This window comes from Erigeron canadensis, chromosome 6 (genome assembly GCF_010389155.1).
Source record: "Erigeron canadensis isolate Cc75 chromosome 6, C_canadensis_v1, whole genome shotgun sequence".
Classification (NCBI taxonomy): Eukaryota; Viridiplantae; Streptophyta; class Magnoliopsida; order Asterales; family Asteraceae; genus Erigeron; species Erigeron canadensis.
In genome coordinates, this window is record NC_057766.1 from 25823041 (window position 1) to 25967219 (window position 144179).

The 144179-nt window shown below is 33.5% G+C and overlaps 10 protein-coding genes, 1 long non-coding RNA gene and 1 pseudogene across 12 annotated transcripts; 8 read left to right on the forward strand and 4 right to left on the reverse strand.

Moving 5' to 3' along the window:
• Positions 1 to 2407: 2407 nt before the first annotated feature.
• On the reverse strand, positions 2408 to 5893 carry LOC122604559. The gene is made up of 4 exons (XM_043777443.1): positions 4853 to 5893; positions 4133 to 4771; positions 3489 to 3946; positions 2408 to 2933 (listed from the first exon to the last, which is right to left on the reverse strand). The coding sequence occupies exons 1-4, from the start codon at positions 5891 to 5893 to the stop codon at positions 2408 to 2410; spliced, it is 2664 nt and encodes an 887-aa protein (XP_043633378.1).
• Positions 5894 to 8908: 3015 nt separating this feature from the next.
• LOC122605437 (early nodulin-20-like) lies at positions 8909 to 9520 on the reverse strand. The gene has a single exon (XM_043778390.1). It carries the CDS (start codon positions 9451 to 9453, stop codon positions 9046 to 9048), a length of 408 nt encoding a protein of 135 aa, XP_043634325.1. The 5' UTR covers positions 9454 to 9520; the 3' UTR covers positions 8909 to 9045.
• A 10290-nt stretch (positions 9521 to 19810) lies between these two features.
• On the forward strand, positions 19811 to 24945 carry LOC122603829 (esterase AGAP003155-like). The gene is made up of 5 exons (XM_043776652.1): positions 19811 to 20094; positions 20222 to 20320; positions 24093 to 24279; positions 24391 to 24492; positions 24642 to 24945. The coding sequence occupies exons 1-5, from the start codon at positions 19873 to 19875 to the stop codon at positions 24698 to 24700; spliced, it is 669 nt and encodes a 222-aa protein (XP_043632587.1). The 5' UTR covers positions 19811 to 19872; the 3' UTR covers positions 24701 to 24945.
• A 37115-nt stretch (positions 24946 to 62060) lies between these two features.
• On the forward strand, positions 62061 to 63581 carry LOC122604561 (UPF0481 protein At3g47200-like). The gene is made up of 2 exons (XM_043777444.1): positions 62061 to 62580; positions 62641 to 63581. The coding sequence occupies exons 1-2, from the start codon at positions 62061 to 62063 to the stop codon at positions 63579 to 63581; spliced, it is 1461 nt and encodes a 486-aa protein (XP_043633379.1).
• Positions 63582 to 66682: 3101 nt separating this feature from the next.
• On the forward strand, positions 66683 to 79040 carry LOC122603295 (esterase OVCA2-like). Of its 2 annotated transcripts, XM_043775963.1 has the most exons (8): positions 66683 to 66788; positions 67241 to 67479; positions 67620 to 67834; positions 68137 to 68235; positions 68648 to 68689; positions 71857 to 72001; positions 74484 to 74585; positions 78823 to 79040. In XM_043775963.1, exons 1-8 carry the CDS (start codon positions 66763 to 66765, stop codon positions 78879 to 78881), a joined length of 927 nt encoding a protein of 308 aa, XP_043631898.1. In that variant the 5' UTR covers positions 66683 to 66762; the 3' UTR covers positions 78882 to 79040. The 2 variants fall into 2 exon arrangements, with proteins under 2 accessions (XP_043631898.1, XP_043631899.1); XM_043775964.1 differs by lacking the exon at positions 68648 to 68689.
• Positions 79041 to 80230: 1190 nt separating this feature from the next.
• On the forward strand, positions 80231 to 81343 carry LOC122602550. The gene is made up of 2 exons (XR_006324315.1): positions 80231 to 80579; positions 80952 to 81343. It is a non-coding gene; the product is annotated as an uncharacterized LOC122602550 (long non-coding RNA).
• Positions 81344 to 86076: 4733 nt separating this feature from the next.
• Positions 86077 to 91162, forward strand: LOC122606122 (GLABRA2 expression modulator-like). The gene is made up of 4 exons (XM_043779085.1): positions 86077 to 86514; positions 86633 to 86734; positions 87889 to 88160; positions 90672 to 91162. Exons 1-4 carry the CDS (start codon positions 86205 to 86207, stop codon positions 90861 to 90863), a joined length of 876 nt encoding a protein of 291 aa, XP_043635020.1. The 5' UTR covers positions 86077 to 86204; the 3' UTR covers positions 90864 to 91162.
• A 3187-nt stretch (positions 91163 to 94349) lies between these two features.
• On the forward strand, positions 94350 to 97604 carry LOC122603201 (receptor protein kinase TMK1). Its single transcript, XM_043775844.1, has 2 exons — positions 94350 to 96760; positions 96922 to 97604. The coding sequence occupies exons 1-2, from the start codon at positions 94465 to 94467 to the stop codon at positions 97455 to 97457; spliced, it is 2832 nt and encodes a 943-aa protein (XP_043631779.1). The 5' UTR covers positions 94350 to 94464; the 3' UTR covers positions 97458 to 97604.
• A 6716-nt stretch (positions 97605 to 104320) lies between these two features.
• LOC122605214 lies at positions 104321 to 112054 on the reverse strand (annotated as a pseudogene).
• Positions 112055 to 118776: 6722 nt separating this feature from the next.
• Positions 118777 to 119622, reverse strand: LOC122604562 (putative receptor-like protein kinase At5g39000). The gene has a single exon (XM_043777445.1). It carries the CDS (start codon positions 119620 to 119622, stop codon positions 118777 to 118779), a length of 846 nt encoding a protein of 281 aa, XP_043633380.1.
• A 5237-nt stretch (positions 119623 to 124859) lies between these two features.
• LOC122605609 (probable inactive purple acid phosphatase 16) lies at positions 124860 to 127155 on the forward strand. Its single transcript, XM_043778570.1, has 5 exons — positions 124860 to 125226; positions 125626 to 125835; positions 125913 to 126192; positions 126588 to 126759; positions 126860 to 127155. Exons 1-5 carry the CDS (start codon positions 124929 to 124931, stop codon positions 127070 to 127072), a joined length of 1173 nt encoding a protein of 390 aa, XP_043634505.1. The 5' UTR covers positions 124860 to 124928; the 3' UTR covers positions 127073 to 127155.
• Positions 127156 to 132494: 5339 nt separating this feature from the next.
• On the forward strand, positions 132495 to 134079 carry LOC122606033 (U-box domain-containing protein 21). Its single transcript, XM_043778999.1, has one exon. The coding sequence runs from the start codon at positions 132598 to 132600 to the stop codon at positions 133918 to 133920; it is 1323 nt and encodes a 440-aa protein (XP_043634934.1). The 5' UTR covers positions 132495 to 132597; the 3' UTR covers positions 133921 to 134079.
• The last annotated feature ends 10100 nt before the right edge of the window (positions 134080 to 144179 follow it).

Genomic DNA, 144179 nt, shown 5'->3' on the forward strand with positions numbered 1-144179 from the left:
TATTTTATGGTTTTAAGAAAACAAATACTATTCCCGTTCAATCAAATAAACAATTAGGCTATCTCCAATGGGGTGTCTTTGGATGCCCTTAGGTGCCTTTATCCTTTACCGTTGAAATTTGTCCAATCTTTTTAAGGATACCCTTACCTAAGGACATGTCCTTACCTAATATATCTTTGTTTTTACTTGAAGGTAAAAGAATATGTAAGGATGTTTGTATGGTTGGAGATGAAATTATAAGATTTAAAGTATTTACAAGAATGTATAAGGATTTGTAAGGATATGATGTGACAGCTTAAAGACGCCTAAGAGCGTCCTTAGCCTTGTAAATAACCTTGAAAAACTCAAAAAGTGTTAAAAATGTTTGAATTATTCATATTCACATTTATATTATTAAAAAAAAGTCTATCTTGATTTGTTTGCGACTTAATAATTCCATCACAAGTTAATTAAAACTAATTCTTCGATAAATCAACCTAATATGAATTTGATAACTATTAGAGTACTAGTAACTTTAAGTAACTATAAATAAGGTTAATTTGTGCATAACTTTGTAAGGATGGAGAGAGAGGTGATCATTGCACAAAATATTTATATTTAATTATTTATTATATGGTTGTATTTAGGGATGAAGCCAAAATGTTTTTGAAAGGCGGCAAATTCTAAGAGTCATTTATTATAGATATAAGAATCTTCTATTTTTTTAATAAAACAAATGGAGACTAACTCAAATAGAAAAAAATGGGCTCTTTAAAAAATTTGGTTAACGTCGGATTATTTAGTCAAATTATCAACGGTCCATGTTAAGAAGATCGAGTTTAGCTTATGTGAGTGTCGGCTATAGGAACGTTTATTCTAACATCGGTCTTTGCAATTTTGGAGCATGTGGTGACGGAAGAGTTGCGTTATATTGAAAAATAAAATAACTCCACCGAAATCGATGATATATAATTTAGCTTGTGCATATCTTTTCTACACAACTATTGTGATTACTATTATATATTAAGATTTTAGGTAAAATAAAACAAGTATCAAGATAAAATAAATAAAACAATAGGTTTTTTTCACTGATGATGTGTCATATTTTATACCATTTTCAACGTGATTTTAAAACCAATTATTCGTAATTTTTATAGTTTTATATGTAACTTTCGATGCTTTGAGGTAGTGTTGAGTGTTTTCAGGTTGGAGAACGATAATACGGATGAATTGGTTGATTTTGATGATATATGGAAGAAACGAGAGAAAGCTTCAGTTGCAATCGATGGAAAAATAAAGAAAACGTAATCTGAAGAGCCTAACGCCCGTTACATATGTAATGGCCGTTAGGTGTGTTCCCTCTGTAACGTGTGCATAACTGCCGTGAAGGATCCTTTAGCATGTAACGCCCGTTACAAGGGTAACGTCCGTTACGTCTTCCTTAAGCGTGTAACGGGTGTGATGGTTGTAACGGCTGTTACACGGCCTTTTGGTATATATAGACGATTAGGGTTCTGCATTAGGTACGAATTTCTAGAGATTTTTCATAGCAATACTCTCTGTTCTCAGTAATTAAAAGCAAACAAGCTGTTAGGGTTTTCATCTTTTCAGCCTTGGATCATAATCATTGTTGCTACCGGATTTTCTTCAATTCATTGGTATAACATGATTTCTTCTATTATTGTTTGTTTTATTTATTTTAATATGAGTAGCTAAATTCTTAATCATTCGTCTTGATGGAATGAGACAATATGTAAGATTGCACTATTTTATTAATTTAAAGTTGATTTCAATTATCGTTGTGTCGAGATCTTGATGATTTAATTTCTTATTAATTATTATTTTGATATTGGTGGCATACGTGTTCTTCGTTAGTGGTACTAATTGAATACGTATGCGATTTTCTATTAATTGTTTGTCTATAAATAGTTATCACTAGTTCATGGTATGATAGTGAATGTCATTTTAATAATAGGAATTATTTTGTCAACTTGTTGAATAACGGTTGGTGGTACCACGTTATCTTCACATAGGTACAATTGTTAATTTGATAGTCAAACAAACTTGTTGGTTAGGGAAATTGTTTTAAGCATTGGTGGTACCGGCTTTTACAATGGAATTAATTAATTAGATTGATGTACTTAGGGCCCGTTCGAAAATATCTTGTACGCTACTACAAAAGGGGAATGAAATCAGGAGAGGGTTTGAGAAAGAAGGTGACATTCTTTTCAATATATGAGTAATAATATTATCAATAATAAAAAAAACTGTCGTCCATCATAGGATGGATTATTACATTTAGTCTCCTACAGAAGATTAAATATGAAAAAGATGTGATCTTGAACAATAAGAAAAGATCATTACAAGAAATAGGAAAATACTAATAGGAAATATCTCATTCCTTTATTGAAAATATCTTGGAAACATCTTACTCCTTTTTTACACCATACTCCCCTGCTAAGAAAAGATTTGCCCTCGAATCTGGCTGATCATTATCAATGGCCTCTGTGCTGCTGGCTTCTTCATCTGTGACATAAGGAGATAAATCTGACACATTAAATGTCGCTGATACATTGTACTTTCCAGGTAAGGCGATCTTGTAAGCATTCTCATTAATTCGTTTTAGTACTCGAAACGGTCCATCAGCTCGGGGTTGTAACTTTCCAAACCTGCTAGCTGGGAATCTCTCTTTACCGAGTCGAATCCATACTAAATCTCCATCCTCAAAGATGACTTGCTTGCGACGTTTATTAACATGTTCCTTATACTTCAGATTATTTTTCTCAATATTGGCGCGAACTTGTTCATGCAATTCTTTAACCTGTCGAGCACGCTCTTCACCATCAGAACTAAAGTTAGTGGAAGTCAATAGTGGTGTGAGGTCGAGTGGAGTAATGGGATTCACACCATATACAACTTCAAATGGAGTCTTCCATGTGGTACGATTATGCGATCTATTTTATGCAAACTTAGCCTGTGCTAACACCATATCCCACTGACGAGGCTTTTCTTCAACTAAGCCCCGTAACAAAGTCCCCAAGCTTCGATTAACACCTCCATTTGTCCGCCAGTTTGAGGATGGTGTGATGAACTAAATTGTAGCCGGGTCCCCATCTTTCACCACAGAGTTCGCCAAAAATGGCTTACAAATTTTACATCACGATCTGATGTGATTGTTCTAGGCACTCCGTGTAGTCGCACAATATCATACAAAAAAAATTAGCTACTTGAGATGCATCAAATGTCTTGTTGCAAGCAATGAAGTGCGCCATCTTGGAAAATCGATCCACTACCACCATAATTGAGTCCTTGTTATTTGAGTACGAGGCAGCCCGAGAACAAAGTCAAGGCTAATATCGACCCATGGAGCGATTGGAACAGGTAAGGGTTGATAGAGGCCAGCATTTGTACTTTGAGTTTTAGCAACACGACACACTCGACATTTGGAAACAAGCCGTGTAATATCTCTGTCCATCCGTGGCCAACAAAAATGTTCCCCCAACCAAGACCTGATCTTGTTAATCCCAAAATGTCCTGCTAATCCTCCAGCATGAGCCTCTAATATGATTGACTCTCGTAATGAACATTTAGGAATGCATAGTCGGTTACCCTTGAAAAGAAACCCATCTTGTATGATAAAATGTTGATAGGGTTTGTCCTGAAACTTGTGCCATATACTAGCAAAGTTTGAATCATCACCATAGAACTCCTTCAATGATTCGAACCCGACAGCTTGAACTTGCATAGTTGACAGCAGTGCATGGCGGCGGCTTAAAGCATCAGCTACCTTATTAAGTTCTCCAGCCTTGTGCTTGATTGAAAAACTATAAACTTGTAAGTATTCGACCCATTTAGCATGACGCAGCCTCAAGTTCTGTTGTCCGTTGATGTACTTTAGCGCCTCATGGTCGGAATACAAAATGAACTCCTTAGAGATAAGGTAATGGTGCCAATGTTCCACTTCTGACTATTGCATAGAATTCTTTGTCATACGTTGAATACTTTCGTCTTGTCTCATTTAATTTTTCACTAAAAAAGTTATGGGCCTGTTTCTTTGACTTAATACACCTCCAATGCCTACCCAGACGCATCACAATGAACTTCAAAAACCTGCTCAAAAATATGGTAGTATAAAGACATGAGCCTTTGTTACCTTCTTTTTCAGTACCCCGAAAGCTTCATCAGCCTCTTGTGTCCAACAAAATTTGTTGCCCTTTAAACACTCTGTGATTGGTGATATGATGGTACTAAAGTTGCAAATAAATCGTCGATAGAATGAAGCGAGGCCATGAAAGCTACGGATCTCATGAATGTTCTTTGGTGTTGGCCAACTAATGATAGCCTCAACCTTATCGGGGTCCATACGAATACCTTCTTTAGACACAATATACCCCAAAAACAATACTTCATTGGAAAGAAAATGACGCTTTTTAATGTTAGCATATAGTTTTTGAGCTTGTAAGACCTCAAAGACTTGTCTGAGATGATGAATGTGAAAATCCAGACTGGTGCTAAACACTAATATGTCATCGAAATATATAACCAAAAACTTACCAATAAATGACCGAAAAACCTGATTCATTAGGCGCATAAAATTACTTGGGGCGTTAGACAACCCGAACGGCATCACCATCCACTCGTATAACCCATCGTGAGTTTTAAATGTCATCTTCCACTCATCTCCAGGTCTGACTCGAATCTGATGGTACCCACTACGCAGATCAATCCTTGAAAATATTGTTGCTCCATGTAACTGGTCAATGAGGTCATCAAACCTCGGAATCGCAAAGTGCTATTTGATTGTTATCTTGTTAACCGCACGACTATCAACACACATCCGCCATGACCCGTCCTTCTTAGGGACCAAGAGTACTGGTATTGCGCACGGGCTCAAACTTTCTCTAATACATCCTTTATCTAGCAGCTCCAGTACTTGTCTTTGCAACTCTTCATGTTCTTTAGGATTCATTCTATATGCGGCTTTGTGAGGAATAACAAAACCTGGTACAAAGTCTATACAATGTTGAATGTCGCGCATAGGGGGTAGCCTTGATGGTAACTCAGCCGGTACCACGTCCTGAAATTCTTCTAGTAATGATGTGATTTGATAAGGAATATTGGTAACAATGTTGTTAGACTCCAAAACAACCATGGCAAACATACATGTTGCATTATGTACTTCAGCAAGAAAATCTGCCCGGGACAATAAATAACTTTTCATCTCTTTTCTAAGATCAGATGGACCAAGGATAATAGTCATACCTTCCTTCTGGAAAGTATATGTGTTCTTATAACCATCATGTTTTGCCTTGCGGTCGAATTGCCACGGTCTGCCAAGTAAAAGATGACAAGCATCCATTGGGACCACATCGCATAATATCTCATCAGCATACCTCTTCCCGATAGAGAATTTCACCAAGCACCTCTTAGTTACCTTCACTTCATTGCCCTTCTTAAACCATGACAATTTATAAGGGTGGGGATGATCTTCGGTCTTTAAGTTCAGCTTATGAACCATGGTTGTGGAAACTACATTTTCACAGCTACCTCCATCTATAATGACATTGCAGACCTTACCTTCACAAGTACATTTAGTATGGAAAATGTTGTGTCTCAGCCATAATTCATCTTCTGTTGCCAGACTTAAGGTTCTCCTAACCACTAACGCCTCCCCACAGTCACCATAAGTAACCTCTTCTTTATCAGAAACATGCTCCTCATTATCATCCCCATATTCATCGAATACGGGACCATGATCTTCTTCTACAATTGTAATGATTTGTCGGTTTGGACAAGCTGTAGCAATATGCCCAAGACCCTGACACTTGTAGCACCGCTTATGTGTCATCGACCCTGCTTTGCTAGAGCTTGTGTTTGGACTTTTGTTTAGATTCTGGTTATGATTTTGACCCATATTAGAGTCTTTAGTAGTGTTTGAGCTAATCTGTTTGCTTGTATCAGGTTTATTAAAGCGACTAGCAAACCTCGAGTTACTGGTTTTCTTCTTCTGTTGTGATTCTACCTTTAGGGACAACTGGCAAACATCATTATATGACCAGTTTTGTTGAAGATGGACCAGGTCAGAAAGGAGTGAGATATTTCCAAGCTATTTCCAAGATATTTTCAATAAAGGAATGAGATATTTCCTATTAGTATTTTCCTATTTCTTTTTAGTAATGATTTTTTCTTATTGTTCAAGATCACATCTTTTCCATATTTAATCGTCTATAAAAGACTATATGTAATAATCCATCCTATGATGGACGACATTTTTTTTTTTTATTATTGATAATATTATTACTCATATATTGAAAAGAAGGTCATCTTCTTTCTCAAACCCTCTCCTGATTTCATTCCCCTTTTGTAGTAGCGTACGAGATATTTTCGAACGGGCTCTAAGTACATCATTTGGTATCAGAGCACAGAGCACTAAGCTGCCTTGAATCAAAGAGATGGCAGACGAACAACCTCGTCGTGGTGGACGTCATGCTGCACGTGGGCGCATACAACCTCGTCTTGTCGCGGGTGCCTATGATGAGGAACAACGAACAAATCAACGGGACCAGCGGGATCTCGAGATCGCAGCTCAAGGGAGACGAATCCGAGAGTTGGAGCGCCAACTTGCAGAGGCCAGGTTGGGCGTAGTCCATGATGTCAATCATGATGCCAATGAAGAAAGTGATGGATCTGAAACAAACTCGACTGAGAGTGACATGGAAGAGAAAGAAGAAAATCTGTGGGGGGTTAACCGACCTCGTGGTTTAAGGCAAGGTCGTTATATTCCTTCTTGATTCGTTAGGGTAAAAGTTGAGATCCCAATCTTTGAGGGTAAAGCTCAGCCCGATGAGTTTATCGATTGGTTACATACGGTTGAATGAGTTTTTGATTATAAAGGTATGGAGGAAGTGCAGAAGGTCAAGTTGGTGGCCATAAAGCTAAGAAAAAATGCTTATGTATGGTGGGAACACATTAAGAAACAACGTGTTAGAGAAGAAAAACCTAAGATAGTGACATGGGCTAAGATGAAAAAGAAATAGGAAAATACTAATAGGATATATCTTATTCCTTTATTGAAAATATCTTGGAAATAGCTTGGAAATATCTCACTCCTTTTTGACACCATAGATGATTTAAACAATTTTACAAACGTTGGTGGTACCAGATTGTGTCTTTGTTTTGTCACGATTATCTTTATCAACTTAACTGAATTTGAACTTCATTTATGCGCAATCCGAATATGTTGTTGAGCGAGATCAAGATGGATGACTTTTAAATCTCTTTTGTCATAAAAACAAATTCTCTTTTCGATTAATTCTAAGGGATTACTAACTGATTTCACTAACTTTTGCAACGTGACAATTCGGCCATAAAAACCCCTTTTCATTTGAATTACTTTATTGTTAACAATTGCTTAATAAGTTCTTGTGTTCGACCTCGGTTTACCAAGTAAACTATATTGCATGTGTAGTAGACAGTAGCTAGGTATTTTGTGTTTATAAATTTAAAACTGAAAAATACACATCAACTGAAAATCATCGTGCATCATGAAGATCATCGTGCATCAATTGCTTTGTGAATCTTCGCGTATCAATTTAACCATGATCTAAGGGTCAAGATTTTGTTCTATTTGTTTTACTTTAATATTAGTTTTACAATACTCAACCCCTTTATAATAATTTGAAAAGAAAAATACATTGTCACATATAGCTACGTACTATACATTTACCTAAATAAAAGAAAAAATCTTTTTTTTCAACCTCTCGTTTTCTGCTTTATTAAAAATCAAACAACTCAAGATTTTTACTTTACCAATAGAGATATATATTTCAAAACTAATGTTTCCAAAATCAGTGATGTACTTCCTAAGAAGAGACTTATGATAACAAAGATGACATTTGTATGAATTTATTATTTATTTGTATTTATTAGGAACAATGTTATATATATACCCTAAGAAATATATTCATATTGTACCAAAATTTGAGTGGAAGCAATTACCTACACTGCCCCAATTATAACTTCGTCCCTAATTATACTATACAGTTGTATAATACATACATTTTTGTGTATATTACTATATAGATATATTAAAACCCGTGTTTGGGTTTTCGTCAATCACACTCTTTTCTATTTTGATGTTTTTGGTGGGGTGGGCCCAAAGGTCTTCTTTTATTTCTTTTTACGTTTAATTTTTTTTTTTTTCTTTTTGCCTGCATCTTTTTTTTTAATCTTTTTGTTTAATTTTTATTATTATTATTATTATTATTATTATTATTATTATATTTCATTTTAGGATTTATCCGGTCATTTAACTTTTGTAAGAAAGTTTCATTCTCTTTACTTTTTATGACGAAAACTTTTAACTTTTTACTTTTTGTCACATAAATTTGATTTCTTTTACTTTTGACACGAAATGTTTTTTTTATTTAGTTTCTAAACTTTTGTTTTCCTAATTTTTGTCACGAAGCTTCATTCTTTTTACTTTTTATCAAGGAAATTTTTAAATTTTTACTTTTTGTCACATAACTATTATTTCTTTTACTTCTTGCATGAAAATTTTGTGTTATTTACTTTTTAAACTTTTGTCACGAAATTTTCATTCTTTTTACTTTTTATCACATAAATTTACTAAAGTTTTCGTCCTTTTACTTTTTGCCACATTATTTTCATTTCTTTTAATTTCCACACAAAAGTTTTCTTTTATTTACTTTTTATACTTTTATTTTTTCAACTTTAGCCACAAAAGTTTTATTTTCTTTACTTTTTGTCACATAACTTTTCACTCGTTAGCTTTTGCCACGAAAATTTCATTTTATATAATTTTTCACATAGGTACATGTTACGTAATGTCGCCAGGGACAAAAACTAGTTACAATTATTTTACGTAGGGATCATTACCCGAAGACTAATTAATAAAGAGAATTGGAAAAATCAAAAGGTACGTAAGGTAATCTGATAAATAACAAGAATATATATAGAAAAAACATAAGTAACTCTAAAGACCAAAAAGAAAAACAAATTAATGTGGACAGTGTATAACTATAACAACATATTTATCTCCATTGCTCACATTAAAGTGACAGAAAGACATACTCCAGCAAGTGCGGTCCCGGTGATGACGGCTTTATTGACCCAACCATCAGCAAATGTGCCACTAGGTGGGCCGTCAGCTGGTGGACCGGTGGAAGGACCAGGTGAAGGGACAATATCAGAAGGAACCGGGGAAGGAGAAGAAGGTGCGGGTGATGGTACGGCAGTTGGTGTCGGTGATGGCGAAGGGACAGCGGGGGCAGGGGCAGGGGCCGGGACGGGTGTAGGAGAGGGAGAAGGCGGTGTGACGACGGGTGCCGGTGTAGGGCTGGCAGTTGGTGAGATTGTTGGAGTGGCAGTTGGAGGTATTTGTGCAATGCATGAGGTAGTGAATATTGCAACTAGCAACAAATATTTCAACATTGTACAAGTAGACATTGTCATATTATGATGTGTTTTTGGGAGAGTAGTATAGAGTTTATATTTGAATGTGTTTGAAACTGTAGAGGGGTACAATGTGTATATATATTGTGATTTGTGAAAGATGTAAGTAGCTGTAATTAGATAATGATGTATGAAAATATAAAGGTAAGATTCTTGGAAGATGCCTCAATTAGCTCACAAATCATATGCAATCAAATGATCAATTATGTAGTTGGACCAAGTCATCAATGATAGTTACATGATTAAGTTAGGAAAGACTTGTCTTTTGATTTTATTTTACTACAATATACTTAGCATAAATATACCGATTCTAAGGTTATGAAATAATCAACCTCTTTACAAAGTTGAAAACTGAAATATTTATTATGTTTTTTTTTATTAACTTTGGCCGTAATTTAATTTTACTTGTGTTACATAATACTTCATTTAAAATATATGAATAAATTGTGTTTTTAATATATTTTTCGATGATATAAATTTCCTCAACTATTATATATAAAAATAGTTACGATCAAAGTTAAAAGAAAAAAAAACTTTAAAAGTCAAACTAAAATACGAAATGAGTATCTTTTATTTGTTTAAAAAAAAAAAAAAATCAGTTTAAAGATAATACATGTTTTAAATGTACAAGTTACATTCTCCACCAATAAATTATCATCTATAACCATTAATTTTTTTTTTATTATTATAACTAAAATATGAAAGTGATTTTTTTTTATAGGAAAATCAAAAAAATAAACTTATGGGTATCTATTTTCGAACATAACAATTATTTTCTTTGTCGGGAGAGTTGACTTAAAAGGAAAGAATTGCAATATCAATTAAATTTGTGTCATTTATTATTTTGCCATAGTGGTTTGCGAATGTTCGCTTATCTTGAAAACTTTTTACAAAAGATAAAGAACGATGCACGCAACTAAATGAGTGGTATGGAGAGGCCAAACCAGCTGTTCCCATGTTGGAGATTGCAAGCAAAGTGACTTTTGTTTCATATCTTCCAAAAAAACGACATTTAAAATACTAATTTTGATCTAGTTATATTATTATATACGAGAGATAGTGTCTGTGCGTTGCAGCGCTAAGATGGTAGGGTGATAGCTAGGTCAACCAAATACCTTAACCGTATAGGCTCTGCCCTCGAATTTAAAAATTCGTCGAAAGTATATCGAATGAAATCTCTAATAAAATAACATGAAATTTTAAGAACATCCATACAATTTTTATAATTTACCGATATACGGTTTTTGAGATAAAATATTTTGAATGAATTAGAGTAATAAAATGATTTATGGATGAGAGGAAAAAAAAATGAGTGATTGAGATTTGAGGAGAGAGAAAAATAAATGATTGAAACTTAAGGGTATTATAGGTATATTAGGTAGAGATGTTAAATTAGTGAATAAAGAAAAAGGGTAATTTAGGTAGTTCAGTTACTTAATTGAGATTTAAAAAAAAGGACAAAATGCTTTATAAGATAATATTAAATATTAGATATATTGGCTACTTATGACTAAGATCCAAAATCATCTTACTTTTCACTTAAACTAGACTTATGTCTGCACAATACAACGATGGCGAAGTAGTAATGACAGAAGTGATGGTGGTGACGGCGATGGGGTGGCGATGGTGGCGAATGTAGAAATAATTGATGTTAAAGGAAGTAGTATAATCATTTTAAGTGTTGAGAGATCTATATTGTAAATTATTTCATTAAATGTAATACATGTATATTAGATAGAAATATTTAAATTTGTGAACAAAGGATAGGAGTATTTTTGGTTTTTCCAAGGCTGAAAGTCTAAAATAAAAGGGTGATTTGTTTTATTAGATAATATAGATAGGCTTACGATTCGACAAAATGATTACTTTATAACTAAATGGGTACTCGTACGATGCGCGAAGGGTGGTGTTTATTTGCGTTTTGAATGAATTATCTAATTAATATATTTCTTACATAAATAATCAGAAAAAATATTTGGCTATAAAAGTGTTTATTTGCGTTTAACTGGAGAGATAATGCAGGTTTAAATAAACGAGTAATGACATACCTTTCTAAAACATAATTATGAAAATTAAAAATCTAATTCAAAACTCAATTCCAACCATTCCTCTAATGTGTATTAGGATGTTGTATTGCGTAATAAAGTCAATATATTTGGTGGTTTACCGATAAAATAAGGTAGTATGAGAATAATCTCTCCTTTATAAATTATTTGGATTGGATAATATATATCTTAACATGTTTTTAGCTGTTAAGATCCGAAGTTGAAATCCTTCATGTAAATGGTGGCGGCGGCGGCAGTGGCGGAGATGTAATGACGGTGTCGGTGGGCGGCAGAGATTGGTGGTGGTGACGGTGACGCCGATGAGGCGTCGGCGAGTATTGTAGGTTTTTGATGTAAATTGGTTTTGATGAAATATTAAAACTTAAAATGTTAAACAAAAGCTATTTGTTTTATAATATAATATTAATTAATATTAATTATATCAGAGAGGTAATATGAAAATACTGAAAAAAATGCTGAATTACTTAAATCTACTTTACAAAAATAAAAATAGTATAAGGGCATACCAAAAATAAAAATAGGATTGTATTTTTTCTACTTCTAACAAAATTTTAAATCGATAGAGTTTCAATTTAAGAGAATCTGGATTCTTTTGTACTGTATGTGAAGGTGAATTATCGCTTAATATTGATTCTAGCCTTTTATCTCTACTCCCTAATAAAGCAACCCCTCCTCTCCTATTAAATATTTTTGTCTTTGAAATACCTTATTTGCCCTTTGACTTTTTTTTTTCTTTAAATAACTACCCAAAAATTCCTAATAAAGCAAACCGACTTCCCCACTACTGACCGCCGCATTGCACGGGTACCATGCTCGTTAATTATTACCATTACAATTACAAATTGTCGTTAAAAAATAGAAATAGTTAGATCAGTATCATAAAATAAGATAACAAATCATATTATAGAATAAGAGTTTGGTAAAAAAAAAATAGAAATAGTTAAGTGGCCAGTATAAAAAAATGAGATGAATTTTTTCACGTAATTTTTAATGCCCCATTAATAAATCCATTTAGATATTCGTGAAGTGACTTATTGACGAAAGGTTACCGTTTAGTTTAGCCAATCCCCATATATGGACCTCTTAGAGCATTTATATTGTCTTTTACTTATCTTCTAAGGACTAGTCTCTATCAGCATAACATTAGCTCCACATCAGCTCAAGGACTAACTAAGGAATAATCCCCAAAACACTCACAATGCTAAGACTAGTCTATTACCCACCATTTATTTACTTTTACCTTTTTAACTCAATATTCTACCATCTATTTAATTATACACTTTTAACCCCCTAACTTATAAAACTTCAATTTTTAATAAAAACAAACTTAAAATTTTCATTAAATAAAAAATATACAATACAATAAAATAAAATAGACATAAGACTAACACATTAACAATATTAAAACATAAACACACTTAACACTAACACATTAATAATATTAAAACATAAACACACTTAATACTAACACATATTCTGAAGCATACATAAAACTAACACTCGGAGTAGTCCGAGTCAACAGTACTGTCGCCGTCATTGCGATGAATGTACCAATATGGTTCAGGAGACCCGACAGCGTCGCCGAGTTGCGGAGATGTGTACTCCTCCCCAGGGTCAGCCATGTAATCGTCAGGACGACCACCACCGATAGTGCCTTGCCAGAATAACCTGTGGTCTAGAGTGGCGTTTAAAGTGGTAGTAGCAGCGGTAAGTTGGAAAATAGTTTGATTGAGCCAGTCGATGTGCTGCTGAAGATAAATAATGTAGTCAACTTCGACGGCGTTACGATCATGTTCTGCAACTTCAAGTCGTTCAATTTCGGCTGTGAGTGTCGCTATGTTGGATTTTATGTTGTCAATCACATTGTTAACTGCAGATCTATTTGTATCATCGTTAAGCATGTGATCCTTCATGCCCATTTTTGCATCATGAACGGTCATGTTTGGTATGTTATTTGCCATGGTTCTTTTGTGAATGTGTGTTATTTGTTTAGAAGAGTGTGTGTTTTTTAGTAGACAAATGGTTTGTATGGTAAATGGTTTGTGTGTGTATATATATATATATATTAAATAGGGACCAAAAGTGTAAATTTTTTGAACGTATGAAATATGGCCGTTTGAGGGACCATTTGTGTAAATTTTTTTGAATTTAAATGGGGGACCGTTACATTGACACAAAACAAAAAAATGTCAAACGAGGATCGTCTCTGCAAGGACAGACGAACGAGAACGAGGCTAAGGACGAGTCACACCTAACGATGTGCACTCGTCCTCCACGCTTGGACGAGTGGGGGAACGAGCCAGAACTTGGGCATTGTGACTACTCTTAGGAGCCCCACTCCAAATTCGAGGGAATCTTAATAATTTGTCTGGCTGAAGACATGATAACAATTTTTTGGTAAAATCTATTTATCTCAAATATCGAATTGTGGACTTCAATAGACAGGTCTCATACTTTGACCATTGGATTAAATCTAATAGTTAAAGTTTTTTTTTTTTTTTTGAAAATTAACTTTTATTCACAAAACACAACCCACAAACGTGGGTCGGCCGCAATATTTACATGCCTGTGCTATTTACAACATCGAACCGGTTCCAACTATCAAGACTAATTGTACAATTCCTTAACCGGTTCCTAAACCAAAAGAAGCTAATTGCCTTTATCTCTTGAAAGACCTTATCGCCCTTCATTTCTTCATTGTTGAATCTTCTATTGTTGAATCTTCTATTGTTTCTTGCCCGCCATAAACACCAACAAGTTACAAACACAATGCCTCTAAAAATCTTCTTTGTAGCAGCTGCAAGTCCCAAATGCTCCTCTATGCTAAAAATATCCTTGATCGAAAAGAAGAAGAGTGGTCTTACTTGGCACCAAAGCCCAATCCTAAACCAAACAGCCATTGTTAGGTCGCAAGAGCAGAGTATATGCTCCAGAGATTCTTCAGCAGCCTCGCAGAGTATGCATTCTACATTATTAAAGATCACGTTCCTGTTCTTGAGGGCAACCATGGTGGGAACTCGATCCATGGACACCCTCCACATGAAAAAGTTGCAGTCCTTAGTCGTCCACTTTGGCCATTTAAACACGAAGCGGTTGCTGAAATCCTGTCCTTTTCGGAGAAACTCTTTAACTTCTTTAACCGAGAACGACTTCTCTTTCCCACCTATCCACTGCCATCTATCTGGAACGTTTTTAAGTGAGAGCCCAGCCATCATCGTTGACATCCCTTGCCATTCCACTAACTCCCTTGTTGACCTTGGTTCCTTAGACCAGTTGCAATGTATACCCGAGCTGACATTCTGAGGTCCATAACCAAGCATTTTTTGTTTTTCTCCAGTTTAAGGGAAGCGGTCCTTCAGCGTGATATCGCAAGCCCAAATATCAAGCCAAAATCTAATCCTTTCCCCATTGCCGATCTCTCCCTTTAATAATTGGTTTATACTAATGCCTTGGACATTGATTTTATTGACCTCGCTAACCATGGACTTCCAATGGCTAAAGTTGATCCAACTTTACCAATAAAGTTGGATCAACTTTAGAAGTGTAATTAATATTGTGTTTTAGTTTAAGCAAATTAATTGAAGTTGGATGACTAATATCATCTTTTTTAAAAATTTAGTCAAAGATAATGTAAGCAATATAATCTAGGGATGAAGAATAAAGATGAAAATTTAATGAAAGGTAAAGATTACTCGATGTTCTTATTTAAAGTTCCTCTTTTACTGTATATTAAAGATTAAAGATGGGATTTCATTTAGAAAATGCCATGGAAGCAATCTGTTGTCTAATTACTTGGCGTTTTTCAAGTATTTTATGTATAGTTTAATAACAAGGAATTTTGGGTACCTTTCACGATCAAATCCCTAAAATTTACACCTTGGCTTCGGCATTAAACCTTTCACCAACTCTATATATTCGTCCGTATACGGATTACAGACCATGTCTTCATATAAAACATTAAAAAACATTTTTTAATTATTCAAAGAAACTTGTTAATCGATAGATAGTTGATTATGAGATTTACCTAATATTAAGTTAAAATGATAACGATATTCGACCTTATTAATATTTATTTAAATGTCGTGAATATCCTTTTTTTTTATCATAAAGATGTCTGCCTTTTTAAGTTTTTAATTTTTTATGAAACCTTAGAAAGCATACCTTTTCTTAAATATTTTAAATGAAGTTCTTGCTAAGTTTTTGTTCAAACCTTTGAAACATTCTAGTGAAATTTGGACATAATATCTTGGTGGATCATCTGAGATTTGTTTCATGAGGTTTTGTTTCCAAATCGACAAATCGTGTTGTGGAGGAGGTAGGGATGAGCACGGGTTCAAAACCGGCCCGACCCGGCCCGAACCGTCAAAGCCCGTGACCCGAAAATGCATAAAAAATGGAACCGAGACCCGGCTCGTTGATCCCCCGGGCGGGTCGGTTCGGGCCCGGGTTTAACCGGGTTGGGTTCGGGTTTTAATGGGTGACCCGAAATATGTTATGAATCCACATCTTTTTATCTTCTCCAATAGTTTTGAATAATGAGTAGTAACAATCTTCGAAAGCAGCTATATTTGTAGTTATATAAGGTAAATATACAAGATATATACACTATATATATATATATATTATATATATAACACATAAAAGAGACTATCGTTGTGATGGTGTTGATGGAAATGATGAAGAGCATCGGAGATGGAGCTGAGGGTGTTAATGACGATGATGAAGAGTATATATATCATTACATATTTTTGCTGTCAAGAATCAAGATTGAAAAACAAAGAGGTGTTGCCTCATGTGAGTGAGAGAAAAAATATATCAATTAAAATATACATGTAAAGTGGTGTAGCAGAAGATTTGGCCATATAATATCGAATAAAAACTAAAGTGGTTTCACATCCAATAGATGCAAGTGTTGATGAAGTACACGTACTATATATATAATAATGTTAAATACATATATGGAGCATTGTAGTGTCACATCTATGTAAAGTAATCTTGCAGGCTTTATCATATACATGCTTTATCATATACTTTCGGGTTTCTTCGGGTTTGACGGGTTTCACCGGGTTTGAACCGGCCCGACCCGAAAATCCACTAAAACCTGAACCGTGACCCGGCCCGTTAGAGCTTCGAGCGGGTCGGTTTCGGGTCGGGTACGGTCAGGTCTAAGACGGGTCACGAGTACGGTCGGGTCTAAGACGAGCTATGGGCAAAATTTGTTTCAAAAAAGCTTATTTTTTTTAACATTAATTATTAATTGTTGATATCTTGTATTAAATTAGAAAAGAGAAAAAAAAAACACACTACATTTTAAATTTGATAAACTATCTTTTTGTATTATTTAGCAAAAATAAACAAATAAACTTTTGGATGTAGGTTATAACTTATTATTCAAGTTTAAGTTATAAAAGATAATTTTAAAAGTTTAATTTTTCATCAAGGTGTTTTTATCTGAATGCAGGTTTAAATGTTTAATCAAATGACAAAAAGAATATTATATCCTCCATCACTTTCTTGGAAGAATTGGCCCGATCCCAAATATGAAAATGACTTGTAAAAAACAAATCATTCTTTTAATTATATTTTGGGAAACTAGGATTAAAGATCCACAAATGCAAAAGTTTAAGTTTCAAGTTAACTTTTAAATTAAGATATCCGTTGAATTTTGTTATAGGTATTGATAGGAGATCGAAGAAATATAATTGTAAATAATATAACACTTCGACAACTAAGTTTGTAAGTTTTTGCTTGTAATTTGTTTGTATGATTAACATTTTTTCATAAAAGATTAATTGATCCATGGCCGACTCAAAGGGTCAAAGGGTGTGTAGAGCCGTATAGAGCGTCACTGAGTCGAGTCCACTACTTTCGAGAACTAATTGAAGGACTGAAACACATCACACCAAAAATGATTTATAGAATTATAGGTTTAATAAAAAAAGTCAACCTATAGTGAAACCCATGACGTATACCAAAAATTGTTGAACGAACCCGGTAGGAATCGAACCGACGCGCACCCATTGCGCCTCGGATTCTTATTATAATTATACGTTGCTTAAATTGTATTTAACTACTTAATTATTACTTTTGTATACGCTTTGCTAGTTTGGAACTTTGGATATCCTGCAGCTAAATTTGTAAACACAAAAAGGAATTTGTTTTGTACTTTTGTAGTGCTTGCTTGACATCTTGAACTTTGCCGTCACTATCTTATCATCTTCCAAATCAAAATTTTTTTCTTTTAAGTTTACTTGTAATATTTTTATGGGCCGACAATTATATCTATACTCTATATTAAAGAAAATACCCCCATGTTGAAAGTTATATGGGGAAATGTCTAAAATGCCCTCCTATATAATATTTTCACCTACAAGGCTACAACCCTTTAAAATATTTTCACATACACTATTATCTTAATATTAATAATTAAATTACACTACTAATCCTTTATTTTTCTAAAATATCTCCATTAACCTTTTAAATCAATTATATATACTCTATATTAAAGAAAATACCCTCATGTTGAAAGTTACATGGGGGAAATGTCTAAAATGTCCTCCTATGTAATATTTTCACCTACAAGGCTACAACCTTTTAAAATATTTTTACATACATTATTCTCTTAACATTAATAATTAAATTACACTACCAATCCTTTATTTTTCTAAAATATCTCCATTAACCTTTTAAATCAATTACTTTTATATGAATTATCTACGGCACTCGAAGTCGCATCCACCACCAACACTCGCCTCCACCACCACACCGTCGCCTTCACGACCACCGCCGCATCGTGCGGGTAATCTTGACTCTTGATTTTCATCCAATGGGTCAAGATTTAAAAAATCTTGACCCTTGATTTTCATCCAAAGGTTAAGATCTTCCCAACTTTGGGACAACTTTAGGAAATCCTAATCTATATAGTTTGCCCCTCATTTATGTATTTATTTTTGATATATATATATATATATATATATCCCTTTTTAAAGACATAATTACACATATATTCAAAGTGTAAGTTTTTAATGCATAAATACAATGCTTTTAAAGCATGCTTTGGATATATATGTAATTATGTTTTTATTTTAATCTATTTCAAGAACTTTACTTTTTTTTTAGTTCTAATGTAGTCAAACGATATTTGATTATAAAGTATATATAGTATATTTCTTATACTTTTATCATTTGGCTAAAGGTCCTAATGAAAATAGTCTTTTTACATTTGGATCAAGACAAGACGGTCGACATCTTATTTTCTCATATCCCTCTTTGATAGAGATTGGGTACTAATGGTGTAATTTCAAAAGCTTTTTTTTCTAAAAAATGTGTAAGAGGGGTGTAAACGGTTTTATTAAAATACTTTGTTCTTCAATGGCAAAAAGCTTTTCAAAAGCTTGAAGTTAATTAAAATGTAATTTTTTAAATGGAAGAGTAAATGGAAAGCTTGATGTCCATCAACCTATAGGTTATATGTTGAACCTATATATTTTTGTACTTAATTAATTTATTTATATTAACTTCAAGCTTTGAAAAACATTTTACCATGGAAAGAACAATTAAAACTTTTTTTAAAAAACCTAGAATATAGCTTATTACACGTTCATCTGGGCAAAAATCGCTTCCTCGTCTTGGTGTATCTAGTCTGTTTCTTTTTTCCCTCGTCTTGGTGTATCTAGTTTGTTTCCTTTTTCCCTTATTCGTATAGACCTTGATATCAACTTCGCCCTCAATTTCTACTTCAAAATCATTGTCAAATATTGAACAACAGGTCGGTATTTAGATCGCAATTAGGGGTTTGGTTCATATCGGGGAAAAACTTTTAAATGATGAAATTGTTGCAAGATAGGGGAATAACATATTTGATGATAAAATAGTTGTAAAAATGGATTGACGTCTAAAGTTGAAGTACCATCTTATTAGGAATCCGTATTGCTTGACGACGGGTTGCTTGTTTGAGGAGCAGTTGAAGAATTTTCCATTGTCGACGACATTGGAGTATAGAGTAAACCAACACTATCAACCGATACGGCATTGCCAACAATGTCTCAGTTTCAACCAGCACACTCCATTGAGACGTGCCCAAAAAAAAATGGTCGTCAAAGTGACCAGTTTGTCATTTTAGATTTTAAGTTGAACCGATCAAAAACGAAATGACACCATATAGCTTTTACTCCTTTTCACCATCCAACACAAATCATTATGTGCCAATCAATAAGTCGTCCCCTTTCTAACTTTAATACAATAAAGGCTACCATACACAATTACCCCACAATGACCAAAACAAAATTTAATTCTATATTAAAATGTGATTCTATATTGAAATTCAAACAAGTGATCAGACCAGAAATAAACAATGGAAAATGAGATGAATAGGAAAAAACAACTCAAAGTATTATGTCTACATGGGTTCAGAACAAGTGGAAAAATACTGCAAAAACTAGTGGAAAGATGGCCACAACCTTTGCTAGAGAAACTAGACCTTGTTTTCATGGATGCCCCTTACCCGGCTCGAGGGAAGTCCGATGTTGATGGAATTTTCGAACCACCTTTTTACGAATGGTTTCAATCTGATCTGGTTATTCTCATACTCTTTTCAATTATATATATATATATTTTTTTTGTCAAAATAATATGACCACATATTTATAAGTTGTAGTAACAGTTGTGGTATACTTATTTGATAATTAACATGTTGCTTGTAGGAGTTTAAAGAGTATTATAACTTTGAAGAATGTATGGCAAAAATACAAGAGTTTATGGTGAATCATGGACCTTATGATGGAATTCTTGGTTTTTCCCAGGTTAGTTCCTTGATATCATGCATGTATACTAAATTACTAATAATGGTAGTCGTATTTTTATATTTTTTGTTGCTTGATTGGAATTCAATCAGGTCAGTTTTTTTTTGTTAAATGACAAATTTCATTAATTAAAACCCAACAACCGCAAAGAGACAACCCAAGTTAGTGATGAAACACATAGTCACAGGGAACGTAAAACCCCCAAATTAATTTTTTAAACACCAATGCCCGGCCAAGTTTGAACATTCATTCCCAAGGTTCGAGCTTTCCCAGTAAAACGTGGCTTGTTCGAATTCTGACGATAGAAAGGGGGACCACCGTCTGACGATAGAAAGGGGGACCACCGTCTAAGTCCAAGTATTCCTCAATTTCCGATAGCGAACAAGTATCCGGAGAGAAAGGTGAAAAGAACTTTAATTAGGGAGGGATGAAACCTTCTAGAGAGGCAGAGCCTTTCACCTCGCCTTTGGACCACTAGACCACAAAAACTCTACTCTCTTGTCTTAGTACCTCCTCCATTACGTACTCCCTTGTGTCCTAAGGGGGAGCGAGTGGTTACCATTCTTCCCCTACCACTAACCAATAAAATTTTGCCACCTCATTTTACTCCATTCTTCCCCAAATCACTGGCGACACTTTCCCTCATCTTCCCCCATCTTCACCTCATCATTTCTTTTTCATTTATTTTTATTACTATATCATTTCTTTTTTATTTATTTTTTAATACTACATTATATGAACTAAAACAATTTTATACATAAATACAATCAAGAAAAAAAAAAGTCAAAACATACATATTTGATTACAGGGGGCAGAAATGAAACTAAAAATAAACTACAGGGACTAAAACGCAAGCAAAACATTTTTATATATAAACCGCAAGGACTGAAATGCAATTAACAAAAAATAAAAACTTAAACTAAAAAGATCAGATTTGATCAAATCTGTAGTTTCTTCTTCTTCATAGTTCACACACACATATATATAAAGCTTTTATGAGATTGTTTTTATAAAAAAATTAAAACATAGGTCCCCCTCTCTTTCTTCTCCACCAATCACCACTCTCCTCTCTCTTTCCTCCTTTCTCTCTTCTCTTCTCCCCTTCGGGGTTCTTCCCCCAAATTCTTCTTCTCTCTCCTGCGGTAAAACACCGGCGGCGGTGTGCCCGCCCGGCCCCACGACCCCGATTGCCTTTCCCCGCTTCCACTCCCTCCCCTCTAACTTTCCTTGTTAGTAACAGTCAACGTACTTTGATTGTTAAACCATTCGTAACCGTTCACCTTTTTCACCTACACTTTTTCCAGCCATATCAAAATCACCTTCTCACCTATTTCACCTTCTATATTTCTCCTTAACCATTCACCTATTATTTGGTCCCCACTTTTTTTTTAAAAATAAAAATACAATACATTTACACAATATCTGATTACCTCTTTTTAATATAGAAAGAAAGCAAAAGACCAAACAAAACAAAAAGAAAATGAAAAAGGAGCTCGGTGATTGAGTTCGCCTACCACTTTTCACCTAGGTGTTTCACCTAAAGCAATTAACAATTCACTTGCTTGCTCATTCATTTCACCTACATGTTTCACCAACCTTTGTGAATGGTCTTAGGCTATGAGCGGTAGTGAAAGGGGGAAACGCCCCTCATCCAACAAATAAATGTCACGTGGTCTGCAAATATAGTACAAGGGGCAAGCCTTCTAAAAACGAACGGGCAAGGGGCAAAATTACATTAGGAACGCCCCGGAACGCCCTCGGGGGCCGATGAGGGGCGTTCCCGGGGGCGTTCCCAATCATTTTTTGGCAGGGGAATGCCCCTTAATGGGTTACTCCTCTCAGTCTTATAGAGGGTCCGAGTCTCGATAACAGTCAAAGTATGAAAATGCCATAGAAGCATCTCTGCATCCCAAACACCAATGATTATTGTGTTGTCTTTGATTTATCACTACAACCAATTATTGTATGTTTCTTACATTAGTTTGTACACTTTTTCTAAAAATATGATAAATTTTAAGTATTGTTTACACTTCTAAATAAGTAAAGTATGTCACGTTTGTCATTGTGAAGAAATTTCAGAGATTATAATGTTTACACATACAAAGAGAACAAACATATATTTTAGGGTTAAATGCAAATTTCGTCCCTGTGGTTATTTGAAAAAAAAGTCTTTCATCCCTCTGTTAGTTTTTAATTTTTTTTCATCCCTGTGGTGGGATATCGTCCCTGTCTTTGTTAACTCCTCCCCATGTGAAAACCACGTGAGGGGCATTTTTGTATTTTTCACGTTTATCTTCATCCTTGTTCTTCAAAAAATCACTAAACCTAGATCTTCAAACAACACCACCGAAATCCCAGATCTTAAAATAAATATATACTAATTCCATAACCCAAAAATACATACACCAAATCCCCTTTGTATCATTATCTTTAAATCTTGAAAATATATATGTATTTATTTGCATCTTTGGCCGTCTAGTACATCTGTACACAAAATAAACTGTATCATATCCCAAAGCCTCAAATCAAGTCTTCCTCTCTATAGCCGCCAACCCAAAGGAAAAAAAATATAAAAGACAAAAACTCATCATGAAAAGCATCATACGCACATAAATACATCTACAAATATAGCTTGATAGTAAAGCTCAAGAAGAAAGCACTACTACTCTTATGACGGTGATAATGATGTCCGGCGTTATGATCAAATATTGTTGCCGGACTTGATGATGATGGTGGTCAGACATTGGTGACGGTGGTGGCCAGACTTTTGTAAAGTTGTCACGAAAACATAATACAAAAGTCGAGATCTAGCCCAATCATTAATCATGTTTCTTGTATAAATCAAGAATACTGAAATTGAATATTTGATATTTATGAAAGATTCAAGATAAAAAAGGTTTTTTTTTCCATTTTACTTAAAAAGAAAAAATAGAAAATGGATAAAAACAGAATTGAATCATTTTGAGATTTAAATGGTGGTGATTAGATTTAATTGCTATAAAAATCAGTAGTTTTTATTTTTGATTAAAGATTTAAGGTTTGAAGAAGATTGGGATAAAGAGGGATTTTGAAGAAAATTGGAGACAGAATAGTTATTGGGCTTCTGCATCAGGGCCCCATTTAAATATCTTTAAAATCTTAATAAATTTCTCATCTAACATCCTAGCAGAACTACTACCCCCATTCCTTTTTGACGTTGATAAAGAGGGATTTTGAAGAATATTAGAGACAAAGAATGGTTACTGGGTTTCTTCGTTGAAGACAAAGAAGATGAGCGAAAAGACGAAAATACCCCTCATGTGATTTGCATGTGGGGGACATAACAGAGGGATGTTAACGGCAGGGACAAAAATCCCACCATAGGGATGAAAAAAAAATAAAAACTAACAGAGGGATGAAAAACCTTTTTTTCAAATAACCACAGGGACGAAATTTGCATTTAACGCTAATTTTTATGAACCACTTGAAATTATGTAAGTTACCTTGTCACTAATGTCTTCACCCTGCCTTGAAAATTAAGGTCTAATAAATTGATTTTCACACATTAAGGTTTCTTTTCATGAATAGCAGTTTATTCTATATACAACTCCATTTAGCAAGGCGCCCCAGAGGAATTGAGGAACACATTATGGCCAATTACATTTAGGATCATAAACCCAATTGCCCAGGAAATATTACATGAATTGGTTCTATTACTAATGCAATGAAGGCAGTAATACATGTAAACATATATCTTATAATTGATACATTTTTTGTTGCTAACATAAATAAGGGAGCAATGTTAACGGCGGCAATACCAGGGATGCAAAAGAAAGGGGTGGCTCTAACCGAAGTTCCAAAGGTGAAGTTTGTGATAGTAATATCAGGGGCTAAATTTGGTGGTACAAAGTTCGGGACTCCTAAACTTACAGCTGATTCCTTCTCAACTCCGGTCACTACTCCATCTCTACACCTTATTGGTAATTTAGGAAAATGAATCAGAAATTTTTTTGTGAGTATATAATCAACAATACTACTCTTTTCATAACCCAACTTCAATATAGTAGTTTTTGAACTTTTGTTTTGAAAAGGAGAGGAGGATTTCATGAAGCAAGAGAACATTGATTTACTAGAATCCTTCCTGGACCCTGTTGTCATTAAGCATCCAAAGGGGCACACAATACCAAGGCTAGGTATGCAGACTTATTTACTTAACCAAAATATCATTCTCAAGTTTTGTGTTCTCAATAAATATCGTGTGGAAAGTTACTTGTAAAATTGTTTAGAAACACTGTTTAAAAAATTATGCAATTAATCAGTTGATTATCTAATTATGCAACAGACGATAAAAGCTTAGAGATCTTCTGCAACTTCATCTCCAAATTTCACGAGTTATCCTGATGCCGCTTGGACAAACATACCATTATTGATTCCAAGTATAATTTCATTTATAATTTAAAGAAGTCTACTCATAAAGTTCATTGTCTTTATCAAAAGTGTGTTCAATGTAGTAACTATTTAAGCACCAAGCATTGATCTATTTAGGTCCATTAGCAGTATTGTGTTGTGAGTTCATTAAGTTGTTCACGATTATTGTTACAACGACATGAATTCATTAAACTCTCCTTTCCGGTTTTCTTTTTTCAGAATTTTCTTGAACTCTTAAAACATATAGTTGTAATTGTTCCGCAATTCTGCATTCTGTGAACAATTTATCTGATTCTACCATGTAGAATCATATTCGAGCTAGAATATTATTGTTATCAAATAAGACATTGAACCGGTTATAATTGTTCTACAATTTTGATTGAATACTCACCGGTTGTTGTTAAAGTACCCGTATACTAATTATGGAGGTCCGCTCCACATTATTGCATACCCGGAGACATACATGGACCAAGGGAGACTCTTAATGGACTTTCACAAGTACTAAGTTTTTTTCTCTCATCATCATCATCCTCTAATATCTCATTTACAAACAACTTTATACGAATTGTCATAGTGTGTATCAAACTTAACTCATGTGCATTGTATGTAATGAATTTTCAAATCTTGTGCATTTTATGTATCCGACCAGCAAAAAAATTACTAGTGGCATCCTATATGGTTGCCACATATATGCAATTACATACAATGCACAAGATTTGAAAGTTCATTACATACAATGCACAGGATTGAAGTTCGATATATTTATATAAAGTTGTTTACATTCTAATCCCTTAAACTAAAGATACAATAAATTGATTTAACAGTAGTTTAGGATTACTAATGTAATTTACATTCAAAGAACTTTTAAGTCTTATCCCTGTTCGAGTGTGATCATTTTATTATAAATCGCATGTCCTGGAATAGTTTAAGCCTACGGGGTCACACGAAATGACACGGTAACTCTATAATATTAATTAGTATATTAAAGTAATATATTAATTAATTAGATCACAAAATGATTAATATAAATTAATATAAATATATTAAGGGGTTAATTATATTTAATTAATTAAATGGAGGATTAAAATGTGAAATATGGAAATTAGAGTTGGACTCTAAATCCCTATGGGTGGGCTGGTTGGATTAAGGCTTGGAAAACCTTAATTCTAACTTATTTTACAAGATTGTTTTAACCTAATTATCCCATATATATAGAGGGCTTAATTCAAGGTTTTAAAACATTCCTTCATATAATAAAAAAATCCTCTCTTTTTCTCCTTTGTATCATTCGACCGAACCCTTAAGGGTATTCGGTTATTGTTACATTCGACAATGCTTATATATGATTCCTTTATACAATTAATGCTTGGCATTAGCATTAATTGTGGTGCATTTGTTTACGGCATCAATTGGTTTCGGTTCAAAGAGATTTCGAATTAAAGGGAGATACACAAAAGGGTTTGTGAGTTCGTGATCGGGGTACTAGCATACAGTATAAGTTGTGTCGAGTGTGCAATCGTAGAGGGGTTTTGCTTTAAATCCTAAATCATATTATTATTATTATTATTATATTTATTGGAAGCTTTGAGCAAATGTACACGTTTTGATTCTCTCTTTGTTAATTAATAGTATTGCATATACGTTTCTATTCCGCTGCGTACTCGTGAATTGTTATATGTTCATGTGCTCATATTCTAACAGTGGTATCAGAGCCACATATGTGATCTATTAATTACAAAGATCAAAACTTGAAGGGGGGTTTAAGGGTTGGTTGATTTTAATTAATTGTTAAATAATTAAAATGATGTTTTCTTATTTTAATTAATTAAAATCGGTTATTAATTAAATAAAAATAAGGGTTTTTTGTTTAATTAAAATTTAACCTAATTTAATGGAGATTGAAACCCTCAAGCAAGTTTTGAATTGTGAATTGACATGATTTATGTGATGAATTGCATGATTACGTGTATCTTGATTATTTAAGGTTGTTAAATAATAGTAAAATCACAAGAAATTCATGCAAAAATTAATTGTGATTTTACTGAATATATAGAGATATACTGTGCAAAGAATGATGATCAAATAATTAGGGTTAATTATTAGATAATTGTGTGACTATGTGAATTTTTCGTGTGATTTTTCTGGTTTGCGACAGTTCACTAAAAAATTCATATCTTTTAATCGCTAATGAGTTAGAAGCCCAAATTCGGACTGTAGATTGTAGACTCATAGGGCTACAACTTTGTAGTTCTAGTCGAAAGATGAATCGGACCACAATCAGGCTTAAACTGGTCGTGAAGCTGCTGGAAATTTCCAGTCAGCATGTTTATGTGTTTATGTGCTAATTGTTGGTTAATTTTGTTTAAAGGCTTACGCAATCAAGGTAACTTGATGCATGTGGTCCTCTTCTTTGGAAGGGGGAGCCGGGTTTAAACATATGAATGAACCATAGTGACCATGTTTAGGTGGCCTACTTTAACTTGTTACATGATTAAGTAGTTCGGAAATTAGTAAGTTTATTAATTTTTGTATTGTTTATAAGTTGTATAAAGGTGATGTAAAAATTGGTTTTGAAAATGAACTTGACTAAGAATTATCGAAATAGAGATTTCATTAATAAAATTGGAGTCTTGCAACCTTGAGATACACCGGCTCACCCATTTGAACAAACTCTAAGTCGGAGTGCGCTAGCCTTCTAAAAGGGCGGGTTTTTAATTGCGTCCATCGCAAACCTTTGCCCTTGCGCTTCTTTGTGCGTTCAAATGGAGCTACCGAGCTCTCTTGTGTTGTTAAGACTAAACAAATGATTTTATTAAATATTATGTTTCGAAGATTATACATGAGTTTTCAAACATAAACTTTTGATTCACATCAAATGCAATACCCATTTAAAATTAAGTCAATGCCACCCACTTTGCTAAGAACACTTGCCAGTGCTTTTTGCTTTACGTGAGACTTAGGTGAATTGTATCTCTTCAAGGTAGATTACCACTCGTTGTGAGACAGCGGTGGACTATTTACATGTTCTTAATTGGGTGACTTAAAACGAGTTAAGAGGTGAGACCTTAACCCGTGGCATAAGATGGGACAAAACATGTTTACAAAACACTTAATACCCCTTTACAGTGTTGTTGTAAGTCCCATAATTCTTGGAGTTGCATGAATGCAATTATCGATTCTCGATTACCTTTTGAATACCGTCATTTCTAGCAGATCAACTAATGAAATGATTGTATGTCAAGTTGGATCCTAGCCTTAGTGAAAGTAATTTGTTAGATGAATTTAACAAGGGTAAATTACATTTCTTAAGGATTATTATCGAAAATACCGATAATTGAACTCTTGTCTGTTTTGAAGATGGCAACAACAAATCCTTCTCAAAATATAAACCAATCGGCTTTCAGGTCGATGCTAGATAGGAAAAGACTTTCTGGAGCCAAACTTCAATGACTGGGTTCAAGTCATTGATGAGCAGACACTGTTGTTCCGGGAGCGAATGCTTTAACTTGAAAGTTGGTTGCATACAATGCTCGGTTCGATAGACACAATGAGGTTACTTGTTTAATGTTGGAAAGCATGAATGCCGACCTTCAAAAGCAATTTAAGCATTCAGTTCCATGTGATATGCTCACTGAACTCAAGTCTTTGTAATAAAAGCAAGCCAGAGTGGAGTTGTTCGACCTAGTTGATCAACTTCATGACTTGCGACATGAGCATGGAACATTGGTTAGTCCTTAAGTACTTTAGTTGAAGAGGTACTCATGGGCAATTGGAAAGGTTATACTATGCTTATCATCTGCATATTACTATTGGCATGAACCTAAAAAAAGGGATTTTTTAGGAGTTCGTGCGCAATTATAATATGCATAGCATGAGTAAAACCACAGCTAAACTTCATATCATGTTAATTGAGTATGAGAAAGAGCTTCCAAGAAAATCCGCCACATCCCAAGTTCTTATGATCAAGGGGGGAAAGGTTCGGAAAGCAAAACAACCGTAAGCTAAGGGCAAGATTTTTGGTAAAAGAAAACAAGTTGTGTTAGTCTCAAAACCTTAAAAGACCCTTTTGGAAAAAGGAGCATACGGCTAAAGTATCTAGCTGAGTTGAATGCGAAGAAGAAGCAAGCTGGTTCGGCCAGTGCTTCAAGTATCTTCACAATTGAATTATATGTGTTGTTATACAAATTATAATTCAATAGCAAAAGAGTCAAGTTTAACTTGGACTCTAACTATCTTTGACATTGTCATCTTGTTTAATTTTGTCAAGAAAGGCATTTAAAGACTTCAAAGGGACGGTGTCTTACAATCAAATGATGAATCATTTGATAAATGCATGTTTTTGACATTATCGTTAGCAAGAAACGCATTGGAAATCTTCGGTATGAAGAGATCTTGTAATCAAATGATGAATCATTTGATAAAATGTGTGTTTTTTGGAATGGTCGTTAACAAGAAACGCATTGAAAGTTTTCTAAGTGAAGAAATCTTACAATCAAATGATGAATCATTTAATCATTTGATTGATAAATGCGTTGTCATTAGCAAGAAATGCATACTTCAAATTGAAGGGATCTTAAAATGAATCACTTGACAAGAGATCATTAAATCAAATGATGAATCATTTGACAAATGCATGACTTGTGTTTTCGGCAAGATGACAATAATACCTTTTCCGCATAAAACCGGAAAGGGCTAAGGAATTACTTGGGCTAATACATTCGGGTGTATGTAGCCCATTTAGACATGTGTCAAGGAAAGGCCCATTTAGACATCATTTTTATGAATGATTTCAATCATTATGGTTATGTTTATTTGCTTAAACATAAACATGAAGTCTTCGAAATATTCAACGAATTTAAAAGTGAAGTAGAGAATCAACTCAATAGAATCAACTCAATAGAACCATCAAGATTCTTCGTTCGGATCGATATGAAGAATACTTAAGCCAAAAGTTTAAGGATCATCTAAAAGCTTGTAGATTTATCCTAGAGCTTACTCCTATATAAGAGTATATGTGAAAGGAGAAATCGAACCTTGTTGAACATGGTGAGATAAATGATGAACCTTAAGACTCTCCCATTTCATTTTGGGATTATGCTCTAGAGATTGCTGCATGCATTCTCAATATGGTTCCAACCAAGAAGGTTGACAAAACACCGCATGAATGTGGTGTTAAGTGCATCTTTGTAGGAACCCAAAGGAAATAATGGGTTACTACTTCCCTATCGAAAACACTGTCAAAGTATTTTGATTTGTTGAGTTCCTTGAAAGGAAACTCATATCTCAAGAAGACAGTCGGAGGATTGTTGAACTTGATGAGGCTCAAGAAGATGCGTCAAACTTCTGAAAGCACTAGAAATCTTCAACTTAGGGGGGGAAATGTTCAAAGAGATGAATCTCTAGATGAACTTTAAGTTGAAGATGAAGCGATTTCAATTCGTAGGTCCTCAAGGACAATACGTGCTCGTGAAAGGTTAAATCTTATGATTGAATCTGAAGAACACGTATTAGGAGATTTGATGAACCTCCTAACTTCAAAGCTGCATAATCAGATCTGGAGTCTGACAAATGGCTTGAAGCTGCGAATGTGGAAATGAAATTCATGAAAGATAATCAAGTCTGGAGCTTGGTTGATCTTCCACCAAATGGTAGAACCGTTGGGTGTAAATGGATCTTCAAGAAGAAGACCAACATGGATGGAAATGTACACACTTATAAAGCTCGTCTTGTGGCGAAAGGTTATACTCAACTTTTTGGAGTTGATTATGAGGAAACCTTTTCTCCCATTGCGAACATTAGAGCTATTAGGATCATCTTAGCCATAGCGGCGTCTATGACTATGAGATATGGCAAATGGATGTCAAAACCGCTTTCTTAAATGGTTTTATAGACAAGGAAGTCTATATGGTACAACCAGAAGGTTTTGTCAATCCTAAATATCCCAACAAAGTGTGCAAACTTCAAAGGTCCATTTATGGATTGAAGCAAGCATCAAGTAGTTGGAATAAAAGGTTTGATGAAGAGATCAAAAAGTTTGATTTTGTTCAGAATCCTGATGATCCATGTGTATATCGCAAAGCTAGTGGGAGTAATGTTACTTTCCTTGTCTTGTATGTCGATGACATATTGATAATGGGAAATCACATTCCAATGTTGAAAGACGTTAAATCTTATCTTGGAAAGTGTTTTGCTATGAAAGACTAGGGTAAAGCAGCATTTATCCTTGGAATCAAGATCTATAGAGATAGAAGTAAACGGTTGATTGGATTAAGTCAAAGTGTTTATATAAAATCTTGAGGAGATTCAAGATGGAAAATTCTAAGCGCGGGAATTTGCCTATGCAAGAAGGACTTAATTTATCTAGCAAGAATGGTGCTTCTACACCTGAAAAGGTGGAGCGTATGCAAAGAGTTTCTTATGCTTCGGCTGTGGGATTTATCATGTATACGGTAAGATGCACTAGACCTGATGTTGTGTTCGCTCAAAATTTAGTTAGCCGATATCAGCAAAATCCCAGAGTGGATCAGTGAACTATTGTAAAAAATATTCTTAAGTACATGCGGGCTACTAAAGAACTGTTCTTGGTGTATGGTTGAAATCCCGATCAAAATTCAAATGGTAATAGAATTTGTGATGTTGGGTTTCATGACTGATGAAGATGTTTCAAGAATATCAGTCGGGATACGTCTTCATTTTAAATGAAGACACGATGGAATGCTTTAAGCTAAAAGCAAACCACAGTTGCTATGTATGTGACAGAGTCTGAGTATATTGTCGTCTCAGAGAAGACGACATGAAGGTTGTCTGGATTAAAAAGTTTATTTATGGATTTTAACATGATAATCCTCAAATAACACACCTATGGATTTGTACTGTGATAATTCGGGAGCAATTATCATTGCCAATGAACCTGGGTTCAGATAGGTGCCAGACATTATCTGAGAAGATATACTACGTTCGTGAGCAAAGAGAATTGCGTGAAATCAAATTACTCAAAGTTCACACAGATTATAACTTAGCGGATCCTTTTATAAAGGTATTGTCAAAAGGAAAGGTCAATAAGTATGTCGTAGGCTTAGGTTATTGCTAGTTATATCATGTAAATCTGTTGTTGGTATTTATATAATGGGTTGTTAAACAATTACTATTTTAATAAATGAATTTTTATACGCGGTACAAGTAATTTCATTCTATAATAATTGTGTCCTATATTTGCATGTTTAGATCCATGAATATTAGTTGAATATTCTAAACGTCCATTGTCGATTAATTATATGGAAATATAATTAAAGTAAGACAATTGTGAGAGATTGGTGAAAATATTTAAGGGAATATTTTGAAGATGGTGGATCGTACCAAACTCACATTATATTCGAAAGGAATATTGGACTTACCCCACAAAACGAATTATCATTTTATGGATCGGCGTCATTAAATAAAATTCGTGAAATGGTTACTTTATTTATCCTTTGACTTGAGATACAAGTGAGTTATGCATGTGTGGATTGCATTTCTTTATATAGTTCCTAACTGTCCTGAACACAGCAGTAATAAAAGGGCTATTTTCAGAAATGTTGAGAAATATAACACCCCACCGTTGGCGAAAACATGAGGTGTCATAAAAAGTACAACACGACATGCATTTACATAGATACTGCTTAAAATGACATGGAGTATAATAAATATATTCCTAAAACATGAGTTCAGAGTCATAACGATGCTAGAACAGCTTAATACAATAAGTTCAGCAACAGGATAGTCCAAGGCATGTGCCTTAAAGTCTGACCATAAGCAATGGAGCATAAATCTCCGAAGTCCAGTCCTAGCATAAAAGTTTTTATCCCTTAATAGTCTGAGTACTTGAAAAGTATAATAAAACGTGTCAACACAAAGGTTGGTGAGTTCGTCGGTTTTAGTAAAAAAAAAACACAGTAGTGAAATAGGTTTTATGTCAATTCTTTAAGTACAAATGAAATAGTTGTTCAATATATAAAGAGCAGAGTTACGCCATAAGTCAAGGTACTCAAGTCTCAAAGCACGTAAAGTCCAAGGTACTCAAAGTGTGGCCTTACGGTTCAACAACCTGCCTTTAGTAACGATATGTGTCCTTACGGTTCAACAACCTGCCTTTAGTAACGATATTTGGCCTTACGGTTAAACAACCTGCCATAAGTCTCAAAGTCTAGTCTTACGGTACCTACCTCAGTCCAAGTCTCCAATGCACACAAAAAGCACGTCAATAAGCACGACCATCAAGCACATAATCACACACACATACAATCAAGAACAAGCACGTCATATGGCACAAGCAACTCTATACACACAGGATCAATATTGAACATGGAATAGAAATCGACAAAACTGATATAAAAATAAGTATACTTTCCACCCCAAAACTTGTAAAAAGAAGGGCTACGAAACTCACCTGAAAGCAGCACAAGTATAAGTACCCTAGACCAACGAACAAGAACATGAACAGTCAGATACACCTGAAATAAGTTCACTATCTGTCCAAAAGTCCTACATTGTTCACAAGTCACTCCGTAAGTACCTACTTAATTGTACAAGTCCATTTGTTATACTAGTGTCTTATGAAATGCCATTATGTCTTGTCAAATGTCATAATATTTTTAATAGTCTTATTGCTCTTGAAAATTGTTCAAAAGAAATATTTAATTTAATAATGTCAAATTTAGTGTTTATCTCACGTCAAGTTCTCATATGGAAAGTCTTTATGAAATTTGTTAAGTCCGATAAGTCATTGTCATACAAATATATAATTCATCATTTACAAAGTCCATTAATCTTTGTATATATATATATATATATATATATATATATATAATGTCCTTGTTAAGTCGATGATATATATGTTTAGGTCCATTTTAAATTAATTCTTGTATATATATAAATACATATCTCCATATCACTTTGATATTACGACAATTTTGGATTCAATTATAAGCACGACACTAACTAACCAACCCAAAATTATCTTTGACCAAAAATTCTGATTTTGACTTTATTTGTCCTAATTTTGACCTTCTAAAATCCTTAACCCATTTTGACCATCAAAAGTCCAAATAAACACAAACATGACCAAAATCTAATTTTAATAAATCAAATCTTAATACAATTTTGACGAAAGGTCCAACTAATATCCAAACCCTTAACTTTGGACAATAAAAAAAAAATCCAAATGATACCAAAAACCGAATTTTGAACCAAAAGATAAATTCTGGCCGGTTTGACCAGCGTTGACCGACCGTTGACCGAACCAAAACTCAAGAACAAGTCTAGATCCAAACACAATACGTAATTCCAGTCACTTTTACAACCCGCATGTAAGCTACATCTACCCAAAACAACCAAAAACACTTGAAAATCTCATAATATTCACGAATCTATACATTTTTCGGTTTATAACAACATGAACAAGAATCATACCAACAATATGAGGCTTTTTGGATCAAAAGATTTCGGATATGACAAGATTTCGGGTTTATATTTTCAGATCTTGAAGGATTTCGGCTCATACATCATGGATTTGAAGGGATTTCGGTTCAACATTCAAAGATTCAAAAGATTTCAGACCCATCTTTTCGGATCTAAACTTACATACCCGAAATATATGTATTTTCGGTCAGTAATCGGATTCAAAGGTTTTCGGATATATATATATACATATTTACTTATATACCCGAAAATATATATATAAAATAAAAATTTTCAGACTCAATTTATATTTATATAAACAAAAGCCGATTTATATATGTGTGTGTGTGTGTGTGTGTACACTTTTCGGTTTTTAAGAGTAGGAAGAAGAAAACCGAATCATATGTTCAAAGATAACATTTGTTTTTGGATCCATATATATACACATATATACATGGCCGAAATATATACAATATGTAAGAAAAAATGATTTTAGTGAATAATAAACATAACTTACCAAGATCTAAAGAAAAGTAAAGAAAATGATGAAAAGTAGTGGTAGTTTACAGCGGTCGGCGGTGGTTCCGTGGTGGATGGTGGTGGCTGGCCGAAATTGAGAGAGAGGGGGCGGCCAAGAGAGAAAAGGGAGGAGAGGGAGAGAGGTGTGTGTGAGAAATGGGAGAAATTAGGGTTAGGTTAGGGTTTTGTTAGTTCCTCCCCTAGCTATGACCCAGCTTTGACTCCACCAAAAACTCGTTTGAATCGACTAATTAAGAATACTCGAAACCCGTTAATTCACATCGTTGACACATTCAAATGTAACTTTTCAATAGTTTTCTAATGAATATAAACATGACCATATTTGTTTATTAAATCTTTAATTGATTAATTTTTAAGTATTTCTTTTAATTTGGCATCCTACAAGACAACTAGTATTTCTCCTGTTCTCGAGTCCACGCACAATCTTTCGAAAGCCTAAATGCTCAAAGAGGCCAAATAAGGCATAAATCTACTTATTCCATAGAATAAAGTCTTAAAGCCTCATGACGTACGTAAACGAAACGAAGTAAAACGACCAGAAAAGTACTTCGAAAAATACGCTCAGACGACGATTGTCACAGCATTACCCCGTTAAAAGAGTTTCGTCTCGAAATTCAACTCGCACTAGTCCCATTAAACAATTGGGGGTATTTGCCTTGAAATGATCTTCCCGTTCCCAAGTACACTCAAGCCCTCGCTTTGAATTCCAACGAACTTTAACAAGGGCATACTCTTTTCATTAATTTTCACACCTTGCGATCCACAATCTTCAAAGGCTTTCGAACAAAGTCTAACTTATCGTCGGAATGAATTTCGTCTATAACACATGATGTTCCTCCTTGGCTAGACATTTTCGACGATGCGACTCAAGAAGCATGTCGTGAATTGCCTTAAGCTCTTTTGAGAGTTTCAACCGATAAGCTACCTTACCAATTGTTTCCTGTACCTCAAATGGTTCGACAAATCATAGTCCGGGCTTTCCACTCTTGACAAATATACCACACCTTTCCACAAGGAAACTTTATGAAGTACACTATCCCCGACACTAAAATTCCAAAAGTCTACGTTTGACGTCAGCATACTTCTTTTGTTTTTCTAGTGCTACTCTAAGTCGCTCCTTAATCTGAATTATTTTCTCGGTGGTCTCTTCTAAGCTCATGTTCAACCAACTAACTATCACCAAGGTCGACCCACGTGACAGGTGGTCTACACTTTCGTCCATACAATGCCTTGAAAGAGCCATATTACTACTCGCGTGGTAACTATTGTTATAAGAGAATTCTATCAAATGTAGGTGGTCATCCCAGTTAGCACCTAAATCTAAGACACGGGCTCTCAACGTCTTCTAAAGTCTGAATCGTACGCTCACTCTGACCATCGGTTTGAGGATGGTATGTCGTACTCATGTCTATCCTAGTCCCAAAGGCCTTCTGAAACTCTCGCCAAAATTGAGAATTAAAACGAGTATCTCTGTCCGAAATAATCGAAACTGGTAAGCCATGATTCGACACGACTTCCTTTACATACTTTCTCACCAATTTCTCTGTGGAGTCTTTTTCACGAATGGCCAAGAAATGAGCAGACTTTGTCAATTTGTCGACGATCACCCAAATCATATCATGACCCTCCTTCGTTCTAGGTAGTTTTGTAATGAAATCCATAGTCACATTTTCCCACTTCCATTCCGGAATTTCTGGTTGTTTGAGTAATCCCGCAGGCTTTTAGTGTTCCGCTTTCACCTGTAGACATGTCAAGCATCGACTTACAAACTCAGCGACATCTTTCTTCATGTCAGGCCACCAATATAACTCATGCACATCATAGTACATCTTGTCGGTGCCCAGATGTACCGAATACCTTGTATTATGAGCTTCGTTCAATATCAATGTTCGTAAATCACCAGTGGAAGGAACCCATAGTCTGTCCACGAAGTACAAGCCGTCATCGTCTCTTCTATCCGAATGTTGTTCCATTCCTCGTAGTTCCTTCTTAAGAAGATCTTTATCGCCAATAACTACTGACTGTGCTTCTATGATTTGGTCTCTAATACTCCTTTGTATTGTAATACTCATAACACGTACCCGTCTAGGCTTAACCCTTTATTTACGGCTTAGGGCAACGGTAACTACATTGGCTTTCCCCGGGTGATAACGAATGTCACAGTCATAATCACTGAGTAACTCAAGCCATCTTCGTTGTCTCATATTCAAATCTTGTTGGTTGAAAATATGTTGTAGACTCTTGTGATCCGTGTAAATTACACACTTGATTCCATACAAATAATGCCTCTAGCACTTTAATGCAAAAACGACTGCTGCTAATTCCAAGTCATGAGTTGTGTAATTCTTCTCATGGACCTTCAATTGTCGTGAGGCGTATGCAATCACCTTGCCTCTTTGCATGAGCACACAACCTAATCCTTGACCCGATGCATCGCAATACACTACAAAGTCATCAGATCCTTCAGGCAGACTCAAAATCGGCACATTACATAACTTATCCTTCAAGATTTGAAACGTTGCTTCTTGTTTTTCACCCCAAACATACGGCCTATCCTTCTGAGTTAATTGCGTAAGCGACAACGCAATCTTAGAGAAATTCTCGATGAACCTTCTATAGTAGGCAACCAGTCCAAGAAATTGTCTGACTTCAGTCGGTGTCTCTGGTGTTCTCCAGTTCTTGACTGAATCAATCTTGCTAGGATCCACGTGTATTCCATCCTTACTCACGACATGTCCCAGAAAGTGTACCTCATCAAGCCAAAACTCACATTTAGAAAATTTTCCGTACAGTTTTTCCTTAATAATTCCAGTACTCTTCTCAGATGTTCAACATGTTCTTCCTTCGTATTAGGATGTCGTCGATAAACACAATTACAAACTTATCCAAATACGGTCGACACACTCTATTCATCAAATCCATGAATACTGCTGGTGCGTTAGTCAATCCAAAAGGCATCACCGTGAACTCAAAATGTCCATATCTTGTTCTAAAAGCAATCATTGGTATATCGTCCTCGTGTACACGCAGTTGATGATACCCTGAACATAAGTCAATTTTTGAGAAACACTTTGCGCCTTGAAGTTGATCGAATGGATCATCAATCCTAGGAAGGGGATAACGATTCTTTACTGTTAACTTATTCAACTCACGGTAGTCGATACACATGCGAAAAAAGCCATCCTTCTTTTTGACGAATAAGACAGGTGCTCCCCACGGTGATTGACTAGGTCTAATAAATCCCTTGTCTTGAAGTTCTTTTAATTGTGTGGCCAATTCTTGTAAATCGGTTGTTGCTAATCTATAGGGGGATTTTGCTACAGGAGCTGCATTAGGAACAAGACTAATGCGAAAATCAAGTTGTCGAGACGGAGGTAAGCCAGGTAAATCATCAGGGAAGACATCCTGATAGTCTCGAATGACGGTGACATTAATCAAGCTAACCTCCTTAACAGACGTACTCATGACACGACCCTCAAAAGACTCAAATCTCTCGCTCTTAACTTCCAGTATCTCGCCATTAGGTAAGGATAAGAAAATGGGTTATGTAGGAAAACGTTAGCGTCGATTTCTCATAGACCATGAAAAAGATAAGGAAATGGTGAAAGTTACAACCCTTTTGGAACCTGATCTTCAGAATCAAAAGTTATAAGGGAATTCTAATAATTTTTGTACTACATAGTATCGTCGCATCGGCCAAAGACATCCAGTCCATACCAACAATAACGTGAAAACTCCCCTTTTCAAAAGGTACTACGTCAATAAAGAAACTATAGTCATTAAGAACTAATGTGCAAAACGAATGACCCGGTCTAGTCTAACTAGCTCTCAGTTAACCATTTGTGCGTCAATATATATATATGTAAGACTCGGTCTAATATTCAATAAGGAAACAAAATTAGTCGTGACAAAACTATCATCAACCCTCGAGTCAAAATAATAGTAGCATAAAGATCATTCAGAAGAAAGTCCCTATAGCACAATCGAATCGTTACGAGTCTCTGTTGCATTTAGTACGTAAGTACGACCTCTAATAGCTTGAACTAGATCTCCTATATTCTAACGGTTCCAACAATCTGTAGCTGATTAGGATGATCTTCCACCTGAATCAGTCGTCCAACATACTGAGCCAACTCATTAGTCGTAGAGTAAGCCGATGAACAACAACCGTAGTCAACCTAACCTGAGGGATCAACCTACGAAGATACTTCTCGATGCCTTAGCTCTCTGGATTAACCAAATATGAAACGAGCCTTAACAACTCATTGAAACGTGTAGCGTAACCAACATGATCAGCACTAATCATCTTATGCTCCAAAAGTTCTCGCAGTAATCTTATCAGTTCAGTTGCCATATAGAATTTTCTGGTCAACAACTCCTTAAAATTTTAACATGGCATCACTTCGGCCACTACTCTGCCTCTGGCTCGACACTAACCATTCCACCGAGATAGCGCATCCCAAGTAACGAAATTTGTCACGTAACCCTCTGAACAAGAGTACACCCACTAATGCCAATCACAGCTTCCATCTATCTAACCATTGAATAAACTCGACTGCTCCACCTTTGCCGTCATGATCTTGCACACCACAATCCTTAAAGTTTTTGTAAGTAAAACATCTCCCACCACTTCTAGACTCTTAGTATATTTCCAATACGAATTCTCTCATCAGCGTCTTCATAGTATTCACTAGTCTCCTCATCCACTCCAACCTTATACTCAGCATCTTCAGCTTCATTATAAGTCGGCATTGACGACTTGAACAATCGCGGTGATCATCTTCGTTCGCAGTAGCTCTCATCTCACCGTTATTCCACACATGTTAGTATATCCCTAGAACGTTAGTCGTGAAGAAACGCTCGAAAAGGTCAATATCTATGTCACATGTTACACTCAGCAAGTTCTCTCGTCTTATGGTCTAAGGGATGCTATCTAGAACTTAAACTAACCATGCAGTCCATGTCAATGCAATACATATATATATACTAATAATATACAACCCTAAATCGTAGTTTAAATGTGATCCAGATCTAACACCTACATCCGTTGCACTAACGGTGTATGTATACAGGGTGTACCAGCGGCTAACCCTCCACACCTCTAGTACATCTAATGCAAGGTCGGATCACGGTACTGGTATGCTCTCTAGGTATTGGCCAAGTATGTATACAGGGTGTACCAGCGGCTAACCCTCCACCAAACCAATACCCATTAAGCATCCCAGGGTAGCTACCACACTCTCACTACAAGTGCAATCACTGATGTCAATAACTGTCGCAAGGCATGGCGGTAATCATAGAACAGTTGATCAGGCTTTTCTATGATTATCGCTATGCGATACTAGTTAGTTCCATCACTTCATCTTGCTCTAATACACATAAATAATCACAATAACACCAAAAGCACACAGTCACCAAATGATAACCATAGTCAAAATAAACACAGGGATAATAAGTCTAAACAAGATATGAACTCAAAATATAAACGACGTTAGCACGTCTAGAATGCATCTATGATTCCTATCGTAAATGCTATATGGGGTTCTTAGGTTATAGTCTAGGCTTTTCCACCTAATTCTCTACAACCACGGCTCTGGTACCATTCTGTAACACCCCACCATTGGCGTAAATATGAGGTGTCATTAAAAGTACAGCACGACATGGAATTACATAGATACTGTTTAAAATGACATGGAATATAATAAATATATTCCTAAAACATGAGTTCAGAGTCATAACGATGCTAGAACAGCTTAATACAATAAGTTCATCAACAGGATAGTCTAAGGCATGTGCCTTAAAGTCTGACCATAAGCAATGGAGCATAAATCTCCGAAGTCCAGTCCTAGCATAAAAGTCTTTATCCCTTAATAGTCTGAGTACTTGAAAAGTATAATAAAACGTGTCAACACAAAGGTTGGTGAGTTCGTAGGTTTTAGTAAAAAAAAAAATACAGTAGTTAAATAGGTTTTATGTCAATTCTTTAAGTACAAATGAAGTAGTTGTTCAATATATAAAGAGCAGAGTTACGCCATAAGTCAAGGTACTCAAGTCTCAAAGCACGTAAAGTCCAAGGTACTCAAAGTGTGCCTTACGGTTCAACAACCTGCCTTTAGTAACGATATGTGGCCTTACGGTTAAACAACCTGCCATAAGTCTCAAAGTCTGGTCTTACGGTACCTGCCTCAGTCTAAGTCTCCAATGCACACAAAAAGCACGTCAATAAGCACGACCATCAAGCACATAATCACACACATACAATCAAGAACAAGCACGTCATATGGCACAAGCAACTCTATACGCACAGGCTCAATATTGAAAATGGAATAGAAATCGACAAAACTGTTTTAAAATAAGTATACTTTCCACCCCAAAACTTGTAAAAAGAAGGGCTACGAAACTCACCTGAAAGCAACACAAATATAAGTACCCTAGATCAACGAACAAGAACACGAACAGTCAGATACACCTGAAATAAGTTCACTATCTGTCCAAAAGTCCTACATTGTTCACAAGTCACTCCGTAAGTACCTACTTAATTGTACAAGTCCATTTGTGTTATACTAGTGTCTTATGAAATGCCATTATGTCTTGCCAAATGTCATAATATTTTTAATAGTCTTATTGCTCTTGAAAATTGTTCAAAATATATATTTAATTTAATAATGTCAAATTTAGTGTTTATCTCACGTCAAGTTCTCATATGGAAAGTCTTTATGAAATTTGTTAAGTCCGATAAGTCATTGTCATACAAATATATAATTCATCATTTACAAAGTCCATTATATATATATATATATATATATATATATATATATATATATATATATAATGTCCTTATTAAGTCGATGATATCCATTTTAAATTAATTCTTGTATATATAAATAAATACATATCTCTATATCACTTTGATATTACCACAATTTTGGATTCAATTATAAGCACGACACTAAATAACTAACCCAAAATTAACTTTGATCAAAAATTTCTGATTTTGACTTTACTTGTCCTAAGTTTGACCTTCTAAAATCCTTAACCCATTTTTACCATCAAAAGTCCAAATAAACACAAACATGACCAAAATCTAATTTTAATAAATCAAATCTTAATACAATTTTGACGAAAGGTCCAACTAATATCCAAACCCTTAACTTTGGACAATCAAAAAAAAATCCAAATGATACCAAAAACCGAATTTTAAACCAAAAGATAAATTCTGGCCGGTTTGACCAACGTTGACCGACGGTTGACCGACGTTGACCGAACCAAAACTCAAGAACAAGTCTAGATCCAAACACAATACGTAATTCCAATCACTTTTACAACCCGCATCTAAGCTAGATCTACCCAAAAACAACCAAAAACACTTGAAAATCTCATAATATTCACGGATCTATAATTTTTCGGTTTATAACAACATGAACAAGAATCATACCAACAATATGAAGCTTTTTGGATCAAAAGATTTCGGATATGACAAGATTTCGGGTTTATATTTTCAGATCTTGAAGGATTTCGGCTCATACATCATGGATTTGAAGAGATTTCGGTTCAACATTCAAAGATTCAAAAGATTTCAGACCCATCTTTTCGGATCTAAACTTATATACCCGAAATATATGTATTTTCGGTCAAGTAATCGGATTCAAAGTTTTTCGGATATATATATACATATTTACTTATATACCCGAAAATATATATATAAAATAAAAATTTTCAGACTCAATCTATATTTATATAAACAAAAGCCGATTTATATATGTGTGTGTGTGTGCACTTTTCGGTTTTTAAGAGTAGAAAGAAGAAAACTGAATCATATGTTCAAAGATAACATTTGTTTTTGGATCCATATATACACATATATACATGGCCGAAATATATACAATATGTAAGAAAAAATGATTTTGTGAATAATAAACATAACTTACCAAGATCTAAAGAAAAGTAAAGAAAATGATGAAAAGTAGTGGCGGTTTACGGCGGTTGGCGGTGGTTCTGTGGTGGATGGTGGCGGCTGGCCGAAATTGAGAGAGAGGGGGCGGCCAAGAGAAAAAAAGGAGGAGAGGGAGAGAGGTGTGTGTGAGAAATGGGAGAAATTAGGGTTAGGTTAGGGTTTTGTTAGTTCCTCCCCTAGCTTTGACCAAGATTTGACCCAGCTTTGACTCCACCAAAAACTCGTTTGACTCGACTAATTAAGAATACTCGAGACCCGTTAATTCACATCGTCAACACATTCAAATGTAACTTTTCAATAGTTTTCTAATGAATATAAACATGACCATATTTGTTTATTAAATCTTTAATTGATTAAATTTTAAGTATTTCTTTTAATTTGGCATCCTACAAGACAACTAGTATTTCTCCTGTTATCGAGTCCACACACAATCTTTCGAAAGTCTAAATGCTCAAAGAGGCCAAATAAGGCATAAATCTACTTATTCCATCGAATAAAGTCTTAAAGTCTCATGACGTACGTAAACAAAACGAAGTAAAACGACCGGAAAAGTACTTCGGAAAATACGCTCAGATGACGGTTGTCACAAGAAACGACATGGCCAGACACTTATAGTCAATACAGGATTTGTTCCTTCAATTTGCAACTGAAGTATGATACCATTTGGCGCCCTCATTAGATAATTGAAGTTATTTGTGTGGCTACACCCAAATGAACTCAAGGGGTTGTCTTGACTAATTTGGTAATCTTAATTAATTGTAGAAATGAGAAACATAATCGTTAAAATTATGAAATGATATTGATCCATATTCATAATTAACAAGGGTATCTGGATAAAGCGATATTAAAGACTAAATCATTTCAACTTGGCAAATTTAAGAATCTATTCTTAAATATTTCCGGGAGCATTGGAGTGTTGCTAGACGCCAACCAATGTTATTGCCTTTATAATAACATGCTCAAGTGGGAGCTGTTGGAGTGTGATCATTTTATTATAAATCGCATGTCCGGGAATAGTTTAAGCCTACGGGGTCACACGAAATGACACGATAACTCTATATTATTAATTAGTATATTAAAGTAATATATTAATTAATTAGATCACGAATGATTAATATAAATATATTAAGGGATTAACTATATTTAATTAATTAAATGGAGGATTAAAATGTGAATTATGGAAATTAGAGTTGGGCTCTAAATCCATATGGGTGTGCCGGTTGGATTAAGGATTGGAAAGCCTTAATTCTAACTTGTTTTACATAATTGTTTTAACCTAATTATCCCCTATAGAGGGCTTAATTCAAGGTTTTAAAACATTCCTTCACATAATAAAAAAATCCTCTCTTTTTCTCCTTTGTATCATTCGACCGAACCCTTAAGGGTATTCGGTTATTGTTACATTCGACAATTCTTATATATTTTTTTCTTTATACAATTAATGCTTGGCATTAGCATTAATTGTGGTGCATTTGTTCAATGGCGGAGCCACCTTAGAATTAGGTTGGGTCAAGGCCCATCCCAAGCTTACTCATGGTGTTTAAAATCATATGTAGAATTTGATAAAATTTTGATTTATGTTTCATTTGGCCCATCCTAATGAAAGAATTTACTTACGAGGCAGACAAAGCATGGCCCAACTCTCAAATTCCATTTCTTTTCTACTTGGTTAACTAAAGAGTCTTTTTAGAACATCTATTTACGATTATATATTATATATTACAAAAGATTATATTTACAAAAAGCCATGTCACATTACATTATGATATGATCTAAATGAAAAAACAAAATATTATTTATTGTTCATAACCAATACATAGAATCAAAATCACAATATATTAAGTTCGTTTATTTTGTTTAAATACATATCTTTTCATATATACATGATTTTGAAGGATTTAAAACATAAAGAGTTAGAATTAAAATCCAATATATACTTAAATTCAATGTTTTATCGTTATGATATTATGTTTTTACTTTTTAATATTCTCGTAGGCAGTCTCAAGTGTAATGTTTAGCTATTTTTTTATATATTTTTAAATTATGGTCGAGAAGGGATCCTCAAGTTGTTTATAACTTTGAGGAGTCAAGATGTCCCTAACATGCCATGTTAGAGAAAACCCTTCCCCTTAGTTCTTAAATAGACTTGCATGGTTTACTACTTTTTGGATTGTGCCGACACTTTATACGACTAATTAGAGATTTGCTAAGCGGTTGGTACTTAGTGTTACATGACATTTTGGCCCACTCTGAAGCAAAATCCTGGCTTCGCCACTGTATTTGTTTACGACATCAATTGGTTTCGGTTTAAAGAGATTTCGAATTAAAGGGAGATATACAAAAGGGTTTGTGAGTTCGTGATCGGGGTACTAGCATACAGTATAAGGGGTGTCTAGTGTGCGATCGTAGAGCGGTTTTGCTTTAAATCCTAAATCATAATATTATTATTATTATTATTATATTTATTGGAAGCTTTGCGCAAAGGTACATGTTTCGATTCTCTCTTTGTTAATTAATAGTATTGCATATACGTTTCTATTCCGTTGCGTATGCGTAAATTGTTATATGTTCCTAAGTGTCCTAAATTGTTATATGTGCTCATATTCTAATAATCCCTTGTAACATTTCTTAAGCTTTAGTATAATTGAATATCTTGTTACACAAACTTCTTCCCTACTCTCTCACAATACACCATTAACACACACTTGAACTAATTACACATACTCACTCCTTTTATAACTCATTACTTAAAATCTATTTCGTAATACTTGGTATCAAAGTTGCATGGTATATTGTTAATCAATCTTATATAAACGATCTTGGATTCCCGCGTTTCTTACTTATTTTATTTCACTTACATAAGATATTGTGATCTTCCCCTTTTACAAAAAAAAAAATAGCAACAACAACGGTACGTTATTCCACCATATGCGGGATATGAAGAGAATGGATGTAAGAGATTTTTCCATACCCTTTTAGAAAAAAGCAAAGACCACAGTTCTATGTAGTAATTACTAATTACAAACTACCGAGGACTTTGGTATACATGGACATTAATCATTCTTTCAACCAACCAATCCATCACTTCGACCTCATACTCCGGCTTTTTGGCAGAAAAATTCGGATATATTTTAATTTCTTTTACAAGATAGTATTTTTACGCAAATTTTTTTGTATCAAATTCACGCAAAATTAGACCAAATTTGGTGAGAAAGTTTCGTAAACGTCAATTCCAACACAACATCGTATTTGAAAAAATTCAGTCTTATTGAGCCTGCTGGAAGAGATCCCCGATATTTGGGCCAAATTTTGCAAAATTGGATATGAGGTTAATTTGATGGGCCTGAGCTTATATAGCCTCATACACTCTATTATAAAATTATACACATGTGGAGTTCACAATTTATTATGTTTTGTTCGTGGCACAACTTTAACTGAAGTAACATATTGCGTTGGAGGGATATATCATACCACTAAAGTCGAAGCCCCATGCTATATGTGGAACTCATTATGTGAAACTTCCTGTTCTTCATTCTAGGCTTCTAGCACATTATCACGCCGTCTTCAACTTGTATTTCATGGGTCTTTTTTATTCATATCAATGATATCATACGATCATTAGGTTTACCTATTAGAAATAGATTACTCGGTGTGAATCCTAAATGACCATTAAGCTAGGTTATTTTTAGGACGGCCATTAAACTAGCTATTTGGTTTAATGTCATTTTGATGGTTTATAATTGTTAATTCTAAATGGAGAATAAGAGTGTTATATTGCTTACATTGTAGAAGGTGTTAAAGTTAATACTACATTTTTGTCTCATGTATATACAGGCGGACATATTTCATGTTATAAAAATGAATATTTTGTTATGAAATTCATATGATGTGTCTTATTACATATTAAATGACTATATTTTAATATATTATTATATATTTAAGCAACTAGCACGTTACCCGCGCAATGCAGCGGTGGTCGTGGCGGCAACGATTTAATTGTATAGGCGATTGTTGGTGGTAGATGAAGCGTGAATTGATGTAGATTATTGATGTAAATGGTTAATGAAAATATTTTCAAAGATAAAGGATTGATAGTGTAATTTAATCATTAATGTTAAGGGTTGTGTAAGTGAAAATATTAAACATTTTAAGGATGGTAGATGAAAATATTACATGGGAGGGCATTTTAGACATTTTCCCCCATGTAACTTTCAACATGGGGAGTATTTTCTTTAATTAGTAGTATAGATTATACGTAAACATTGTTAGATCATTATATTTATTCACTTAGTTATTGAATTATAGTCTATACTATTTAATAAAACAAATCACCTCTGTTTTTTTTTTTTAAACTTTTAGCTTTTGAAAAACCAAAAATACCTCTGTCCATATTCACTAATTTAAATTTTTTCATCTAATATACATATGATACCTTTAATGAAATAATTTACAATATAGATTTCTCAGCACTTAAAATAACTACAATACCACATTTAACATCAATTACTTTTACATTCACCACCATCGTCGTTCTCATCGTCGTCCCCACTCCCCACTGTCGCCCCCACCACCGTCACCATCACCTCCATCATCACTACCCCATCACCACTGTATTGTGCGGGTATAAGTCTAGTATATACATATGATAAGTTAAAGTAAATGTATTTTAATCTAAGATACGGTATGTTGTTAATTTCTAAATCACCTGATTTGCAAACTCAATCAAACCCTATCACCTGATTTTAATACAATACTATGTTTTAGACCCGTGTCCAACACTAGACACGGGATTTACGATATTAACAATATTAGATCTTCATACATTTAATTCATAAAAGCTTACAATTTTAAAAAACACGGTTTAAGTGTTATATTTTGCAAGTTGTAATACAATAATCATAGGTTCCTCACTGTCATTATTAGCCTAGACATATTGATGGAATTGTTTGTCGTAGTCGTTCTACAAGGCACATGATATATATAATAATTTCTCCATTATAGAATTTTTTGAAAGAGATGTACTCATAACGTGATATTATTAGGAAAAATAATTAAGAATTAAAATATAAACATATTTGTGATCCTGTACTTGACACTCAAGTATATGTATTTAATCATGATGCGCGTTCATAACATGCATATGTTTATTTTCAATCACTTGTTCTATGATAATATGATAACAATTAGGATTGTTTTTATATTATTTGATAACAATTAGGACTCTTCTAATATTTGTTAATAAGTCATTAGGTTTTCATATTATTTTTTGTAGAAAATATTTCATATGTTAAATTTTTTTTGTTTAATTAAATAATTGTAAATTTTAAAAAATTCTCTCAAGTTAATGGCTAAAAATAAATATAAATGAAATATCCAGGGCTAAAAAGTATAAATTATTGATAGAAAAAAAAAAGTGTAAATTAATGAGACTTTTTCTACAAATTAATATAAGTATTAATATAATAATATATTTGGATAATGATTAATTGATTTTTAATTTGTAGTTTATCTAAATGATGACATCATCAAAAGTCAATTTGATTAAATCGAACGATGTGATTGGTTAATTAGTTATTAGTTCAACTGTCTTATAGTATATATTAAGATAAGATATATAATTACCAATATTTAGTTATTTCATTATGAAATTTCATATGTTTAATCTCATACTTCTTATAGATTAAATGGATTAAATAGAATAGAAGAACAAAGATATCATAACAAAATACTTAATACCAACACACAAAATAATTGTATTCTATCCTGACATAAATGGAATATAAGGGACTTAATAACTAATGAAATAATTAAGTAACAAATAAATTAAATAAATTATATTAATGTTATTTTTACACTTAAAGCATAAACATTATTATTTATCTACATTTATACTTCCTTATAAAACAAATCTTCACTTTTTCCTTTAAACTTTCAAGACTCTGATTTGCCAAATATACCCTTACTTTAATAAACATCAATATCTATTAATTTATTGAATATCCCAAAATACCTTTGCCCCCTTATTTTTTTAATTTAGTGTTATTTCACACACACAATAAAAAACTTAAACATCACACACTCACCCAAATAACACTCTCATTTTAACTGTACGAGTACCGTTCTAGTAAGCATGAACATGAAGTGGCCGGTGTAATTTTGTTTAATGATTTCAAAACTTTTAACTCATTCTTCATATATATATATATAAACATATCATACATATAGAGTATACACCTACGATACTTTGATACAATACAATACATACATGTATACATGCCAATATGCCGTACATAGAGAGCATACAAACATGTCTTGAACTCTACTACTGTCACTGTTTTGATAGGTGGCTAATTGATTTAAAGGTCCCATATGGCTTTATTGTTTCCTCGCGGTTGTTGGGACAAATACTCGTAGAGGTGGTGTTTGATAAGGGTGGAATAAAAAACGAAGAGGAAATGATTCTTTTGTTTGTTTAATAGAAAAATAAAAAAAGAAAAGAAAAAAAAAAACAAAAAAGAAAAAAGTGAGAGAAAAAAAAGTAAGTAAGTAACTGCTCAGTGCCGCCTTCCGTGGGTTTTGAGTCCCAATACCTCGACGATGTATGTGGGAGGTTAAGATGTAGGCAGACCTTACCTCTACCTAAGTAGAGAGGCTGCTTTCAGTTTCTATCTAAATGGTAAAAAAGTGAGAGAATGATATCCATTTATTTCACTCTCTACAAATTAGAGAAAAAGAATAAACAAAAACACATCATTTCTATTCAGATATTCATTCTTTTGCATTATTTTCATATCATTTTTATTTACACTAGATAAGTGAATCTTTTTAATTATCCAAACTCATATATATAGGATAAAGTTCAAAAGGGGAACTACCTTAAATAAAAAAAAAAGAGAAAGTTCGCTTTTTAATTTATTTTAGCTTGTTTTTTAGATATTTTTTTTCTTTATTTTTTTCATTCCTTTTTTAACTAACTAATTCCAAAAAATATATATATATAAAAATATGCATCATTTCTATTCGGATATTCATTCTTTTGCTTATTTTCATATCATTTTTATTTGCACCAGATAAGTGAATCTTTAACTAACTAATCCCATCACCCTCTTATGACTTATCACTCTCACCAGCTACCCTTTATTAATATCTTTAAAGATGAAACTCGTACCTTACTTTTATATGTATTTACTAACTCGGATTAGAAATTATTTTTTTTAATTTCTTTTAAATTTTTATTTTTGAAATGAGTTAATTAAAAGAGGTGAAAAAAGGAAAAAAAAAAACCCAAAAAAGAAGTTGAAATAAAAACGAACATTTTCTCTCTTCTCTCATTAAGAACTTTCTCTCGGAATCTGTACCTTATATATATATATATATATATATATATAATAAACAAATTACCCTGCCGTTGTTTCAACTCTCGACCTTTAAAATAACCAAAATACCCTTAATTTTCAGCACATTCCTAACTCACACACTAAATCTACCAAATATATCCCTAAAATATTTTACACTCATATTTATCCAAACTATCTATCTCCTTTATTAATTAATTTAAATATTTTCAACTAATATCTCTATAAAATTCTTAATTAAAATATTTACAAAAGATACATCCCTTAACAATAAAATAACTAAATCATCATTTACGTCAATTACTTTTAAATTAAAAATCACATCGTTACCACCGCCGCCACTAACACCACCCGTTGCCGCCACCACCGTCGCATTGCACGGGTACCCATCTCGTGTATATATATGGTATCAATCAAATAGATCCAGCCTTAAAATGAGATCATGATGAAATTACTTAAAAACTTCATTTTGATGTATTAAAAAAGTCCATAAAACTGACATAGTGTATAGATAATTATCATTATTTAAGTGTTTAACAACACATTGGTAAATCAATATCGCAAAAATCACGTTTTTTGTTTTGTGCATCCATCTTGGATGCATATTTATCAAAATGGATGAATAAATTTAAAAAGGTGTGTCAGTTTTGACGAATTAACGTGCTGTAAAACACTGAAATAATGATAATTAATTATACACTTTGTTATTTTTATGGACATTTAATAAATCAAAATGAAGTTTTTGAGTGTTCTCAAGCTGTTCTCAATTTAAGGGTGTTCTTACTGATCCTTAAAATACAAACACGGTAAGAACATGCATCCAAAATGGATGCACAAAACAAAAAATATGATTTTGTCAATTTTGACAGATCAATTTGTTGTTAAACACTTAAAGAATGATAATTAATTATACATGATGTTAGTTTATAGACTTTAATGTATCAAAATAAAGTTTTTAATTGTTCTCATCATGTCCTCATTTTAAGGGTGATCTCATTCGATTGACCCTATATATATATATATATATATATATATAGGAGAGAGATCAAATGAGAAGATATCTTAAGGAGAGAATGGTGGGAATGTTCGTTTTTGATTTTTTTTTAACTTGTTTTTTAAACTTTTTTTTCACTTTTTTCATTCTCTTTTTAATTAACTTACTCCATATAAAATCTTAAAAATATTTTTTTTTCAAAAGGGCGTAGTCCGTAAGCTATAGGCGAAGCCTCTCGGCTTATGGCGGAGCCATAATAGCTAAGGGCGAAGTTTGATAGGTTGATCACCACATCACCGATCACCCCCTATGACCTATCATCCTCTATGACTTATCACTCCCACCGGTTACCCCTTATTAATATCCTTAAGGACGAAGCTCGTATCGTACCCTTACATGTATAACTCAGTAACTCGGGTTTAAAATGTTTTGTTTTTATTTATTTTCTAAAAATTTTCTATGGATTGAATTAATTAAAAAAAGAAAAAAATCAAAAAAACAAGTTAAAGAAAAAAACGAACCTTCTCTCTGGATCTCTACCCTTATATATATATATATATATATATATATATATATATATATATATATAGTACAAGCATTTAAGAAAGTACAAAAAGTACATGTGTAAGTTAACTTAGACATGCATGTTCCTTCCATCTCCGACAACCACCACCACCACCACCATCATCTCCGACCACCACTATGATCCTCCGGCGAGAATTACACATGTGTAAGTTAACTTCCTGGCGAGAATTAGGTTTGTTTTCGGGTGGATACGGTACGGGCCAGAGTCCCTCATCCGTTATAAGCTGACCGTCAAGGGACGCATATGGGAATCGTATGGATTTGATGGGCGGCGATCCATAAGATGGTGACGGTTTGCTACGGTATAGGCGAAGCCCTTGATGCCGACGCCGACACCGTAGTTGGGGTGGTCGGAGATGATGGTGGCTAGTGGTGGTTGTCTCGCGAAGGAAAAAACCTAGAATATTTAAACCCTAAAATGATTAAAAAAAAAAAAACAAAAGAAAGTTCTACTTACAGATGTGTAAGTCTCGTCGGAGATGGTCGCCGTTGCCGGAGGATCATGGTGGTGGTCGGAGATGATCATGGTGGTGGTGGTGGTGGTCGGAGATGAGAGGAAGAAGGAAGAAATACCTTGTACTTTTTCAAAGCCTTCTACTAAAATTAACTTTCCTATATATATATATATAGGGTAAATTTAATTTGAGAACCCTTTTTTTTGCGAGAACCTTTGATAACTTTTCAAATGAAGCCCAACCGATGATTGTTCTTTACATGAAAATTATTTTTTGACTGTTTTCTGAATAATTTATGTGTAATTTTGAAGTTTATAATTGTGTGGAGGAATGGATTATCATCCGTTATACAATTATGTGGAGATTTAGATTCTTGATCACATGTGCACGAATATTACTATGATCACATGTATGCAAGTCCATCACATGTAATCATAGCAATATTTGTGCACATGTGATCAAGCATCCAAATCTCCACATAATTGTATAACGGATGATAATTCATGCCTCCACACAATTATAAACTTCAAAATTACACATAAGTTATTCAGAAAACAATCAAAAAACAATTTTCATGTAAAAAATAATCATCGGTTGGGCTTGATTTGAAAAGTTCTCAAAGGTTCTCGCAAAAAAAAGGGTTCTCAAAATAACTTTTCACTATATATATATATATATCTACCCCCTCCCATTTCAACACTTCTACCTTTAAAATATCTGTTATGCCCTTTTAATTTACACTACTCTCAACCATTTTATCCCGAAATCTCGAAAATACCCATAACAATATCTTATACCCGAAAGTCTCTCCCTGCCCCCAACTGAAGACGCTCATTGACAAGAAACACACACATACATTCATCCCCCCATAACCACACACATCGCCACCAAAACCACCATTCACTGCCGGCAAAAAAATCAAGGGTATTCAACCCAATATATTAGAACCACCATCCACACAAAAGTACCTATAATTGATTCTTTGGTATTTCACTGCAAACCATCATCCACACAAAAGGCTATTCTAAACTCTATAACTATTTTACAAAAAACCCAGATTTAACCACCATCCACCACCGCCAAAACCACCATTCACCGTCGCTGAAATCGCATCCTAACCACCGCCGCCCGATTATAGGTATTCATATTCTTCTTTAATTGTTGTTTGATTTCAATTCTTTAATAGCTACTTTAAAGGTTTGATTAATATATTTTTGATTATCGAATCCTTTTCTTTAACTGTCATTTTCGAATAATTTATTTTCTTCTTTAATTGTTCTTTGATATCGATTTCAAGGTTTGATTAGTTTCTTTTTTTTTTTTTGGTTCTGATGCTGTTGTTGTTACCGTCGATTGAACCACCATTTACTACCACCTATGGTTGATTCTTTGGTATTTCAAGGGTAATCCAATTAATATTTTGTAAATTATTTTATATAACGACTCTTAAGAATCAACCCAATTAATATTTTGTATACAGATTTTTATCTTTTCATATCTATATTGGGTAAATATTATGTTTCTATAACTAATTATTGTTTTTGATAATCATGGGAGATTTATAACAATAACTTCTATAAACAAAGAACGCAATACCAATACAAATTCTATTAAAAACCCTTTCAATCAACACATGACTTTGATACTATACCTACACAAAAAAAAAACTTTATATCCCTAATTGTTTTCTCATATGGCTAACACAGGTCCGTCTAATGATGCTTCAGTCCCGTTATCTGCAGCCGCCAATGTCGCTCCAGTCCCACCTGTTCCAGCCCCCAATCCTGCTTTGAACCCGGTTGTTCCACCTGTCCAGCCATCATCGCATGTGGAGACTTTGGAGGTACATTTTTGTCAAATATGTATCCCTTTCACTATTAAAATGTTCAACATAAATAACAAATTCGATTATGATGTATGCCATCTATTATGAATTTGTAGATATGTAATACATCATTTGATTAAATCTAAGTTAGTGTCTGAACTTATCATTTGAACATAGTCACACAAATATATCATCACTTTTGATCAATAAGAGGTGTATTACTGTATAAGTCACTTAATATACATACTATTTAAAAGGAAGGAAATTTTTTAAGAGATAAAGGCATGAGAATGTACCCAACTATGGCAAAAAGGCTATGTAATGTACCCTACTACTCGACTTGCTATTCACTGTAACCAACTTTGTTTTTTGGGTTATCCAATGTAAACAACCGGCTAAGAAACAAGTTGCAGGTTACCACTTTTAATTTTGTTCTCTTTTTATTAAAAAAATTGCCAATCATCGATTCAAATAAAGGAAAGCAGCATTCCGTAACTTCTTCTTTTTTCACAGTTTTTACTGTCTCTTTATAATCACTTTATATCTCTAATAACATTATTTAAATCTCATTTGGTTTTGCTGTATGCACTAAAATGGTAACAAATAAGTTAATTATGATCCGTATATTTTGTTAATGATTACTGGTTTCTTGCAAAGTCAACTCAATGTTACTTCTTATAACTTTCTGGGACTAATTTTCTTATCGGTATGTTTAGATAAATACAATCAATAATCGTGGTGACTACGTGAAAATTGCAGTGATAACTGATCCACAGGTAGTATAGATATTTTGCACAGCAGATTATAATCTTTTTGCACTACATGGCTGTATTAACTCATATAGTTCTTGGATGATATTCTGCACAAAAAATTATGTATAGAATGACCAAACAACATATTATATGCTTCAATTACATATGACAAAATGCTCATCCAAATATTTGCTACTAGATTAATTCACAAATAACTATACTATTTATAACATTGTATTTTCTTTAATCCCTCTAATTTGGTTGGAATATATCTATATAATTACCTAGCTTATACAGATAATATATTTAGAAATCTAAAAAAAATATTGAAACAGAACAAGTATGTTGGACCAATATTAAATTAAAAAGGCAATCATATAATCAACGGTGTATCCTTATGAAGTGAATACACTATATAGTCAATATATCAAACTAAACATTCAAGATGTTTGTTCCTTTCTTTACACCTAATATAGTAAATTTCCAACTAATATATATGATTATGATATCTATATAATACACAAAATTCATACCTAAGTCAACTAAATTATGGTAACTTTGACTAATTTGACAGCTTCAAATAAATCAAAAGTTACCGCTAATATAGTAAATTTGCCACTAATTTGTTCCTTCGTATGATATATGATTATGATATCTATATAATACACAAAATTCATACCTAAGTCAACTAAATTATGGTAACTTTGACTAATTTAACTGCTTCAAATAAATCAAAAGTTACAGCTAATATAGTAAATTTGCCACTAATTTGTTCCTTCGTATGATATATGATATGTATATATACACAAAATTCATACCTAAGTCAACTAAATTATGGTAACTTTGACTAATTTGACTACCTCAAATATATCAAAATAAGTAAATTTGACTAATTTGTTCCTCCACCCTCTACCTAATTCCCTACCCATCTTATTTACGGCTAACAAGTTTTAATTGAAAAAATAATTTCCTATTATTTGCCATTGCATTTAAAACACACTAATGCATACACAACTACATTTCTACACTTGGTGACGTAATTTACTACTTTTTCAATTTTGAAGGTTATTTTTGCATTTTGACTTATTGATACTAATTCATTGTTTAAACTTTTATCCTCGTCTGCCTTACTTCTAGATAAGCAATCGTTATGATGATTGCTACCAAATAAAGATTATTACTCAGAAAATTTTGCGTTACTGAATTTAATAATCAACCAACATAAAAAACGATCACTCTAAAACAACAACCGCGGTTTGTACTTTTAGCCGGACTAAGAAACACTTGAGTTGAATCATACATTCATGTAATAACATGGTACCCGCTACTTGACCAGCGTTTTTTTCCTATGCCCCGCCGTATCGCGCGGGTACAAGGCTAGTATATATATATATATATATATATATATATAGGGGGATGAGAATACAAGGCTGTCGGGTATCTAAGCTTAGGTGTGAAACACTCACATATCGTTTTTTTAATCTATAAAAATCATGGGAGTCCATGCATTTATTCATTAAACAAGAAATAATAAAATATTATTATGTGAGGGGTTCCACACCTAAGCTTAGGTGCCGGACAACCCTATATTCCCTTTCCCCATATATATATATATATATATATTATATATATATATATATGTCCTTCACTGATTACCTCAGTGGTTAGACACTCGGACTTTTGTCCAAGAGGCCACAGGTTCGATAATCTCGGCCTGTGATTTGTCCGACAGGATTTTATCCTGGCTTTCGTTGAGCTTTTACCGGGTGCAGTGGGCGGGGGGAGGGGATCGGGTAGGTCCACGGTATCCAGTCCGGATAACCGTGATCCGACCCTTGCTGTTCTAAAAAAAATAAATAAATATGTGTATATATATATATTTCTTTTTCATTTTTTTATTCACTCCAACAGAACACCATAGACTTAATCATTTATTTTGTCTAAATTTTGATTTCATTATCTTTTGACTGTTTGAGGTTTAAACCCGCCTGTACCTAACTTATTCATTATTTTCCTTCCAGTTTATTTATCTATTTGATTTCTCCCTACTTCTGTATATATAATTGTAAAAATAAACGTGCTTTTATTGATTTCCCCTGTACCTTAACTCATTAATTTATTTATTGATTCCCACATACTTCTTTATTTGTACTAATACGCACTGCTATGAGAATTGAATGGGATTGACCGGTTGACAATTTACATGCTAAGTGGACATGGTCCAGTTTAAATTGATTTTCGGCTAAAAGCGTAAATCAAACTGAACCTTTCAGTTTTTCAAAAATAGATTCCGTTAGATTGGGTGTTGGTTCAATTCGGTTCGGTTTATCGGTTTTCAGGTTCGGTTTTGTCAGCTTTTAAAAAAATTGAACTATTAACAAAAGCTGTACAACTATGTGTCAGGCTGTTAGCTCAAGTGTTATGATTTCTCTGATAGGGACGTATATAGCTCTTATGCATTTAGATCTATGGTTGAAATTACTGAAACACGTATATATGAAAGAGTTTAAAATGGCACAGGGTAACACTATCAGACAAAAGTCAACCCGACCAAGGTATTTACGGCGACGTCGCCACTAATACTCTGACACTGACAGGGGCCCCACTATTTTCTCTGCCAGATGTACCATTAAGGACATGGGGGCCCACAGTATTAACGACAACGTTGCCGCTAATACTACCTGGTCAGGGTTTAACTTTTTTTAGCCTGATGGGTTTAGGCACCTCGTTTAAAATTCACTCTCTTGTGTACATGTAAGGTCAAATGCAAAACCATTATTGGAGCCACTAAGCAGAAATTCATGTCCAATCATTTTCCATTCTAAAAATAGTTTCAAATATTGGACACTTGCAAATACACACATGACAAGTTCCTATTGATTTTTGTTTTTTATTTATACGTTAAAAAAGCGAAAAAGTTACCATTAGTAATAGACATAAATATAAAATGATATAAACATTAACTAAATTAAAATAGATTTAAAAAAAAAATTATCACTCGAAATACATGTAAAAAGCAAATTAGTCACTCATATTAGAGTATCCCCAATGAACACCACAAATCCACATAAGACTAGTCCCTGTCAGCGCCACAACAACAAAAAACACTCCAAGGACTAATCCCCCCAAAATGCACCCAATGGACTCATTCACCAAAGACTACTCTTGGACTCACCGATTATTTAATTCTACCCATTTATCCAAACTTTACACTTTTAACCCTCTAAACTATTAATAAAATACATTTTTAGTCCATTAACACAAATTATTAACAAAACACATAAGTTCATTAGAAATAAAAATACAAATACATTTAAAACATAAAAAAAACAAATTACAATATAATAAAGCACACAACCTAAAAATGGAAAAAAAAAAAAAATACAACAACATTTTAATTTTTTTAAATTAAACCTTAACTAATTGGGACCAAAAAGAAAGTCTTTGTACTCCGCCATGAGTTTCTTCTTGGCTTCCTTGATATAATTCTTCTCCTCATCATCACATTCTGTTTTGTCCATGAAATAAAGAGCAGTATACATTGTGCGCTTCCTTTCTTCCTCATGAATGGCAGCCAAAGACATTTGTTGTTCATCCAACACCGCCTCCATTTTACACCCAAGTCGGTCGAGTCGGGTGGCTAGGTCGAAAGCTGAAGAACGAGCAGACCCCGCATCGGAAGAAGCAGATGTTCGTGATGCCTTTGACTTAGTAGGGGGCGCATATAAGTATCCTGACCGAAGAAGTCATTATCACCAAGGTCCACCGGCGCGAATTGGGTCCCCTCCTCCTCCTCATCTTCACTATCAACAACATTAAGAACATTTTTCCTTTTATGCAAGCTTCGGCCCAAAACATCATTACCGGATGGAGCGAAGAACTTTGGCTTATCTTTCACAAGCAACCAACACTCGTACATGGTAAACTGAGTTTTGGTTTGAGTAAAGTACTCTGAACGCGCTTCCTCCATTACTTGGGCATCGTTCTCACCACTGCACCGATGACCATCATAGCCTTTCCAGATTGCGTTGAACTTTGACACATTTGTTATGATCTTTCTCCACTTGCCACTTATCTGATTGTGGTTTCTGGGTTGTTGGGGAATCTTGCATTGTACTTATCTATGATTTTCCCCCAAAAAGAATCAATAGATTGGTCTTTGCCGACGTATGGATCTTCTGTAGCATTGATCCAACACTCAGTGAGAACTTTCATCTCAAGCTCGGTCCAATTTGACGAGTTTGCAGTAGGTTCTTTTGGTTGTTTGCTTTTCTTGGTGCGTTTGGACATGCTTTTGACCCGACCCTTTTTTGGTTGTGCTTCAGGAATGGATTGGGGGTGGGAACAGATTTCGGCGTGGGAGCAGATTCGTGTGTGGGGGTGGGGTTACATGGTGGTGTGGGAAACGAGTGTTGATCGGGTTGTTGAAATTGTGCAACTGACAACGACCCCCCATGGTAGAAATTAGAGGGTTGTGCAGCGGCAAGTGAAACATAATAAGCTGCCATGAATTGAGTATAACGGGGGTCATTTGGTGGTGGGATGAAGGGTGATTGTGGTAGCTGGTTAGAGTACGATTGATTAAAATCGTTCACGGCGTTGTTCCAGAAGTCGTTTTCTTTTTGGTTGTTGAAGTTCGACATGATTTTATGCTTAAAATGGTTTTTTATGTGTGAATATATCTGAATAATGCAAGTGTGGTGTGTTCTAGTGCTTATGGAGGTGCATATATAGGCTTTTTCAAAAACTAGCCATTAAAGGACTAAAAGTGTAAAGTTTTTGAACTGCAGGTGGTCAAACAAGCCGTTACAGGGACCTGTTTTGCCAACTTTTGAAAGTTGAAAAGTTTCGTCTTCTTCCTTGAAAACTATCCGTTGCATTCAAAAAAAAAATTACAAACAAACATTCGTCCCTGGAAGAACGAACGCACCAGACGAGCCTATCGAACGAGCAAGGGACGAGTCCCACCCAACGGTGTGGACTCGTCCGAGGTAGTCGAAAGAACAGAGAGACGAACCCATTGGGGAGCCTCTTATAGCTACATAGTACGTTAGTACTACACCCACTTGATATTGCAGGATTGACATTCTGAGGTGTTTTGTCCATTTTTTGTGAATCGAATTAATTTATGTCGGACTCATAGCCGCCACGTACCTCAATCCGAAACTATAAATTTCGGAATCGTCCGATGTGTGTGGATCCGAAATTTTTAATTCCGGATTTACTTGTTCTATAATTTTTTTTTATATAGAAACTTGTTTGACAAAACCTTCTTGTATATGTTCATTTAATAAAATTTGCCTTAGATATTTTGTTGTGTGTTGGATAAAATCTAAGGCTGGACAGAGTGGGTTAGGCACCACACCGGTATCGGAGGGAACACCGCCCCGTGGTACCGGTACTTGTTGGGTGGTGACCGGCATGGATACCACACTCCCCGCCCTCCTCTCGATTCCCATTCGACCGTTAGCCATAAAAAAAATGATGAGTACATGTGGGGGCCACGAAAAAAAGGCTAAATATCAACCTTTTTCTCCTCCTACTTCATTTTATTTCTCGATTCTGTTTCTTCTTTTTTCTATAGCATCAGCAGCAACAAGACACAAAAATCAATAGCCATCAAAACTAAAAATTCACCAAACATGAACCCTTTTTTCAACAACCCTTTATTTAACAACCCTATATTCATCGGATCCAGTTCAACACCCCCAAATTTGCCATCGGACTCAAGTTCTTCCGATGAGACGGACCGTTATGTTAACCTCTTTGCAATGGCGCATCACGCGATTGATCAAGAGGTTCGCGATACTGCCTCCTCTTCAAGGAAATATATAAATAGAGATGATCGTATCGAATCGCATGACCGTCTTGTTCGAGACTATTTTGCCTCCGAGCCGAAATTTGATGAAGGTTTTTCTACACAATGGTTTCGGATGAGTCGACGGTTGTTTTTGAAGATTGCTACAAATTTGGAAAGCAGCTTTGAATATTTTCAAAGGAAGTTCGACGCTCGTGGGAAGCTTAAGTTCTCGGCTTATCAGAGATGCACATTCCCTATTCACCAGTTAGCATACGGTTCTAATCCCGACAACTTAGATGATTACTTAAATATGTCAGAGAGATCGTCACGCGACACCCTTAATGCTTTTTATGATGAAGTCATTAAGTTATACCGTCATGAATATTTGCGTAGGCCAACGCGTAATAATATGCAACGCATTTTTGATCATCATGCGTCTTATCATGGTTTTCCCAGCATGTTAGGTATATATTTACTTATATACGGTTATGTATATACATGTATATATTACTTTAGTTTCGGTTATGTATATATATGTTACTTAATAGTTTCGTTTTAATAAATGTATATATATGGAGTCTTGATTGTACACACTAGGCTTGGAGTAATTGTCCGGTGGCTTGGCGTGGCCAGTACATGAGAGGTGACCACAACGGGCCGACAATATCGCTTGAAGCAGTGACGTCACAGGATTGTTGGATTTGGCACGCGTACTTTGGTGTTGCCGGTTCAAACAACGATATTAATGTGTTGAACAAATCTCCTTTGTTCAATTTCTTTGAAGACGACACAACACCGGTGGTTCCTTTCACTGTAAATGAAACCGAATATAAGTACCCGTATTTTCTCGTGGATGGGTTCTACCCAAGATATGCGATGTTTGTGAAAACATTCATCATCCAATCGGTGAGAAAAGGATTCGATTTGCCAAGGCACAGGAGGTTGCAAAGAAGGATGTGGAGCGAGCTTTTGGTATTATGAAAAAAAATGAAAAATACTTAGGGAACCGACACGACAAATGGAAGAACTCCCCATCCGTAGGATCATGTATGTGTGTTGTATTATTCACAACATGATTTTAAAAGACGAGGACCACACATTATGTCCTGATTATATTCCCGATCCCCCGGTTGTGTCGCAACCATCAAATGCTCGACTAGCAGAAATACAAGACTCAAACGTCCACGAAGATCTTCGGATGGATCTCATTGACCATATTCATCGCACATTCGTTACGGGCCTCGATCGCTAGTTAATTATGTATTGTGTTTTCATTTCATTTAAGATTGTAGTTTGGTGTTTTATTTTGTTGTTTGAGTTTAATAATGTATTAGTGAATTTATTAAATAAAAGTTTTAGTTTTTATTTGAATAAAAATAAATACAAAATGAATTAAATAATAAAAGGCGGGGAGGGGCGGGGAAGTGCTCCTTACATTTGAGGAGTGGGCGGAGAAAGAATGAAAATCCGGAGAGGAGAGGGGACGGGTGGTGAAGCCCTTCCCCAGCCTAAGCGCCTAAAGCAAGTACTATCACACACTTATATATCATCCTTGTGGATTTTATTTGTACCAATGACAATTGAGCACTTGCATATCATCCCACAATCACCAACAACACTAAACCTCCAAATCCAAACATGCCACTGAAAGACCAAACCCAAAGCAGCATGGAGGTCACTGATGACTCGATTTCCAAATCGGTTGGTGATGTTGCTGCGGCTCCTCCAGGGACGTCATCAACCAGCATCATCGATGTCCCTGAGGACCCGATTATTAAGTGGATTATGAGCTCGACAGATGCGGATGCCAATAATGCCATTGATCCCACACCAATATCATCAGCCCCAAAAATCCCCAGAGTTCCAGGATCAATTAGGGAAAAACAAGACTACTACGAAAAATACTTTGTTCCAAAGTTTATCTCAATTGGTCCGTACCATTTTCGCAAAAATAAACCCATGTTGTTCGAGAAACGAAAGCCTGATTTTGCAATGAAGCTCTTTTCAAATGACAAGGCTGCTGTAAAAAGGTTGTACGAAAAGCTTGCTCAACCAGAAATGGTGAAAGATTTAAGAAGCTATTATGATCAACAACACATGATGACATCAAGCTGTTTGTTTAGTGATTCGGAATTCACAAAGATGATGTTGTTGGATGGTTGTTTTATTTTTTATTTCATTTGCTCCATTTATATTGGGTGGATTGATGATCACTCAGAGTTCAAAAGCAATGAGGTTTTCTTTATTCGTCGAGATCTCTATTTGTTGGAAAACCAAATTCCATTCAAAGTTCTAAAAGAGGTGATGATGATGATGAAACCAACCAGTATGTTTACATATATTGAACAGTTTTTCAAAAATAGCAGTTTGTTAGAATTCATTAAACCATTCATTGATATGAGCAGCTTTGTGATACGCGCGGCGCCGAAAAGAAAGTGGTTAGACAGATTTAAAATAAGAAGACGATCGACGACAAATGAAGACATAAGCGATGAGTTCGAAAGGCAAGAAAAAGAACCCGATCATCTTCTCGGTGCTCTTCATGGTGAGCATGCTAGGATAGTCAAAGTTCCAACAGAGAGCTATAAATTCAATGGTTGCAATTTTCGCAGTGTTAACGAGCTTGCTTACGTAGGGATCCATTTCAAGCCTATTATAGACACACTCTCTATGACTCACATCGAATTCGTTAAAAGCAGCTGGTGGGGATTTTCAGCGAATGTAAAGCTGCCTCCAATAGCTGTGAGTGATTACACCAGGCCTATGTTGTTAAACATGATGGCCTATGAAACGTGTAAGTGCTCAATTGATTGTTCATGGGTTAAATCGTATGTATATCTTCTTGGTTCGCTGATTGATGACGCTGAGGATGTTAAGATTCTTAGAAAAGCTTGGGTGCTTAAGAACCTTTTAGCTAGTGATCAAGAAGTAGTGAAATTGTTTGACGAAATAGGCGTTGATTTAGTTGAAAATTGTTTCGAATATCTGGAAGTGAAATACAAGATACAAAAGCATTTAGAAAGTTGGACGAACACACTATTCTCCCAGCTAAAAAATGAATATGTCAAGAGCCCATGGGCATTTTTAGCACTTCTTGGAGCTTTGATAGCTCTTTTTCTTACTGGTGTTCAAACTTATTATACTGTTTGGCGTCCCTAAATAAAGCGCATGTGACGATCTTTGCAAGTTTCTGAAGATGAATCATTACTTATAAGCGTGTCCACGGTCGATGTTGTTTATTGTATCTTCAGTGTATGATTTGAGTGTTGCAAGTCTTACTTCTACTTGTTCTTTTGTCAAATAAGATCATCCTAGCTTGTTGTAGGTACAACCATGTGTAGTATATATGCTAATGCTATGTACGTGGTGTAGGCATTGGTAAAAATGTAAAAGTGTTTTATTATTTTATAAAATCTGTCTTTACTAAAACTCCAAACTTATAGGACGTTGATATTTTACTCATACACTACTATAAAGGCTTCGCATTTTCTTTTAATGTTAATTTTTAGAAACTATTGTGGTGCTTGCTAGATGTGACTAGAAAGAAAATGGTAAAATGTCATATAATTATATAATTATTATATACTCGTATGTAGTTGTACATGGAGCACATATTACAGAATACTATGAATCATTACAAGGTTTGTGATTTCGGGGCCTGCGTTAGATCATTTAGAAATAAGAGAGTTAGACTCTATCACAGTATGATGTCTTAGATAAAGTAGATACCTGGAAATCAGAAGTTCACCAAAGCAATGTTATCACAAAGAAGTTGCATATAGAGCATTGACATTTGTCCTTGTATGAATCCTCTCCATAGGACTTCATTTTTTTTTATCAATTACATTAAAAATATTTAAAAACATAATAAAAGCTTAAAGTATGCAGTTCCCTTAACCTGTAAGGATTTAACTAAGACTACAATTGACTTTCAAATAGGTCACAGAACTAAAAGCACATGAAACAATATCAAGCCTAGGTAACTAAAAGCACATGAAGCATCGTTTAAATTGAAGATCAAGGATGGGAACAAATCTACTTAAATTTGGAAATTCATGTCACTTGTTTAAACATTTCGTAGCTCAATGTATTTCTGAAACGGTGAAATATGTTTTGATATGGTAGTACATATTTATCATTATCCAGTTGTTTTCATGATATATAATGTTTTGTCATGGATTGCTGAAAAGTTAAGTTCATAATGGTATCATAGCTTGGATCAAGAAGATGAGGGTCCTGCAGTTCGTAAATGTAAATGATCAAGCCAACCATGTAATCCATATATATCCAGAATTAACCCATCATTTCTAGTATAACAAATACAAATAAATTAGACGATACTTTCTACTAATAGCTAAAAATGAAGCTAAAAAGACGGAAGCGAACCTTTTATCAATGTACTGATCAAGTTGTTGCTGCAATTCAGGTAAAAATGCTTCGATAGAGTCCTTCTTGCACGCATTGTGTAGCAGGTTACTCTGCATACTAAATGTAACAGATTTCGTTCATTGAAAACATTTGTTTGATAATTACTTGAAGGAATTAAGCATTTGTTCTTTCAAACATGTTCATGGCCTTTTCATAAGTCCATTATCAGACAGTTACCTTGCTATATTATATTAATATAATAATTAGATGGCAAAAATAAAAAAGGCTTTAGTTTTAACACATTAAAAGTTTCACTTAGGCAATATGTCAAACACCATGTAATCATGAATTTATAACCAAAAAATCCTTCTTAATGCATACAAGTTGCCCATGATATGAGGATTACTAAATAATATCATAATATAACTTGTTAACTGTAAAGCATAAACCGATTCTATAACATTAAAGTTGTTGAATACGAAAATCATAATAATGGAGTTTTACCATCATTTGAGTGACTAAAGGCACTTCAAATTAAATTATCAACTTTTTGTTGTTGATTTTCGGCTGTAAGAAGTGACCCCCAACTTAAGTATGAATTTGCTCCTTTCATTGTTGACGAGGAAAGTGCGAAGAAATGAGAATTTGGTGGGATTTTTTTTTTTTACAGCAATTTGGTGGTTATAATGTAAAGAAAAGAAAATGTGGAGGTCAAAACCAAAAAGTTTCAAAAATGTTTCAAGATCCTTAAATCAATAAACTCGTTTAACTATTAGAACAAATAATCTCATCTATAATCATGAATAAACTAATTTTATGGTTGTTGGACTCTTATGTTTCCGCCAAACTTAAATAGCTAGCTTGACTTATCAATAAACAGATTTTCGATCGAGTCATATTAAGGTCGACTCATTAATTAAACTAATTAATCAAGTCGTAAGTTTGTGTTCAAGTATGCTGGAATTCAATTTAAGAAAACTCGAACTTGGGTGGCTTGTTAAAAGCTCGGCTCGATTGCCCCCTAGTGATGACATGATACAACTAAAAGTAATTATAGAATAGTTTTTTGGACAAATTAGTCTTAATTCTTAAAGGTATCGAAGAGGCAAAGTTTTACTAAAATAAGTCCATCATTTTTTTCGCGTATGGAGAGTAATATCATATTATCATAGGGACCAAAACCACTACTCGGTTTTAAGCGATATATGTAGCGGTGGTTTTGTGTGTGTTGTGAAGTTGTTTTTTACCTTGATTGCCACATCAGCAAAAATAACAAATAATTATACATTAACATCTTACTTATTTTCCTTTTCAATGAAAATCAAATAACACAACAATAACAATAAATTCATTAATTTTACTCATCCAAATTAAATTATTAAATTCAATTGCTACAACACAAATTCATCCATAGAATTTCAGTTCAACATAAATCCACCCTTATACATTGAATGGTTTTTAGTAACCTTGTTTTTTAATGAAGTGGTTTTTTTAAATCTATTGTAATGTTTTTTTTTTATAAAAATAATGTAATGTTTTTAGTTTTAATGAACTAATGTAACGTTTGTATTTTTTAATGAAGTGTTTTTAATTTTATAGGGTTAAAAGTATAAAATTTAGATAAAAGTATAGAATTAAATAAATGTGATTCTAAAACTAGTCATTTATATTGGGTATGTTTCAAGAGAATTAGTCTTTAGATTGATGCTGATTATAATTAGTCTTTCTAATGATGAGTCTTGATACTGGTAAGCCCTTAGAGGATCCCTATCAAAAAAAAAAACAAAAACTCCTAAAACACATTAATTATGGACATATACAATCTGTGTGGTTCTCCTTCATCCACCTTTGCCATAAAATAATCCATTGGAACGGTTGAGGCCAAGTCCCAACTACCAAGCCATCTATCTATATATATATCAAAAATGATTACGTTGGGTATTCTATTACAGTTGACAGAGCAGAAGCCGGGATGGATAGTACATATAAAGAAAAAAAGTAAATTTACTTTTATATCTTTTTTAGCAGTTCCAATCTCTTTTTCTTTCTTTCTTTTATTTTTTTTAAATTATTTTTGTTAAAGATGAAATACTATACTAATTTATAAAGTTTGGAAGATTGAATGTATTATAGAAGAGTACTCAACCAATTAAGATAAGATTTTTATATTTTGGATTGATCTCTAAAATAATTATATCAAAGCAAAGCAATCCATGTTAAACTAACTATTAAGTAATTTGCTATTTAATTAGAAGAATGATAAATCATATTAAAGAATAGCTTAAAAATCATCCTAAAACTATAAGGATAAGACATGTGTTATCCACTAATTTAATTTTTTAATATTGCTTGCTGATTTTTCAAATGTCATTATTACATAATTAGGAGAATCTTTAGACTATTTAGTTAGGAGGATTAATCAGATTCTAAAATCAAATGACTTCTTTCAGATCATCAATGCGGAGAATACCAAACATTTCGTCGACGTTGGTAAATAACTGGCATACTATCACATTCCTCCTTCTAACCTGCCAGAATTTTGACATGGTTCGGCCAGAAAACGCAGTGGATCATGGCAACAAGTTACCAAGGAGTGGCTTTCTACAAGTTGCATGGACGGATGGTGGAGCGGAACAAGAATTGAACTCCGACGGCGTCATGTCCACTACTTTAAATTTAGAAAGGCCAGGTTATTTTTTAGAATTTCTATAGAACTTAATTAATTCATTTCTATATGATAGAATTTTATTTTACTTTGATTAGTTTAGTACGAGTACTTTATTCTTACTTCAATTCAATATGTTATGCAATAATATATTTAATTACAAGGCTTTCAAGAAATGCGAAGCATACAGAATGTGAAAAAACCAAGGTTTCTATGCCTCCACGGATGCGGATCAAATGCTGAAAAACTTAAACAAGAGTTGGAGGTGTGGCCGGAATCTGTTACTGGCAAGATGGACCTTGTATTCATCAATGCTCCATTCCCTATTGATGACGAAACAACTGTCGGTGAACACTTCCGTTGGTATAGCGATGAAAAGGTAAGAATTTTAGTAAATTTACAATCATATTAATTGACACCCTTGATTTTCCAAACTAGTTTTATGTTTTAATCACAAGAGCTGATTCGCTTTGAAATGGTTTTCATGTGTTATTTATAATTAGGACAGTTTATACAACACAGAATCATTTAATACATACCGTAGAAATTAATGACTTAATAATAAGATTGATTTTCATCTAGAATTTGTGTTGTGTACATTTGTCTATTCACTTGTTTATAACACACAACAACAAAAAAATATATGCTTTTGTTTTAAGTAGTTGATGTGACTTAATTAAGGTAAATACGGAATATGAAGACTTTGAAGAGGGGATAGCATATATAGAGGATCATATGATAGAGCTCGGGCCATTTGATGGACTGCTTGGTATTTCTCAGGTTAGAATCGTTTTTGAACTATGTTTAATTATCCAAAAATATGAAATTGGAGCCTCTTTAATAGGTTGGCACAATTTTTTACAAAAGAAATTGAAATTTAAATGGATTACAATTTGTTTGTCATTTTACAATTTCTCCTTAATACATTGCGTGTTTGGTAGTTGGCAGATATGGATTTGAATTCGTAATAGATAATACGAAGTAATACGAGTAATACAAAAATAATTATAACTTTAAGTTTTGAAGAAATAGTAACAACATTTTTTATATTAAAATAGTAACAACATTTTTTATTACTTAATAATCATTACTAATACTTATACGTACTGGTGTGGTTAACCAGTCAATTTATTTACTTCTGATTAGATTATATATGTGAAATTGATTATTTTATTATGAAAATACAATATAGGGAGCCTTTGTGACAGGTGCATTACCAGGATTACAACAACAGGTAAACTATTATTTTTCAGCTTAAAACACCTCATATTTGGATCATATCTATTGTTTTATAATACTTATTGTACTAATTTTAATGATAAGAGTTTTATGAAAAAAAAAAAATTAGAAGCCAGGATTGTATTCCCGCGCGATGTGGCGGTACCTTTGAAAAGATGATGGTTTAAATGTGTCCGTACCTTTTTGTAGTTAAACAGAAAGAGTGAGGGAGAGATGAAACCAATCTTTTTGTAGGTTGATGTTGATTGCCGTCGAGATTAAACTAATTTTTATATTAGGGTTCAAGAGAGAAGGGGATTAGGGATAGACATTGGGAAATAGACGGAAGGGTATTACGGGAAAATCACTTAAAAGAGTAGAAGAGATATTTATTTGTAGGAGGGTATAATAGGTATTTCAAAGGTAGAATGATCGAAAAAAAATAGGTAGTTTATTTTTATATGGAGTATAGATAGTTAGTGTCACTACAACAAAAAATTCATTTATTCACACTTACTTTTTAATATATTTATACTTAAAAATGTTTAAAAAATATACACATATAAAAGTTGAAAAAAATTTGAAACATTATAATTTTTTCACACTTATATGTATGGAAAGAAAAAATTCACACCCAAAAGCGTGAACAAATGTTAAACATATGCACACTTAAAAGTGTGAAAATCAAATTGTAACACCTAATTTCTTCACACCTTTCTTGAGTGGAAAATGTTGGTGTTACAAATTAATCCTTACACTTTTAAATATAAATATTTTTTAAACATTTTTAAGTGTGAACAAATTAAGAAATTTTTTCACATTTCTTGTAAGTAAATATGAATAAATGATATTTTTGTTGTAGTGTGTAATGAATTTTATAGGTCACAAATTAGTGATGGTGACTTATAAAATATCCAAATATGTAAAAGTAAATTACATTTTTAGTATTTAAAGTTCACACGATTTACAGTTATTACCTTCGAGTTAAAAAATTACAGTTTTAATTCTGAAGTGGGTGAAATTTTCAGTTTTTACTCTATGACCAGACACCATTTATTTGGTCCATTAAGGGATGGACAAATTCGTCATTTCATCATACCCTTCTTTTTCTTCGATACTGAAAACCACCAGTTCTTCAACATCATTTTTCAAATTAAAAAACCCACCATTTTCAACCCAATAAAACCCCAAATTCACAAACCCCTTTTCATTTCCTCATATGAAATAAAAATCACAAACACATACTTTCATATTCTCACTCATCCTATCCATTCTTAACCACCATAAAGAATCCTATTCTTTCACCACCATCCACTGCCTTCCATCTCCGTCGCAGCCACCGCGACAACCACCTTCAATTATACAACTGCCGCATCATCCACACAACCCCACCAAAAGCCTCATCCACCACCGCCGTTTTCTTAAAACCTCACCATAAAACGCCGCCGTTTCACACTGCCGATACTTTTAATTTACTGCCCGGACGTGTTTTATTGGCCGGAGTGGGATCCTTCATGGTAACATCTTCATCGCTTTGTGAGTTAAGTAATGAATAGATTTCGGGATATTTAACTTAATTTGTCAAGTTTCAAATAGACTTTTTAGATTCCCATAAGCTTTGGGAATCTTTGGGAATTTATGATGTTTGTGGGTTTATTTTTTTGGGATGTATAATGCTTGAATAAACCAAAAGTGAAAAAATGAAGATAAAATTGAAGATACCTTTAAGATGAGGATATATTTTTGGGTTAATATGTTGGTGTAATTCTTTTTTGAAAGACAGTGTGATCAGGTAATGGATCTGTGTTTATTTGCAATATGAATATTTATGTAAAGACGATGTGTTTATATGTATATTTACTAGCCCGTTACCCGCGCAATGCGTCGGTTTTGTGGCGGCGACGATGTGTTGGTGGGGAACGGCTGTTGGTGGTAATGACGTCGTCGAGTAATGTTAGATAATTGATGCAAAAGTAATTGATTTAAAGGGTTAACGTGGATTAGAGCTGGCAATTTTCGATACGAACCTGTTAGCACAACACGACACGACTTGGTTTTTTCGTGTTTAGCTTTAACGTGTTTCGTGTCTTAACAGGTCCGGACCTGTTAAAACACGATAAGACAAGATAAGAAAAGTAGTATATATATGAACATGTGAAGATACGTTAAAGACCCGTTAAAGACACGTTAAAGACATGTTAAGGACACATTAAGACACGATGAGACACGTGAAAACACGATAAGACACATTAAAACACGATAAGATACATTATCAGGTCCCTTAATAGGTCCCTTATCGTGTAACTTTTAACAAGTCCCTTAACAAGTCTCTTAACAGGTCCTTTATCGTGTAACCTGTTAAAAATTGTGTCATGTTCGTGTTTGGAAAAACTGACATGATTAGCTATCATGTCGTGTTCGTGTTTAACCCTATCGTGTCTTATCGTGTCGTGTCGGACACGATATGCCAGCTCTAATGTGGATATTTCAAAAGAAAAAGGGTTGATAGTGTTATATATACTCATTAAGGGTATTTTAGTTATTTTTGCCATGTAATTTTTAACATAGGGGTTTTTTTTATTATAGATTATAGATTATAGATATATAAGTATAGATGTTTGGATTGAAAACATGAGGATGAGCAAGATATATGTTGCTTTTTTTCTTTTAATAACTTTGACCAAATCTTTGAAAGTTGATGATGACCTTTGTCAACTCAGAAGTCCATGTGGATATTTCTATGTTGTGGTATGTCATGTTGGCTGTTATTAGAGAACTAGGTTAAAAACTAACGATTTTATTTTTATTGAAAAATTTTTAGAAATGAAGTCCTTTTAATATATAAAAACTATATAGGTTATCTAAATTAGAAAATTTGAGTAAATAAGTTTCTTTATACAAAAATTCCCCTAAAACCTCCAACTCTATGTTACACATTTATACCCCCATAACCAAGTCTTAAGTTGACGGTTGGCGAAACTTAATGCTGTCAACCTTAATCAACGATAGTTTAGACATAAAAACTGAAATTTGTTTTCAAAATTGAATTCTTTACATTTAATTGAATTAAAAATTTTTATAAACAATCTATCGTTGTATATCGTACTTGCAGAATTGTGGTATATACTTAATATATATGTGTATGATCTTAATCACAAGTTTTTTCTTTTTATTTATATGTAGGGTTTGTGTCTAACGAAAGTCGGAAAAATCAAACATGTTATATTGATCTCTGGAGGCAAATTGGGAGATGTTGATTTGCCACAGCCAAAACTTGCTGAAACCGCATATGATTTTCCAATAAATATTCCGTCACTCCACATTTATGGTACTAAAATTTACATTATCATTGAATCATTAATTTGTTTAACATGTACTCCTCTATATTTTTTTCATCTCTCAATTTTGTTTTGTTTCAAAATTATTATTTTCTAATAAAAATAGATATTATATAATATATATCTATATCTATAATTCTATATAAAAATTATACTTTTATGTTGAAAAGTTTACAATTTTGAGACATGCAAAATTACCTTTTTACCAATAATTTATTAACTTACACACATATTCCATAATCTTTTAAAAGATATTCACTATCTCTAAAAATCAAATATCTTTGTATCAATTACCAACATCACTTGACGCCGACGCCACCACATCGCAACTAATGTCATCGCCGCCGCATTGCGCGGGTACCATGCTCGTATATATATATAACTCATGCATGGGTTTTCATGTTGCCACTGTGTTTGGCAAAAATAGTCCTTGTTGTTTAATCTCTTACAATGATAGTCCTTTTCGTCAAAAAGTAACGGTTGTCAACTTTTGTTTGTGTGTTTAACGGGAGTAACAATAACAGATCCAAATCAGGTCATTTTCTTAAACAGGGAGTTAGGTCCTTTTCTGAAATGAGTGTTAACGATTGTAAATGCTATTTTAGAGTCTAAATTGAGTTACAAAAGTTGCTGCAAATCAGGTCGATATTTCTAACAAGCGTTGGAGTATGTAGCATCTATGTCAAATTAGTATTGTTTATCTGCCGCAACTTACCAAAAAAGCGTGAGTTTGTTTTTTTGTTTTACGTTTTTATTTTGCTTTTCACTTTAAACTAAAACCGTCGTTTTTACTGTTGATTTTGGCTTTTTTGCAATTTATTGTAGAAGTTAATATGGTACCCACGTTCATTTGTCTTTTATTTTTTACAATGATTTATATGGTACTTTTCATTTCTTTTTGTATTACACATATACATAGTATGGTAATAGTGCGATTTCATTTTTTATCCCCGTTTTGTCGTATGTTTTTTTGAATTAATTATATATAGTTGGTACATTATTAATATTCATTTTTTTCCCTTCAACTATTAATAGGTATGATCATGTAAATGATTACTACGTTTAATTTAGAAACAAACGAATGTATATCCCGTCTGTATAAGGTTTTTGAAAAAAAAAGGTTATGTTTCCCAGGGAAATGCCCGGAAACAGAACTAGTACATATAAATAAAGTGCGTGAATGTCCGTGCATGACTCCTTTTTAGCAAAAATAGTCCTTGTCGTTTAATATCTTGCAATAATAGTCATAACATCGTTAAAAATAATATAAAAAAAACTCTAACAAGCTCTAAGAGTCATTAAATTTTATTTGTGTTGCGAAAATAGTCCCTATCGTATAATATCTTGCAATAAAAGTCCTAACATATAATATCATGCAATAAAAGTCCTAACATCATTAAATATATTAACAAAAACTCTAACGAGCTTTAACAATTGTTAAATTCTATTTATGTTTAACGGGAGTAACAATAGCGGTTGCAAATCAAATCCTTTTTTCTAATAGGAAGTTAGGTCCTTTTCTTTAACGGGTGTTAATGAGTTACAAAAAGCTGTTGCAAATCAGGTCCATTCTTCTAACGGATGTTGAAGTATGTAATTTTTGTGTCAAATTAGTATTTTCTATCGGTAACCCACTTTAACAAAAAAACATGGGTTTCTTTCGAACCTCCTAGTTTATAAATTTTATCAGAAATTTCAGATTAAAATCCAGCTATAAATTACTAGAAAAGGCTCGAGAAAATTTTGAAATAGCCATGGAACATCTAAATACTCCATGTACATCAAATAGGGTGTGACAAATTAAAAATACTAGCATAATATTCACATAACACGGTTGTAATGGCTGCAACGATAATCTGACGGTGTCGTAGACAGTGATAGTGGAGACTATTGGCGGCGACCGATGGTGATGGCGGCGAATGCTGGTAATAATTGATGTAAAGATGATTGATCTAAAAGGGTTAGTGGAGATATTTTAAAAGATAATAGATTGATACCTTGATGGTGTAAATTTATTCATAAAAATGGTACAATGATCATTTCACATCTCTCTTTTGTCTAACATTTTAACAAGGATGTACGGTATAATAATTATATAAAATTATAGATTATTGATTATAGATGAAAGTCACTCTCAATTACATTGACATTAACATTGACACAATTGACATGTATATTTTCTTAGGTCCCTCTTTGATTCACAAACTCTGATAAAATTGAAATTCAATTCCAATTCTCCATATGTTTAGTTATCAAATTGCAAAGGCATATCATTCCGTTAAAATGTAAACCTTCATCCATTCGATGAAATTTTCATTCTTTGAGGTTGATGGAGTTTCATTCCTTCCTTTTATTTTTTTCTATGAAACCTTATTATTTAAAATTACAATTCTACATGTTACATTTCTTACTACATTTTATGAACCAAACATACATGTCTTTCAACATGTAAGTAATTGAGTTTGTGTATAGGCGAACATGATATCGCGAGGAATTCTGCACCTAATCTCACCGAAGTGTATGTGGATCCATTGGTGATATACCATCATGGTGGTCATGAAGTGCCAAAACTAGGTATTTTTGTATTTATTTTATGTATAATTTTCATTTTGTAAGTTCTTATTCATTTATATATATTTCAAATTACTTAATACTCGATTTTTGACCAATGTTTATGCACGGATACAAGACATTACTTGTAAAGCCGTTATAAAAGTTGATATTTTATTATGTACTTCATATGGATTCATAATTCTATTATATGTACTAGTCTATATTATATTATATTATAAAGCAAATCCAAATTTGAACATTTTAACTTTTCAACATTCAACATTCATATAATATCCTTAAAAGAAATCTCAATCATTCATTTTTTTCTCTCTTCTCAAATCTCAACCACTAATTATTCTCTCTCCTTCATAAATCATTTTATTCCTCTAATTCAATCAAAATCTTTTATTTCAAAAACTATACATCGATAAATTATAAAACTATATGTGTTCTTAAAATTTCATGCTCTTTCATTAGAGATGTCATTCGATATACTTTCGATGAATATTGAAATTCGAGGGCGAAGCCCAGACGGCAAAGGCATTTGGCTATCACACTCTATAACCTATCACCTCCTATTATCTATTATACTCTATGACCTATCACACCCACCATCTCACCGCCTCAATGCGCGGGTACTTTGTCTCGAATTGCGTTTTTAACTTTCAACATTCAACTTTCAACAATGTACACATGCTAATGCATAATGTACAATATATCTAAACCACAATACATCAATAACCTACACTACTCGCTGCCACCACCACCAACCTCCGCAGCCACTACCGCCGTTTGCCATCACCGCCGCCAGCATTACATCACCCCCGTCGTTGCCACCATAATCACCGCCATTTCTCTCGTATGTTAAATGACTACATTTCAATAAAATTATATATTATTATACAAGTCATATGCTCGCACGATGCGGCGATGACAACTCTAAATAATAAACACTTGAACGTGCTTTTTTAACCGGTGTTAAAACAAAGAAACACATTAACCAATTTTTCACAGCAAGCCACATTGCCAAGATAGCGGTTCAAAAATATGATATCGTTATAGTAAGGAACCCACACACAGTGATGGGATTTCAATTTACAATGGGTTATGAAAGGACCAAACTCAACTCGGCCATTTTATAAGATTTTTTTTTACTAAGAATGTACTCAAATAATAGTCTCGACAAACACATTTACCAAAACTCGTTATAAAAGACAACGCACAAAAATTAGAAATTTCGGCATTACCCATTCGTAAAATCGTCGTCAAAACCTGTTACGGATTATGAGTTTTCCAAAAGTACAATTCAATCACAATCCAACACATTTCTAATACAAAATGGCTCAATAGAATTAACCAAAACTTCTTAATTCTCACATTTGACATAATCAAAAAATTATACCAAAACAAACAATGTATCATGAGCCAATAGTTCAACGTGGGTCTCTACGGGTCATATCAACGTTACCATTTCCCGCATTTAAGATATGCTTCAAGCTTTACAAATTCAAATTCAATCTTTATATCACTTAGTTTTGTTTCCGCAACCGAGACAACCTATAAAAAGGGTAAACAACTAAAAAGTAAGCAAAGCTTGGTGAATAATCTTGTACAGGGGTGTTTTACTCGTGACAGGGTCAACAACTAAATCTGTCACAATTCATTCTTACTAACACTCATCCAAACTTCCAAGCTAGCCAACAAGAAACCCTTAATTTAGTTAAATTTAAAGAACTCTAACTTATATTATAGCAATTAACTCAATATAAATAAAACTCCCAATTTCCAAATAAAAATAGTTGCATGAACCCTAATTCTTGAAATTAAAATCAAACTAGGTTAAAAGAAATTATTACCTTCAAGATTAAGAATTGGAATTAGGATGAAAATCACAATTGTCTTCTTCTTCTTTTCCTCTAAATTTCAGCCCATACACACAATCCACACTCTCAATTTCCCCCAAATCCCAAATAGACGATTAAAACTTGAAAGTTATTATTAGTACTTGAATAATTCTTTGATTAAGATGGATGGAATACAGACACTTGAGAAGATTTAAGATTAGGAAGATGAAATTAGAATAGACGGGTGATTTCTTTGGAGAAAAGAAGTCTAGAAAAGAAAAGAAAAACGGTTGGCAACTTCTCATGATGCCACGTCCCATCTACATTTTTGGTGGGTAAAATACCCGATATCCACTAAAGTTCAAACTAAATTAAACCCATATTCAAAAATAAAATATTAGGAAACTATTTTAATGATAAAACCATAATAAAGGTTAATTTTCATTGGCCTAAAACTTTGGAATGTTACAACTCTCCCCCACTTGGAATGGATCACGACCTCGTGATCCAAGCCGCATCTAGCGACAACATTATTGTATAGCATTTCTCTGAATTTCTCATTAACACATACGACATTCTTCCATGCTTCCATGGCACTTTGGACCATCATACAGTCTCGATTTATACTCTTCTTGAAATTTTCATCCCCAGGTCAAAAGACTCATCGACATTGTCTTATTTGAACTCATTTTGAAATTCGATTTCTTTCAAAGTACACGGAAAAACTTGATGTTTTAATACTTCATATAACGAGAATCGTGAAAGATAGAAAATTTTTTTTTGAAGTTTTTGGGATAATTCCAAATGACTCGTAATCTTATCGTCTCGAGCGTGAACTTTTAAAGAACCGTTAAAGCAATATCTAGCTTCTTCGCATGCAGAATTGTGAAACGCCTCTTTATATTATACAAATACCAAAACCGATCTTGATAAGTCTCTCTCTTTTATCCGCATAAGATTCTTGTCGATCGTGACCCTTAAGTCGTTATTTAATCATTTCCATGTTCTTACACATTTAAGCATGGTACCAGTGATACACAACTTCTAATACAAAAGTACATTTCAATCACAATCCAACACATTTCTAATACAAAATGACTCAATAGAAATAACCAAAACTTCTTAGTACTTACATTTGACATAATCAAAAAATTATACCAAAACAAACAATGTATCATGAGCCAATAGTTAAAATGGGGTCTCTACGGGTCCTATCAACGTTACCATTTCCCGCATTTAAGATATGCTTCAAGCTTTACAAATTCAACTTCAATCTTTATATTACTTAGCTTTGTTTCCGCAACCGGGACAACTTATAAAAAAGGTAAACAACTAAAAAGTAAGCAAAACTTAGTGAATAATCTTGTACAAGGGTGTTTTACTCGTGACAAGGTTAGCAACTAAATCTGTCACAATTTATTCTTACTAACACTCATCCAAACCTCCAAGCTAGCCAACAAGAAACCCTTAATTTAGTTAAATTTAAAGAACCCTAACTTGTATTATAGCAATTAACTCAATATAAATAAAACCCCAATTTCCAAATAAAAATAGTTGCATGAACCCTAATTCTTGAAATTAAGATCAAACTAGATTAAAAGAAATTATTACCTTCAAGATTAAGAATTGGAATTAGGATGAAAATCACAATTGTCTTCTTCTTCTCCTCCTCTAAATTTCAACCCATACACACAATCCACTTTTGCCAAAAACCCCCCTAAACCCTTGATATTTATAGTTAAACAATTCATTTTGAATTATTAATAAGAGGGACAGAGAAACAAATACTCCCAGTGGGGTCCATCCCATCATGATGTTGCATGGGAAAAGCACATGACGTTGCAAACCCCAAACCACCCTTATGTTTCCCGCATGCACCTCGACGTCTTCAATATACTTGCCTTTCGAACTTACCTCTTCATCTTCCATAGTCTTTTCCGCAGAAACCGGAAGAGAGCCAGATTTATCCGATCATCGTCGATGCCTGAGGAGTTTTCAAAGGGCACCAATTCAATTAATCTGTCTTGTCTTCCATAATCCAGATTTTGAAAGTTTTGTCTTTCCACTTAATCGTTAATGACGTGTTGATATATAGGACAGCCATCTCCCCTAGCTAATAACTCCGATGGGCATAACAGAAAAATTGAGATCATCATTGTTAAACTTGTTTCTGGGCAAAGTGTCTCTCCGCCTATATATCAACCATAACATTTTCTTCAGCGAATCTCGCGACATTAGCCGTAATAGGAAATTTCCCTACCTTAGCTTTTTTCATATTCTGGATCAATTCCGCCTTGTCTCGCACCTCTTTGAAAGTTTTACAAAAGGCTAATTAAAAAGTATATAATAATTAAGATAAAATTATTTATTTGTAGCGCTAATATTTAATTATTTTCATTTTTCTTCTTAATTAGACGAAGAAGGATTGAAGATCATGTTTGAGTTTCTTAAGAAAATCAATGCTACCATTTGAAGAATTACCAACTTACTGCTATTGTACGTTGCCTACTAGCTAGTCAACATGTGTACGCATGAAATAAGAGAAAGGTTCCTTATTAATCAATCAATGGGATAATGTGTTATTGAACTTCTTTCTTTTTTTTAATGGTAAACGAATAAAGTTTAATCATCATTTATCTGGTGCGTGCTAACTTAATTGTGAAATGTCCCTATGTCTGCAAACGCAAATATCACTAGGTAGTCCACGTCGTCCACCATCTTCGTATCCAGAAAAACCCGCCATCCTAAGGCCTCACTAAGAAAGTAGATCCGATTTTATCCATTCCCAAACCTACCCATATATCTTGTTGCAACTATTAGTTTATAATCATTCGATATCATATCTTAGATTCCAAGAGGTTTCCATGTGTGTAATTAATTTCTAACTCATGTCAAAATAATAATAATAGAATTAATGTGTTGCTTACGATCTTCTTTGAAAATTGGGAATCGGCAACACGATATTGCTTGAATTCTCCTAGTCGGATGAGCTATGTAGTCTCTCATCATTCAGCCGGACTTAATCGAGAAATGTCGGTCTCTTCTAAGTTACCATGTTTTGCCAACTAACAGTAAGAAGTTAGAATCCGATGTTTTTTAATGAACATTTCTAAGTTACCTATCCAAAAGATGTATCAAATGAGCAGAAGCCGGAGCAAAATGTGATTTACCAAAAAAAGAACGATATAAAAAATTAAGGATTTCAAAGGCTAACTCATTGAAATAAATATAAAAACTAGTCACATGGACTCGATCGCGGTTAGCTATATACTTCAATTTGGCACTCAGATCACAATGGTGATTTTCGAACTCCTATATAAGAAAAAAGGAAGAAAATTTAAGTGCAAGGAAGAAAATAGACTTTTGTTTTTGTTTAAGGAAAAAAAAAACTCTAAACTTTTTTCCGATGGTTGAAAAAATCCTTATTTTTTCCCCCTCTTTAGTAGGTCATCATGAGTCAATTTTGTTTAACCCATGGTAATAACTCATTATTAGATGTATGCTAAATGACTCTAAAATTGATTAAAAAGATTAATTTTTGATAAAAATATGGCTATTTTATATTTATATGTCATGTGTATCTTAGAGTTTAGCTTGGACGGGTAAAATATGACTTGAAAAGATGTGATCAAAGTAGAGTTAAGTTATGTTCGAGTATGGTTTGTGATACAAAGCAAAAGATCAAAAATAAGATCAAAAGATCATCCTAAAATGAAGAAGGCATGATTAATTTTTTTAATTTATTAGCCTAAAAACTTTTCTAATTTATAAGTTCAAGATGTAAGTTTAAGAAAAAGATTAAATAGAATAATGGAATATTTTTAAGTTAATGTTTAAAAAAATTAATTATTTTTTAACATAAAAAGCCCAATTAGTCTTAGTATTGCACGTGGGTAGAGACAATAGAGAGTTAGAGACACCACTATATTGTTTCATTTTGTTTGTTGACTTTTGAGTCTTGTGCTGTTTCTTATTTTTGGGCCGTGAACTATTACATCACCCAACATTTTCGTTTTACAGTATTTTATTTCGGACGGATCACAAAAGGCCCACTTAATCCTTGTTTTTGTTTTGGTCTTATGACGGCTGGAACCTGGAACCTTCACGGCTTCGCGTAGCAAGAAAATGAAACAAGTATACAAGAGCATTTCCAATGATAGAAAATTATACTGTAATATGTTTTTTCCATTTGACACATCATATTTTATTAATTTTTTTCTTAAATTTTTTTTTAATATGTTAATATTTATAATTACTTTTTTCAAAAAGTACATAGAAAATAATCTATTTTAATGGAATAAAATGAAAAGAATGATGAAAAATACATTTGAAATGAGATTAAAATGAATATTATATATATATATATAAAAGTCATCTTTGAATAGCTCGAAGAATGTCAAGGTATTTGAAGAAAAAGCTTTTGGTTACAACGTTAAAAGCTTTTTAATGACTTTAAAAAAAAAAAAGTCTTTCATCAACCCATGGTTGAAGATGCTCTAAACTATTATTTTCGAGAGAAATTGACACATAATTTTTTTGACAGACGTATGACACTTTCAAACCCCAACCAAATTTCATAAAATTGACGCTTCTTTATCATAATAGTTGATCAAGTGAAATCAGCAATCTTCGGCGATATTGAAAAGAACAAGAAGTATATATCAAGATGATGTTCTACCAATTGTTAAATAAAATTTAAAGGCAAAAATTGCAAAGGGGCGTGCAATTGAGGAACTTCGAAAGGGGGTAAGGAAACTTCGGCACTTGAAGAAATTTATATTAGCTATCATCAAGACAAGTGGACATGGACGTTTGTATATAGTAAACAAAACGAGATACGTTACTCGGGCGTTGCCTCGGGAGATATTATATTTATTTTGTTTCGTACTATGTAAAAATTATTACATGTTTTTAGAAATATTATATAGCTCAAAACCTGAGTTGATATTGATTTTTTAACGAGTAAATAATTATAAATTAGAAAAATGAAAAGACACGACTCGATAACCGAAAATACCGATTTTTTTTTTACACCACCACTGCGCCGCAGTGGGGTTGAACACTCCCACTGCGCCGCAATGGGAATCCTCGGACTTAAGTCTGGAAAAGCCCCACTGCGCCATAGTGGGTTTGATACACTCCCACTGCGCCGCAGTGGGAGGAATAAAAATTCTGGACGTAGAAAACCACTGCGCCGCAATGGGCAAAACCACCCCCACTGCGCCGCAGTGGGCAACCTGATCAGCAACCCTAAAACCATTTCAACACATGATCAAACTTGTAACCTTCAAATTTCAAAACAGACATCTTAAAACACATTCCAGAGATTGACAACAACAACATAGACACATTTTAACATAATTACAACATCAACTTGCTTCAAATCTCATGAACACCATCAAATGGGTCATTTACCCATTTTGACACTATTTTCGTCCAAAATGCAACTTCGCAATTTGCTAGAACCTTACACTTGATCATTTACACAATTTTAACAAAAGCGTGACCAACAAATCAAGATGTACCAAGAGCCATGAGGAGAGGGATTTCTAAGCCTCTATACCAAAAGGGTGTCATTCAACCAAGAATGACCTAATACCTTCAAAGGTCTTGCGAAAGTCAACTTCAAGCTCTATTCAACTCTTTCAATTCAACACCCTAGTTCCTTCTTCAGGAACTACCTATAAAATGGTAAACAACTAAAATATAAGCAAAGGCTTAGTGAATATACTTGCATACATTTATGAATACGAAGGAGGGCAAAGTACAAAGACTTTCACATGTAACCCATGACACCGTCATGCCACATTTACATGCTCACCTTGCACACTATCAACACATATATGGATCCATATAAGCTAAACAATCATAACAATCACATTTATCGGGATTCTTTGGCCCTAGAGGTTTTTAGGCCTCATATCATATCAACTATCGGGATTCTTAGACCCCGGAGGTTCTTAGGCCTCATAATCACAATGCCCCACATGGGCTCATGCCACATCAATTACCACACATGGATTTACAAACTTCAACATGAAATGGTCAAAACCACCATGGATTTACAAACTTCAACATGAAATGGTCAAAACCACCATGGACAAAAGGCTTCAACATGATGTGGTCAAATGATCCAACTTATACATAAAGGTATGCAAATATACTCACTTCCTTCGCAAAAAGGACAACAACGCTAAAACGAAAAGCACAAGCAAGCTTCACCCTATAATCATATCATAAAATGCATAAGCTTACATTCACAACTTGACTAGCTCAACCTAGTCATACTCAATCACTAGCCTTTCTAAACCCAAAACCCAACCCATTTGTCATTGAGTTACTTTCATCTATAACAACAACATTAATCCTACCATTTTCATCCGCATTTCAATGACTAGCAAAAATTCATCTTTTCTTACAAACTCAATTCATCACATTGAACTCATCTATTTTAAAATCAAACACATCATATAACTCAATGACAACTAGGTTAACTAAGGAATTGGGGAAAAATTAACCATAATTTATATTCTAGCAAAAACCCCCAATTTGGTTCATCCATGAACCCTAATTTCAAAAGAAAGATAAAAACTAATTTAAGGGAATTCAATACCTCAAGATTCAATGAGCTAATTCAAGACTATAGGCTACAATTTCTTTTTCTCCCCTTTTTCCTCTTGATTTTCGGCCACCACCCAAAATCACCAAAACCCTAGCTTTTAAATTTCTAATATAAATGAAGATGATTAATGTTTTTACTCTTGGATGTATTACTCTTTGATTTTGAAAGAATATGAGAAGGGATGCATGAAGGGAAGAAGAAAAATAGAAGTGGGAGATGACTCATTTGATTATGGCTGACACTTTGTGAGGATGCCACGACTCATCCCACTTTTGTGGGTATTTTACCCACTATCCGATAAAGTTCCAACTAAATTAACCCCATATCCAAAGATAAAATACTAAGAACTTAATTTAATGTCAAAACTATAAAAAGGGGTTAATTTCTTAACCTTAAAAAAAACTTTGGGGTGTTACAAAAAAATCGACAGTATAATTTTTTAACAGACTAATATATTATGTAGATTCTAAAAGATAATAAGTGTGAAAGTAGAATATTAAAAATTAAAAAAAAACAAATTAATAATACAAACATAATTAAAGCTAATTTCCTAAATCATTGAAAATACAAAGTGAAACAAAAATAATTCATAATAATAAAACATCAACCGAAATAACATTGAAACTAATAAGTATTGCAAACAAATTTTTCGGAGATGGTTATGTGTATATATTCTAAACATACACCATACTGTTATGTGTATATATACTATGTAATAGTTCACTAGTAATAATATGAGATAATCTTAAAAATGTTACAAACTTAAAAAATAATAATATGCAATTAAAATAAGTGATCTTTTGTAAACAAATTAGAAGCAATTTAAAAGATCAAAACATAATTTGTAATTAAGAATATAAGATGAGTTCAAAAGAAAATGAAGTGGCCCATTAAGAAAATGAAAACGGGCCCAAAGAAATAAAATGGCTCGTTACTATTCTTTGCACGCATTTCCGTACCTTTGTTTTTAATATATATATTAATTTACGATTATATGACCTCCTTGGAATACAAGATAGCAGTTGCTTCAAGAGTTATATCGAATATTGTGACAGTTAATAAGATATTTAGTTTTTAGGTTTTTAAGTTTTTCCATTTAGTTTTAATGGTTTTAACTATTTATGTAATATGTTTTATTTAGATTTAAAGGATTTTTTTTTAACGTTTGTGTTACGGAACGGCTGGCCGTTACATCCAATTGGGCAGACAGTCACTAGCGACCGATCCACGAAGTCAGGGAATCACAGGGGAGGGAAAACCACACCAATTTAGCCGCTACAGAAGACACAACGCTAAATTTGGGGAAAACCTTGCTTGCTCGGATAAGAACCTTGGTTTTCCAAGGCCAAAACTTCGACGCCAAAGGATTTTATTTTAAATTAATGTTAAACATGTGTAAAACAAAATCAATTCATATAACTTTCATAAAATATTATTCAACACAAAGAAAAAAATTATTTAAGGTCAAAGTTGAAAGGTTAGACTTTGAATATACAAAACATGGTACTTTTAGTGGGACAGAGTATATCTTATCTTATGTTTTTAATTAAAGCAACCTACAATAAAACCTAAATAAGTAAGATTAAATCAAGTATAAAAGTCTTTGTTAATGAAAAATGAGATTAAGGATTCTCATTTTCTACAAAATGGTTGATGCCTTATTGAAAATAGTGTTTTTACTCTACGAAAAGGATAAAAACTGTTTATATTTCACCTTTTTGTGAAAGTGAAACTAATTTTGGCATACAAATTTTGTCAATTTTGATTTCCTACCACCTACTAAATTCATTTGAAATATCGCTTTAGTTTCTCAACCGAATCCAATATTCCATAAATCTCTCCAATTGGGTTACCCTAACCATCATCTCAAACCCTAAAACCCTTATAATAATAATCAAAACAAAACTTTTAATAAACTTCATGTGAGTTTAGTTAGGGTGGGGAAAGTACCTCGCCACCCCTCTCCACGTTTTCTCCTTCTTTCCGTCCTCTCCCCACTTTGCACGAATACTTCCTAACTCCTCCCCACCTTTTTTTATTTTCTTGATTTTTTATTTTTTTTATTCATATAAAAATTAATACTTTTATTTAATAAATTAAAGCTAATACAATATCAAACCTAATACAACAAAACAAAACACAAAACTAAAATTTAAAACAAAATGATATCAAAATAAATAAAAAAACACAAAACCAGTTAGCATATACAGTTTACCTATATACGCTTTATTTATGTACAATTTTTTTTTTCCATCAGAATCTTTTTTCCATTTTTAATATGTCACGAAAATTAGTAGCTATAATCATTATGTGTTTTATTTTTCTTTTAATCTTTAATATTTCAAACTATGAGTTGTTAAGTTTCTATATAACTAAAATATGATATTATTGATCATATGTGACACTCTTTTTTGTTTAACATTTATCCTACATCTCAACTTCATATGACTTTATAATTAAAAGTTTGTCATCTCAAATGTCATCCCATCCTCAGATGACACCTTATACGCTTAGCTTGACTTTTAACATAGTTAAGGTTTTCACCTTACAATAAAAAAAACCTTGCAACCACTCGAATTTGAACCCAAGTCTATTGTGACGAATGAAATTCAAGACAAACAATCTAGTCAATTTGGATGTTTTTTTTTCTCTCCATCAAATATTAATATAAATGATACTAATTTACTCATTATATTAATTAAAGAGTTCAAGGAACTTTGTTTAAGTGTTGTTTTTAATAGCTTATAAGGCAAAAATAATTTATCGTTTTCATATGAGTTATTGTTGTGTGAATGTTGTTTAGAGTTTTATATTTAAATATAATTTGAATTATATATTTTTTTTTAAAAACCAAATTAGTTCAAAATTTTAAATTATTTAGATTTTAAAATCACTTAAAGTAAAATTATTTATTATTTAATGAATAAATGTACGAGACATATGATTTTTATGGTTTATTTACGGAGTTCTTATAAGGAAAGGCTTGTGTCTTGTGAAACGAAGTTAGTTATTAAGAAAAAGCCACTAACTTAAAAGGACCATTACTCAATAACTAAACCCGTTTCATCTTCCCACTCTCTTTAAAAAGCAAATAGTCAATAGAAACACTCAAAAATAGAATTCTCATTCACATCACGCGTTAGTCCCCGATATTCCACGCGCCGCCATTACGTAATGGAATCACCAAACGGTGACCATAATCCATCCAAGAAACCGAATGGATCGGATGAAGATCATACCCAGATGGATCCGACCCTGAAACTTGATCTGGGTCGGATTGAAATCAACAATGGTGAAGTAACCGATGAAAATGGGTCATCATCTTCAACAACAACAACTCCAAATCGGTCAAAGAAATCGGTGCGATGGAGTCAAGATTTAGTTGAAGAAAGAACTTTGCCGCCGTTGGAAAAAAATGAATCTTTTGTTGTTCGGACAAGTGAATCTCATAGTAGTACTAATTCACAAGCATTTAATATTAATAGTAAGTTTTTGTTTCTGTATGTGTGTATATGTATATATTTATGTGTATGTATAGGTTGTTTTATAAATTGGTGATAAGAAAAGGTTGATGTTTATTACTACTATTATTATTTTTGCAGGTTCAATGGTGACAATTAAAGATACATTTGGTAGATGGAGAAAGAAAGTTGGAGAAGCTACAAAGAAAGCTGAAGATCTTGCTGGAAATACTTGGCAACATTGTAAGTTTCTTTTTTTAACTTTTTTTCTTTTTTGTTTTTTGGCTGATTAGATGGTTTTGAGGTATGCCCACAATTTGAATGAGGTAAAGTTTCAAGCTTTATATACTAAGGTGATGATTTTATAGTTTGGAGAGTGTCATATATATTCTTTTTGTGTGTTTTAGATAGTTACTTGTCTAATTGGTTAGGATATTGGAGAAAGTAGGTGAGAATGAGAAGTAACTAGCAACGAGTTACTCGTAACATATGGTTGATCGAACAAAGTGTGATCTTTGTTGTAATGTATTCGAGAATTTTATTACGGGCACAACCAAACGAATGCTACTGTTTCATTACTTTATCCTATCAAATTTACCATGGTAATAGGTATCGGTAAGTTGATCCGGTCGACCAACTCTAAGTTAGAATAGTAAAGGAAGTATCTTTAGCTGTATCCTCTAGATAGTAGAGCATACACGGATATTGCAAATTCATATCCAAGATCATAACTATATTAGGATAAGAAATAGTCCCTTGCCCATCCAGCCTTTCATTGCTTAGTACTGCACGTTCAGTGAATTAGACTATCTACTTGATGAGGGTTGTCCACTTCACTGCATTAGAGGCATGTACAGGTTATCACTAGGGTTCAAAATATTTATATCTTAGAGCACTCAGTCGGTACACAAATACGGGGGTCTAGGAAATCTTCACCAATACTCGTTTTGTTACTGCTCAACAGTTATGTGAGAAGAATCTTTGTACTTTGTTACATATTCTGTATGTGTTTGGCATGGATTATTAAGCTGGATCAATGGCTTCATTGTACACATGATGGATGATGCAAAGGAAAAGGTATCTCCACACACATGGTGGACGTATGGACGCTTGTGTGTGGTGGGTTGTTCCCTTATTTATAGCGTCGCCTATCCCAGTGACAATTATACTGGATATAGGTTCAATCCAGTCCTCTATAAACGATAATGATATCGATATACGGATATTTCTATAGTATTATTTGCATAATTTGATATTCTGATATATATTTCCATTCAGCTAGTTGTACCTGATATTCTTAATATTTTCATCTGTTTGTTGTTTATCTAAACACTATAAAAGGCTGTTGATGGGTCAATTATTTTTATTGAATTGTTTCTTTTAAATGTTGAATCCAGTGAAAACGGCTCCTAGTCTTACTGACGCTGCTTTGGGAAGAATTGCCCAAGGAACCAAAATTTTAGCAGAAGGAGGTTATGAGAAGGTATTCCGACAAACATTTGAGACGGTCCCTGAAGAGTTACTTCAAAATTCATATGCCTGTTATTTATCTACTTCAGCTGGTCCTGTGATGGGGGTTTTATATGTATCTACCGCAAAGCTTGCATTTTGTAGTGACAATCCATTGTCATATAAGACTAATGACAAGACTGAGTGGAGCTATTATAAGGTATGTCCTAATAAATTTATCATCTTGCGTATGTAATATATTAATTTAGTCTATGTTTCATAGTAGTGAATAGTAGCAGCAATTAGTGACCCACTTACTCATGAAAGGGCTGATTTTGGATATATAAAATCTCTAATGGGAAGAAAATAAAAAAGTACATTTTCAAATCATAAGCCATTCTATTCAAAAAGTTAGATTATTTTTCGAAATGTTGTGAATGTTGTAATCAAATGTTCATATTTGACACACTAATGATAGAAAATTACTGTTTTAAACAAAAATGTGTTTGGGTCCTCTCAACTTTTCTTAACTAGTAACTGTTTCCCATTTGGAATATAGCAACTGCTCATATGTGAACGTGTCTATACCCCATAATTACTTGTGTGGTTGTGCAAACCAAAAATATTAGAATGGAGATATTAGTAATGCATGACTAGTGATTTCCATGTTTGAAACGCAAGTAGAGTAGTGGCATTGTGTATACTATCTGCCTATCTGTAACGTAATGCCATTTGGTACATGGTAGTATTAATAGTGTTATCACTGACGGCTAATGTCTGCCAAAATGACAATCATTATCATTTAGGTTAGCGTTTCAACACTGATTCCTAGGTAAGCATAATCCTAGTATGTCTTCACATGTGAAGTTGAAAGACGCGGGTTCGATCTTTAGGGATGTCCAAATCATGTGGGTATTAAATGAATAGATTTTACTGGCATCATAACCCTTACAGGGTGGGTTGATACAGATCCAATGTGGTTCTGGCCCCCCTTTACCCTTTTTTAGTATTTCTTGACATGACTACAAGTGCTTCATCTTAACTTTACAGTCAATGTATTTTGCTTGATACTTGATAGTGAATGGACGGGTTATATGCTAGTTTGTTGTGATACCAAATGCCTTGCCTAAGTTGGGCATTTGCAACATTTTCTTTGAAATTAGGGTCCCGCCGAAGTTGTTACATGTTTTACTGACAAAATTAGTTTACCTGGTACAATGGGATAAGTCCAGACATCGTACACACAAATCATATAACGTCATTTCCTTCTCACATTCCTGATAACACAAGTAGATGTATTGTCGAAAAACGATAACTTTCTTGTCTTAGCACTTAGCAGCAACCAAGTACCATACCATAAGAAGAGCATAGCATGCCCACAACTTGATTAGCAAAACAAAAGTTACATGGAAAACCAAGTCATCCCAAACTCAAAAGTTTAATCTTTTACTGTATTTTGGATCTAATTATACAAGAAGGCATGCAACAAAAAAACACGTCTTGTATTTCAGCAATCTAGTATCTTAAGTAAGGGTAACTAAAGTGAAGCACGTATCAAACCAAATATACTTGAAAGAGTGAACGCCACATCTTTGACCGGAAATAGTACTACGTCTACATTTGATGAAGTCAGAGTTTCTTTCATCAAACTCATCCTGGGACTAAATTTGATTACACAAATTGCCAAATCATATTTTATGAATTGAACCACACTTCAAGCCGAGGCTGATGGGTGTCTTAGACAGAGGCATTAAGGTAGTAGGAGACATGAAAGGTGGCAGTGAGACTTCTTTGGGTTGGCATCTAGGTTATGAGGTGGTTGACTGGTTGTACAGATGCAGTAGGGTCAAATCATTGCAGGGCTGGCTCCCTCCAGGGCTTGTAGAACAGATTCTAGCTATTATTGTTATTGAGATCTAGGGTTAGCAAAGTTAAGTAGTTCAGATCTGTGATGGAATTGTATCTATAGATGCAAAAGTGGACGTAAATAGATTGCACATGAGAAGTATCTAAAGCTAAAAATTGCTCAATTACTCAATAATTATCTTTGTAGACGGTAATAATGTATATGACCCTATTCGTGTCCAGGGCAATATGACGTGAACTTATAAGTACCTAATGTAAGTTATAATCTCCTCAGGGCTGGCTCCCTCCAGGGCTTGTAGAACAGATTCTAGCTGTTATTGTTATTGAGATCTAGGGTTAGCAAAGTTAAGTAGTTCAGATCTGTGATGGAATTGTATCTATAGATGCAAAAGTGGATGTAAATAGATTGCACATGAGAAGTATCTACAGCTAAAAATTGCTCAATTTCTCAATAATCATCTTTGTAGACGGTAATGATGTATATGACCCTATTCGTGTCCAGGGCAATATGACATGAACTTATAAGTACCTAATGTAAGTTATAATCTCCTCAAGCCCGCTACTATTTTGGGTGTAACAAATCTTTAAAAAAAATACCAATTAATTAAAACGATCTCAAACAGATAGCTTTCAAAAATACCAATTAATTAAAACGATCTCAAACAGATAGCTTTCAATAGTTTTGACCCTACCCGGATCACTTGTCTACAGATTCTTGTTATTTATTGTGTAGGGTTGTTATCTAACCCCATCTTTTCAGTTTTCACTGTGATAGCACTTTTGCATCAGCACTCAGCAGTGTGAAAGCTTCGATACTTGAGTTTTTCCATATTTTCACTGCATTCTGTGTTGTCTATGCTTATAGGTGATCATCCCTTTACAGCAGCTGAAAGCAGTTAACCCTTCTATTAGTAGGGCCAATACTTCTGAGAAATATGTCCAGGTCATTTCTGTTGACAGCCATGAGTTTTGGTTTATGGGTTTTCTAAACTACGATGGTGCTGTAAAGTGCCTAAAAGATTCCATAGAAGCACACACTACACGGTCCATGGTGTGACACTAGATTCAGTCTCATCATGCTAAGCTTATGCTTCTTCTTGATATCGTTGAATGGTTCTTCAAAGCCGTTGAAGTGGAAAGAATTTTTTGATGGATGGTGCTAATTGTTGTAAAAAAAATGCTCATTTATGAAGGTGTAAAAAAATGATGCACCTACACATGCTTTGTAATTTTTTCATTTGAATAGATTAAGTTAATAATTTTGTAATTCATGTTTTTGCTTAAACTCATCTCATTCTAGAATTTTTAAGCATTTTGTTGGTGGATTTCAATTTTATGAAATTTTAAGATTGATTATTCGGTGTTTGGAATTTCCAACTGTATACAAAATTATGGCTCAAGAGTCAAGACATAATCCTTAATATCATTTGTGTATAAATATGACATTCACAAAGATTGAGCATTTTGCACAAACTGATGTCTATTTCATGGGACCTCAACTCGCTGTCTTATAATTGGCCTGATAAAACACGCAAACTAGTGAAACGTCGATTTTATCATGACCCGAGTTTTTGATGGTCCAAATCTGTTTGCCAAACATATGCAAAGGTGTTATTCTTAACATGTAATGAATTAGACAACTCAACTTGACCAAAAAAGGTCAATTTGAAACATCTACAAGACTATAACACAAAGCAACAACGGTGATTGACAAATAGCAAAGACAAGTTGGAAAGACAAAATGTTCCAAATTATAACCAAAAGAAACAAATTAAAAAAGATGTGTTGTCTACCACTCTGGATTGGGTGGCCATGGGCTAATGTATTTTAAGGACATGAAAACAGCACTAGTATAGTTGTAAGAGCTTCATCACATGCAAATGACCATACCAAGTGCCAACAGGAAAATGCCTTTCATAGATACATATACCATTTTTATCTTTATATTAGTACTTACAAACTAAATTTACAAGTTTCCATGCATGACAAAAAAAAAACATATAAAAGTTGGTAAAAATGAAACAAACACATTTTAATTCATTCAAAGCACCACTTTCTTATGAAGCTAGAAACTAATCGACTCCTTTGAAAAATGAACTTTTCTTTTCTTCATAAGAACATACAGATAGAGGTAGAACATAGGTCTCTTATCGAAGATTAATTGGACAAAGAAATGTTATTCAAATTAATTATCAATAAATAATTGAAATAAATTTAAATTTTCATTCTACTTACTTCATTCCCATAAGACCAATATATCCACACGGACGACACTTACGAAATACTCAAACTTCTTGTAATGTTTTTGACTTGTGATTCAAACTACTAATTTAGCTCAAAGTAATAAACTAATAAAGCTTTAAACCATTGGGTTAATAGCTGATCAATAGTAAGAAAATTCTTCCATGGGTGTTTGGATTTAGGGAGACTCAAGTTCAAGTCTTAATGCAAGGGTTTCCACTAATATATTGTCGTGCTTTTGAGTGGACTATTAGGGGATATTCCTCCTATAAGTATTGGGTGATGAACTCTCTAGCGTGGAAAACCGGTTAAGACAACATAGTTAGATCCTCCGTTATGATCTTTGATCAGCACCTTTCAAAAAAATAAAAATAATAAAGCTTTAAACTAAAAGAAAGTAGAAGTTTCTAACAACCAACGATTGTTGCATCTATATGACCTAAATTTTCTTTAAATCAATTGTAGGTTTCGAAGATAATGATTTTATAGTAAAGGGACAAAGGATTATGGTCTAACATTCGAAATCGTAAATTAATACTATGTCATGTTGTGGGCGTGTATTTTGCAGAAATCTAATTTAAATGAATAGATATGTACATACGTTAGCAATAAATTTTTTAGCTCATTAAATGATGTAACTTCGAAATTCGAATGGTTAAATCGTCTAACACTTGAACCTACCAAACGTTATCTACTTTAAGTTATATGTATTTGCTCTATTACTATTATGGTATTATGTTTAAACTTTAATATTTTTTTCTTTAATTTTGTCATATAAATAAATCCATATTTAATATTGATTAAGACCCAGTTTAAAAAGGACGACATTATAACTAAGAGCTTAGGATCCAAATCCGATTTTTTGATCCCGATCTTATAAACGTAAAAATGATCCTTGTTAAGTCCCGATCTCGGTAACCTTGCTCGAAAGTGCAAAAACTAAAAATCTATGTAGCATACTAGCATAAGAAAAAAGAACAAAACATCAAAACTCCAACCTGGCTTGGCTATCAAGCTCATCTCTTCCTACAAAGAATCAAAATCTCTTTAGGTGGGCTCCACTCCATGTGCTGCATATATCAATTTTACAACTTACTCCACTCAAATTTTCTTGTTTTCACAACTTATCCACACTAATTTTATTTTAATTTTCAGGACTCATGATTGCAAGTTTTTGAACTATTAAATGTGACCAAACTTCCAACACATGGCAACCTGGATGAGTTTAGATGAATGGATATATACAACAATTTTGTGGCTTGTATTCTCTAATATGTGTTTTTTTTTTTGTTTTCTCTAGTGGTTGATGAAGAAGATTTCATTTATTATCATGATGTTTCTAGTACCTAAAACTTATATCTATACGTCGTTATTTCATCATTAATTAAAAGTATTGCCACGAATATCATTGTTACTGCCACCAATTTTTGCTTCTACCCATAACTCATTACCTTCAAATTACAAATTAGACATCATTTTTATTTAAATTACATTTTTAATACATCATTGGCTTATTGTACACTATAATACTCAATCAAATATCTGAGAGAAAAAAAAAAAAACGAACACATATCGCCTTCACCCGTATCTGTGATGACTACCACCGAAGCCACTGAGTCCCCTGGGTGGTTATGAATACCCACCACCTATCCGTTACAAATCATAATTATAGGATGAGCTTAGATATACATGACACATAGTTTAAGTGGATATTTCATATTTGATGAAGACTATATGATCATTTTACATAAAATTGAAGGGGTTTGTTTGCAACTTGAAAAATTAGAACATGTCTGAAATTCTACTGGAATTTTCAAAGTTCGCAAAAGTTTAATATTTTTAAGACACACATTGGAAAAGATAATGAGTGATTATTTGAAACCATTAATCGCTAGCTTGACAATCATTGTTGTTGATGTATATTGTAATCAAGTAATCAAGCAGTCATAAATTATCAATCCATATTATTCAACTATGCGAAACAATTTATTAAGAAGTCTTAACTTTAAAGTATTGCATTCCATAAGCAAATTGTTAAAAAGTATAACTATTATTATTTTATTACAAAAACACAATAAAGTTAAATATTATCAAAATGATGAAAATACCAATAATTGAATTATCATCATGTACTTTACAACAAAAATTTAATATCCAAAAGTAGTATGTTACACTAAAATAGGACTTCATGGGCCTTTTTTTCCTTCTAATCTAATCTCAACGAAAATGTATGTGCTACTTTAAACATTCTTTAAAGTTAATGGACCAAATATATATCTTTCCTCTTCAAGACACACAACACAATCTCTCTTTTCCTCTGTTCTGTTTTCTCTGTTTTCAACTTCCCAAAAAACCACCTAAAAACACACACACAAACAAACACACATTTCTCTCATTCAACCCGACCCGAACCAAATATGAGAACCCATATGGGGTTCAAGTTCTTACTCACAGTCTTCATCATATTTTCATCAATCTTTATCAATATCAACTCACAGTCAGAAAATAGTGATGTTGAAGTTATGTTATCACTCAAGAAATCACTTAACCCACCACCAAATCTCAAATGGGCCGACCCAAACCCATGCAAATGGGACCATGTAGTGTGTTCAGATGAAAACAGAGTGACCCGGATTCAAATCGGGCATTTTAACCTTCAAGGTAGTCTGCCTTCAACCCTGTCAAACTTGACCCAACTTGAACGGTTGGAGCTCCAATGGAACAGCATTTCTGGCCCATTACCTTCTTTATCTGGGCTATCTTCTTTACAAGTTTTAATGCTTAGTAATAATATGTTTAATTCAATTCCTAGTGATTTTTTTACTGATATGTCATCTTTACAATCTTTAGAGATAGACAATAACCCATTTGAGAAATGGGTCATACCAGATAGTTTAAAAGATGCTTCAACACTTCAGAATTTCTCTGCTGTTAATGTTAACTTAACGGGCCAAATACCCGATTTTTTCGGGCCAGATGATTTTCCGGGTTTGGTTAATTTGCATTTAGCCTTAAATGATTTGAATGGTACTTTGCCTTTAAGTTTATCTGGGTCACAAATTGAATCTTTATGGGTTAATGGGCAAAAACTTAGTGGTAAGATTGATGTTTTACAAAACATGACATCCTTGAAAGAAGTTTGGTTACATTCGAATTCGTTTTCGGGCCCATTGCCAGATTTTTCGGGTTTGAAAGAGTTAGAGGTGTTGAGTGTTAGAGATAATTCATTTACTGGCCCTGTTCCTGATTCTTTAGTGAACCTTGAATCATTAAAGTCTGTTAATTTGACTAATAATATGTTTCAAGGACCTATGCCTAAGTTTAAGGATTCGGTTTCGGTTGATATGGCCAAAGATAGTAATAACTTTTGTTTGCCTGAGCCTGGGGAGTGTGATGGTCGGGTTAATACGCTGTTAGAGATCGCTAAATCGATGGATTATTCGCCTAAGTTTGCTAATAGTTGGAAAGGGAATGATCCATGTGCTGATTGGTTTGGGATCACTTGTAACAATGGAAATATTACCATTGTTACTTTTGAAAAGATGCAGCTCAAGGGCACGATTTCACCTGCATTTGCGTCTTTGAAATCGCTTCAAAGAATTGTTCTTGCTGACAATAATCTTACGGGTACGATTCCTGAAGAGCTTACTACTCTTCCTGCTCTTACTGCGTTGGATCTTGAAAATAATAATCTTTATGGTAAAGTTCCGGCCTTTAGGAGTAATTTGAAGGTCAACATAGATGGAAATCCGGATATTGGAAAGGAAAAGAGTAGTTCTAGTGATCCAAATGCACCTGGGTCTTCTGGTTCGCCGAGTTCAAATGGGGTCTCATTAAATGGTAAAAAGAAGTCAAAAAGTTGGATTGGCGTTGTGTTATTTTCGATTCTTGGAGGTGTTATGCTCGTGTTCTTGATCGGCGTTCTAGCATTTTGTCTATACAAGAAGAAGCAAAAGAAGTTTAGTCAAGTCCAAAGCCCTCATGCCATAGTGATTCACCCTCGTAACTCAGGTTCAGATAACGAGAGTGTAAAGATTACAGTTGCTGGTTCGAGTGTCAGCGTTGGTGCGCTTAGTGAAACCCATACGATCCACACAGCCGAAGGAGACAACATTCAGATGGTGGAGGCCGGAAACATGGTCATTTCAATCCAAGTTCTGAAAACTGTCACCAACAATTTTGCCCAAGAGAACATATTGGGGCAAGGAGGTTTCGGAACTGTCTACAAAGGTGAGTTACACGACGGAACCAAGATTGCTGTTAAGCGAATGGAATGTGGTGTGATTACCGGAAAAGGGTTAGCTGAGTTCACATCAGAGATTGCCGTTTTAACTAAAGTTAGGCATAGAAACCTCGTGGCACTTCTTGGGTATTGTCTTGATGGGAACGAGAAGCTTCTTGTTTATGAGTATATGCCTCAAGGAACATTGAGCCGACATCTGTTCAACTGGCCAGAAGAAGGTTTGAGCCCACTGGAATGGACCAGGCGTCTAGCTATTGCGTTGGATGTGGCTCGAGGTGTTGAGTATCTCCATGGTTTAGCTCATCAAAGTTTCATTCATAGAGACTTGAAACCTTCCAACATTCTTCTTGGTGACGATATGCGGGCTAAAGTTGGAGACTTTGGCCTCGTTCGTCTTGCCCCTGAAGGAAAAGGCTCCGTCGAGACAAGAATCGCAGGAACTTTTGGTTATCTAGCCCCTGAATATGCAGGTACAATTTTTGAATTTGTCTAATTTATGTCATATAATGATTTTCCTGTTTATATTTTAAGGTATATTGCTATTATATGAGTATGATGTTAGCCCAAAGATTAGTTACATTTTCTCATCTGTGGTTCAAAACCCTCATTTGTCCAATTTGTGATTGTCTAGTAACCGGACGAGTGACAACAAAAGTCGACGTATTCAGCTTTGGGGTAATACTAATGGAACTGATCACTGGTCGAAAAGCACTAGACGAGAGCCAGCCAGAGGAAAGTATGCACCTAGTAACATGGTTTAGAAGAATCCACCTCAACAAAGACACATTCCGCAAATCAATAGATCAAACACTTGACTTAACCGAAGAAAACCTAGCCAGCATTAGCAAGGCAGCTGAGCTTGCCGGTCACTGCTGTGCCCGAGAACCATACCAAAGGCCGGACATGAGTCACGCTGTCAACGTGCTCTCATCTCTAGTAGAAATGTGGAAACCTTCAGATCAAAGTTCAGATGATATATATGGCATTGATCTCGATTTATCTTTGCCACAAGCACTTAAGAAATGGCAAGCGTTTGAAGGTGGAAGCCGTACAATGGATGATGCTTCGTCGTCTTCATTTCTTCCAAGTTTGGACAACACGCAAACGAGCATCCCAAACCGGCCGTATGGGTTCGCGGAGTCATTTACGTCCTTGGATGGGAGATAATGAGAAGAGTACATTTGAAGTTCTATAGTTTTGATTTTTTGGGTGGTTATATTTTGTTTGATTTGGTCTTTAGAGTGGTTGAATCATTTGATGAATCTTTTGTTGTAAAGTTTGTTAGTTTAAGAAAGAAAGTTGTGACTTTTTTTATGTAGGTTTTTTTACTGCTCAAATGGTCATAGTCAAAGGTCAAATTTTAGAGGACTTATTAACCTTTTTATTTTAACATTGGAATTTGTGGTGAGATTTTTATAAAGTTTATTTTAATACTTTTATTTTAAAGTACTTTGGTTTTTGCTTTGTGTTTTTTTTTTTTTCCCTTTCTTTTTTCATTTTTTAATTTTGGCTTTTTGAATAATGAATGATAGGAAAGGTGACACTTTTGAGGTTGGAAAGAAAGAAAGGTGGGGTAAAATGACATTTTTACATCATTATGATATTGATATTGATAGAAAATATAGATAATGATTATAGAACATGGAGTTATGGACTATGAGCTGGGAATGGTATATTTTGAGCCAAACCAGTTGGTGGTCCTGCTTAGAAACTATAAAACAACACAATTCCAATACATTTTTTGCTACCATGTGTTTTGCACCTCTCTAGTGAATTACAAATGGATTGTGAGCATCTTATATAAAGGTTTAAACGATGTCGTTATGGTTCTAGATATCGGGGGCTTAACTATGCAGTAGTTGTAACGATCTAAGTTTATGAATCAATTACTCGTAACTACATTTGGGAAAATCCAACTATTTACCAACAAATTACTCGTTCATGTTTTTATCCAAAAATGTATATTTCTTACATGCATAAGTCAATTGTTGTCAGAATCTATTTTGTTCCATTTACATATATATGGTCTAAACATTGGATGCCTAGTAAGGAATAGTATAAATAAACTTTAAAATTTAAATAACAAGGTACAACTTATGTTTATAAAACATAAATAAAAAAAGCTGAGAAGTATATTTTAATCTGTACGTACGTATATTAGAATCACGATATTTAAATTGCATGTAACTAAGAGAAATATGTATGGACGGGGGGCAGAAATAGCATGAGTGAACAAAAGCATGTGAAGAAACACATGGGTTCACGTTGTCTTATTCTCAAAGGCATCATTTATATATCTGTCCATTCAATTTGTTTTTGTTTCTTCTAATGATATATTTGCAGTTAGTTATGATAAATGATAAATCCATCAATTTTTCAATTAAGAAGTTGTTAATTCTAGTTTAATATTAGACAACATATAGATACGCGTAATTTTCAGAGGTGAGAAAAAATCAAACCCAAGACTGAAAACCTAAAATTGAAAAAATCAAAGTATAACTTTTTGTTATAATGGAATTCTTGCTACCTAAGGACGGTATTAAAGTGTGGGCGAGGGGCCAATGTCGTTTTTAAAATTTAAATTTTGTTATGTATTCTATAAATTTGTTATAGGTTCATAGCATTTTGTCCCGTTTTGAATTTATTTTTTATGAAAATTTTAAAATTGTCCTCTTTGAGATTTTTTAATTTCCCCTCTTATTCATGCAAATTTGCCCTCTTTAAGGCTATAAAATCAAAAGAACAAGTGTCACGCGATTTGGTCGCTGCTCAATCTTCTTATGCAATTTTCAATTTGTCTTTGGGCTATTAAAATTTTTCCCCTCCTGTTCATGCAAATTTTAGGTTGTATTTGTTAGAGTACCTATAATGAAGGTTAATGAAAATAACTTTTGTGGGAAAAAAAAATCTTTCAAAAGTCTTATATCAGTAGGTACAAAAGTTTTTTTTTTTTTTTTTTTTTATCTAAAAGTTGACAATGCTCAACTTTTTGAAAAAAAACTATTTCTCAATTAACACACAAATAAGCTTTAGAAAAATATTTGCATTGAAATAAATCGAGTAGCTTTTTCTTATATTATAATTAGTTAATTGATTAGTTCGTAAAATAAAAGCTTTTAAAGACTTTTTTTTTTTATTGGAAATGTCATTTTTTCTATCGGAGATGTCTTTATACAGAAATGAAAGATGGAATTGAAAAGATGATTACAATGGAATACAAATTATGTGTTTGTTTACAACTTAGAAATGGAATGCTCCATGCCTCCATTACATATAGAATGTAATTCTACCCAAAAAAACTGATATTGATTTTTTTGGGTATCCATGTTTTGTTTTTCATTTCATCTAGTAATGAGAGTTAAATTACACAATAAGCTGTTTCATGTTTTATACTATCCATAGTCAAATTTGAATGAGCATTATAGTTATTTATTTATTTATGTAAACAACAGCTAGCCCAATGACTAGATTGTCATCTCCTTTCACCCTTTTATTGCTGTCTTTGCCATCTTTTGTTTCATCTTGGGCCTTATGGTTTCAACATCCAAGTTGCAGGAATTGGGCTAATTTTGGGCCCTGCTCACTAAATGTCAGTTATAAACTTTTTACTCATATGTTTGTTAAAATCAGGATACAACTATACAAGTATAAAGGATTGTCAATGCCAAAGAATTGTGAATTATATACAAAACGCCATTGATAAATTGTAAATATTTGATAATGCCTTAGCCAGATGCATAGAGATATATAATAGAAATGCCAATCATGTCTAGCCTAGATGATGAGAGGCCCTTCCAGTTTTACTTATTTTTTGCCACCTGTCTCCCTAAAAAGCGACTTGGTGGAAACATCATCCAGGTTCGAATCCTTGTAAAAGCATATTCAACTAGCTAAGATTTCCGAGATATCACCGCCAGGCAGCGTTGCAGGGTCACTAGCTTGAAAGGAAAAATTCCTCTACGGGACTAAGGGGTTCCTAGGCATTTACCCTTTAAAGATATATAATAGAACTATGTACAAAGTCAAAATTCAATTTGAACTTTGAAGGCCAACAACTAGAAATCTCTTCATCTAACTAGAACTCAGTATCCTACTATCAAATCACTTTGATGTGATCTATTCTGCAAAATTAATATCAACATGACATTGCCCCCTGCTATACTAGCTTTGTGAGCATTCAGTGTAGAATAATACTACAAAGAACTGGGCGAGTAAAACGAGTGTTAAAGACTAAGGCTTACATGTTTTAATAGAATGTAGCTCGTTGAGTCAAGATTGGGCACCTCCCTGCTGCTTAAGAGTTATTTTGTCCCCCAAGCTTAATGCTATTCCATGATATGATCAAGGAATTCTTTCTCATCTTGAATCGCGGTATTAACAGAAACCTTACAGAGATGCACATGCTAAACTCATTAAATCAAAATCTTCGGATTAGCAGGGTTTTGAATATCACTTCTTACCTACGGTTTTAATTTCTACAAACTTTGTATTTTGAACCACAAAAATTCGAAAATCACTACAACAAATTTGTTGTTTGTACGCACTTTTTCTATGCACTCCTTAAAAAATGCGTAAAATTTTGTTAAGTTGTTCGCATTTAAATATGTGTACAAATACTCTACATTAAAAAGTGTGAAAAAAGTTAAAAGTTTCACATTTAAAGTGTGAAGAAAAAGTTTTACACACTAATATGTGCATACAATATTAGATATATACGCACTTTTAAATGTAAAGATCTTATTATTCGCGAGTGATTTCTTCGCACCGCAAAATCACTACTTCGCGGATGAGTTCTACGCAAGTGTGTAGAAATCACTTGCGAAGAAATGATCTCCACACTTATAAGTGCATAAAGTTTAAAATTTGTACACTAATAATACATTTTTTCTTCACATTTTTAAATGTGTAACATCTAAATTTCTTCGCACTTTTTTAAGTGTGTACAATATTTTCAAATTACACAAATACCTACAATATTTTCTTCACACATATTTGTACATATTTTTAAGTGCGAACAAATCAACAAATTCTATACACTTTTTAAAATTGTGTAGAATAAAATGTGTAAAATTGACTAATTTGTTGTAGTGAGTGTTGACGGGTTCGAAAAATCATTCACTATTCAACCAAAAAAATTTAAATTTTCACTCCCATCACGTGCAAGTCATATGACCTGGATTCTGACGCCGGTTAGTAGTTTGGACCGAAAGTGTTTGACGGGGATCGATATGCAGGGACAAAAATCGTAAATAATGAAACCTAGCAATGAAAGCTGTAAGTTATGTCAAACCACAAGGAGAATTTCTGTAATTAACTCAAAAAGTTAATATGGTCCGTCTCATACCACACCCTAGTTCGGTCACATATATCCCCCTTAATATTAAAAATCATTAAAATCATTTCAGTATAAGACATATAACTTCTTTGGTCCGATCGGGAAAGAAAAAGGAAAAAGAAACCCTTATTCAATTTTTAGGGTTTCGAATATTTAATCTTATAATAAACTGTTAAATATGGCCATTAGAGATGGATGTCCTTTTAAACAAGTCTAATAGCTTAATCCACGACATGTACTAAAGGTAGAACTACGAATGAGCTCCAAGGGTAAAACAAACCAACAGTCACTAAGCAGGGTATTGCTGCCTGAAACGAATTACCACACTATGTGATGCACACGACAATGTATGAAGATCCTCTGCAGCTTACAAGACATGAAAAAAGGTCATGATGGTACAATTCGGTAGACACTACCATGATTAAAAAGGCCAAAAACTTCATTTCACTGCTCTGTTGGAAATCTTGCCAGCCAAATAACAAGAACACGACACGACTTATATGTTCTTTATGCAATGGATATCAATCATTAACATATGCTCGCATCATACAGAAAAAAATAAAAAATAATCAACATTCAATTAACACACATACAACCAAAAAATCAACCTTCTTTTGTGCTATTTCATTTGTCGAGAATTTTAAAGGCATATCTCTAAATGTATACTAGAAGTCTAGAAGTAGGCATTTTCCGTACCACAAATCTACCTCTTAAACTATAATCACAACTCAAACAGTCAAACATATAACATTTTTACAATATTGTTTAACTCTAAACAGCAAAAAATCACAAAATTCTGCCTATTTGACACCAGTCACTTAGATTGTTCAAATCAAAACAATTTGTCAACAAATAACACAATAACTATAACATACATTTTGAAAAAAAAAAAAATCAAACCAGGGTAAAATCCCTTTTACTATTAGACTACTAATTAATTGCACAATAGACAAGAAAAGATATAGTTGCATAACTAACTTCTTATAGTAAAGCTTAATTAAGTTCTAAAAGACAAGAAAAGAATAGTTGCATAAACGATAAACCAATGATCAGTATGTCAAGTTTTTACAATATATTTCATAGCTAGTCAACAGAAGCGCTCAGGTGGGGTAAAGTAGTCCCAGCCATTATTGTAAACACGACTACGAAATTCCCTTAGACGGCGGCCGGGCAAGCGTATCCGTTCTGAGCTTCCTCTGGTTTTGGATGCCGCTCCCTTCTTTTCGTTCAGGAAAAAATGCATCAATGTTAACTCGCAATTTTTGCATTCAACTTTGGCATTGTAAGTGCCAACAGAACCATCTTCAATGGCCTCTATGGTGAGAACAAATTCTTAATTATAGTTTTTCACGAGTTTGCACATCCGAAATACAGGATCAGAGAGGCAGCTGTGGTTGCCTTTGTCAACGTATTCGTGATTCTAGTGATTGACAAATTTGCACAACATCCGAAATACAGGATCAGAGAGGCAGTTGTGGTTGCCTTTGTCAACGCACATCTCGTATGACTCGTTGAAGCCGTTGACAGCAAAGGAACCAATGACAGTAACAAAGGGATGCTTAAGGTTAACTTGTGCCCAAATTTTGTAAGGTTTAACCACCCCCTCATCATACAAATTCTTCAATTGCAGCCAACTTTCTATTTCTTCTTCGTTGTCGGAGATGATTAGAGTACCAAAAAACCCGTCATGGGTGTTGCCAGTAACCGGGTTGTACGTAAGTATGGGGAATTACAGGTTTGTCCTTGAAATCCGTATCCATCAGAGGATTATTAATATCAAAAAACTTGCGGTTTGTAAACATGGCTGCCACTGCGAAAGCCTAATATAATCCAAAGATATGTTATCAAAGTCAGGGTTTTTTTCAATAATTACCGCTTGGGTTTCAAGGGTTGTTTTATACCAAAATATTTACTTCTATACCTATTTTTAGTAGTAACATTTACTTCCACCTATACATTTGTCCTGCACTCCTGAACCAACTGGCCGGTTCAATTCCTTCGCTGTCAAATCAATGTAATCCCGCTACCTGCCCGTTATATGCAATACTCACAATGAGACAGCAAATCACTTATTCCTTCAGTGCTTTTTATGGGATACCCTCTGGTCGCATATGTTATCATGGTGTAGGTTACCTCTTGCAAAGTCTGCCACCATACGAGGACCTGTTCACCCTACACAACGATCGACATATTGATCCCAGCAAGCGAAAAATTCTCAGCCTGATCATATAATACCACAAACCGATTTTTAGAACCTTGTTTTACCTGGAAGCCGGTTTATCCTTAATAAAATGGTTTGACCGATACCAGAAACCGATATTTAGAACCTTGTTTTTACATACTTTGCATGGAAATTCTCTGGTCAAGGTTTGAAGTACCTTCGATAACTATTGTGAATGGGAATTGATATTCGTACCATTTATTTTGATGGATGTACCACAACTATGCATTACTGGCTTGTACAGTCAGCTATATAATTTGTACATTGTGGTACATCCATAAAAAATAATGGTACGAATATCATTTTCCATTGTGAATAGTATGATGACTCATAAGGCACAAGTTTTTGAATTTGAATGACTTTAAGCGGGGAAAAAAGGATGATTTAATTAAAAATAACAAGTAGGAACGTAGATTGATATTCTAATTCATTAGCCCATGTAAAAACAAAAGATGACAAAAACACCAATAAAGGGGTATAAGATATATATTGAGCTATCTTTGCTTCACCTTGATGGTTTCAACATCCAAGTTCCAGGTACTGCGATAATATTGAGCCCAGCTCACTTATGAATTGGATGCTGTAAAATATTTGTTAAAACTAGGCTACAAGAGTTAAGGGATTTTCAATGTCAAAGAGTTACAAATTATATACGAAACGACTTTAACAAGTTAAGGAAATTAGATAACGCCCAGAAATGTAGAGACACAATAGAACCAGCTACAAAAAAATTGATAATGCCTTAACCAGATACGTAGAGTCGTAGAGATATAACAGAACCATCTATAAAGTCAAAATTCAATATGAAGGCCAACAAAAATAGTAATCTCTTCATCCAACTAGAACTCAATTCCGAACTATTTGTGATCTATTCTGCAAAATTCATATCAACATGATACCGCATCTGCCGCCTGTTGTACTTCTACACCTGAAACAAAAAAAGGTAAAGGTAAGGAGAGTAGAGGAATCCTCACATAATCACAACTCCACCTGGAAAAGTATTTGACGATTGACATTAATATATTGTACTATACAGAGTTGTGCTTAACTTCAAGATAAAGGATGACAAAATGGGCGGGTTGAGCACGCTAAAAGGTTGTAACTTCTAAAAGATGTCAGGATGAGTACAAAAACTTATCAATATGTTTAGTTATTAGAATATTGGGATAATGGCACCGGAGTGTATCCAACTATGTCAAAAAGGTTATGTAGTATAGTGATCTCCTCGGGTGGTTATGTAATGTAATAACTTATGTATTTTGGGCTATGTGATGTAATGGATAACCGGCTTAACAGGTAGCCGGTTTCCACTAAAATTTTGTGCCTGATGTGGCTGCTTGCTCATCAATATATGCTTACCTGGCTGATGACGTGACTTTTATGGGGCTGATGATGTGGCTGACTCGCCAAAAATGTAATTTACTCTTACTCTATTGAAGATCAGGAACCATTACCAATTTACCATAGATAAATCATGTCATAGATTATTTAAAAAAAAAGGTTATAATAAATTGTCATGATCATACATACAAGAATTAAAGCACGCCTCATGAATCAAGATGGAGTCTGCTGTGAAGTCGTCATCACTTAAAAGGAAAAACAAACAGTAATATATATTGAAGAGCCTTTTCAAAAACCATTACATTGAAATCCAGCCATTACATAGATATTCGTAGATCAAGAGTATATTCAAAAACCAAATGAAAAACCAATCACAAAAAACAGATCTACAATCCGGCAACGAAGGTCAGTTCCTCTGGTTATTGTTTAACCTATAACGAGATCGGCAGGTTTAGTGGCGGCTTGATGGCTAGAAAAGATAGTGGCGGACGGTCGTTTTTGGCGCCATGGCGAGTGATGTGGCCTGACATGACATTAACTTGTTACCACTAAGCATCCACCTCGTATGTTACATCACATAGCTCAAAATACATAGGTTATCGCATCACATAGCCAATCGAAGAGGTCACTACATTACATAACCTTTTTGACATAGTTGGTTACACCCGAGTGCCATTATCCTTAGAATATTATATATTTGAAGTGATTTAAGAAGATTTAATGCATTTTAAATACATTCTCAGAGTAAAGGGCAATGGTTAAGGTTGCCATATAACAAAAGAGGCATATACTAGTATAAGCATCTTTATATCAGTAATGAATCTAGGAATTATATATAGAATGTGATGTTAGGATTTTCAATTAATATCGAAACATTTGTCCTTATTAAGGGAAATGGTTTGGTAATCCCTTCAAATAAAAACATCGGAGTTACAGAACCCTATGTAAATTAGTGTCAGATAATACTACAAGAACTGAACACACGAGTAAAAAGAGTGTTAAGAGCTAAGGCTTACAAATTTTGGAAGTATGTAGCTCGTTGAATCAAGATCGGGAACCTCCATTCTGCTTAAGAGTTATTTTTTCCCCCAACCTTACTACAATTCCTTGAGTTTTGCTCCTAATTCGTATACATCCACTTAGCTTACCATCAGTCTGCTTCTCGACACTCAAATTTACCAAAACATCTTCTCCAAAGACGCTCTTCGCATACAAATTAGCAGCAAGGAAGCCACATTCACCTTTCAGTGCAAACCTGAAGCACAAGCATCACACTCATAAGAACAAATTTTGTGACAGCAATCTATTAATTAACAGATAACTTACGATGGAGTGAGGCACTTCATATTGGTCACTTTAATGATATGATCAAGGAACTCTTTCTCATCTTTAATCACGGTGTTGACAGCAACCTTACAGAGATGAACATACTGACCCCATTAGATCAAAATCTTCGGTGGGATAGAATATCGATGCAAATAACTTGGCTCATAATAAGTGTTTTCTCGTTGCTTTTTTCACGAGAGTATATGGAATCGGGCATCTGTTCCGTTAGTCAGAGGTGGCAAAATGGGCAGATTAGGTATAGAGTCAAATATGGATATTTTTTATACAAATGGGCCGTGTTATATTAGGTTGACGTAAACTTGACCAAAACACACTTTTTGGTGACTGCATGTTTCTTACTTGTTTACATTATATCTAACTTTTTCGTTTACAAAACGGTCGCGATTGCCACCTCTACTTGTTATCTAATATAACCTAAAGAAATGAAGTACAAAAACCTGAAAGTCATACCTTGTTTTCCAACTCAAATTCATCCCACATACTTCTAAAAGCTGCATCACTACATATAGCTGGACAGATGTAGTCCATAATGTCAATATGAATATCATTTAGGACAACAAAATTTCGTTCAAGAACATTTGATGTGTCAAAAAGAATGTTTCCAAATATGACTCCCGTTTCAGTTGAGGACACCTTGAAGCTTGCTTTTATTTGCTTGCTTGATTTAGGTGCAAGAGTATAGTATTGTGGGCGTTCAACAAGCTTAAGGTCACCCATTGTTAGGAATTCCAAACATAGATTCTCGAGAGTTTCATTAGTTCGGTTGATAACTGCTACATCAAGCACAATGTTGTGGTGATTAACAGTGACATAAGCTTCAGCGTACACCGAGTCGCTAAATCCAGTTAGTTGAACAAGACGATTCAGCTTATTTGCAACATTTCCGTCCTTAACAAACTCACAAGTAGCACACTTTATGTCATCTTGAACCTCATCTTCTACCTCCAGCTGGTTTATGCCCTGCCAAGTTAACAAAGTCAAACATAAGACCAGGTAAAAATTATTAGAATCTGTAGATTTATGAATTAAGAACATTCATGAGAGGTGCTACTAATCTTGTCTTATGAAATATGTACCACATTTAATATTTTATCCGTTTCACATAATTGCATTACCTATCTTCCTCTTTGAGAAATTTTTGTTTTCTTCCTCCATTTTGGAGTAAAACTGAATTACAATTAACTAATGGACACATCTCTTAAATCAATCCCTTCAAGGAATCAAATATTCAAACTACAGGCTAAAATCAACTATTTGGATGCCAATGGGGTTGATGGCCTATTGGTAAGGACTTTGACCTTGGGAGGATCCACCTAGGGTTAGAGTCCCATTTCCCACATTTGTGGGGGTGGCTTCATAGGGGTTTTTTGAGATTCTGGGTTTCACCCCAGGCATGCATGTAATTTAAGAGTAAGAGTAGGATAGAATGCCGTTCAAAAAAAAAACTAGTTGGATACTTGTTACAATTCTAGACTTTGTGGGTCCCGCGATGAAAATAACAAAATAAATTGAACATTATCCTATGTCCAGAAATGATTATGCGGTCAAACTAGCCAGAACTTATATTTTTGCTTGTTTAGATTAGTAATATTTCAAACAAGTCTTGTAACTTAATCCACCAAACAAAATATCACACAAAAGGTAGAATTATAAACGAGCACCAAGAGTAAAACAAACTAACAGTCACTAAGCAGGGCATTGCTGATCGAAAATTACTATACTATGCAATGCACACAAAAATTTATGCAAATCCTCTGCAGCTTATGAGACATGAAAAAAGGTCATAATAATAGTTAAATTCAGTAGACACTGCACATATTAAAAGGCTCAAAAATTTCATATCACTGCCCCTTCGGAAAACTATCTGCCAGCCGACTACCAATAAAGGGCAACAAGACACGACTTATATGTTCTTAGAAAGAAATCAGCATGCAATCAATATATATACAACCAAAGAACATGCTACCAATATATATACAACCAAAGAACCGAAATACAATATATAAAAAAAACTTACCTTCCTTATCTCTAAATGGTAAAAGTCTATGTGATCATCAGGTTGTGCATATGAAACCCGAGCCTTGGCTTTCATTTCCTCTGTTTCCCACCGCTGTTTCTCCATAAGCATTTGGACAAAATTTTCACGGCTAGACTGCCGCCATATTTTCCTCAACTGTTCATCTGGAGAACATAGTAATCTTAAACAAAGAACAATTCTATCGTAAGAGTCACTATCAACTTGGTGCGGTAGAAATGAAGATTGACCAAGTTGTAACATTGAGACAATGATTAGCAACACTTGACTTGACTCTTTGTTAACTTCAACTTTCGATGTTTGAACCTCCATCAAACGCAAGACAAGTTTCGTTAATGTACAAGCCACAGCCGCACCCAATAAGAAATCGCCGGCCAAAAGAAGTGATCTCAAATTTGCTGAAGTCGATGTTGCATTGACCACAGTAGATAAGGAAAAAGCAGTTTTGGACGCTACACTATGAGTGGAATAAGTGCCATCAGTAACAATAGCAGGCGTACTAGAAGAAACAGTTGAGTTAACTTCTGAAGCGGGGCAAAATGGCAGGTCTCCAAGGCAATTCTTTATGGTACTAATTCCATTTTCCACTTCAGAAAGACAGACAATACTCACTAATGATCCAAAGAGCACAAGAACAAACTCTAGCTGATTGTATCTGGGAAAAGTTGTCTAATAATCGTGTTACAGTCGAAACCCTCAAATTTAGGTCTGTTTCAATTACATCTCTCACAAAAACAGCAACATTCATTACTGAATCAACGTTACTGTCACCCAAGAAATCCATTAACACATGTACAACAGTGCCTGCAACTTCAGTAGGGAACTTGACAGCACAAGAATGAATAGCTTGGATAAGCATTTGGCGGTACTCCACGTCTTTCTCCAATTCCCCACTTTGAGTTTTTACCACTTCTTTTTTCAACGTAAGAACAACTTCATTGATGTTTTGATGAGTGGTCAGATCAAGAACAATATCGAGCGTTTTCCTTCTAATATCATGATTGGGGCTTGAGAGAGCCCTTAGTACATCCATTATCATATCAACCATAACCTCTCTATGATTAAATTTAAGTACATCCAAACGATCAAGCACAATAAGTTTCACATTGTTGTCACTCTGAGTGAGGAGGAGCTGGCAATATGTATTGGCTGCAGCCCTAATGGCTGTAGGAGCAGACCACAAAGATACTAGAGTTCCAGCACATTCAAAAATAACAGCAGGGGAAGGCGTATTTATCAAAGATGCAACAATTTTTATGTACTTCCCTTTTTCTCCTCTATTTTCACTACACACTTTGCGGATCAAGTCCAATACAACCATCTGTAGCGATTCTCCCCATTCAGACACTTTATCTTCATGTGTCAAAAGATAATTAATCGCACGGTCTTGAGCACATGTGACAAGCATATGAAATGCATATCTTTTCACTGATTGATCTGCTTCCGTCAAAAGAACCTTCTCAATCATTTCTGCCGCGGCTAGCAGAAGGTTCTCCCCTTGTGGAATGTTGTAAATGTAACTAACAGCAAGTACAGCATTCCTTCTTACAAATGGATGCTTATGTTCCAGATTAGCCAATACAGTCGATATCAACGGCTCAATAATCTCTGCTTCACTGATACGACATAAAAACCTCAAAGTCACACCACGAATGTACTCATTTGGGTGCTGGAGATTATTTTTCAAGTTTTGACAGATTAAAATCATTTCAGATAAGACACTCCCACTGGAATCTGTCTTTTCAATGATCTCGAGATAAAGAAGCAGCAGTTTCTGAACAATGTGATCCTCTGATGGAAGAACATACCGAATGATTGTGATAAAAAGCTGTGGCAGTGTTTCTCCGTTCAGTAGAAGCATAATAGCTTTTTTCATGGCATCTACCTTTGTAACATCTTCGTTTCCTTCAAGAGCCTCGTTGATCTCATTGGCAAGTGAAAGTGTTCCTTTGTCGAAATGAACAAGTACTGTGCAAGATTTCTCCATATTTTCTGTAGCAAATCAACATTCTTTTAGTTCAAATCATAAGTCAGAATTTCTTCTTAATGTTTTCTATACTAAAAATAAGCATTGTTTGTACCACCCAAATCCAACTCAATTACAATAATCACAACCCAAATATATGATATTCACAATATTATTTAGCTCTAAACAGCCAAGTCACAAAATTTGCCTATCACACCAGTCCCTTAAACATCACATTTAGACCGTTCAAATCTTAACAATACGAAAATTTGTCAACAAATAACACAATAAATATAACATACATTTTGGAAAAAATGCAAGGTTAATTATCTAAAATAACAATTTACTTTTTGCCACGTCCCTTACTTTTTAATGTCCATCAAACTTCTTATATTTTTGTCGTTTTTAACCATTGTCCAACTTAAATGCCAAAAAAAATAAAAAAATCTAGTTGATCTGGGTATATCGTTGATTTTTTTGGATAAGTGGCCGGTGTGTTTTTAAAACAAAGTTGTAGAAATAGCCGTTAAAAAAAACAAAGTTGTAGATGCCGGGCTTTGCCAAACTGATTAAAGACCAAAGTTCCTCCACATGGCACCCATGCTTCTAAAGCTAGGTTGCAGGTTGTTGGTTTATCAAATATCTGGTCAAAGCACACTTGACACGCGAAAGGGAACATCGTCACTTCAATAATTAACAGAAAGCAAGACAGTACTTTAACACAAGTGAATATGGTAATCAACTAATATCGGTATTATTATTAGGGAAGTTATTAATCCTCTTAAAAAAACCTCCTAAAAATCTTCCTAATAAAGTAACAATGATATTTCCCTTTTATTATCATAATATATACTACTATACTCGTATAGGGAAAATGATTTATCCTCCTAACTCCTAACATATGCTCCTAATAGTGTCGGCTTAAAGGTTTTTGGTGACCTTAAGCGAGATAAATTTTGGGAGTTTAGTTCATTAGCATATTAGCATATAAATAAAAGTAAACAACAAAAGCAAAAACTACTAGTAATAAAAAGATTCGGATGTTGAAGTAGAAACTAATAAAACTGTTACTGCAATGCAAATCATATAATGGTACTTAGCCTAAAGTCCAAACATTAAGTCTAGTAAACAAAATATTGAGGCCCTAAATTTTTAGGGCCTAAAACGATCGCCTAATTCCATAATACTGTTTGATCCACCTCTGGCTCCTAATACTTTACCTAAGGCCATAACTATATGCATTAATTCTCTGTCTTATCTCATCTTTTTCTTAATCTCATCCTTTATTAGTAGGATTATTTTTTGGATGATCTATCATTCATCGAAATATAATATATCGCAAAATTAGATATTGAGTACATTCATACTCATAATATGTATACTATAATGTATCATGTATATAACTATATATAAGCAAGTAAATAAAAGTAAATGAAGAAATTACGTACAGTGAATGTAGGACGGAAATAGAGATACCGACGACAACCGGAACCGGAGAAGAAAGTATATATGTACTGTGTAGTACATAAAGAGAGCGGAAGATTTGGGTGAAATATATACTAAGGAAAATAATGGGCACGTTACTTCCTTCCGAAGATTACGAGTTAAGTTTATAAATTTGTGATAATAACACACGTAAAATATTAAATGGTATTAAAACCATATATATGTTATCCCATAAACTATATTAGATTTTTTCGTTTTCCTTAAGACTTAACTCGTAAGTTTTGTTTATACTGTTTTTATTTGTAAGAGCAAGGGTGTTTGGTATAATAGAATGAAAAGGGGAGAAGGGGAATGAGGAAGACTTCCCTTGTTTATTTGCGACGAAGAAATGAAATGAGAAAAGAGAAAGAGGAATCAATTCCATTCTCACCCATTCTTTACAATTTCATTCTCTCCATTCTCTACAAATTGTAGAGAATGGGTGAGAATGAAAAAAAAAAAAAAATTTAAGATGTTATATGTAATAAATGTATTATTATTTAAAATTTTATTTTTTTATATATATTCATTCTCTGTGGGTACCAAACAACAGAATTCATTCTCTTTCCAAATACTCATTTTGTTTCTCACTATTTCCATTCTCTATTACATTTCCATCTCTATGATTCCCTCCTACCAAACACCGATCTTAATACAAGAGATAATCCTTTATTTTTGTGCTGAGTGTCGATTTTGGGTGAAATAATCCTTAACCATTACAATATTATCAAAAATTAAATTTTGATCTATACACGAAATAGTTAATCATGATTTTGCTGAGTGTCGACAACTAGCAATGGTGTGTGTGAGATCTTTATTTTTAGGGTTAAGTCACTGGATGACCAATGTATTTTATCTCATGTACATGGTTACCCATTAAAATGGATTATTCACTCATATACTTTTTAAATTATTATATGATTCACTAACTGATAACCTGTTGACCTGATATAGCAAGTTAACTTCTTTTTGCTTCTCTCTGGTGATCTTATATGCTTCTCTCTCATCTTATAGCAGCAGATTCATCATTTTTCTTTAAAATAAGTACATATTTGTATTCGTATCATAAACTAAGGATTAAAATTATACCTCCTATCATAACCTAAAGATTCCTATCTTGTAGTTCCTGTCGATCCCTTCGATCAAATCAAAAACAAAAACAATTACATCTTTTCACTTGAAGACACACACACAAGAATACGCTTAATCAAATCCCTTCGATCAAATCAAAATCAAATAGTTACCCTTTTCAATTGAAGGGGTAATCGAGGGGTTATCATGTGGTTTGTGGGTTAGAGATTTGGATCAGTTAAGGGTTTGGAAAATAATACATATTTGATTTGACTGGTTGTTACTTATTTTGAACAGTAAGTTTATATGGTTTTCGAGATATGCAAATAATTTAAGTTGTTCATATATGAAGACATGATACATACTGTTCAAGATATATAATACGTGATACATACTCTTCATATACGTGATACATAAAAACAACTGCAAAAATGGTGTGTATACCTTATGAAGAATTGATATCTTTAATTTTCTTTGTCAGTCATGATGTTGTAACATACATGCACAATTTGTGTGAGTGTGTGTTTTCAAACAAATAAAGGTAGTTTGAGTTAGGTTATGCTAAAATGAAAAGTTAGTGGTATTTGTAACTTCCTATCATCGTAACATATATTTGTTTCTGCTTGAATGAAAAATATTGTACCATCTTCAAACAAAATGAACCATGATGTTGGATATGTGTATTTCCTTTATCAAGTTTAGAATTCAATTTGCCATTTAAAGTAGCTCCATTGTTCAAATAAATGGCACAAGGCATTCTAACTTCCAACCTACACTTTTCTAGAAGTGTAAGTTCTTTAACTATCATTAAGAAAACAAAACTAAATTAATTAAATAACGTAACACGTATTTTTCAAAATCAAATTTAAATGATAATGATCAAGTTAAAAAGACAATGAAAATAAAAATAATGAGATATTATTTCTAAGAATTGATATCCTTATATATTATAAAAGTTAAATCACGAATCAATTTGAAACTAATAATCTCTTCATAATGATATTAATTTCTTATGTTAATAATGTGTGTTAGGATTGGCAATTCAAAAGGTTTGTCAAAGAGTTGAGAACTCAAAGGGTTTGTGTTAATTAATAGTGTATAATGTTATATGTCAAAGATGAGTCCTTTGCTATGGCTTTGTATATTAATGAGGTATACAATCTTGAGGACTGTATTTTTCTTTTTGTTGGCATTTCATGGGCTTTTTAAAGTATGACTAATAATGTATGTGAAGGGTTTTACAAGTAGAAAAGCACCATTACAATTCCTCTGCTTAAAATATGATAGCTTTCGATACATTAGTCTATTTAATGATGTACGTTGTGTATTTTGATTTTTGATTATTTGAATTATAATTAGGTATGTCATTTTTTATTTGAATGATATGTTCTTTCCCAGTTTTCCAAAGGAATCCGCTATTTTGATGTTAAATTTTGTCATTAGCAATACGATTATCTACCACTAAAAAATATAATATTCTATTGTGTTCTTTTGGAAGAACTACACATAACTGAAAGCATCTAATACCCTGCCTAGGAAGAGTTCATGAGCAGATGACGGGCTGCAAAGGTAGTTTTGAAACTCGATAGGAAGTTGAAAGGAAAGGTCTTGGTGCAATGGAAAGAGATCAAGCCATTAATAAAAGGTCTGCGTAATCTATATTTTGTGATATTTACCGTTGCTATTTTCATTTTTTACTCACTTCGCATTATATGAAATGAACCCACAACTAATGAAACTTTTTATGTTTTTATAGGGTATAGCATGAACAAGAAGAAAGGAAGGAGATGAATCACCACATGTTCAAGAGGTGATACGTAATGCATTATTGAGTCGGATTATCGTACATGTGGCTGTTTTGACGTATCGTAGTGGTTACTCTCTTATGGATCAAACATTCAAATGGATGAATATATACAATGAAAATAACATAAAATGACTTAATGGCAAAACTGGTATGAATTTTTTCTAACCTTATATCATCAAACCTTCGTTAAACTTAATTTACGAGTAATTATGAATTTTCTTATGTGAAATTATTAATATTTCTGATTTGTGGTACACATAAGGGAGCATGTTTCAGCAGTTTTAACGGACCTAATGAAGGGTGAGGATGGAGAACTATTAGAAGTCTTCTATAAAAGGGCTCACAACAAGGAGAAGAAACTTCAAAAGATAAATTGATCGCATGTATTCCGAGTTCAGGTATTAGATTCATTTGTTTAGATATCGCAAAATGGATGGGTCAATTTTGGATGACTGGGCGAAAACATGTTTAGATGGACCGAAGTCAGAACATTTTAATGCAGCTATGTCGTGTGAAAACGTGTTTCAGCACGTTCCCGGATCGATTAACACGAGATCTAACAATCATAGATGTGCGGAATCCGTCTATGATCGTCTTTAGGGTTAATTAATGATTATCATGATAAACACACACGAAGATAATAAGAACAGGAGATAAACACAAAAATACTATCATTAATCATATGATTACAAGATGAATCCGTATGAACAACATCTACAATGATTACGGATTACAATCATTGAGACGAATCGCGATAGTTTGGGCGGTATCTCGAGGTATAGATCTCTACCTCGAGAACCTAGTGAATGACTTTATGTTGCAACTAAATCATCAACCTAAATTCGTGACCTAAGACTTATATTTATAGGTTGTACAAACAGACTGGGCCTTATTAACTTAATAGTTCTTAGCCTTTTAGAATTATTGCATCGGACAACAGATTGTGCACTTTATGTGCTCTAACAAACTCCCCCTTGGCCGGTGCAATCAATTCTTCACAAACCGATATTAATTATAGAAAGTCTAAATGAATAGCCTCCCCCTTAACTTGAGATATCGGATCTTCAATGTTGAGACTCGATCTTCTGAAACTGCAATCTCATCTTCAACCTGCAAAATCTCTATATCTTCATGAAAACTAACCAACCTAACACTTCTCGCTGTAGTTCTCCCCCTCAGTAGTAGCACCTCCAAATTAAACATCAGCAATCTTCCACCCTAGGATTTATTGCCGGAGACTCTGCTCATCTTGCTTAATTGGCATGTAATAGCGGAGTTGAATTTCCAACAATCAACATCAAATCAATCAGCTCTCACAAAAATAAGAAACTCTGTAGCTTGAATCACAAACTGTAGTATCATGAATCCTGTCTCATCTAGCAGTGTCTGACTCTGTCTTGTATCTTCACAACTCTACCAATCACCCGAAGCCTTTCTAATCAGATATCCTCTTCAGTTGTATACGCTGCCATATACAAAGATCTTTATCTTCGTGACTGCTCCTCTCAGTCACCTGATATCATCTTTATGTCTTGGAATATATGTAAGATTCAATCTTCAAATACTCAACAACAAGTAACCAGCTTCATTGCACCAACACTTCAACAGTTCAAACCGCTATATCAAAAAGATCAACTTCTAATAATATTCCAATAATAACATGATGATCTTCAAACTCGAACATTATAATACTTTAATCACCATCAACCGTTAAAATGAATGAATGAACAGAATAACCTTTGATCTTCAATGAATGTCGAGTAGTTCATATTTTTGCTTAGAAATACCGAGGACTGAAAGTTTTATCCCCCCCATTTCTCTGCAAAAATCTTGAACTTCAGCCTGTCTTAGGTATCTCCTATCCAGTATGAGGTTCCAAATGGCCTAGAGCATATAACAACTGCAAACTCTTCGCCGGTAACAGGGTACACCATTTTCCCTCCAAATTTTCTGGGAAAAACACCTTTATGTGAAACATTGGTATTCACGTAAATTAGGAAAAAATTGATGATTGTCAAAATTTTGTGCCGAAACCGTGTCAAATATGCGCGAAAACGGACCAAAATTTTTCGACCATTACCAAACTTTGAATCTCACGTAAAAATACACTTCTAAGACCATAGAAGAAAGTAAATTTTACTCGAGATTTCCCGCCTTTTTTACTTTTTTTTTTTTTTTTTTTTTTTTTTTTTATAACTACCCTGTTGTGTGCTTCCATGTAATTGATCTTCTGATGTTGAAACACACTGAACCTCTAAAGTATCTTGAGAACATCTTCGTCGTCTGATAAGAACCATATACGAACTTGTCTCAGCTAGAACGACTATCTTCGTGATGACATCAACTCTCAGTTAAACTAACTTCTTGATGACATCAGCACGAACTTAGATGTTATCTTCGTAAGAACTAAGTCTGCATGAAACGAAGTTTAAGTTCGTGAGAACAACTAACTTCGTAAGTGCAATCTAACTTCGTAAGAACAAAGTTACTTTGCAACCAAATGCTAAGTTCGTAAGTGTAAGTTCGTGAGGTGAAAAAGGTTAAGTTCGTGAGGTGTTTTTGGCTATTTTGGGTTAAGTTCGTAAGGTGAAGACCTCATCTGTACGAAGTTAAGACTTAAGTTCGTAAGAACAACTAACTTCGTAAGTTAAATTCGTTTCCTATCTTCGTGAGATGAACTTAGAACGAATTTAAAGTTAAATTCGTTTCCTATCTTCGTGAGATGAACTTAAAACGAATTTAGCAGATCTGGTCGAAATTCTTCATCAAAAACCTAATTTTCAGATCTCGTTTGAGGAAATATCATCCTCCAAAGCTCTGATACCACTTGTGAAAACGTGTTTCAGCACGTTCCCGGATCGATTAACACGAGATCTAACAACCATAGATGTGCGGAATCCGTCTATGATCGTCTTTAGGGTTAATTAATGATTATCATGATAAACACACACGAAGATAATAAGAACAGGAGATAAACACAAAAATACTATCATTAATCATATGATTACAAGATGAATCCGTATGAACAACATCTACAATGATTACGGATTACAATCATTGAGACGAATCGTGATAGTTTGGGCGGTATCTCGAGGTATAGATCTCTACCTCGAGAACCTAGTGAATGACTTTATGTTGCAACTAAATCATCAACCTAAATTCGTGACCTAAGACTTATATTTATAGGTTGTACAAACAGACTGGGCCTTATTAACTTAATAGTTCTTAGCCTTTTAGAATTATTGCATCGGACAACAGATTGTGCATTTTATGTGCTCTAACAAACTCCCCCTTGGCCGGTGCAATCAATTCTTCACAAACCGATATTAATTATAGAAAGTCTAAATGAATAGCCTCCCCCTTAACTTGAGATATCGGATCTTCAATGTTGAGACTCGATCTTCTGAATTTTGTTTAATCATTTATACAAATACTTGATTAATATTTTATACAAATACTTGAATTTTGTTTAATCATTTATATCATTCTAGTTAGAAAAAGAAAAAGTTAACAACTGTTTATAAATTCAGTCATGCTATACATACCATATATTGTTGATTATATTTCTAAAAAATTTAATAGTGAAAATCAAAAACTTTTAGTTTTGTTTAGAACAAATTGCATTTTTGGTCCCTGTGTTATCACACCATTTGCAATACTGGTCCAAACATTTGCAAAGTGGCGACCCTGGTGCCACAAATGGAAAAGTTTCTCAATTTTGGTCCATTTTTAACTTTCCGTCCATATGTCTCCGTTATTCGACCCACGTGCGTATCACGTGCGGGGTAGATTCGTCCATTTATTGTTTTTGGACCAGATTTGCAACGAAAAACAAAACCCCACCCCTTTATAAACCTTTTCCCCCAAATTAATTTAACCTATTTCTCTATCCAAATTAAAACACAAATACCAACCAAATTAAGAACTAGTTCCATATTTGGCCGCTGTGTTCGGTCTTCTTTTAAGCAAGAATAAGCTACTTTTGAAAAGCATTTGAATGATTCTTGGTCCATTTGACTCCACAAATCAGGATGGATAATATCCTGTAGTGTTCCATTTTTATAATGAAATTTGGCCAATGAAGCTAGCAATTGATTATTATCTTGATCATCTTTGGCTTTCCTCCTGCACAACAATTCAAATAAAACGACGCCTAAAGAGTATATATCAGACTTGCTAGTCACACCCCCGTATTTCAAATCAGCCGGATCCATATACCCTTGTGTGCCAATAGCTTCATCACACAAAAAAACTTGGTTTCGTCGATCTACGGGATGTTTGATACAAAACTCAAATCCAGATAACTTCGGCCACCAGTTATTATTCAACAAAATAGTAAAAGTGTTAATGTTACGATGTATGATATGATATCCTTGTTTCAACTCATGATGGATGTAATTTATTGCGCATCCAAGACCAGTAGATATACGCAATCTGTCTCTCCATGTAAGGGTTGGGTCACTTAGATACATCAATACACTTCCTTTGGCACAATCTCGGTTTATGATAATCTTCTCATCCTGCTCATCAACGTACCCGATCAATTCAACTATGTAATCATTACTGAGACTAGAAAGCACGGAGATCTCGGTCCAGAACTCAATGTCGCCTTGGCCATGCCTACGGTCTAATCTTCGTGCTGCAATACTAGTCGGCATCCCGTGGTGTCTAATCTGCACTTTGTAAACATTTCTGAATCCCGTAACAATGAGGGAGAGCCACATCTACAAACCACCATGTGATTGTTTTTAATTTGGTTGCTATTTGTGTTTTAATTTGGATAAAGAAATAGATTAAATTAATTTGGGGGAAAAGGTTTATAAAGGGGTTGGGTTTTGTTTTTCGTTGCAAATGTGGTCCAAAAACAATAAATGGACGAATCTACCCCGCATGTGATACGCACGTGGATCGAATAACGGAGACATATGGACGAAAAGTTAAAAATGGACCAAAATTGCGAAACTTTTCCATTTGTGGCACCAAGATCGCCACTTTGCAAATGTTTGGACCAGTATTGCAAATGGTGTGATAACACAGGGACCAAAAATGCAATTTGTTCTTTTATTTATATATAAATGAAAATAAATATACATATACATATAATAGATACAATAAGAAGAGAACCTATTTATTCAAATTAGGGAAGAGCATGGAGGTTAGCGACGGTCGGTTGTTGTATTGATAAACCAAAAGAACATCATCTAAATGTTGAACTCGTGAACCAAATAAATGTTTTGGAGTTATTTAAGTATGCAAAAGAAGTAGGAAATGGATCGACAAATTAAAAATGAAAAAATGAAGCGGTGGCCGGTTTATAAAGACAGGGATCTCGATCTTGCATTAGGGTCAAACCATCAAACTCAATGGGGTAAATTAGATAAAATAATTAGGGGCAGAATGGTCAATACAAGTTGTATTTCCTTGGATGCATCAAAAGTAACCGTGTAAATATCACCACCCATATAAAAAAGTTAATTGATAAGAAAAAGCCTAAATGTCAAGTAAAGTTTTTCCCGAAGAAGATAATGTAATTAAAATCTTGCTTTCTTTATATAATAGATAGATAGATTTATTTTATACTTAAAAGACTTCCAATCAATCAATCTATTAATAAAACTACAAAATATTTTAAGGGGAAAGGTTAGGTAAAACATGCATTACCTATCTTAGGTAAAGCAGAGGGTGATTATGTAAAATTCAAAGGGAGTTTATGTAAAATTCAGGGGGGTTATGTATGTTTATTAAATTCAAAGGTTTAATATGTAACTTTTTTTAATGTGGCAGTACCTAAGCTTAGGTAAAGTCTGCAGTACGGATCCTTTTTCCATATTTTAAAGTTTCATATGCTAAGTTTTGAAAGTTCCTAATACTAATAAAACTCTAAATATTAAACTTCTTTATATAAAGAAACTTAAGAAGCACACTTACATAGATCGGTAGATGCATCAATCATAAAACCACGGTCGATATGTTGAAGATCAAATTATTTGCCATGAATTTGATACATTTGTTTAACTATTTAAGGTATGTGTTCTTATTTTATTCGGCTTAAGTTTATAGTATTATTACTAGACAAAATACCCGCGCGTTGCGACGGTAAGATGGTGGGAGTGATCATAGATTGTGATAAGTTATACGAGGTGATATGTCCTAGAGTGTGATTATCAAATGCTTTAGTCGTACGGGTTCCGCCATTGGATTTAAAAATTCATTGAAAGTATAGCGAATGACATCTCCTAATAAAAGAGCATGAAATTTTAAGAACACTCATATATATTTTATAATTTATCGATATACGGTTTTATAGATGAAATATTTTGAATGAATTTGAGAAATAAATTAATTTATGGATGAAAAAGAAAAATGAGTGGTTGAGATGTGAGAAAAGAGAAAAATAATTGGTTGAGAGTTTAGGAGAGAAAAAAATAAGTGGTTGAGATGTATTGTATATTATGTATTAGTATGTGTACGTTGTTGAAAAGTTAAAAAATTTAAAAGAAACAAATGCTTTATAATGTAGTAGAGATATCCTCAATTTCATATCCCTCAACTAAAAATCATAAATGTTTTGGATTGCCAGTAAATTTCAAATGCAGGTTTTGATTCTTTTGTAGTTTTTGGTAAATTAAAAGAAGTCATTTTAGCTTAATTATTTGAAGATTTAGCTATTACCCATGTATCCTAATTATTATAACTATTGAATTAAAACATCCTAACATGAGATTTAGTGATACAAACTATGTTTTACCATCATAATTATAACATCATAATTAAAGTTGTTAAGTGATAACTATTGTCAATATTATCAAATGTAATATTCGATTTTTATAAATATAAATATCTATTAATATCTACCAATAAACTAAAACATGATTGATATATTTTTGAAACGACACGTGGCGTAATCATTAATCGACACGTGTCCTTTTAATTTATTTATTTTATTAAATTAGCTTTTGTAATTTTATACAGATTCAGATTCCTTATTAGACTTAGAATTAAACTCTAACTTTTAGACTTATTAATACAAAAGATATTATAATTTTATTTGATTAATCATTTTCTAATTAATAAATTGTCACTTTTTCTTTCTCAATTCTTCAACTACTGTAACTTATATAACTTATAATAAGTTATAATAAGTTATTAATAAGTTATTAATATTAGGGTAGGGTAGGATTTTTGGGCGACCTAGATAGTCATCTTTTCCCATATTGTCTTGCCAAAGGAGGTTTGTGAGGGTTTGGCCTAGAGAAGTGGCTCAGCTACGCTACAGAGGACTTTGACGTGACAGGAAGAATGGTAGGTAGATGGAGGTGGAAGTACGAATTTTTGAATGCGCTAGAGGAGCTTCCAGGTAAAGGTAGTGGAATGCGAGGGTAAGGCATATGGGTTTTAGATTAAGTAGACTTTTTATTTAGACTTTGGTTCTCTGTGACTTTTCGTAGGGGTTTTTGGCCTTGAGTCTCGAGATGACTAAACCGAGGGAAGAGGTTACTCTTGTGTTTGTTCCCTCAAAATGTCTGTCGGAAGACATGACCAATGAGAGTTTATCTAGAGGACTAGGTGTCTAGGACTAGTTTAATGGTTTGGAGAGCCGGTGAGAGGACTAGGATTAGTATAGCTAGGCGGCATAAGTTCCTTTTTTTCCATAGGTTGTTTAGACGTCGTTACTGCCTTGGCCCAATTAGACTCATTTCAGGTTTTGTCATTTCTTCTTTATATGTATGTTTGTCTTGGTTATTTCTCACTACTTGTTCGAGTTACTTATTAGTTGGCTACTTTTATGTTGTTTAATATGCCCAATATGGTTGCTTTCGTATTTGTATTTGTATTGTCAAACATGTTTCTAAGATATCGGTAGGGCGCATGATTGATACTCGTTCAACCCGCATAGTAGCCAGACCCAGCAGACAGATATTTCTTCTTTTCAGATTCTCGACAGACAGGTATGATTTTCTAAACATTTCTCATTTTCCGTCTTGTACTCCTTTGTGGTCGGAGGTCCCTATGAAAGCAGTCTCTCTACCTTTGTGTAGAGGTAAGACTGTCTACAGCTTACCTCCCCCATACCTCGCGCAGGGATTGGGTCATGTTGTTGTTGTAAGTTATTAATATGAAGACTTCAAAAATTTAAGTTTACGATCCAACATAACAAGGTTATTTTTATCCACTATGTTTACAAGTTCCAATATTGATGTGATTCTAAAAACTTAAGGTAATCCAAAAGTTTAACAAAACATATATTATATTTATCATTATCATATTTACCATCACTGTTTATTATAATTTAGCTTCGATCGTCAATTTATATTAACCACAATTTATTTCATACTCACGTATCATGTATGACGCATATTCGAATTTCTTTATAATACAATATATATAGCTACCGTACATCGTACGGGTATTAAGACTAGTACTAAAACATAACTAAAGGGTTCTTGAAACCACAATACACATAATCCTACGCATATTTTTTTTTATCTGTTTATTAATTATTTTTATTTATTTTATTAACATGTGATAATCTTTACCTAATATAACTATAGTATATAATATTATTTCAATAATTATTATTAGTTTTATTATTTAATATAAAACAAAAGATCCAATTTAATACGTTAATATATCATGAAAAGATTCTATAATATAGTTTCTTTAGGCGTTTGGTATCCCGATCATGATTTTGGTAACTTGACCAGATTATTAATGACAGAGGGTCCGCTTTTACTCTACCATATTTGCCATTATAGACATGGAGGCCCACACTATTTTGATTGGGATACCAAAAACTTTGGTTGAAATACCCATAATGTTTCTTTATAAGTAAAATCAGTTTTTAAGATGCATATCGTACATACATCCTGTCAATCCGTACATGTATTAATAAATCAATCAAAATTAAGTCATAAGATAGAAATAAAAAATCATATAAGAAACGGGACAGAAAGAAAGGGGAAATGTGTGACTAGTAATTATTGTTTTGCATTTTTCATAGGAATATTTTTAAACTAACTCACCTCAATTTTTCTGTTGTGAAAAAAATTATTATTGATATTCGTTTTAGTGTGACCTTACCGCATACATAACGAGATTAGGATTTTATAAAATTGATCCAATTTTATAGGTAAAGTTATATCAACTTTAATTCTAAATTAAAATTAATGGTCAATATTGAAAGTTAATGTGTTAGAATCTTGACTCTTCATTTTAATATAAGGGTTAAAGTTGTTTCAACTTTAAAGTTGGATCAACTTTAAAAGATCTATCCTACATCACCTCGGGAGTGGTTAACTTCGAAAATAAAAAGATCTATCAAAATAAGATTTATATCTCATGGATTTCACGATTATGTAAAGGGTTTTGTTAAACAAAACCCTAAGGACTTTCGTTAAGGTACATTAAATAGTTATACCCTTATCATAAAAATCAGAAGGTGAGCTTTTGATATAGAAACGTACAACTTTTTTATGCATGTTACGTAAAGCCCTAAGGGCTTTATTTATCATTTTCCTTATGTAAGTAGCAAAATTATATCATTTTTATAAAAATCATTAATGTATATTTTTTATTTAAGTAAAGTTTGAGTTAATTAAATATATACTAACTACGGTCAGACCATTCTTATTATAACTATATAACTAGCTTCTACACTACTCATCAATGCTACCATCATTTTTTGCCGCTACTACCATCACTACATTACGCGAAGGCTACTACCATCACTACATTACGCGAATATAAGTCTAGTTAATTACACAAAATCGTTTCCAAATTATATAGATGGAAAGTAAATAGAAGGAACAGAAAAAACAAGAAAAAGTTCAAATCACAAAAATAATACAGTAATAAAATGAAAGCTAATGGTCCAATTAATGTTGTTGCCGAGGATAAAGTCGATAGTGAAATCTCACCATGTGATAGGAACGTAACGTACAGTTTGTTGTTGGATATTCTACGAAACAATCGGCATATCCAAATATATACCCATCGCCTTATCTACGTATATCATCATCTCATATCATCAATGGCTAAACTATCAAACAAATGGCTTACGATTTCAATTCTCATTCTTCTTTGGTGTAATAATATTGTCATGGCTCGGCCAGAAGACCGAGTGGATGATGGTGGTGTCACATTACGGAATAGACCGAGGGATGGTTATCTACAAGTAGCTGATGGTGGCGTCGAGGGTCGTTCATCGTTTAAGGTGGCTCTATTTGCGGATTTGCATTTTGGAGAGAACGGGTGGACGGATTGGGGACCTAAACAGGATATAAACTCTGTTAAAGTCATGTCTAAGGTTCTTGATGTAGAGAAGCCAGGTTTGTATGCACAGGCCGGTTATAGATGGGTTGGGTCACGTTTAGTTAAACACCAGCTAGAAGCTTATTAGTTCGGGTCTAGGCCTCTAGGGTCATGTTGGTCTAACCCCCCAACATTGTTACCTAATATTCGGATATTTATGAAAACATTATTTTATAACTATAAGAACCGTACTAGTAGATACTAATGATTTTTGCCAAAAAAAAGAAAAAAAGGGTAGTTTAGGATAGATGACTACATCTGATTTTCTGGGATTGGGTAAATTGAATCTGATTTTAAGAATAGTTATTGATGGGAGACATAAACAATTTGACCAAAAACATGATTTTTGCCTATTACTACTATTTATAAACCACATTAGCTGTCTACATTATAAAGTTTACCATATTTTGTAACAGATTTTGTAGTATATCTTGGAGATGTGATCACTGCAAACAATTTGCCAATTCATAATGCTAGCTTCTATTGGGATCAAGCACTATCTCCAACACGAGCCAGGAACATACCATGGGCCAGCTTGTTTGGTAACCATGATGATGCACCATTCAAGTGGCCTATCGACTGGTTTTCATCTTCAGGGATACCTCAAATCCTTTGCCCTTTTCCTGGTGCGTTCCAAAAACCGTTCTATTTTGTTACAAACCCTTGCATATTTATGTAATTTCCGGGATTAATTTGCTATCAGGGGGAAACAAATGTAGCTTTAAAGGGACGACACGTTTGGAATTGATGAAAAATGAAATAAGGCACAATACAATGTCGTACACGGGATCTGGTCCTCAAAATCTGTGGCCAAGCGTATCGAATTACGTTCGTACGCTTGTATCACCAGAAGGTGATCACAAATCTCCTGTACTGTTCATGTACTTCTTGGATTCTGGTGGCGGGTCATACCCAGAGGTTATATCAACTAGTCAGTCTGAATGGTTTCGGAAAAAATCTCAAGAGGTGAACCCTGATTTAAGGTGAGTATAGTCGCTTATAGACTTTTTGAATAGTCACGAACCAGAACAGTCTACAAAGCAATGTAAAATATACTCCGTCCCATTTAAAGTTCCTAGTTTGACTTGCTGAGTTTTTCATCTCGAACTTTGACTGTAAATATTTTTTGTTGTGTTATATAATACCTGATATAAATTATATAAAAAGATTGAGTATTAAATGTATTTTCATTGATATATGAGTAATATTTATCAAGAATCATAAAACACAAACAAAAAGTTTATATTCAAAGTTGAACAAATTAAAAGACTTATAAAGTCAAAATATGACATTTAAATAAATATGACATTTAAATTGGGACGGATGTAGATATCACTACTTTCGGATACATATTAAGTATATGGTACCATGTTTATAGTGTCCCAGAGATACTTTTCTGGCACATACCGAGTAAAGCCTACAAGAAGGTGTCTAAGAAATTTGCAAATACTGAAAATCGGTGTGTGGGTTCAATGTTCAAAGAAAGCGTTGCAGCCCAAGAAGCCGAAATGGGGATGATGAAGCTACTTAGGAAAAGGCCTTCAGTTAAAGTAAGACTTACCTCTGTACTATAAAATCTGAATGTTATTACAATTTACATCCCCAATTAATATAGCATTAGCATAATATTTACTTGATGGTGGCGCGCAGGCAGTATTTGTTGGTCACAACCATGGACTTGACTGGTGCTGCCCATACGAAAAGATGTGGTTGTGCTATGCTAGACATACAGGCTACGGCGGCTATGGAAATTGGGCTCGAGGGGCTAGAATATTGGAAATTACTGACAAGCCCTTTGCGCTCAAGTCCTGGATTAGAATGGAAAATGGCACATTGCATAGTGAGGTCATACTGTCAACGTAGATATCGGTTATGTTAGGATTAAAAAAACCAGATGTCTCGTAGCATGTCGACTCTACCTCGTAAATATTGTTTTCGCCATAATTCTTAATCTTGTTATAGTGTGAATTAATAGATTAGTTCGAGAGTTTTTTTTATTCATTAAACACATACAAACTAATTCCTTGAGACAGTACCTGAAATTTAATGCACAATATATAAAGCAAAAACAATCTACCAATAAACTAAAACATGATTGAGATGTTCTTGAAGTGACACGTGGCGTAATCCTTGATCGACATGTTGTCATTTTAATTAATTAATTTATTTTATTAAATTAATTTTTTTTAATTGTATATAAATTCAATTTTCTTATTAGACTTGGAATTAAACCTAACTCTTAACTTATATATACAAAACACATTATAACCTTAATTGATCGTTTTCTCAATAATAAAGTTTTCTCTTTTCATTTCTCAACTTTTCAACTCCTATTACTTATAATAATATGTTATTACCATGAAAACTCCAAAAAGTTGAGTTTACGATCTGAAATCACAAGGTTATTTGCCGTCATCCACCATGCTTGCAAGGTAAATTCAAAACTTTAACTAAACATATATTATATTTATCATTACTCGTTACTGTTTATTATACCTTAGCTTCGATTATCGGCTACTTTAACCACAATTTATCTTATACACACGAATCATGTATAAGACATATTTGAGATTCCTTATACCGTATCTCGTATGGATATTATGACTAGTGTTACATATAAATGAAGATGGATATTGGATGCTGTAATAATTTTAGAAAATTAGTACTTTTGACTTTTTGAGAACTATAGATTAGACTGATTGAAGTATTGAACTAGCCGTAGGCATTTTTCGGTTTTGGGACCGACCCGAACCCGACCGGGTCCAAACCGGTTTGGAGGGGTGTTGACCTAAATCGGTTTGAGGTTAAACCCGAACCGGTTTGGAACCGATTTGGAGGCTTGAAAACCCGACCCATTTCAAACCGATAGGGTAGGTTTGAGACCGGTTCTGGTCCAAACCGATTCGAAAACCAAACCTATTAGTTTGAACTACGTAAATCGTTTTTCGGCCACGTGATTGCTAATGACTCGAGGCTATGACCCAAGACACCTTTCAAATGATAATATCTAGTTAATTAACACAAAAAACTCCAAGTTATTTCACAAAAAACATTTAAAATTAAGTGAAAACTCACAAAAAATCACTAAAAATGCTAAAGGTCGCTTTTTAACTACGTAAATCGTTTTTCAGCCACGTGAATGCTAATGACTCGAGACTATGACCCAAGATACCTTCCAATGAATAATATCTAGTGAATTAACACAAAAAACTCCAAGTTATTTCACAATAAACACTTGAAATTAAGTGAAAACGGTATCTCAGACCGAATAGGTTTGAAACCGATTTCTCAAACCGGTTTGGCGAAACCGGTTTGGTGAAACCGGTATTGAAACCGATTTGACCCCAAAAATCTTGAACCGGTTACGAACCACCGGTTTAGCTTTGAAACCGAACCGATTTGGTCAAAATCTACAATGGACCTCTGGATCTACCCAACGGCCCAACCCTCTGTCTTAGCCGGGCCTCAATATGGACCTCTGTCTGGGTTTGGAACTGATTTTGGGTGTAGGCCCAAATTGCATTTTTGCTTGAAGGAATGAAGGGTATATAAATGTATAATCTTTTTAACCGTCAAAGTGTCAAACCATCATACTCTTATTCCTGAATTAATCGAATTTCTAGGATAAACTAATGACAAGAGAAAACTATTAAGTTTTTAATTAGAAATACACCAAAACAAACATAGAACACATATTACAAGTTGCAACACCAAGAACAAACAAATCATATGTAGCGAACGAGATAATGTTAATTAGTGCAATAACATATAATATAGGTAAAAATTTATAATTTTTTTCTTCAAGATCCACATTTTTTTAAGTAAACATAGTTTACTCACTTATGTATATTCATTTACATATTGTTGTGTAGGCGGATGCTAACAACATAGATCATCCGATAATATGATCAAACATTGCGAAGTAAAACGGATTTATGACAGGTGGACATGTGGTAATTCTTTATTTTTCTAAAAAACTAATGAATTTATCCGAATTCAACCTGGACATTTTAATTAAAATTGTAAAACTAAAAATATGCATGCAATTTTTTTGTTATTAATATATTATAAATTGATATTATAAATTGATATGGACATAGTAAATTGAATAAAACAATATCTGTAAATAAATAAAGTACATGTTGCACTAACAAAACATAAAAGGATATTATATTATATAAAATAATTTTCTTTGTTTGTAATAAAAGATTATGAACTTTAAATAAGCATTTAATGAATTATTTTTAATTAAAAATATTGTAAATTATTTATGATATCATAATTAAAATAAAGTTGTGTAGGCAGATGCTAACAACATAGATCATCCGATGTACATATTGTTGTGTAGGCGGATGCTAACAACATAGATCATCCGATAATATGATCAAACGTTGCGAAGTAAAACGGATTTATGACAGGTGGACAGGTGGTAAATCCTTATTTTTCTAAAAAACTAATGAATTTATCCGAGTTCAACCCGGACATTTTAATTAAAATTGTATAACTAAAAAATATGTATGTAATTTTTTTGTTATTAATATATTATAAATTGATATGGACATAGTAAATTGAATAACACAATATTTGTAAATAAATAAAGTACATGTTGCACTAACAAAACATAAAAAGATATTATATTATACAAAATAATTTTCTTTGTTTGTAATAAAAAATTATAAACTTTAAATAAGCATTTAGTGAACTATTTTTAATTAAAAATATTGTAAATTATTTATGACATTATAATTAAAATAAAGTTGTGTAGGGAAATGCTAACAACATAGATCATCCGATAATATGATCAAACGTTGCGAAGTAAAACAGATTTATGATAGGTGGTAAATCCTTATTTTTCTAAAAAATGAATGCGTAGAGTTAATGTTATATTATATAAAAAAAAGAAATGATGGTACTGGATAACTTGTCCAATTGGAAGTATAAACCATTAATATTACTTTGTAGACAAATTTGTTAATTAGTTACCTCAAAATATTTTTTGAGAAACAAATTATAATACGAATACGTGACATATACGTATAATAATTAGAATGAATAAAAATCATGTTTGATACGAAAGCAAAACCAAATTGAAGTAGTAGTTCAAAATGACTTGAACCAACATGGCTTATATGTGGAAAAATATATATAAAATCATGTAACCGACAAATATATTTCTAGTAGGATTTTAACAATTGAATTGACACGTACAAATCGAGAATTAAAATCGAGAATTATGAGCTTACGCATGTGTTTTAGTATGTGAATATGGTGGATACACATATGTGTGTAATGGTGGTTATACTATGTGTATTAAGAGAAAATTAAGTGTTTGTAAAAGAATGATTGAAATTAAAATGAGTGAAAAGGTGACAAATAAAATGTGTTGAGGGGTATATATACATAAGCTCTATTTTATATCTAATCCCTTCAATACTAATGTTGTCTATATATTAAGTACAAAATACTAATTAACACTACAAATTACGAGAACAGTACCTGCGCATTGCAGTGGCAGTGGTGGTGATGTAATGGCGGCGGCGGTGGTGATAGCGAGCGGTGGTGGTGGAGGTGGCGGTAGTGGCGAGTAGTGTAAGTTATTGATATAATCTGATTTTGATAGAATGTTGAAACTTAAAATGTTAAACAAGACTATTTGCTTTTATAATATACTACTAGATTTTAGGTCCATGTCCAATATATGGACTTACGACATTATCAATATTAAATATTAATTTTATATAGTTCAAAATTTAGTTTACTTTTCAAGTAATAGAAGTTTGATCTATATATTAAACTTTGAGTTTTATATTGAAATAATTTTTGAAAATATATCCATCGAAGTTATATACAGTAACATACTTAGCGATATTTGAATATTACAAAAATCATAATATATCCATCACAGTTGTATATTTTGAAATACTTAACGATATTTAAATATTAAAAAATCATAATAGGTTATTATCATTTTATTTGTTTTATTGTTACACATGGTGTGTTACATTCTTATTTTACGTTATTAGAAATATAATATTATTTTTAGAATATACATATTCTAAATATGTCAATTAAAATATGATAATGTTATATGTGTTTTTTGAAAAAATTAAATTTCTACATGTTTTCTTTTTCTTATATATATCATCACAACTAACAAAAAAAAAATCAAATAAGGATAATAGTATAATTATTTTAAAATCTTAATATATTTACATTACATTTTATTTAGTTTTAACTAATTAGTTATATATATATATATATAATAAAATGTAATATTAAGATGTGTATTAACTATTATTATATTGAATATATATTAGGAATTATTTTATTGGATATATATTACTTATTATATTTATTTATTATATTGGAATTATTATTGGTAAAAAATGTTTAAATTAGTGATGAAAAATTAAAAGTATAAATTATTTTATTAAATATATATTGACTATTATTTTTTATTTATTATATTAGAATAATTATTGGTTAAAAAGTGTAAATTTATGATAAAAAACAAAAAAATTATAAATTAAAATCAAAACTGAAAATAAAAATCAAGTTTAAAAAGAGAGCTGTAATTAGTCGATAAGTTATTAGAGCACCCAAAAAAAGATCTCAAATGATTAGGCGGTGACAGAATTCAAACCTGTAGTCAACTATGCTTTAATATAATAAAAAAAAAGATAGATAATTTTAACAGTTTATGTTGTATCTTCTACAAATATGAGGTGTGAAATGTTGCTAGATCTCTTTAAGGATAACTAATATTGTACAAATTTATTAGAAAGAAATTAAGGTTGATGTATTTCTACAGTTATATGGACAAATGCATCAATAATTTTCAACGCTTAAAAGCATAAGTAGTAGTTGGGTCGGATCCTAGTAAATGGAAGTAGACAACGGGGCATCCAGAACATCTACATTGACTTTTGACCACGTGGATCCTATTTTATAGTCCAAGTTTTACCGGCGCCCAATTACATACCGGTTCGCTTACTGCAACTACTTGAACTTAAAAACTATATAGAATAATACTCGTAATAATAATCCACTTTAATTATTACATTTATTATTATCAAAGAATACCACAAATTTGCCATATATGACATTATCTCTACTTTGACTCTCGCTTTCAACGGTCAACATTCAAATCCTAAACCCTTCCAACGTCACCTTTAACTTGAACTTTTCATGCTTCTAAACCTTTGACCAAACCCAATACTTATGATATATGTATATATATCATGTATAATAATATTTCTAAACATCAAAAGATTCATAAAAACCCATTACTATTCTCTCAAACTAGTTCATACCCAAATCCATAAATCTTGTTTTATTCTCTCTTTTGGGTTCAAAAAAAATATACAAATTAAGAATTTAAAATATAAATGGCATTTTTTGGGAAGAAACTTAAAGCTAGTCGTTTGGCTGGCAAGAAACTTCTTTCAAAACAAAACTCAAAAATAGAACTCACAATTCCATCACATTTTCGGTGCCCGATATCTTTGGATCTAATGAAAGATCCAGTGACATTATCGACTGGCATCACTTATGATCGAGAAAGTATCGAAAAGTGGATACAAGATGGGAATCAAACGTGTCCGGTTACAAATCAAGTTCTTACAAATTTTGATCAAATACCAAATCATATGATTAGAAGAATGATCCAAGATTGGTGTGTTGAGAATAGGTCTCATGGTGTTGAGAGGATACCGACTCCTCGAACACCTTTAACATCTTTCGACATTATGGAAATTTGTTCAAAAATGACGGTTTCGGCTTCAAAAGGTGATGAAAAGAGGTGTCTTGCTTTGGTGGATAAGGTAAACTTTTGGGCTAAAGAAAGTGAGCATAATAAGACTCTTATTAAAGATAATGGACTTGGATATGTCTTAGCATCTTCATTCGATTCGTTTTCAAGCCTTTCTTTTGAAAAACACGAGTATATTCTAAGTGAGATTATATATTTGTTAACATGGATGTTTCCTTTAGGGATTGAAGGAAGATCTAAGCTTGGATCAAAATCATCTTTACATTGCTTGATATGGCTTTTATCTAGAGATAACTTGTTACTCAAGAAAAGTTGTGCACAAATTCTAAAAGAACTTCTATCCACCGATCCATCCCACGTAAACAACTTAATCGATATAGAATGCCTTCCTCAAACCTTGATCAACCTTATAAACACACCGGATTCCCATTCGTCTAAAAAGTCATCCTTTTCAATCATCTATCACATTATTTCAACACCACTTGGCTTCAACAAATTCTCTTCAAGTTTCTTGGAGTTGGGCCTTGTCGAATTGAGCTTGGAAGCTCTTGTAGAAGCCGATAAGGGGTTAAGCGAGATGGCATTAGGCGTTATAAATTGTATATCGGATTCAAACCAAGGGATGGAAATAGTACAAAAACATGCATTGAGTGTGCCATTGATAGTAAAGAAGATATTGAGGGTATCTTCTTTGGCTACTGATTTTTGTATCTCAATGTTATGGAAGCTTATTAGCAATAATATTGGTGACAAAAGTGGTTTGATTATTGAAGCACTTCAAGTTGGTGTATTTCAAAAGCTTTTGTTAATGTTGCAAGTCAACTGTGGTGAAGAGACAAAGATGAAGGCAACTGAGATGCTCAAATTGATGAATCAATACAAGAATAAGTTGGATTGCTTTGATTCTGGAAATTACAAGTATCTCAGAAAGTCATATTGATTTTGTAATTAATTAATGTTAATTAGTAACTCTTAACTAGGGTTTTGAAAGTTAATTCATGTGTAAAGAATGAAAATGTACGAGATTTTCTAATTTGCGCCCAAGTGTACACATAAGAGGGCAATTAATACATATTCTTCTCGAAATTGAAATACTGTATCACTGTATGTAAACATATATTATTACACTTTTATGTTTTATATGTTACATTTCGGCATGCACAAGTTAAAAAATCTCAAAATGCATATAGCAAAACTTTGTTCCGGCTATATATAGACATATTTTTAGAAATATGTTTAGGGACTGTTCATTCGGTCGGGTTTTGGGTGAATAAAGTTATTCGGTTTGGATTATTCGGTTTTTTAAGAATGAGAAAATCACCCAATACCCAATCCATATATATGACCACCCAATTCAAACCACCCAAATAAAGTTCGGGTTATTTGGTCGGTTTTTGGATTACCCAAATAAAAAACGCTTTCAAAACTTTATTTAGTATATTTGAATAATCATGCAATCCGAATGTCAATTTACACCATTTACTTATTCATGTGAGGTTATTCAACTAATTATATGCTTTTAGATGTGTAGAACAATGTATTTAAATAATTAGAGTCGTATTAATACCATTTAACTTAGATTATTATAGTTTTTATTAAACGTTAAATGCTTAATCGGGTTTCTAAACCAAAATCAAACCGTTTAACAACTTCCTTATTCGGTTTCACCCAAACACCAAACCAAATTCAAATAATCCAATCCAAATAATACAAATGTCAAATGGATTGGGTGGGTTATTTGGTTAATCCGAATAATGAACACCCCTATTAAATATGTTATCCAGGTGTGGACGTTGCCTCAAACGTTGTTTTTAAAAACTTTATACAAACATGAGATGCATTCGTTTGTTTCTTATCTCAACGTGTGTCGGAAAATGTAATATCGTCTACAAACATAAGATATAGTAATCATTTATATGATCAATTCTATAAATAGTTAAGGGAAAAGAAAAACGAATGTTAATCATACAGCAACTATATATGATTAATTGAAAAAATGTGACAAAACGGGACATAATGAAAGTGCACTAAAATTATACTATTATATGTGAAATACAAAAAAAGGAAAGTACCATATAAATTATTGTAGAAAATAAAAGACAAATGAATGCGTATACCATATTAACTTTATACAATAACTTATTACATACAATGCATAGAACTGAAATTTCATACACACTATGACAATTCGTGTAATATTATTTACATTTTAAGGTACTAATCCTTTATAAATATTAAAATATACCCCGTATCAAGTTTTCATCATAGTTGTCGACTCGTAACTTTTGACTCGACTCGAATTGACTCGTGACTCGGAACGTGAGTTGACTCGTAAAAGTCAGGACATTTTTAAGTAATACATATTATAGTATAATTATATATATGTGACGTTTGTTGAAGTATATTAAGTTAATTATCTTAATAAATTTATCAAAATATTACTTATTCAATAGATTTTGAGACATAAACTTACAATTTATCTTCAAATTCGCAATAAAATGATCAAACTACATAGATAACACCCGAAATAATGTAGCAAATTAAGTATAATATATAATATATAACCATAATATCAAATTAAAATAGTTATATATTTGCGACTCGTGACTCGGTCTAAGTTTACATAACGACTCGTAAGAATCTGGACAAAAACGAGTCACCTAATGAGTTGACTCGTTTTCGGTGTAAATTGACTCGACTCGTAAGAGTCAACTCGTGACTCGTAAGAGTTTAACAACTATGGTTTTCATGAGTTAGTTGGAAGTTGTTCACTTTACATAAAGCATTTTAAATTTTCATAAACAAATCAATACATGCATGTCTAAATACAAGATCTAAAATATTGTCAAAACACTTCTGTGAAGGTTGAAGGTGTTGTGAAGATTAATAGCTGAAAACTGGTTGAGAGGGATTTTTTCTAATGTGATAATAACCAAGCCTAAAACCATTGGTAAAGGTTGATTAACATGATAGGTGAAAGAAGATCGGAGAAAAGGTAATAGTTAAGGCTACTAGATGAAATGCTATGTAAAAAATGAAAGGTAAATGAGACCACCTAAAGTAGATGTGGTCATGTGAGACTTTTATGAGTTTTGTTTTATTTTGATTGATTATTAAGGCATATTGCATGGTACAGTAATTAATGAATTAAATTTGAAGGTGAATGATTAAAGAAAAAAAAGAGAATTAAATTTGAAGGTGAATGATTAAGGAAAAAAAAGAGAATGATGATAATAAAAACTAACAAGGTGATGCGATATAACATGAGAAAAATATAGATAGTGGACGGTTAAAAATGTTTAAATGGTGACTAATGGTTGGAAATGGTCTTACTCCAACTATATTAAATAGTACATGCATCTAGAGCAGGTATCATGGCTACAGGTAACAATATTATTGTTTGTTCTATTTGGAAAGAATGCGGTTGGGGTCTAATCTTCGTAGTTGTTAAAGCGTCTATTCGAAGCCATTTTACTAAATAGAAAGAATTGTCAAGAGAGTCCTATTATCTAGTCTTGTCCCTTTCTTTTCTTTTTTGCCGCAATTACTTTCAAAAATGTTTTTTGTAACTTAGTACGAGTTCCATATATATGAATTGATAATTCCATATTGGCCAATAACAAAATATAAATATCTAGTCAATGTGCACGATTAATTTATATATATATATATATATATATATATATATATATATATATATATATGGTAAAGTTATTTTGAGAAATTTTTTTTTGTGAGAACCTTTGAGAACTTTTCAAATCAAGCGCAACTGATTATTGTTCTTTACATGAAAATTGTTTTTTGATTGTTTTCTGAATAACTTATGTGTAATTTTAAAGTTTATAATTGTGTGGAACATGGATTATCATCCGTAATACAATTATGTGGAGATTTGGATTCTTGATCACATATGCACGAATATTGCTATGATCACATGTATGCAAGTCGATCACATGTAATCATAACAATATCCGTACACATGTAATCAAGAATCCAAATTTATACATAATTGTATAACGGATGATAATTCATGCCTCCACACAATTATAAACTTCAAAATTACATATAAGTTATTCAGAAAACAATCAAAAAACAATTTTCATGTAGAGAATAATCATCGGTTGAGCTTAATTTGAAAAGTTCTCAAAGGTTCTCGCAAAAAAAAGTTCTCAAAATAACTTTTCACTATATATATATATATATATATATATATATAAGGAAATAATATAGTGAAAAGTTATTTTGTTGAGATGATTTATCATTGGGGATTAATTATTTCCTTAGTGTTGGTATCCGAATGATAAATCATCTCAACCAAATAGCCTAATAATCCCCGAACTATTGTTATGATAAATCATGCCCCCACTATTTGCGGCGGCTAACCGAATAGCCTAATAATCCCCAATGATAAATCATCTCAACCAAATAGCCTAATAATCCTCCTAATACATTAAGAAAGTGACATGTGGTATCCGCTAATTCTCTTTCCTAATCTTGCAACCTAATTTTTCAACATGTCATCATCTCATTATTTGAAGGATTATTAGGCTATTCGGTTAGGAGGATTAATCATATCCCTTAATGTTGGAGATTGTTGGGATTTCGTTTCCACTTCCTTGTGTTGGAGATTGTTGCTTTGAATAATTGAATCCCATTATTCTGTAGAGATACATGCTTCCCACAGTTACGAGTTTTATAAGAAGAGTATTAATATAGGCATGAAGTAGCTGTGTTCAATGTTGGATTAATCATAGCTAGTTGCCTTATTTGTTCATTGCTTTTCAGCTTGGTAATCATCGCTCTGCTTTTCTTGTTGGGTTGGGAGGTTAAAACTACATTCAAACACTGAGAACCGTTGCAACGGCCTCCGTGTATGATGGTTTTTCTCGTGTTTTGGATCAGTGTATGTAATTGAATCGGATCAGTGTTTTGCTAGTCGTCTTTTCTAATAAAGTAAGTCATTCAAAGAAAAAGTAATAAGAAAAACTTGATCTCTAAAAATAAAAGTATCTAGAGGTCTTAAGTTGCAATAAGAAATTTATATCCCTTTATTATGGCCATGGAGGCCACGAGCGACAGCTCCAAATAATAATAACTTGATAATTTGGTTAAAAGAGGAGTAGAAGACGAAGAAAATATCTATAGCTAGATAGAAGATTTGAATTGTTGGATCAAATTATCAAACATTTCAACACTCAAATTTGCCGTCCGGTCCTCCAAGACTTGAATGGAATGAAGTTTTGACGTCTTTAATTAAACAAACAAACATGACGTAAAAATGTTTGATGCCATTCTTCCGAATAGAACAAGGGTTTGATGATTCATAATGAGTTCCTCACTTTTAGAAAAAGATATTTGAATAAAAGTTTAATCAATAAGATAACTATACTCAATTTTTTTTCGCGAACGGCAGAAGATATATATGTTAAACAAAATAACGACCACTATAACAAGATACTAGAGGCTCAAATACAATATAATATATCTCAACTATACAAAGTAGTACACAACTAGAACCTTTCCCGAGAGGAGACTAAACGATCAAGAAAACTAGAATTTTAAAGTTTGATTTTTGATCCACTCGTCCCAACTGATGATAGTCTTCGGTTGTCTATATCGAAACCACAAGTAACAAAAGTTGATAATGGCATTAACGAGCACAATATCTCTTTTCTTGGACAGATTAAAAATAACATCGTTTTTAAACTTTCAAAGCTCCTACCAAACAATAAAGGTGATGGTTATTATAACATTCTTAACCATCTTTGTCTTATTCATGTTTTCCACAAAATGAAGAAAGTCGACAGAATCAAAATGAAAAGGAAGGTCCATGTCAAACCACTTACAAATAGAGCTCCACACCTTTTTAGCGAAATAACAGTCTGTAACAGTATTGAATACTGTTTCAATGCCATTCCCGCAGCTAGGATAAACCAACAAGCTGAGTTATGGTGAACCTCCTAAACCAAAGGTTAAACCGAGTGGGAATACGATCATTAATCACCCTCCATGCATGAATATTGATTTTCCTCGGTACAATATTACTTCAGGATATAACCAGAAAATGGGAAGGCAAAGACACACGATCAATATGAGATCGCAACCCCTTAACGGAGAACTCAGACATACCATCAATATATCATCTCCATTGATATGAATTGATATGAAGTAGTCGTTATTGTAACTTGCCTAATGAGATCAGAAAGCTGGTTTAAAGGCAATTCTTCAATCCCTCCCTTTATATTTCGACGCCATCTCCAATGTGCAACTAAACCATTCCAAGATTCGTCTAACTTACGGTATGTTGAAGGTTAATATATTATTATAGTGGTTATTCAACAATAAATTAAATAATGTTATTTCATTTATTACGTGTTATAACAAAATTTAATTATTTGATAATAGCTTATATAACTAACAGTATATATAATTAAATTTTAACAACAATAGTAAAAGTTTTACCTTTAACACAAGAGAAATGATATTCGTACCACCGAAATTGATTCATTTATCACATTGTACAAGTATTACAGAACACTGTACATTCAGTTAATGCATGGTTGCGGTAAATTAATCAATTTAGGTGGTACTAATATCACTTCCCTTAACACAAAGGTAATGGTGTTTCTCAGTCATTAATATTTTATCCAAAAGTTACATTTTATATTTGTTTTTGAACATAAGGCTGCACGGAATGCCCCGGTGACCGAATAGGTACCGATCCGGTATCTAAGGGAACACCGCCCCATGGTACCAGTACCAGTAAGGTGGGGAGGAGATTGGGGACTATGGTGTCGGTTTCACTGCCGATTATTGTGACCGTTACCAATGATTAATTTATAAAAAAAACCCCTTCTTTTCTTTCTTTTCTTCTCTTTTTTGGCTTTCTGTTTCTTTCTACCACCATTTTTTCCGGTGTGGCTTTCTGTTTCTTTCTACCGCCATTTTTTCCGGCTGCCATTTTTTTCGGCAAATGAAGAAGAAAAAGAAGATACTCGTATAGATTATTAACTTTAACACTATCTAATTTTCTTTCTATATTATTATTATTGTTTTAGTTAAATTTATATTAGTTTTTATTTGATAAATATAAACTAAATTAAATAGAAAAATTGGGGAGGGGAGGGGAGGGGAGGGGAGGGGAGGAGTGGGGTGGGGTGGTGAGTCGCTCCCCCACCCTAATAAAAAATATATTTTATAATGTTATTTTGGCATTTACATACATTATTACATTAATGTAGGCATTGGGTAACACCACCAGGTCAACGGTCAACCCCAACAGGTATTAGCGGCGACGTCGCCGCTAATAGTGGGACCCCCGACCACCTGCCTAGCTGCCTGACAGATGCCTGACAGACCACTACGTTGAATGCCACATCACCATTATTAGCGGCGACGTCGCCGCAAATAGTGGGGGCCCCACCGACTGACATCTCGGGAATGGTTATTTGCCATACTGTGCGATATCGGGAATGATTATTTGCCATAATGTGCGATACTTGTCATACTTCGATAGGATAAAATGATTGCAGCCCATCATTTTTAAACACTATATATGTAGCCGTTTTCATTCTGAATCAATGTATCTTTAGAAAAAAAATTTCAAACATAGGAATCATCGTTTTCATTATAATCATTGTTTTCAAACAGTATTTTTAGTTGTTGGTGTTGTGTATCTTTCCTTTTCAAGCGTATTGTTTATATATATATATATATTATGAATATAGATATAGATATTATACATATGTGTAAATATTATATATATATATATATATATATATATAGTATGGACACCATTAATAGTTAATGAGCTAGATGTTTATTTGAATTGTTTCAGATGGATAGTTTGGAGGATATTTGGGCAGACCCAGAAAACGTACGTATCGAAGTGCCGGATAATGTGTTTGAGCAACCTGATGCAGACGGTGAATTTGAATGCGAAGCTGGGGACTTTGAAACTGATGAGGTGTTCGGTTCCTTTGAAGAATTGACGGAGTGGGCTCAAAGAACAGCAATGGATTTGAGTTATGTTCTAGTCATACGGCGGACGAACAAAAACTCAAAAGAGGTGGTCAATAAAGTGACACTTATATGTCACCACGGTGGAGCGCGCGATGCAAGGTTAATTGGCCCACCCAAATGGTCCAATAAGATAGGTTGTCCCTTCACTTTAATAGGCCGCCCTGGGCGTGATGGTGGTTGGAGGTTAACCGTCAAGGATTGGAGACACAATCATGATCCAACTACCGATCTGCAAGGGAATGCGTACGCGAGACGGATGACGGATGAAGAAAAGGAATATGTGGGGACCCAATCGGATCGCGGTTTGTACCCACATCAGATCCTGGTAAATCTCAAACTTGAATTTCCGGAAAACCTGACTCGGAAAGGAGACATTACCAACTTCCTGAAATCGAGACGGAGGTCAGGCCAAGCAGGGCGTACTCCAATGCAGGTACAAAAATTAATATTATATTGTACTACGTTGTTGGAAGTGGGGGGCCCCACTATTTGCGGCGACGTCGTCGCTAATAGTGCGGTCCACACCACGTGATTCGGTCGCTCTTTAATGCTGCAGTCTGATTGAGGGACCCACTATTTGTAGTGACGTCGCCGCTAATAGTGGGTGGTCGGGTTATGCGCTTTTGCCTGGTCGGGTTACGCGCTTCGTTAATGTACTGCACATGGAAATTAATTTCAAGCCAAGTTTGACACATGAAATGGTTATGTCATGATCGAACATCAAAAAAGAAATATGTTTAAAGAACTAGTACTTTGGCCACTTGTTTAAAGAAATTTGTTTGACGATTACCTAACTACTATCTTTTTATTATTGGGTAGATAGTGGTCTTATTAGTAGAATATAAACCTATTCTTTGTATGTATGTTTCTTGTTCGTGAGCTACTATCATAAGTGTCTAAAAGACATAGAACTTTGACTATTATTTTTACTTTTAAATATTAACAATTTTGATTTTTACAAACCTTTTTGTATTAAGAAAGCAAATACAGAAAAAGGATGTTGTATTCTTTTAGATGCATGTATAATGTATCTCACTAGGCACTAATATAAAAAAGCTTGACTATATTGAAGTCAAAGCTTTCATCAATGAACAAAATAATTCGTATATATTTTGCCTACTTATTGAAAATTAAATTATCAAATTGAATACCTCCAACGAGCCAACGACCAAAGCTTTATCAAATGACATGATTCTATTCATTTGGTTAGTTAGCTTATAAGGGCAAGGGTGCAGTCGGCACATTGAATTGGCTCTTTTCATTGGTAAGTATCGGCCCGTTGGCTTTGTTGTACCACATCTATCGGGAAACATCGGCAATTTAAATCGGCAAGGGTGGGCTATGTTTGACCGATGCATGTGAACGTTGGGCCTGACCACGTGGCTAAAAGTGACCCTTTTTTTTTTTGTAAGTTTCGAACGTTAGGAGCGTGTAGGTTTTTTTTTTTCTTTCTTTTTTCAACTTCTTTATAAACCACCATAAACAAACATACTACATATTATTCAAACTACATTCAAATATAAACTATCAACATTGAATCCATGGCAAATTATAAGTCACCTATGACTGTCGTCGAGGTTAAAAACTCGATGCAGGCTCACATGCTTGACGATGACAAGCATAAAACTATTGTTAGGTTTCAGATTGACGACATACAAGCTCAAAAGACTGCTCACCTTGTCAAAGTTCACGAATGTTGAGCGCACCATAACGAGTTCGATGTCCAGTACATTACATATCTGCAACAGAAGGTCGCCTGGTTGGACCAAACACTTCAGCAATGCCGCCAAATTCACATTAGCGAGGACGCTTGAATACGCTTTATTTTGGCAAGATAGTGTCGGCAAAGTAGACCCGGGAGAGGAATATGCGGCTCCCCTGGCGAGAACATGAACTCCCATGAACACAATGAATACATCCACCGCAATGACGATGACAGTGACATGGATTCTGACGATTCGCAATTTGGTTGACCTTAAGATGTAATTAGAGACGGAGCCAGGAAATTTTTTACGAGGGGGCAAAATTAAAAGTTGTTTGTCATACTTATAACAGTCGTATCCGGAAATTTAAAAAAAAAAAAACAAAAAAGGGCCTATCTCGAAAATAGAAAATGGACTCTCAAAAGAATTTGTTATCTACACCGGGTCTAACACTCATATTTAAAAATACTAGTTTTTTTTAATAAATAATGACCACACGTATCGAACATGGTCTTATTAAATGAAAACGTATTCAATCATATAATGCAAGAAACCCAAAAATATACTTCTTTGAATATAATTAGCTTTATGATAATTATAATTAATTGTTTATGATAAATATATATAATAATTTGAAAGAAAATACATTTTCTATAAATAGTTTCACTATAATGTAGTACACATTTACATACTGAAACAACGAAAGCTTTTTTCTTAAACTATACTTCATTCTTTCTATTAAAAACTAAAACAACTCAAGTTTTTTAATACCTTAATGAAAAGATCTATCTTAAAATTACTGCTCGATGATCAATGAGATCCAAATAATAAGTTTATGACAAGTTGACAACGAAGGTAACATTTATATTTATTTCCTACTTTTATAAAAAAAAATTACAAATATACTATTTAAATTTTGAAAAATTACATTGTATTAAAATTGGAGTGGGGGCAGCTGACCCCGCTGCCCCCAAGCTGCAGCCGTCCCTGGTTGTAATTTTAGTTTTAGGATAATGTTTTAATTTAATATGTTTTAAATAAATGTAGTGTTTAGTTATTTAAATGTTTAATTATAAAAAAATTTAGATAAAAAAAAGTAACTTTTGGCAAGAAATTGGCATTACACCATCATTTTTGGCTAGTTTTTGACAAGAATTGGTTAGTTTTTTACTCTAACACGTGTTTCTATTGGCTGAAAAGTTGCCAAAACTTTCAAAAGAGCCAATTTGTGGCTATGCACCCTTGCCCCTTATGCCATGAAAACAAGTTGATCCCATACACTCCACAAAGCTTGAACTATACGGTGGCGGCTTCGATTGATATTGGTGACTGCTCCAAGTGGTGTAAATAATTGATGTAAAAGGTAGTATATATATATTTTAAAAGATAAAAGACTATGGTATAAATATGAAAAAGGAGTAATATACATATTTTCATATCTAAATTTTATACTTTTCATCAACAAGGGTATGAA

Coding starts and splice junctions, on each gene's coding strand:
- LOC122604559 (XM_043777443.1), bottom strand. CDS start 5,893: ATGGGTCAAAATCATAACCAGAATCTAAACAAAAGTCCAAACACAAGC. Junction 3,947..4,132: donor TCGGGGTACTGAAAAAGAAG/GTAACAAAGGCT, acceptor TCTATGCAATAG/TCAGAAGTGGAACATTGGCA. Junction 2,934..3,488: donor TTTGGGATTAACAAGATCAG/GTCTTGGTTGGG, acceptor TGCATAAAATAG/ATCGCATAATCGTACCACAT.
- LOC122605437 (XM_043778390.1), bottom strand. CDS start 9,453: ATGACAATGTCTACTTGTACAATGTTGAAATATTTGTTGCTAGTTGCA.
- LOC122603829 (XM_043776652.1), top strand. CDS start 19,873: ATGGAAAATGAGATGAATAGGAAAAAACAACTCAAAGTATTATGTCTA. Junction 20,095..20,221: donor AATGGTTTCAATCTGATCTG/GTTATTCTCATA, acceptor TGTTGCTTGTAG/GAGTTTAAAGAGTATTATAA. Junction 24,493..24,641: donor GCACACAATACCAAGGCTAG/GTATGCAGACTT, acceptor ATTATGCAACAG/ACGATAAAAGCTTAGAGATC.
- LOC122604561 (XM_043777444.1), top strand. CDS start 62,061: ATGCCACTGAAAGACCAAACCCAAAGCAGCATGGAGGTCACTGATGAC. Junction 62,581..62,640: donor AAAGATGATGTTGTTGGATG/GTTGTTTTATTT, acceptor ATGATCACTCAG/AGTTCAAAAGCAATGAGGTT.
- LOC122603295 (XM_043775963.1), top strand. CDS start 66,763: ATGGATAGTACATATAAAGAAAAAAA. Junction 67,835..68,136: donor GTTGGTATAGCGATGAAAAG/GTAAGAATTTTA, acceptor GACTTAATTAAG/GTAAATACGGAATATGAAGA. Junction 72,002..74,483: donor TCCGTCACTCCACATTTATG/GTACTAAAATTT, acceptor GTTTGTGTATAG/GCGAACATGATATCGCGAGG.
- LOC122606122 (XM_043779085.1), top strand. CDS start 86,205: ATGGAATCACCAAACGGTGACCATAATCCATCCAAGAAACCGAATGGA. Junction 86,515..86,632: donor ACAAGCATTTAATATTAATA/GTAAGTTTTTGT, acceptor TTATTTTTGCAG/GTTCAATGGTGACAATTAAA. Junction 86,735..87,888: donor TGGAAATACTTGGCAACATT/GTAAGTTTCTTT, acceptor TGTTGAATCCAG/TGAAAACGGCTCCTAGTCTT.
- LOC122603201 (XM_043775844.1), top strand. CDS start 94,465: ATGAGAACCCATATGGGGTTCAAGTTCTTACTCACAGTCTTCATCATA. Junction 96,761..96,921: donor TCTAGCCCCTGAATATGCAG/GTACAATTTTTG, acceptor GTGATTGTCTAG/TAACCGGACGAGTGACAACA.
- LOC122604562 (XM_043777445.1), bottom strand. CDS start 119,622: ATGTGGCTCTCCCTCATTGTTACGGGATTCAGAAATGTTTACAAAGTG.
- LOC122605609 (XM_043778570.1), top strand. CDS start 124,929: ATGGCTAAACTATCAAACAAATGGCTTACGATTTCAATTCTCATTCTT. Junction 125,227..125,625: donor TCTTGATGTAGAGAAGCCAG/GTTTGTATGCAC, acceptor ATTTTGTAACAG/ATTTTGTAGTATATCTTGGA. Junction 126,193..126,587: donor GAGGTGAACCCTGATTTAAG/GTGAGTATAGTC, acceptor CCATGTTTATAG/TGTCCCAGAGATACTTTTCT.
- LOC122606033 (XM_043778999.1), top strand. CDS start 132,598: ATGGCATTTTTTGGGAAGAAACTTAAAGCTAGTCGTTTGGCTGGCAAG.